Genomic DNA, 143115 nt, shown 5'->3' with positions numbered 1-143115 from the left:
ACGTTCAAGTCTGTGAGTTGAATGCAGTCATCACACAGAAGTTTCTTAGAATGCTTCTGTGTAGTTTTTAGGTGAAGATATTTCATTTCCCAGCACAGGCCTCAGAGCGCTCCAAATATGCATTTGCAGATTCTACAAAAAGAGAGCTTGAAAACTCTTCCACCAAAAAGAGGCTTCAACTCTATGAGTAGAATGCACTCATCACAAAGAAGTTTCTGAGAATGCTTCTGTCTAGTTTTTATGTGAAGATATTTCCTTTTCCAGCATAGGCGTCAAAGCGCTCCAAATAAACACTTGCAGATTCTACTAAAGGAGTGTTTCCAAACTGCTCTATCAAAGGCAATGTTCAAGTCTGTGAGTTGAATGCACTCATCACAGAGAAGTTTCTGAGAATGCTTCTGTGTAGTTTTTAGGTGAAGATATTTCCTTTTCCAGCATAGGCGTCAAAGCGATCCAAATAAACACTTGCAGATTCTACAAAAGGAGTGTATCCAAACTGCTCTATCAGAGGGAATGTTCAAGTCTGTGAGTTGAATGCAGTAATCACACAGAAGTTTGTGAGAATGCTTCTGTCTAGTTTTTAGGTGAAGATATTTCTTTTCCCAGAATAGGCCCTAAAGCGCTCCAAATTTCCACTTGCAGATTCTACAAAAAGAGTGTTTCAAAACTGCTCTTTCAAAAGGAAGGCTCAAGTCTGTGAGTTGAATGCACTCATCACAAAGAAGTTTCTGAGAATGCTTCTGTGTAGTTGTTATGTGAAGATACTTCCTTTTCCAGCATAGGCCTCAAAGCGCTCGAAATAAACACTTGCAGATTCTACGAAAGGAGTGTTTCAAAACTGTCCTATCAAAAGAAACGTTCAAGTCTGTGAGTTGAATGCACTCATCACAGAGAAGTTTCTGAGAATGCTTCTGTGTAGTTTTTAGGTGAAGATATTTCCTTTTCCAGCATAGGCGTCAAAGCGATCCAAATAAGCCCTTGCAGATTCTACAAAAGGAGTGTTTCCAAACTGCTCTATCAGAGGGAATGTTCAAGTCTGTGAGTTGAATGCAGTAATCACACAGAAGTTTGTGAGAATGCTTCTATCTAGTTTTTAGGTGAAGATATTTCATTTCCCAGAATAGGCCTGAAAGCGCTCCAAATTTCCACTTGCAGATTCTACAAAAAGAGTGTTTCAAAACTACTCTTTCAAAAGGAAGGCTCAAGTCTGTGAGTCGAATGCACTCATCACAAAGAAGTTTCTGAGAATGCTTCTGTGTAGTTGTTATGTGAAGATACTTCCTTTTCCAGCATAGGCCCCAAAGCGCTCGAAATAAACACTTGCAGATTCTACGAAAGGAGTGTTTCAAAACTGTCCTATGAAAAGAAACGTTCAAGTCTGTGAGTTGAATGCACTCATCACAGAGAAGTTTCTGAGCATGCTTCTGTGTAGTTTTTAGGTGAAGATATATCCTTTTCCAGCATAGGCGTCCAAGCGATCCAAATAAACACTTGCAGATTCTACAAAAGGAGTGTTTCCAAACTGCTCTATCAAGAGGAATGTTCAAGTCTGTGAGTAGAATGCACTCACCACAAAGAAGTTTCTGAGAATGCTTCTGTCTAGTTTTTATGTGAAGATATTTCCTTTTCCAGCATAGGCGTCAAAGCGCTCCAAATAAACACTTGCAGATTCTACAAAAGGAGTGTTTCCAAACTGCTCTATCAGAGGGAATGTTCAAGTCTGTGAGTTGAATGCACTAGTCAGACAGAAGTTGGTGAGAATGCTTCTGTGTAGTTTTTAGGTGAAGATATTTCCTTTTCCAGCGTAGGTCTCAAAGTGATCCAAATAAACACTTGCAGATTCTACAAAAGGAGTGTTTCCAAACTGCTCTATCAGAGGGAATGTTCAAGTCTGTGAGTTGAATGCAGTAATCACACAGAAGTTTGTGAGAATGCTTCTGTCTAGTTTCAGGTGGAGATATTTCTTTTCCCAGCATAGGCCTCAAACCCCTCCAAATATCCACTTGCAGACTCTACAAAAAGAGTGTTTCAAAACTGCTCTTTCAAAAGGATGGCTCAAGTCTGTGAGTTGAATGCACTCATCACAAAGAAGTTTCTGAGAATGCTTCTGTGTAGTTGTTATGTGAAGATACTTCCTTTTCCAGCATAGGCCCCAAAGCGCTCGAAATAAACACTTGCAGATTCTACGAAAGGAGTGTTTCAAAACTGTCCTATGAAAAGAAACGTTCAAGTCTGTGAGTTGAATGCACTCATCACAGAGAAGTTTCTGAGAATGCTTCTGTGTAGTTTTTAGGTGAAGATATATCCTTTTCCAGCATAGGCGTCCAAGCGATCCAAATAAACACTTGCAGAATCTACAAAAGGAGTGTTTCCAAACTGCTCTATCAAGAGGAATGTTCAAGTCTGTGAGTAGAATGCACTCACCACAAAGAAGTTTCTGAGAATGCTTCTGTCTAGTTTTTATGTGAAGATATTTCCTTTTCCAGCATAGGCCTCAAAGCGCTCGAAATAAACACTTGCAGATTCTACAAAAGGAGTGTTTCCAAACTGCTCTATCAGAGGGAATGTTCAAGTCTGTGAGTTGAATGCACTAGTCAGACAGAAGTTTGTGAGAATGCTTCTGTGTAGTTTTTAGGTGAAGATATTTCCTTTTCCAGCATAGGTCTCAAAGTGATCCAAATAAACACTTGCAGATTCTACAAAAGGAGTGTTTCGAAACTGCTCTATCAGAGGGAATGTTCAAGTCTGTGAGTTGAATGCAGTAATCACACAGAAGTTTGTGAGAATGCTTCTGTCTAGTTTCAGGTGGAGATATTTCTTTTCCCAGCATAGGCCTCAAAGCCCTCCAAATATCCACTTGCAGACTCTACAAAAAGAGTGTTTCAAAACTGCTCTTTCAAAAGGATGGCTCAAGTCTGTGAGTTGAATGCACTCATCACAAAGAAGTTTCTGAGAATGCTTCTGTGTAGTTGTTATGTGAAGATACTTCCTTTTCCAGCATAGGCCCCAAAGCGCTCGAAATAAACACTTGCAGATTCTACGAAAGGAGTGTTTCAAAACTGTCCTATGAAAAGAAACGTTCAAGTCTGTGAGTTGAATGCACTCATCACAGAGAAGTTTCTGAGAATGCTTCTGTGTAGTTTTTAGGTGAAGATATATCCTTTTCCAGCATAGGCGTCCAAGCGATCCAAATAAACACTTGCAGAATATACAAAAGGAGTGTTTCCAAACTGCTCTATCAAGAGGAATGTTCAAGTCTGTGAGTAGAATGCACTCACCACAAAGAAGTTTCTGAGAATGCTTCTGTCTAGTTTTTATGTGAAGATATTTCCTTTTCCAGCATAGGCGTCAAAGCGCTCCAAATAAACACTTGCAGATTCTACAAAAGGAGTGTTTCCAAACTGCTCTATCAGAGGGAATGTTCAAGTCTGTGAGTTGAATGCACTAGTCAGACAGAAGTTTGTGAGAATGCTTCTGTGTAGTTTTTAGGTGAAGATATTTCCTTTTCCAGCATAGGTCTCAAAGTGATCCAAATAAACACTTGCAGATTCTACAAAAGGAGTGTTTCCAAACTGCTCTATCAGAGGGAATGTTCAAGTCTGTGAGTTGAATGCAGTAATCACACAGAAGTTTGTGAGAATGCTTCTGTCTAGTTTCAGGTGGAGATATTTCTTTTCCCAGCATAGGCCTCAAAGCCCTCCAAATATCCACTTGCAGACTCTACAAAAAGAGTGTTTCAAAACTGCTCTTTCAAAAGGATGGCTCAAGTCGGTGAGTTGAATGCACTCATCACAAAGAAGTTTCTGAGAATGCTTCTGTGTAGTTGTTATGTGAAGATACTTCCTTTTCCAGCGCAGGCCTCAGTGCGCTCGAAATAAACACTTGCAGATCGTACGAAAGGAGTGTTTCAAAACTGTCCTATCAAAATAAACGTTCAAGTCTGTGAGTTCAATGCAGTCATCACACAGAAGTTTCTGAGAATGCTTCTGTGTAGTTTTTAGGTGAAGATATTTCATTTCCCAGCACAGGCCTCAGAGCGCTCCAAATATGCATTTGCAGATTCTACAAAAAGAGAGCTTGAAAACTCTTCCACCAAAAAGAGGCTTCAACTCTATGAGTAGAATGCACTCATCACAAAGAAGTTTCTGAGAATGCTTCTGTCTAGTTTTTATGTGAAGATATTTCCTTTTCCAGCATAGGCGTCAAAGCGCTCCAAATAAACACTTGCAGATTCTACTAAAGGAGTGTTTCAAAACTGCTCTATCAAAGGCAATGTTCAAGTCTGTGAGTTGAATGCACTCATCACAGAGAAGTTTCTGAGAATGCTTCTGTGTAGTTTTTAGGTGAAGATATTTCCTTTTCCAGCATAGGCGTCAAAGCGATCCAAATAAACACTTGCAGATTCTACAAAAGGAGTGTATCCAAACTGCTCTATCAGAGGGAATGTTCAAGTCTGTGAGTTGAATGCAGTAATCACACAGAAGTTTGTGAGAATGCTTCTGTCTAGTTTTTAGGTGAAGATATTTCTTTTCCCAGAATAGGCCCTAAAGCGCTCCAAATTTCCACTTGCAGATTCTACAAAAAGAGTGTTTCAAAATTGCTCTTTCAAAAGGAAGGCTCAAGTCTGTGAGTTGAATGCACTCATCACAAAGAAGTTTCTGAGAATGCTTCTGTGTAGTTGTTATGTGAAGATACTTCCTTTTCCAGCATAGGCCTCAAACCGCTCGAAATAAACACTTGCAGATTCTACGAAAGGAGTGTTTCAAAACTGTCCTATCAAAAGAAACGTTCAAGTCTGTGAGTTGAATGCACTCATCACAGAGAAGTTTCTGAGAATGCTTCTGTGTAGTTTTTAGGTGAAGATATTTCCTTTTCCAGCATAGGCGTCAAAGCGATCCAAATAAGCCCTTGCAGATTCTACAAAAGGAGTGTTTCCAAACTGCTCTATCAGAGGGAATGTTCAAGTCTGTGAGTTGAATGCAGTAATCACACAGAAGTTTGTGAGAATCCTTCTATCTAGTTTTTAGATGAAAATATTTCATTTCCCAGAATAGGCCTGAAAGCGCTCAAAATTTCCACTTGCAGATTCTACAAAAAGAGTGTTTAAAAACTACTCTTTCAAAAGGAAGGCTCAAGTCTGTGAGTCGAATGCACTCATCACAAAGAAGTTTCTGAGAATGCTTCTGTGTAGTTGTTATGTGAAGATACTTCCTTTTCCAGCATAGGCGTCAAAGCGATCCAAATAAACACTTGCAGATTCTACAAAAGGAGAGTTTCCAAACTGGTCTATCAAGAGGAATGTTCAAGTCTGTGAGTAGAATGCACTCACCACAAAGAAGTTTCTGAGAATGCTTCTGTCTAGTTTTTATGTGAAGATATTTCCTTTTCCAGCATAGGCGTCAAAGCGCTCCAAATAAACACTTGCAGATTCTACAAAAGGAGTGTTTCCAAACTGCTCTATCAGAGGGAATGTTCAAGTCTGTGAGTTGAATGCACTAGTCAGACAGAAGTTTGTGAGAATGCTTCTGTGTAGTTTTTAGGTGAAGATATTTCCTTTTCCAGCATAGGTCTCAAAGTGATCCAAATAAACACTTGCAGATTCTACAAAAGGAGTGTTTCCAAACTGCTCTATCAGAGGGAATGTTCAAGTCTGTGAGTTCAATGCAGTAATCACACAGAAGTTTGTGAGAATGCTTCTGTCTAGTTTCAGGTGGAGATATTTCTTTTCCCAGCATAGGCCTCAAAGCCCTCCAAATATCCACTTGCAGACTCTACAAAAAGAGTGTTTCAAAACTGCTCTTTCAAAAGGATGGCTCAAGTCTGTGAGTTGAATGCACTCATCACAAAGAAGTTTCTGAGAATGCTTCTGTGTAGTTGTTATGTGAAGATACTTCCTTTTCCAGCATAGGCCCCAAAGCGCTCGGAATAAACACTTGCAGATTCTACGAAAGGAGTGTTTCAAAACTGTCCTATGAAAAGAAACGTTCAAGTCTGTGAGTTGAATGCACTCATCACAGAGAAGTTTCTGAGAATGCTTCTGTGTAGTTTTTAGGTGAAGATATATCCTTTTCCAGCATTGGCGTCAAAGCGATCCAAATAAACACTTGCAGATTCTACAAAAGGAGTGTTTCCAAACTGCTCTATCAAGAGGAATGTTCAAGTCTGTGAGTAGAATGCACTCACCACAAAGAAGTTTCTGAGAATGCTTCTGTCTAGTTTTTATGTGATGATATTTCCTTTTCCAGCATAGGCGTCAAAGCGCTCCAAATAAACACTTGCAGATTCTACAAAAGGAGTGTTTCCAAACTGCTCTATCAGAGGGAATGTTCAAGTCTGTGAATTGAATGCACTAGTCAGACAGAAGTTGGTGAGAATGCTTCTGTGTAGTTTTTAGGTGAAGATATTTCCTTTTCCAGCATAGGTCTCAAAGTGATCCAAATAAACACTTGCAGATTCTACAAAAGGAGTGTTTCCAAACTGCTCTATCAGAGGGAATGTTCAAGTCTGTGAGTTGAATGCAGTAATCACACAGAAGTTTGTGAGAATTCTTCTGTCTAGTTTCAGGTGGAGATATTTCTTTTCCCAGCATAGGCCTCAAAGCCCTCCAAATATCCACTTGCAGATTCTACAAAAAGAGTGTTTCAAAACTGCTCTTTCAAAAGGATGGCTCAAGACGGTGAGTTGAATGCACTCATCACAAAGAAGTTTCTGAGAATGCTTCTGTGTAGTTGTTATGTGAAGATACTTCCTTTTCCAGCACAGGCCTCAGTGCGCTCGAAATAAACACTTGCAGATCCTACGAAAGGAGTGTTTCAAAACTGTCCTATCAAAATAAACGTTCAAGTCTGTGAGTTCAATGCAGTCATCACACAGAAGTTTCTGAGAATGCTTCTGTGTAGTTTTTAGGTGAAGATATTTCATTTCCCAGCACAGGCCTCAGAGCGCTCAAAATATGCATTTGCAGATTCTACAAAAAGTGAGCTTGAAAACTCTTCCACTAAAAAGAGGCTTCAACTCTATGACTAGAATGCACTCATCACAAAGATGTTTCTGAGAATGCTTCTGTCTAGTTTTTATGTGAAGATATTTCCTTTTCCAGCATAGGCGTCAAAGCGCTCCAAATAAACACTTGCAGATTCTACTAAAGCAGTGTTTCCAAACTGCTCTATCAAAAGCAATGTTCAAGTCTGTGAGTTGAATGCACTCATCACAGAGAAGTTTCTGAGAATGCTTCTGTGTAGTTTTTAGGTGAAGATATTTCCTTTTCCAGCGTAGGTGTCAAAGCGATCCAAATAAACACTTGCAGATTCTACAAAAGGAGTCTATCCAAACTGCTCTATCAGAGGGAATGTTCAAGTCTGTGAGTTGAATGCACTAATCACACAGAAGTTTGTGAGAATGCTTCTGTCTAGTTTTTAGGTGAAGATATTTCTTTTCCCAGAATAGGCCCTAAAGCGCTCAAAATTTCCACTTGCAGATTATACAAAAAGAGTGTTTCAATACTGCTCTTTCAAAAGGAAGGCTCAAGTCTGTTAGTTGAATGCACTCATCACAAAGAAGTTTCTGAGAATGCTTCTGTGTAGTTGTTATGTGAAGATACTTCCTTTTCCAGCATAGGCCTCAAAGCGCTCGAAATAAACACTTGCAGATTCTACGAAAGGAGTGTTTCAAAACTGTCCTATCAAAAGAAACGTTCAAGTCTGTGAGTTGAATGCACTCATCACAGAGAAGTTTCTGAGAATGCTTCTGTGTAGTTTTTAGGTGAAGATATTTCCTTTTCCAGCATAGGTGTCAAAGCGATCCAAATAAACACTTGCAGATTCTACAAAAGGAGTGTTTCCAAACTGCTCTATCAGAGGGAATGTTCAAGTCTGTGAGTTGAATGCAGTAATCACACAGAAGTTTGTGAGAATGCTTCTGTCTAGTTTTTAGGTGAAGATATTTCATTTCCCAGAATAGGCCTGAAAGCGCTCCAAATTTCCACTTGCAGATTCTACAAAAAGAGTGTTTCAAAACTACTCTTTCAAAAGGAAGGCTCAAGTCTGTGAGTTGAATGCACTCATCACAAAGAAGTTTCTCAGAATGCTTCTGTGTAGTTGTTATGTGAAGATACTTCCTTTTCCAGCATAGGCCCCAAAGCGCTCGAAATAAACACTTGCAGATTCTACGAAAGGAGTGTTTCAAAACTGTCCTATGAAAAGAAACGTTCAAGTCTGTGAGTTGAATGCACTCATCACAGAGAAGTTTCTGAGAATGCTTCTGTGTAGTTTTTAGGTGAAGATATTTCGTTTTCCAGCATAGGCGTCAAAGCGATCCAAATAAACACTTGCAGATTCTACAAAAGGAGTGTTTCCAAACTGCTCTATCAAGAGGAATGTTCAAGTCTGTGAGTAGAATGCACTCACCACAAAGAAGTTTCTGAGAATGCTTCTGTCTAGTTTTTATGTGAAGATATTTCCTTTTCCAGCATAGGCGTCAAAGCGCTCCAAATAAACACTTCCAGATTCTACAAAAGGAGTGTTTCCAAACTGCTCTATCAGAGGGAATGTTCAAGGCCGTGAGTTGAATGCACTAGTCAGACAGAAGTTTGTGAGAATGCTTCTGTATAGTTTTTAGGTGAAGATATTTCCTTTTCCAGCATAGGTCTCAAAGTGATCCAAATAAACACTTGCAGATTCTACAAAAGGAGTGTTTCCAAACTGCTCTATCAGAGGGAATGTTCAAGTCTGTGAGTTGAATGCAGTAATCACACAGAAGTTTGTGAGAATGCTTCTGTCTAGTTTCAGGTGGAGATAATTCTTTTCCCAGCATAGGCCTCAAAGCCCTCCAAATATCCACTTGCAGACTCTACAAAAAGTGTGTTTCAAAACTGCTCTTTCAAAAGGATGGCTCAAGTCTGTGAGTTGAATGCACTCATCACAAAGAAGTTTCTGAGAATTCTTCTGTGTAGTTGTTATGTGAAGATACTTCCTTTTCCAGCACAGGCCTCAGTGCGCTCGAAGTAAACACTTGCAGATCCTACGAAAGGAGTGTTTCAAAACTGTCCTATCAAAATAAACGTTCAAGTCTGTGAGTTGAATGCAGTCATCACACAGAAGTTTCTGAGAATGCTTCTGTGTAGTTTTTAGGTGAAGATATTTCCTTTTCCAGCATAGGCGTCAAAGCGATCCAAATAAACACTTGCAGATTCTACAAAAGGTGTGTATCCAAACTGCTCTATCAGAGGGAATGTTCAAGTCTGTGAGTTGAATGCAGTAATCACACAGAAGTTTGTGAGAATGCTTCTGTCTAGTTTTTAGGTGAAGATATTTCTTTTCCCAGAATAGGCCCTAAAGCGCTCCAAATTTCCACTTGCAGATTCTACAAAAAGAGTGTTTCAAAACTGCTCTTTCAAAAGGAAAGCTCAAGTCTGTGAGTTGAACGCACTCATCACAAAGATGTTTCTGAGAATGCTTCTGTGTAGTTTTTAGGTGAAGATATTTCCTTTTCCAGCATAGGCGTCAAAGCGATCCAAATAAACACTTGCAGATTCTACAAAAGGAGTCTATCCAAACTGCTCTATCAGAGGGAATGTTCAAGTCTGTGAGTTGAATGCAGTAATCACACAGAAGTTTGTGAGAATGCTTCTGTCTAGTTTTTAGGTGAAGATATTTCTTTTCCCAGAATAGGCCCTAAAGCGCTCCAAATTTCCACTTGCAGATTCTACAAAAAGAGTGTTTCAAAACTGCTCTTTCAAAAGGAAGGCTCAAGTCTGTGAGTTGAATGCACTCATCACAAAGAAGTTTCTGAGAATGCTTCTGTGTAGTTGTTATGTGAAGATACTTCCTTTTCCAGCATAGGCCTCAAAGCGCTCGAAATAAACAATTGCAGATTCTACGAAAGGAGTGTTTCAAAACTGTCCTATCAAAAGAAACGTTCAAGTCTGTGAGTTGAATGCACTCATCACAGAGAAGTTTCTGAGAATGCTTCTGTGTAGTTTTAAGGTGAAGATATTTCCTTTTCCAGCATAGGCGTCAAAGCGATCCAAATAAGCCCTTGCAGATTCTACAAAAGGAGTGTTTCCAAACTGCTCTATCAGAGGGAATGTTCAAGTCTGTGAGTTGAATGCAGTAATCACACAGAAGTTTGTGAGAATGCTTCTGTGTAGTTGTTATGTGAAGATACTTCCTTTTCCAGCGTAGGCCCCAAAGCGCTCGAAATAAACACTTGCAGATTCTACGAAAGGAGTGTTTCAAAACTGTCCTATGAAAAGAAACGTTCAAGTCTGTGAGTTGAATGCACTCATCACAGAGAAGTTTCTGAGAATGCTTCTGTGTAGTTTTTAGGTGAAGATATATCCTTTTCCAGCATAGGCGTCAACGCGATCCAAATAAACACTTGCAGATTCTACAAAAGGAGTGTTTCCAAACTGCTCTATCAAGAGGAATGTTCAAGTCTGTGAGTAGAATGCACTCACCACAAAGAAGTTTCTGAGAATGCTTCTGTCTAGTTTTTATGTGAAGATATTTCCTTTTCCAGCATAGGCGTCAAAGCGCTCCAAATAAACACTTGCAGATTCTACAAAAGGAGTGTTTCCAAACTGCTCTATCAGAGGGAATGTTCAAGTCTGTGAGTTGAATGCACTAGTCAGACAGAAGTTTGTGAGAATGCTTCTGTGTAGTTTTTAGGTGAAGATATTTCCTTTTCCAGCATAGGTCTCAAAGTGATCCAAATAAACACTTGCAGATTCTACAAAAGGAGTGTTTCCAAACTGCTCTATCAGAGGGAATGTTCAAGTCTGTGAGTTGAATGCAGTAATCACACAGAAGTTTGTGAGAATGCTTCTGTCTAGTTTCAGGTGGAGATATTTCTTTTCCCAGCATAGGCCTCAAAGCCCTCCAAATATCCACTTGCAGATTCTACAAAAAGAGTGTTTCAAAACTGCTCTTTCAAAAGGATGGCTCAAGACGGTGAGTTGAATGCACTCATCACAAAGAAGTTTCTGAGAATGCTTCTGTGTAGTTGTTATGTGAAGATACTTCCTTTTCCAGCACAGGCCTCAGTGCGCTCGAAATAAACACTTGCAGATCCTACGAAAGGAGTGTTTCAAAACTGTCCTATCAAAATAAACGTTCAAGTCTGTGAGTTCAATGCAGTCATCACACAGAAGTTTCTGAGAATGCTTCTGTGTAGTTTTTAGGTGAAGATATTTCATTTCCCAGCACAGGCCTCAGAGCGCTCAAAATATGCATTTGCAGATTCTACAAAAAGTGAGCTTGAAAACTCTTCCACTAAAAAGAGGCTTCAACTCTATGACTAGAATGCACTCATCACAAAGAAGTTTCTGAGAATGCTTCTGTCTAGTTTTTATGTGAAGATATTTCCTTTTCCAGCATAGGCGTCAAAGCGCTCCAAATAAACACTTGCAGATTCTACTAAAGCAGTGTTTCCAAACTGCTCTATCAAAAGCAATGTTCAAGTCTGTGAGTTGAATGCACTCATCACAGAGAAGTTTCTGAGAATGCTTCTGTGTAGTTTTTAGGTGAAGATATTTCCTTTTCCAGCGTAGGTGTCAAAGCGATCCAAATAAACACTTGCAGATTCTACAAAAGGAGTCTATCCAAACTGCTCTATCAGAGGGAATGTTCAAGTCTGTGAGTTGAATGCAGTAATCACACAGAAGTTTGTGAGAATGCTTCTGTCTAGTTTTTAGGTGAAGATATTTCTTTTCCCAGAATAGGCCCTAAAGCGCTCAAAATTTCCACTTGCAGATTATACAAAAAGAGTGTTTCAATACTGCTCTTTCAAAAGGAAGGCTCAAGTCTGTTAGTTGAATGCACTCATCACAAAGAAGTTTCTGAGAATGCTTCTGTGTAGTTGTTATGTGAAGATACTTCCTTTTCCAGCATAGGCCTCAAAGCGCTCGAAATAAACACTTGCAGATTCTACGAAAGGAGTGTTTCAAAACTGTCCTATCAAAAGAAACGTTCAAGTCTGTGAGTTGAATGCACTCATCACAGAGAAGTTTCTGAGAATGCTTCTGTGTAGTTTTTAGGTGAAGATATTTCCTTTTCCAGCATAGGTGTCAAAGCGATCCAAATAAACACTTGCAGATTCTACAAAAGGAGTGTTTCCAAACTGCTCTATCAGAGGGAATGTTCAAGTCTGTGAGTTGAATGCAGTAATCACACAGAAGTTTGTGAGAATGCTTCTGTCTAGTTTTTAGGTGAAGATATTTCATTTCCCAGAATAGGCCTGAAAGCGCTCCAAATTTCCACTTGCAGATTCTACAAAAAGAGTGTTTCAAAACTACTCTTTCAAAAGGAAGGCTCAAGTCTGTGAGTTGAATGCACTCATCACAAAGAAGTTTCTCAGAATGCTTCTGTGTAGTTGTTATGTGAAGATACTTCCTTTTCCAGCATAGGCCCCAAAGCGCTCGAAATAAACACTTGCAGATTCTACGAAAGGAGTGTTTCAAAACTGTCCTATGAAAAGAAACGTTCAAGTCTGTGAGTTGAATGCACTCATCACAGAGAAGTTTCTGAGAATGCTTCTGTGTAGTTTTTAGGTGAAGATATTTCGTTTTCCAGCATAGGCGTCAAAGCGATCCAAATAAACACTTGCAGATTCTACAAAAGGAGTGTTTCCAAACTGCTCTATCAAGAGGAATGTTCAAGTCTGTGAGTAGAATGCACTCACCACAAAGAAGTTTCTGAGAATGCTTCTGTCTAGTTTTTATGTGAAGATATTTCCTTTTCCAGCATAGGCGTCAAAGCGCTCCAAATAAACACTTCCAGATTCTACAAAAGGAGTGTTTCCAAACTGCTCTATCAGAGGGAATGTTCAAGGCCGTGAGTTGAATGCACTAGTCAGACAGAAGTTTGTGAGAATGCTTCTGTATAGTTTTTAGGTGAAGATATTTCCTTTTCCAGCATAGGTCTCAAAGTGATCCAAATAAACACTTGCAGATTCTACAAAAGGAGTGTTTCCAAACTGCTCTATCAGAGGGAATGTTCAAGTCTGTGAGTTGAATGCAGTAATCACACAGAAGTTTGTGAGAATGCTTCTGTCTAGTTTCAGGTGGAGATAATTCTTTTCCCAGCATAGGCCTCAAAGCCCTCCAAATATCCACTTGCAGACTCTACAAAAAGTGTGTTTCAAAACTGCTCTTTCAAAAGGATGGCTCAAGTCTGTGAGTTGAATGCACTCATCACAAAGAAGTTTCTGAGAATTCTTCTGTGTAGTTGTTATGTGAAGATACTTCCTTTTCCAGCACAGGCCTCAGTGCGCTCGAAATAAACACTTGCAGATCCTACGAAAGGAGTGTTTCAAAACTGTCCTATCAAAATAAACGTTCAAGTCTGTGAGTTGAATGCAGTCATCACACAGAAGTTTCTGAGAATGCTTCTGTGTAGTTTTTAGGTGAAGATATTTCCTTTTCCAGCATAGGCGTCAAAGCGATCCAAATAAACACTTGCAGATTCTACAAAAGGTGTGTATCCAAACTGCTCTATCAGAGGGAATGTTCAAGTCTGTGAGTTGAATGCAGTAATCACACAGAAGTTTGTGAGAATGCTTCTGTCTAGTTTTTAGGTGAAGATATTTCTTTTCCCAGAATAGGCCCTAAAGCGCTCCAAATTTCCACTTGCAGATTCTACAAAAAGAGTGTTTCAAAACTGCTCTTTCAAAAGGAAAGCTCAAGTCTGTGAGTTGAACGCACTCATCACAAAGATGTTTCTGAGAATGCTTCTGTGTAGTTTTTAGGTGAAGATATTTCCTTTTCCAGCATAGGCGTCAAAGCGATCCAAATAAACACTTGCAGATTCTACAAAAGGAGTCTATCCAAACTGCTCTATCAGAGGGAATGTTCAAGTCTGTGAGTTGAATGCAGTAATCACACAGAAGTTTGTGAGAATGCTTCTGTCTAGTTTTTAGGTGAAGATATTTCTTTTCCCAGAATAGGCCCTAAAGCGCTCCAAATTTCCACTTGCAGATTCTACAAAAAGAGTGTTTCAAAACTGCTCTTTCAAAAGGAAGGCTCAAGTCTGTGAGTTGAATGCACTCATCACAAAGAAGTTTCTGAGAATGCTTCTGTGTAGTTGTTATGTGAAGATACTTCCTTTTCCAGCATAGGCCTCAAAGCGCTCGAAATAAACAATTGCAGATTCTACGAAAGGAGTGTTTCAAAACTGTCCTATCAAAAGAAACGTTCAAGTCTGTGAGTTGAATGCACTCATCACAGAGAAGTTTCTGAGAATGCTTCTGTGTAGTTTTTAGGTGAAGATATTTCCTTTTCCAGCATAGGCGTCAAAGCGATCCAAATAAGCCCTTGCAGATTCTACAAAAGGAGTGTTTCCAAACTGCTCTATCAGAGGGAATGTTCAAGTCTGTGAGTTGAATGCAGTAATCACACAGAAGTTTGTGAGAATGCTTCTGTGTAGTTGTTATGTGAAGATACTTCCTTTTCCAGCGTAGGCCCCAAAGCGCTCGAAATAAACACTTGCAGATTCTACGAAAGGAGTGTTTCAAAACTGTCCTATGAAAAGAAACGTTCAAGTCTGTGAGTTGAATGCACTCATCACAGAGAAGTTTCTGAGAATGCTTCTGTGTAGTTTTTAGGTGAAGATATATCCTTTTCCAGCATAGGCGTCAACGCGATCCAAATAAACACTTGCAGATTCTACAAAAGGAGTGTTTCCAAACTGCTCTATCAAGAGGAATGTTCAAGTCTGTGAGTAGAATGCACTCACCACAAAGAAGTTTCTGAGAATGCTTCTGTCTAGTTTTTATGTGAAGATATTTCCTTTTCCAGCATAGGCGTCAAAGCGCTCCAAATAAACACTTGCAGATTCTACAAAAGGAGTGTTTCCAAACTGCTCTATCAGAGGGAATGTTCAAGTCTGTGAGTTGAATGCACTAGTCAGACAGAAGTTTGTGAGAATGCTTCTGTGTAGTTTTTAGGTGAAGATATTTCCTTTTCCAGCATAGGTCTCAAAGTGATCCAAATAAACACTTGCAGATTCTACAAAAGGAGTGTTTCCAAACTGCTCTATCAGAGGGAATGTTCAAGTCTGTGAGTTGAATGCAGTAATCACACAGAAGTTTGTGAGAATGCTTCTGTCTAGTTTCAGGTGGAGATATATCTTTTCCCAGCATAGGCCTCAAAGCCCTCCAAATATCCACTTGCAGACTCTACAAAAAGAGTGTTTCAAAACTGCTCTTTCAAAAGGATGGCTCAAGTCGGTGAGTTGAATGCACTCATCACAAAGAGGTTTCTGAGAATGCTTCTGTGTAGTTGTTATGTGAAGATACTTCCTTTTCCAGCACAGGCCTCAGTGCGCTCGAAATAAACACTTGCAGATCCTACGAAAGGAGTGTTTCAAAACTGTCCTATCAAAATAAACGTTCAAGTCTGTGAGTTGAATGCAGTCATCACACAGAAGTTTCTGAGAATGCTTCTGTGTAGTTTTTAGGTGAAGATATTTCCTTTTCCAGCATAGGCGTCAAAGCGATCCAAATAAACACTTGCAGATTCTACAAAAGGTGTGTATCCAAACTGCTCTATCAGAGGGAATGTTCAAGTCTGTGAGTTGAATGCAGTAATCACACAGAAGTTTGTGAGAATGCTTCTGTCTAGTTTTTAGGTGAAGATATTTCTTTTCCCAGAATAGGCCCTAAAGCGCTCCAAATTTCCACTTGCAGATTCTACAAAAAGAGTGTTTCAAAACTGCTCTTTCAAAAGGAAAGCTCAAGTCTGTGAGTTGAACGCACTCATCACAAAGATGTTTCTGAGAATGCTTCTGTGTAGTTTTTAGGTGAAGATATTTCCTTTTCCAGCATAGGCGTCAAAGCGATCCAAATAAACACTTGCAGATTCTACAAAAGGAGTCTATCCAAACTGCTCTATCAGAGGGAATGTTCAAGTCTGTGAGTTGAATGCAGTAATCACACAGAAGTTTGTGAGAATGCTTCTGTCTAGTTTTTAGGTGAAGATATTTCTTTTCCCAGAATAGGCCCTAAAGCGCTCCAAATTTCCACTTGCAGATTCTACAAAAAGAGTGTTTCAAAACTGCTCTTTCAAAAGGAAGGCTCAAGTCTGTGAGTTGAATGCACTCATCACAAAGAAGTTTCTGAGAATGCTTCTGTGTAGTTGTTATGTGAAGATACTTCCTTTTCCAGCATAGGCCTCAAAGCGCTCGAAATAAACAATTGCAGATTCTACGAAAGGAGTGTTTCAAAACTGTCCTATCAAAAGAAACGTTCAAGTCTGTGAGTTGAATGCACTCATCACAGAGAAGTTTCTGAGAATGCTTCTGTGTAGTTTTTAGGTGAAGATATTTCCTTTTCCAGCATAGGCGTCAAAGCGATCCAAATAAGCCCTTGCAGATTCTACAAAAGGAGTGTTTCCAAACTGCTCTATCAGAGGGAATGTTCAAGTCTGTGAGTTGAATGCAGTAATCACACAGAAGTTTGTGAGAATGCTTCTGTGTAGTTGTTATGTGAAGATACTTCCTTTTCCAGCGTAGGCCCCAAAGCGCTCGAAATAAACACTTGCAGATTCTACGAAAGGAGTGTTTCAAAACTGTCCTATGAAAAGAAACGTTCAAGTCTGTGAGTTGAATGCACTCATCACAGAGAAGTTTCTGAGAATGCTTCTGTGTAGTTTTTAGGTGAAGATATATCCTTTTCCAGCATAGGCGTCAACGCGATCCAAATAAACACTTGCAGATTCTACAAAAGGAGTGTTTCCAAACTGCTCTATCAAGAGGAATGTTCAAGTCTGTGAGTAGAATGCACTCACCACAAAGAAGTTTCTGAGAATGCTTCTGTCTAGTTTTTATGTGAAGATATTTCCTTTTCCAGCATAGGCGTCAAAGCGCTCCAAATAAACACTTGCAGATTCTACAAAAGGAGTGTTTCCAAACTGCTCTATCAGAGGGAATGTTCAAGTCTGTGAGTTGAATGCACTAGTCAGACAGAAGTTTGTGAGAATGCTTCTGTGTAGTTTTTAGGTGAAGATATTTCCTTTTCCAGCATAGGTCTCAAAGTGATCCAAATAAACACTTGCAGATTCTACAAAAGGAGTGTTTCCAAACTGCTCTATCAGAGGGAATGTTCAAGTCTGTGAGTTGAATGCAGTAATCACACAGAAGTTTGTGAGAATGCTTCTGTCTAGTTTCAGGTGGAGATATATCTTTTCCCAGCATAGGCCTCAAAGCCCTCCAAATATCCACTTGCAGACTCTACAAAAAGAGTGTTTCAAAACTGCTCTTTCAAAAGGATGGCTCAAGTCGGTGAGTTGAATGCACTCATCACAAAGAGGTTTCTGAGAATGCTTCTGTGTAGTTGTTATGTGAAGATACTTCCTTTTCCAGCACAGGCCTCAGTGCGCTCGAAATAAACACTTGCAGATCCTACGAAAGGAGTGTTTCAAAACTGTCCTATCAAAATAAACGTTCAAGTCTGTGAGTTGAATGCAGTCATCACACAGAAGTTTCTGAGAATGCTTCTGTGTAGTTTTTAGGTGAAGATATTTCCTTTTCCAGCATAGGCGCCATGCGATCCAAATAAACACTTGCAGATTCTACAAAAGGAGTGTATCCAAACTGCTCTATCAGAGGGAATGTTCAAGTCTGTGAGTTGAATGCAGTAATCACACAGAAGTTTGTGAGAATGCTTCTGTCTAGTTTTTAGGTGAAGATATTTCATTTCCCAGAATAGGCCCTAAAGCGCTCCAAATTTCCACTTGCAGATTCTACAAAAAGAGTGTTTCAAAACTGCTCTTTCAAAAGGAAGGCTCAAGTCTGTGAGTTGAATGCACTCATCACAAAGAAGTTTCTGAGAATGCTTCTGTGTAGTTGTTATGTGAAGATACTTCCTTTTCCAGCATAGGCCTCAAAGCGCTCGAAATAAACACTTGCAGATTCTACGAAAGGAGTGTTTCAAAACTGTCCTATCAAAAGAAACGTTCAAGTCTGTGAGTTGAATGCACTCATCACAGAGAAGTTTCTGAGGATGCTTCTGTGTAGTTTTTAGGTGAAGATATTTCCTTTTCCAGCCTAGGCGTCAAAGCGATCCAAATAACCCCTTGCAGATTCTACAAAAGGAGTGTTTCCAAACTGCTCTATCAGAGGGAATGTTCAAGTCTGTGAGTTGAATGCAGTAATCACACAGAAGTTTGTGAGAATGCTTCTGTCTAGTTTTTAGGTGAAGATATTTCATTTCCCAGAATAGGCCTGAAAGCGCTCAAAATTTCCACTTGCAGATTCTACAAAAAGAGTGTTTCAAAACTACTCTTTCAAAAGGAAGGCTCAAGTCTGTGAGTTGAAAGCACTCATCACAAAGAAGTTTCTGAGAATGCTTCTGTGTAGTTGTTATGTGAAGATACTTCCTTTTCCAGCATAGGCCCCAAAGCGCTCGCAATAAACACTTGCAGATTCTACGAAAGGAGTGTTTCAAAACTGTCCTATGAAAAGAAACGTTCAAGTCTGTGAGTTGAATGCACTCATCACAGAGAAGTTTCTGAGAATGCTTCTGTGTAGTTTTTAGGTGAAGATATATCCTTTTCCAGCATAGGCGTCAAAGCGATCCAAATAAACACTTGCAGATTCTACAAAAGGAGTGTTTCCAAACTGCTCTATCAAGAGGAATGTTCAAGTCTGTGAGTAGAATGCACTCACCACAAAGAAGTTTCTGAGAATGCTTCTGTCTAGTTTTTATGTGAAGATATTTCCTTTTCCAGCATAGGCGTCAAAGCGCTCCAAATAAACACTTGCAGATTCTACAAAAGGAGTGTTTCCAAACTGCTCTATCAGAGGGAATGTTCAAGTCTGTGAATTGAATGCACTAGTCAGACAGAAGTTTGTGAGAATGCTTCTGTGTAGTTTTTAGGTGAAGATATTTCCTTTTCCAGCGTAGGCGTCAAAGCGATCCAAATAAACACTTGCAGATTCTACAAAAGGAGTGTATCCAAACTGCTCTATCAGAGGGAATGTTCAAGTCTGTGAGTTGAATGCAGTAATCACACAGAAGTTTGTGAGAATGCTTCTGTCTAGTTTTTAGGTGAAGATATTTCTTTTCCCAGAATAGGCCCTAAAGCGCTCCAAATTTCCACTTGCAGATTCTACAAAAAGAGTGTTTCAAAACTGCTCTTTCAAAAGGAAGGCTAAAGTCTGTGAGTTGAATGCACTCATCACAAAGAAGTTTCTGAGAATGCTTCTGTGTAGTTGTTATGTGAAGATATTTCCTTTTCCAGCATAGGCCTCAAAGCGCTCGAAATAAACACTTGCAGATTCTACGAAAGGAGTGTTTCAAAACTGTCCTATGAAAAGAAACGTTCAAGTCTGTGAGTTGAATGCACTCATCACAGAGCAGTTTCTGAGAATGCTTCTGTGTAGTTTTTAGGTGAAGATATTTCCTTTTCCAGCATAGGCGTCAAAGCCATCCAAATAAACACTTGCAGATTCTACAAAAGGAGTGTTTCCAAACTGTTCTATCAAGAGGAATGTTCAAGTCTGTGAGTAGAATGCACTCACCACAAAGAAGTTTCTGAGAATGCTTCTGTCTAGTTTTTATGTGAAGATATTTCCTTTTCCAGCATAGGCGTCAAAGCGCTCCAAATAAATACTTCCAGATTCTACAAAAGGAGTGTTTCCAAACTGCTCTATCAGAGGGAATGTTCAAGGCCGTGAGTTGAATGCACTAGTCAGACAGAAGTTTGTGAGAATGCTTCTGTATAGTTTTTAGGTGAAGATATTTCCTTTTCCAGCATAGGTCTCAAAGTGATCCAAATAAACACTTGCAGATTCTACAAAAGGAGTGTTTCCAAACTGCTCTATCAGAGGGAATGTTCAAGTCTGTGAGTTGAATGCAGTAATCACACAGAAGTTTGTGAGAATGCTTCTGTCTAGTTTCAGGTGGAGATATTTCTTTTCCCAGCATAGGCCTCAAAGCCCTCCAAATATCCACTTGCAGACACTACAAAAAGAGTGTTTCAAAAGTGCTCTTTCAAAAGGGTGGCTCAAGTCTGTGAGTTGAATGCACTCATCACAAAGAAGTTTCTGAGAATGCTTCTGTGTAGTTGTTATGTGAAGATACTTCCTTTTCCAGCACAGGCCTCAGTGCGCTCGAAATAAACACTTGCAGATCCTACGAAAGGAGTGTTTCAAAACTGTCCTATCAAAATAAACGTTCAAGTCTGTGAGTTGAATGCAGTCATCACAAAGAAGTTTCTGAGAATGCTTCTGTGTAGTTTTTAGGTGAAGATATTTCCTTTTCCAGCATAGGCGCCATGCGATCCAAATAAACACTTGCAGATTCTACAAAAGGAGTGTATCCAAACTGCTCTATCAGAGGGAATGTTCAAGTCTGTGAGTTGAATGCAGTAATCACACAGAAGTTTGTGAGAATGCTTCTGTCTAGTTTTTAGGTGAAGATATTTCATTTCCCAGAATAGGCCCTAAAGCGCTCCAAATTTCCACTTGCAAATTCTACAAAAAGAGTGTTTCAAAACTGCTCTTTCAAAAGGAAGGCTCAAGTCTGTGAGTTGAATGCACTCATCACAAAGAAGTTTCTGAGAATGCTTCTGTGTAGTTGTTATGTGAAGATACTTCCTTTTCCAGCATAGGCCTCAAAGCGCTCGAAATAAACACTTGCAGATTCTACGAAAGGAGTGTTTCAAAACTGTCCTATCAAAAGAAACGTTCAAGTCTGTGAGTTGAATGCACTCATCACAGAGAAGTTTCTGAGGATGCTTCTGTGTAGTTTTTAGGTGAAGATATTTCCTTTTCCAGCCTAGGCGTCAAAGCGATCCAAATAACCCCTTGCAGATTCTACAAAAGGAGTGTTTCCAAACTGCTCTATCAGAGGGAATGTTCAAGTCTGTGAGTTGAATGCAGTAATCACACAGAAGTTTGTGAGAATGCTTCTGTCTAGTTTTTAGGTGAAGATATTTCATTTCCCAGAATAGGCCTGAAAGCGCTCAAAATTTCCACTTGCAGATTCTACAAAAAGAGTGTTTCAAAACTACTCTTTCAAAAGGAAGGCTCAAGTCTGTGAGTTGAAAGCACTCATCACAAAGAAGTTTCTGAGAATGCTTCTGTGTAGTTGTTATGTGAAGATACTTCCTTTTCCAGCATAGGCCCCAAAGCGCTCGCAATAAACACTTGCAGATTCTACGAAAGGAGTGTTTCAAAACTGTCCTATGAAAAGAAACGTTCAAGTCTGTGAGTTGAATGCACTCATCACAGAGAAGTTTCTGAGAATGCTTCTGTGTAGTTTTTAGGTGAAGATATATCCTTTTCCAGCATAGGCGTCAAAGCGATCCAAATAAACACTTGCAGATTCTACAAAAGGAGTGTTTCCAAACTGCTCTATCAAGAGGAATGTTCAAGTCTGTGAGTAGAATGCACTCACCACAAAGAAGTTTCTGAGAATGCTTCTGTCTAGTTTTTATGTGAAGATATTTCCTTTTCCAGCATAGGCGTCAAAGCGCTCCAAATAAACACTTGCAGATTCTACAAAAGGAGTGTTTCCAAACTGCTCTATCAGAGGGAATGTACAAGTCTGTGAATTGAATGCACTAGTCAGACAGAAGTTTGTGAGAATGCTTCTGTGTAGTTTTTAGGTGAAGATATTTCCTTTTCCAGCATAGGTCTCAAAGTGATCCAAATAAACACTTGCAGATTCTACAAAAGGAGTGTTTCGAAACTGCTCTATCAGAGGGAATGTTCAAGTCTGTGAGTTGAATGCAGTAATCACACAGAAGTTTGTGAGAATGCTTCTGTCTAGTTTCAGGTGGAGATATTTCTTTTCCCAGCATAGGCCTCAAAGCCCTCCAAATATCCACTTGCAGACTCTACAAAAAGAGTGTTTCAAAACTGCTCTTTCAAAAGGATGGCTCAAGTCTGTGAGTTGAATGCACTCATCACAAAGAAGTTTCTGAGAATGCTTCTGTGTAGTTGTTATGTGAAGATACTTCCTTTTCCAGCATAGGCCCCAAAGCGCTCGAAATAAACACTTGCAGATTCTACGAAAGGAGTGTTTCAAAACTGTCCTATGAAAAGAAACGTTCAAGTCTGTGAGTTGAATGCACTCATCACAGAGAAGTTTCTGAGAATGCTTCTGTGTAGTTTTTAGGTGAAGATATATCCTTTTCCAGCATAGGCGTCCAAGCGATCCAAATAAACACTTGCAGATTCTACAAAAGGAGTGTTTCCAAACTGCTCTATCAAGAGGAATGTTCAATTCTGTGAGTAGAATGCACTCACCACAAAGAAGTTTCTGAGAATGCTTCTGTCTAGTTTTTATGTGAAGATATTTCCTTTTCCAGCATAGGCGTCAAAGCGCTCCAAATAAACACTTGCAGATTCTACAAAAGGAGTGTTTCCAAACTGCTCTATCAGAGGGAATGTTCAAGTCTGTGAGTTGAATGCACTAGTCAGACAGAAGTTTGTGAGAATGCTTCTGTGTAGTTTTTAGGTGAAGATATTTCCTTTTCCAGCATAGGTCTCAAAGTGATCCAAATAAACACTTGCAGATTCTACAAAAGGAGTGTTTCCAAACTGCTCTATCAGAGGGAATGTTCAAGTCTGTGAGTTGAATGCAGTAATCACACAGAAGTTTGTGAGAATGCTTCTGTCTAGTTTCAGGTGGAGATATTTCTTTTCCCAGCATAGGCCTCAAAGCGCTCCAAATATCCACTTGCAGACTCTACAAAAAGAGTGTTTCAAAACTGCTCTTTCAAAAGGATGGCTCAAGTCGGTGAGTTGAATGCACTCATCACAAAGAAGTTTCTGAGAATGCTTCTGTGTAGTTGTTATGTGAAGATACTTCCTTTTCCAGCACAGGCCTCAGTGCGCTCGAAATAAACACTTGCAGATCCTACGAAAGGAGTGTTTCAAAACTGTCCTATCAAAATAAACGTTCAAGTCTGTGAGTTGAATGCAGTCATCACACAGAAGTTTCTGAGAATGCTTCTGTGTAGTTTTTAGGTGAAGATATTTCATTTCCCAGCACAGGCCTCAGAGCGCTCCAAATATGCATTTGCAGATTCTACAAAAAGAGAGCTTGAAAACTCTTCCACCAAAAAGAGGCTTCAACTCTATGAGTAGAATGCACTCATCACAAAGAAGTTTCTGAGAATGCTTCTGTCTAGTTTTTATGTGAAGATATTTCCTTTTCCAGCATAGGCGTCAAAGCGCTCCAAATAAACACTTGCAGATTCTACTAAAGGAGTGTTTCAAAACTGCTCTATCAAAGGCAATGTTCAAGTCTGTGAGTTGAATGCACTCATCACAGAGAAGTTTCTGAGAATGCTTCTGTGTAGTTTTTAGGTGAAGATATTTCCTTTTCCAGCATAGGCGTCAAAGCGATCCAAATAAACACTTGCAGATTCTACAAAAGGAGTGTATCCAAACTGCTCTATCAGAGGGAATGTTCAAGTCTGTGAGTTGAATGCAGTAATCACACAGAAGTTTGTGAGAATGCTTCTGTCTAGTTTTTAGGTGAAGATATTTCTTTTCCCAGAATAGGCCCTAAAGCGCTCCAAATTTCCACTTGCAGATTCTACAAAAAGAGTGTTTCAAAACTGCTCTTTCAAAAGGAAGGCTCAAGTCTGTGAGTTGAATGCACTCATCACAAAGAAGTTTCTGAGAATGCTTCTGTGTAGTTGTTATGTGAAGATACTTCCTTTTCCAGCATAGGCCTCAAAGCGCTCGAAATAAACACTTGCAGATTCTACGAAAGGAGTGTTTCAAAACTGTCCTATCAAAAGAAACGTTCAAGTCTGTGAGTTGAATGCACTCATCACAGAGAAGTTTCTGAGAATGCTTCTGTGTAGTTTTTAGGTGAAGATATTTCCTTTTCCAGCATAGGCGTCAAAGCGATCCAAATAAGCCCTTGCAGATTCTACAAAAGGAGTGTTTCCAAACTGCTCTATCAGAGGGAATGTTCAAGTCTGTGAGTTGAATGCAGTAATCACACAGAAGTTTGTGAGAATCCTTCTATCTAGTTTTTAGGTGAAAATATTTCATTTCCCAGAATAGGCCTGAAAGCGCTCCAAATTTCCACTTGCAGATTCTACAAAAAGAGTGTTTCAAAACTACTCTTTCAAAAGGAAGGCTCAAGTCTGTGAGTCGAATGCACTCATCACAAAGAAGTTTCTGAGAATGCTTCTGTGTAGTTGTTATGTGAAGATACTTCCTTTTCCAGCATAGGCCCCAAAGCGCTCGAAATAAACACTTGCAGATTCTACGAAAGGAGTGTTTCAAAACTGTCCTATGAAAAGAAACGTTCAAGTCTGTGAGTTGAATGCACTCATCACAGAGAAGTTTCTGAGAATGCTTCTGTGTAGTTTTTAGGTGAAGATATATCCTTTTCCAGCATAGGCGTCAAAGCGATCCAAATAAACACTTGCAGATTCTACAAAGGGAGAGTTTCCAAACTGGTCTATCAAGAGGAATGTTCAAGTCTGTGAGTAGAATGCACTCACCACAAAGAAGTTTCTGAGAATGCTTCTGTCTAGTTTTTATGTGAAGATATTTCCTTTTCCAGCATAGGCGTCAAAGCGCTCCAAATAAACACTTGCAGATTCTACAAAAGGAGTGTTTCCAAACTGCTCTATCAGAGGGAATGTTCAAGTCTGTGAGTTGAATGCAGTAATCACACAGAAGTTTGTGAGAATGCTTCTGTCTAGTTTCAGGTGGAGATATTTCTTTTCCCAGCATAGGCCTCAAAGCCCTCCAAATATCCACTTGCAGACTCTACAAAAAGAGTGTTTCAAAACTGCTCTTTCAAAAGGATGGCTCAAGTCTGTGAGTTGAATGCACTCATCACAAAGAAGTTTCTGAGAATGCTTCTGTGTAGTTGTTATGTGAAGATTCTTCCTTTTCCAGCATAGGCCCCAAAGCGCTCGGAATAAACACTTGCAGATTCTACGAAAGGAGTGTTTCAAAACTGTCCTATGAAAAGAAACGTTCAAGTCTGTGAGTTGAATGCACTCATCACAGAGAAGTTTCTGAGAATGCTTCTGTGTAGTTTTTAGGTGAAGATATATCCTTTTCCAGCATTGGCGTCAAAGCGATCCAAATAAACACTTGCAGATTCTACAAAAGGAGTGTTTCCAAACTGCTCTATCAAGAGGAATGTTCAAGTCTGTGAGTAGAATGCACTCACCACAAAGAAGTTTCTGAGAATGCTTCTGTCTAGTTTTTATGTGATGATATTTCCTTTTCCAGCATAGGCGTCAAAGCGCTCCAAATAAACACTTGCAGATTCTACAAAAGGAGTGTTTCCAATCTGCTCTATCAGAGGGAATGTTCAAGTCTGTGAGTTGAATGCACTAGTCAGACAGAAGTTGGTGAGAATGCTTCTGTGTAGTTTTTAGGTGAAGATATTTCCTTTTCCAGCATAGGTCTCAAAGTGATCCAAATAAACACTTGCAGATTCTACAAAAGGAGTGTTTCCAAACTGCTCTATCAGAGGGAATGTTCAAGTCTGTGAGTTGAATGCAGTAATCACACAGAAGTTTGTGAGAATGCTTCTGTCTAGTTTCAGGTGGAGATATTTCTTTTCCCAGCATAGGCCTCAAAGCCCTCCAAATATCCACTTGCAGACTCTACAAAAAGAGTGTTTCAAAACTGCTCTTTCAAAAGGATGGCTCAAGTCGGTGAGTTGAATGCACTCATCACAAAGAAGTTTCTGAGAATGCTTCTGTGTAGTTGTTATGTGAAGATACTTCCTTTTCCAGCACAGGCCTCAGTGCGCTCGAAATAAACACTTGCAGATCCTACGAAAGGAGTGTTTCAAAACTGTACTATCAAAATAAACGTTCAAGTCTGTGAGTTCAATGCAGTCATCACACAGAAGTTTCTGAGAATGCTTCTGTGTAGTTTTTAGGTGAAGATATTTCATTTCCCAGCACAGGCCTCAGAGCGCTCAAAATATGCATTTGCAGATTCTACAAAAAGTGAGCTTGAAAACTCTTCCACTAAAAAGAGGCTTCAACTCTATGACTAGAATGCACTCATCACAAAGAAGTTTCTGAGAATGCTTCTGTCTAGTTTTTATGTGAAGATATTTCCTTTTCCAGCATAGGCGTCAAAGCGCTCCAAATAAACACTTGCAGATTCTACTAAAGGAGTGTTTCCGAACTGCTCTATCAAAGGCAATGTTCAAGTCTGTGAGTTGAATGCACTCATCACAGAGAAGTTTCTGAGAATGCTTCTGTGTAGTTTTTAGGTGAAGATATTTCCTTTTCCAGCATAGGCGTCAAAGCGATCCAAATAAACACTTGCAGATTCTACAAAAGGAGTGTATCCAAACTGCTCTATCAGAGGGAATGTTCAAGTCTGTGAGTTGAATGCAGTAATCACACAGAAGTTTGTGAGAATGCTTCTGTCTAGTTTTTAGGTGAAGATATTTCTTTTCCCAGAATAGGCCCTAAAGCGCTCCAAATTTCCACTTGCAGATTCTACAAAAAGAGTGTTTCAAAACTGCTCTTTCAAAAGGAAGGCTCAAGTCTGTGAGTTGAATGCACTCATCACAAAGAAGTTTCTGAGAATGCTTCTGTGTAGTTGTTATGTGAAGATATTTCCTTTTCCAGCATAGGCCTCAAAGCGCTCGAAATAAACACTTGCAGATTCTACGAAAGGAGTGTTTCAAAACTGTCCTATGCAAAGAAACGTTCAAGTCTGTGAGTTGAATGCACTCATCACAGAGAAGTTTCTGAGAATGCTTCTGTGTAGTTTTTAGGTGAAGATATTTCCTTTTCCAGCATAGGCGTCAAAGCCATCCAAATAAACACTTGCAGATTCTACAAAAGGAGTGTTTCCAAACTGTTCTATCAAGAGGAATGTTCAAGTCTGTGAGTAGAATGCACTCACCACAAAGAAGTTTCTGAGAATGCTTCTGTCTAGTTTTTATGTGAAGATATTTCCTTTTCCAGCATAGGCGTCAAAGCGCTCCAAATAAACACTTCCAGATTCTACAAAAGGAGTGTTTCCAAACTGCTCTATCAGAGGGAATGTTCAAGGCCGTGAGTTGAATGCACTAGTCAGACAGAAGTTTGTGAGAATGCTTCTGTATAGTTTTTAGGTGAAGATATTTCCTTTTCCAGCATAGGTCTCAAAGTGATCCAAATAAACACTTGCAGATTCTACAAAAGGAGTGTTTCCAAACTGCTCTATCAGAGGGAATGTTCAAGTCTGTGAGTTGAATGCAGTAATCACACAGAAGTTTGTGAGAATGCTTCTGTCTAGTTTCAGGTGGAGATATTTCTTTTCCCAGCATAGGCCTCAAAGCCCTCCAAATATCCACTTGCAGACACTACAAAAAGAGTGTTTCAAAAGTGCTCCTTCAACAGGATGGCTCAAGTCTGTGAGTTGAATGCACTCATCACAAAGAAGTTTCTGAGAATGCTTCTGTGTAGTTGTTATGTGAAGATACTTCCTTTTCCAGCACAGGCCTCAGTGCGCTCGAAATAAACACTTGCAGATCCTACGAAAGGAGTGTTTCAAAACTGTCCTATCAAAATAAACGTTCAAGTCTGTGAGTTCAATGCAGTCATCACAAAGAAGTTTCTGAGAATGCTTCTGTGTAGTTTTTAGGTGAAGATATTTCCTTTTCCAGCATAGGCGCCATGCGATCCAAATAAACGCTTGCAGATTCTACAAAAGGAGTGTATCCAAACTGCTCTATCAGAGGGAATGTTCAAGTCTGTGAGTTGAATGCAGTAATCACACAGAAGTTTGTGAGAATGCTTCTGTCTAGTTTTTAGGTGAAGGTATTTCTTTTCCCAGAATAGGCCCTAAAGCGCTCCAAATTTCCACTTGCAGATTCTACAAAAAGAGTGTTTCAAAACTGCTCTTTCAAAAGGAAGGCTCAAGTCTGTGAGTTGAATGCACTCATCACAAAGAAGTTTCTGAGAATGCTTCTGTGTAGTTGTTATGTGAAGATACTTCCTTTTCCAGCATAGGCCTCAAAGCGCTCGAAATAAACACTTGCAGATTCCACGAAAGGAGTGTTTCAGATCTGTCCTATCAAAAGAAACGTTCAAGTCTGTGAGTTGAATGCACTCATCACAGAGAAGTTTCTGAGGATGCTTCTGTGTAGTTTTTAGGTGAAGATATTTCCTTTTCCAGCATAGGCGTCAAAGCGATCCATATAAGCCCTTGCAGATTCTACAAAAGGAGTGTTTCCAAACTGCTCTATCAGAGGGAATGTTCAAGTCTGTGAGTTGAATGCAGTAATCACACAGAAGTTTGTGAGAATGCTTCTGTCTAGTTTTTAGGTGAAGATATTTCATTTCCCAGAATAGGCCTGAAAGCGCTCAAAGTTTCCACTTGCAGATTCTACAAAAAGAGTGTTTCAAAACTACTCTTTCAAAAGGAAGGCTCAAGTTTGTGAGTTGAATGCACTCATCACAAAGAAGTTTCTGAGAATGCTTCTGTGTAGTTGTTATGTGAAGATACTTCCTTTTCCAGCATAGGCCCCAAAGCGCTCGCAATAAACACTTGCAGATTCTACGAAAGGAGTGTTTCAAAACTGTGCTATGAAAAGAAACGTTCAAGTCTGTGAGTTGAATGCACTCATCACAGAGAAGTTTCTGAGAATGCTTCTGTGTAGTTTTTAGGTGAAGATATATCCTTTTCCAGCATAGGCGTCAAAGCGATCCAAATAAACACTTGCAGATTCTACAAAAGGAGTGTTTCCAAACTGCTCTATCAAGAGGAATGTTCCAGTCTGTGAGTAGAATGCACTCACCACAAAGAAGTTTCTGAGAATGCTTCTGTCTAGTTTTCATGTGAAGATATTTCCTTTTCCAGCATAGGCGTCAAAGCGCTCCAAATAAACACTTGCAGATTCTACAAAAGGAGTGTTTCCAAACTGCTCTATCAGAGGGAATGTTCAAGTCTGTGAGTTGAATGTACTAGTCAGACAGAAGTTTGTGAGAATGCTTCTGTGTAGTTTTTAGGTGAAGATATTTCCTTTTCCAGCATAGGTCTCAAAGTGATCCAAATAAACACTTGCAGATTCTACAAAAGGAGTGTTTCCAAACTGCTCTATCAGAGGGAATGTTCAAGTCTGTGAGTTGAATGCAGTAATCACACAGAAGTTTGTGAGAATGCTTCTGTCTAGTTTCAGGTGGAGATATTTCTTTTCCCAGCATAGGCCTCAAAGCCCTCCAAATATCCACTTGCAGACTCTACAAAAAGAGTGTTTCAAAACTGCTCTTTCAAAAGGATGGCTCAAGTCGGTGAGTTGAATGGACTCATCACAAAGGAGTTTCTGAGAATGCTTCTGTGTAGTTGTTATGTGAAGATACTTCCTTTTCCAGCACAGGCCTCAGTGCGCTCGAAATAAACACTTGCAGATCCTACGAAAGGAGTGTTTCAAAACTGTCCTATCAAAATAAACGTTCAAGTCTGTGAGTTGAATGCAGTCATCACACAGAAGTTTCTGAGAATGCTTCTGTGTAGTTTTTAGGTGAAGATATTTCCTTTTCCAGCATAGGCGTCAAAGCGATCCAAATAAACACTTGCAGATTCTACAAAAGGTGTGTATCCAAACTGCTCTATCAGAGGGAATGTTCAAGTCTGTGAGATGAATGCAGTAATCACACAGAAGTTTGTGAGAATGCTTCTGTCTAGTTTTTAGGTGAAGATATTTCTTTTCCCAGAATAGGCCCTAAAGCGCTCCAAATTTCCACTTGCAGATTCTACAAAAAGAGTGTTTCAAAACTGCTCTTTCAAAAGGAAAGCTCAAGTCTGTGAGTTGAACGCACTCATCACAAAGATGTTTCTGAGAATGCTTCTGTGTAGTTTTTAGGTGAAGGTATTTCCTTTTCCAGCATAGGCGTCAAAGCGATCCAAATAAACACTTGCAGATTCTACAAAAGGAGTCTATCCAAACTGCTCTATCAGAGGGAATGTTCAAGTCTGTGAGTTGAATGCAGTAATCACACAGAAGTTTGTGAGAATGCTTCTGTCTAGTTTTTAGGTGAAGATATTTCTTTTCCCAGAATAGGCCCTAAAGCGCTCCAAATTTCCACTTGCAGATTCTACAAAAAGAGTGTTTCAAAACTGCTCTTTCAAAAGGAAGGCTCAAGTCTGTGAGTTGAATGCACTCATCACAAAGAAGTTTCTGAGAATGCTTCTGTGTAGTTGTTATGTGAAGATACTTCCTTTTCCAGCATAGGCCTCAAAGCGCTCGAAATAAACAATTGCAGATTCTACGAAAGGAGTGTTTCAAAACTGTCCTATCAAAAGAAACGTTCAAGTCTGTGAGTTGAATGCACTCATCACAGAGAAGTTTCTGAGAATGCTTCTGTGTAGTTTTTAGGTGAAGATATTTCCTTTTCCAGCATAGGCGTCAAAGCGATCCAAATAAGCCCTTGCAGATTCTACAAAAGGAGTGTTTCCAAACTGCTCTATCAGAGGGAATGTTCAAGTCTGTGAGTTGAATGCAGTAATCACACAGAAGTTTGTGAGAATGCTTCTGTCTAGTTTCACGTGGAGATATTTCTTTTCCCAGCATAGGCCTCAAAGCCCTCCAAATATCCACTTGCAGACACTACAAAAAGAGTGTTTCAAAAGTGCTCTTTCAAAAGGATGGCTCAAGTCTGTGAGTTGAATGCACTCATCACAAAGAAGTTTCTGAGAATGCTTCTGTGTAGTTGTTATGTGAAGATACTTCCTTTTCCAGCACAGGCCTCAGTGCGCTCGAAATAAACACTTGCAGATCCTACGAAAGGAGTGTTTCAAAACTGTCCTATCAAAATAAACGTTCAAGTCTGTGAGTTGAATGTAGTCATCACAAAGAAGTTTCTGAGAATGCTTCTGTGTAGTTTTTAGGTGAAGATATTTCCTTTTCCATAATAGGAGCCATGCGATCCAAATAAACACTTGCAGATTCTACAAAAGGAGTGTATCCAAACTGCTCTATCAGAGGGAATGTTCAAGTCTGTGAGTTGAATGCAGTAATCACACAGAAGTTTGTGAGAATGCTTCTGTCTAGTTTTTAGGTGAAGATATTTCTTTTCCCAGAATAGGCCCTAAAGCGCTCCAAATTTCCACTTGCAGATTCTACAAAAAGAGTGTTTCAAAACTGCTCTTTCAAAAGGAAGGCTCAAGTCTGTGAGTTGAATGCACTCATCACAAAGAAGTTTCTGAGAATGCTTCTTTGTATTTGTTATGTGAAGATACTTCCTTTTCCAGCATAGGCCTCAAAGCGCTCGAAATAAGCACTTGCAGATTCTACGAAAGGAGTGTTTCAAAACTGTCCTATCAAAAGAAACGTTCAAGTCTCTGAGTTGAATGCACTCATCACAGAGAAGTTTCTGAGGATGCTTCTGTGTAGTTTTTAGGTGAAGATATTTCCTTTTCCAGCATAGGCGTCAAAGCGATCCAAATAAGCCCTTGCAGATACTACAAAAGGAGTGTTTCCAAACTGCTCTATCAGAGGGAATGTTCAAGTCTGTGAGTTGAATGCAGTAATCACACAGAAGTTTGTGAGAATGCTTCTGTCTAGTTTTTAGGTGAAGATATTTCATTTCCCAGAATAGGCCTGAAAGCGCTCAAAATTTCCACTTGCAGATTCTACAAAAAGAGTGTTTCAAAACTACTCTTTCAAAAGGAAGGCTCAAGTCTGTGAGTTGAATGCACTCATCACAAAGAAGTTTCTGAGAATGCTTCTGTGTAGTTGTTATGTGAAGATACTTCCTTTTCCAGCGTAGGCCCCAAAGCGCTCGAAATAAACACTTGCAGATTCTACGAAAGGAGTGTTTCAAAACTGTCCTATGAAAAGAAACGTTCAAGTCTGTGAGTTGAATGTACTCATCACAGAGAAGTTTCTGAGAATGCTTCTGTGTAGTTTTTAGGTGAAGATATATCCTTTTCCAGCATAGGCGTCAAAGCGATCCAAATAAACACTTGCAGATTCTACAAAAGGAGTGTTTCCAAACTGCTCTATCAAGAGGAATGTTCAAGTCTGTGAGTAGAATGCACTCACCACAAAGAAGTTTCTGAGAATGCTTCTGTCTAGTTTTTATGTGAAGATATTTCCTTTTCCAGCATAGGCGTCAAAGCGCTCCAAATAAACACTTGCAGATTCTACAAAAGGAGTGTTTCCAAACTGCTCTATCAGAGGGAATGTTCAAGTCTGTGAGTTGAATGCACTAGTCAGACAGAAGTTTGTGAGAGTGCTTCTGTGTAGTTTTTAGGTGAAGATATTTCCTTTTCCAGCATAGGTCTCAAAGTGATCCAAATAAACACTTGCAGATTCTACAAAAGGAGTGTTTCCAAACTGCTCTATCAGAGGGAATGTTCAAGTCTGTGAGTTGAATGCAGTAATCACACAGAAGTTTGTGAGAATGCTTCTGTCTAGTTTCAGGTGGAGATATTTCTTTTCCCAGCATAGGCCTCAAAGCCCTCCAAATATCCACTTGCAGACTCTACAAAAAGAGTGTTTCAAAACTTCTCTTTCAAAAGGATGGCTCAAGTCGGTGAGTTGAATGCACTCATCACAAAGAAGTTTCTGAGAATGCTTCTGTGTAGTTGTTATGTGAAGATACTTCCTTTTCCAGCACAGGCCTCAGTGCGCTCGAAATAAACACTTGCAGATCCTACGAAAGGAGTGTTTCAAAACTGTCCTATCAAAATAAACGTTCAAGTCTGTGAGTTGAATGCAGTCATCACACAGAAGTTTCTGAGAATGCTTCTGTGTAGTTTTTAGGTGAAGATATTTCATTTCCCAGCACAGGCCTCAGAGCGCTCCAAATATGCATTTGCAGATTCTACAAAAAGTGAGCTTGAAAACTCTTCCACCAAAAAGAGGCTTCTACTCTATGAGTAGAATGCACTCATCACAAAGAAGTTTCTGAGAATGCTTCTGTCTAGTTTTTATGTGAAGATATTTCCTTTTCCAGCATAGGCGTCAAAGCGCTCCAAATAAACACTTGCAGATTCTACTAAAGGAGTGTTTCCAAACTGCTCTATCAAAAGCAATGTTCAAGTCTGTGAGTTGAATGCACTCATCACAGAGAAGTTTCTGAGAATGCTTCTGTGTAGTTTTTAGGTGAAGATATTTCCTTTTCCAGCGTAGGCGTCAAAGCGATCCAAATAAACACTTGCAGATTCTACAAAAGGAGTGTATCCAAACTGCTCTATCAGAGGGAATGTTCAAGTCTGTGAGTTGAATGCAGTAATCACACAGAAGTTTGTGAGAATGCTTCTGTCTAGTTTTTAGGTGAAGATATTTCTTTTCCCAGAATAGGCCCTAAAGCGCTCCAAATTTCCACTTGCAGATTCTACAAAAAGAGTGTTTCAAAACTGCTCTTTCAAAAGGAAGGCTCAAGTCTGTGAGTTGAATGCACTCATCACAAAGAAGTTTCTGAGAATGCTTCTGTGTAGTTGTTATGTGAAGATATTTCCTTTTCCAGCATAGGCCTCAAAGCGCTCGAAATAAACACTTGCAGATTCTACGAAAGGAGTGTTTCAAAACTGTCCTATGCAAAGAAACGTTCAAGTCTGTGAGTTGAATGCACTCATCACAGAGAAGTTTCTGAGAATGCTTCTGTGTAGTTTTTAGGTGAAGATATTTCCTTTTCCAGCATAGGCGTCAAAGCCATCCAAATAAACACTTGCAGATTCTACAAAAGGAGTGTTTCCAAACTGTTCTATCAAGAGGAATGTTCAAGTCTGTGAGTAGAATGCACTCACCACAAAGAAGTTTCTGAGAATGCTTCTGTCTAGTTTTTATGTGAAGATATTTCCTTTTCCAGCATAGGCGTCAAAGCGCTCCAAATAAACACTTCCAGATTCTACAAAAGGAGTGTTTCCAAACTGCTCTATCAGAGGGAATGTTCAAGGCCGTGAGTTGAATGCACTAGTCAGACAGAAGTTTGTGAGAATGCTTCTGTATAGTTTTTAGGTGAAGATATTTCCTTTTCCAGCATAGGTCTCAAAGTGATCCAAATAAACACTTGCAGATTCTACAAAAGGAGTGTTTCCAAACTGCTCTATCAGAGGGAATGTTCAAGTCTGTGAGTTGAATGCAGTAATCACACAGAAGTTTGTGAGAATGCTTCTGTCTAGTTTCAGGTGGAGATATTTCTTTTCCCAGCATAGGCCTCAAAGCCCTCCAAATATCCACTTGCAGACACTACAAAAAGAGTGTTTCAAAAGTGCTCCTTCAACAGGATGGCTCAAGTCTGTGAGTTGAATGCACTCATCACAAAGAAGTTTCTGAGAATGCTTCTGTGTAGTTGTTATGTGAAGATACTTCCTTTTCCAGCACAGGCCTCAGTGCGCTCGAAATAAACACTTGCAGATCCTACGAAAGGAGTGTTTCAAAACTGTCCTATCAAAATAAACGTTCAAGTCTGTGAGTTCAATGCAGTCATCACAAAGAAGTTTCTGAGAATGCTTCTGTGTAGTTTTTAGGTGAAGATATTTCCTTTTCCAGCATAGGCGCCATGCGATCCAAATAAACACTTGCAGATTCTACAAAAGGAGTGTATCCAAACTGCTCTATCAGAGGGAATGTTCAAGTCTGTGAGTTGAATGCAGTAATCACACAGAAGTTTGTGAGAATGCTTCTGTCTAGTTTTTAGGTGAAGGTATTTCTTTTCCCAGAATAGGCCCTAAAGCGCTCCAAATTTCCACTTGCAGATTCTACAAAAAGAGTGTTTCAAAACTGCTCTTTCAAAAGGAAGGCTCAAGTCTGTGAGTTGAATGCACTCATCACAAAGAAGTTTCTGAGAATGCTTCTGTGTAGTTGTTATGTGAAGATACTTCCTTTTCCAGCATAGGCCTCAAAGCGCTCGAAATAAACACTTGCAGATTCCACGAAAGGAGTGTTTCAGAACTGTCCTATCAAAAGAAACGTTCAAGTCTGTGAGTTGAATGCACTCATCACAGAGAAGTTTCTGAGGATGCTTCTGTGTAGTTTTTAGGTGAAGATATTTCCTTTTCCAGCATAGGCGTCAAAGCGATCCATATAAGCCCTTGCAGATTCTACAAAAGGAGTGTTTCCAAACTGCTCTATCAGAGGGAATGTTCAAGTCTGTGAGTTGAATGCAGTAATCACACAGAAGTTTGTGAGAATGCTTCTGTCTAGTTTTTAGGTGAAGATATTTCATTTCCCAGAATAGGCCTGAAAGCGCTCAAAATTTCCACTTGCAGATTCTACAAAAAGAGTGTTTCAAAACTACTCTTTCAAAAGGAAGGCTCAAGTCTGTGAGTTGAATGCACTCATCGCAAAGAAGTTTCTGAGAATGCTTCTGTGTAGTTGTTATGTGAAGATACTTCCTTTTCCAGCATAGGCCCCAAAGCGCTCGCAATAAACACTTGCAGATTCTACGAAAGGAGTGTTTCAAAACTGTGCTATGAAAAGAAACGTTCAAGTCTGTGAGTTGAATGCACTCATCACAGAGAAGTTTCTGAGAATGCTTCTGTGTAGTTTTTAGGTGAAGATATATCCTTTTCCAGCATAGGCGTCAAAGCGATCCAAATAAACACTTGCAGATTCTACAAAAGGAGTGTTTCCAAACTGCTCTATCAAGAGGAATGTTCAAGTCTGTGAGTAGAATGCACTCACCACAAAGAAGTTTCTGAGAATGCTTCTGTCTAGTTTTCATGTGAAGATATTTCCTTTTCCAGCATAGGCGTCAAAGCGCTCCAAATAAACACTTCCAGATTCTACAAAAGGAGTGTTTCCAAACTGCTCTATCAGAGGGAATGTTCAAGGCCGTGAGTTGAATGCACTAGTCAGACAGAAGTTTGTGAGAATGCTTCTGTATAGTTTTTAGGTGAAGATATTTCCTTTTCCAGCATAGGTCTCAAAGTGTTCCAAATAAACACTTGCAGATTCTACAAAAGGAGTGTTTCCAAACTGCTCTATCAGAGGGAATGTTCAAGTCTGTGAGTTGAATGCAGTAATCACACAGAAGTTTGTGAGAATGCTTCTGTCTAGTTTCAGGTGGAGATATTTCTTTTCCCAGCATAGGCCTCAAAGCCCTCCAAATATCCACTTGCAGACACTACAAAAAGAGTGTTTCAAAACTGCTCTTTCAAAAGGATGGCTCAAGTCTGTGAGTTGAATGCACTCATCACAAAGAAGTTTCTGAGAATGCTTCTGTGTAGTTGTTATGTGAAGATACTTCCTTTTCCAGCACAGGCCTCAGTGCGCTCGAAATAAACACTTGCAGATCCTACGAAAGGAGTGTTTCAAAACTGTCCTATCAAAATAAACGTTCAAGTCTGTGAGTTGAATGCAGTCATCACAAAGAAGTTTCTGAGAATGCTTCTGTGTAGTTTTTAGGTGAAGATATTTCCTTTTCCAGGATAGGCGCCATGCGATCCAAATAAACACTTGCAGATTCTACAAAAGGAGTGTATCCAAACTGCTCTATCAGAGGGAATTTTCAAGTCTGTGAGTTGAATGCAGTAATCACACAGAAGTTTGTGAGAATGCTTCTGTCTAGTTTTTAGGTGAAGATATTTCTTTTCCCAGAATAGGCCCTAAAGCGCTCCAAATTTCCACTTGCAGATTCTACAAAAAGAGTGTTTCAAAACTGCTCTTTCAAAAGGAAGGCTCAAGTCTGTGAGTTGAATGCACTCATCCAAAGAAGTTTCTGAGAATGCTTCTGTGTAGTTGTTATGTGAAGATACTTCCTTTTCCAGCATAGGCCTCAAAGCGCTCGAATTAAACACTTGCAGATTCTACGAAAGGAGTGTTTCAAAACTGTCCCATCAAAAGAAACGTTCAAGTCTGTGAGTTGAATGCACTTATCACAGAGAAGTTTCTGAGGATGCTTCTGTGTAGTTTTTAGGTGAAGATATTTCCTTTTCCAGCATAGGCGTCAAAGCGATCCAAATAAGCCCTTGCAGATTCTACAAAAGGAGTGTTTCCAAACTGCTCTATCAGAGGGAATGTTCAAGTTTGTGAGTTGAATGCAGTAATCACACAGAAGTTTGTGAGAATGCTTCTGTCTAGTTTTTAGGTGAAGATATTTCATTTCCCAGAATAGGCCTGAAAGCGCTCAAAATTTCCACTTGCAGATTCTACAAAAAGAGTGTTTCAAAACTACTCTTTCAAAAGGAAGGCTCAAGTCTGTGAGTTGAATGCACTCATCACAAAGAAGTTTCTGAGAATGCTTCTGTGTAGTTGTTATTTGAAGATACTTCCTTTTCCAGCATAGGCCCCAAAGCGCTCGAAATAAACACTTGCAGATTCTACGAAAGGAGTGTTTCAAAACTGTCCTATGAAAAGAAACGTTCAAGTCTGTGAGTTGAATGCACTCATCACAGAGAAGTTTCTGAGAATGCTTCTGTGTAGTTTTAAGGTGAAGATATATCCTTTTCCAGCATAGGCGTCAAAGCGATCCAAATAAACACTTGCAGATTCTACAAAAGGAGTGTTTCCAAACTGCTCTATCAAGAGGAATGTTCAAGTCTGTGAGTAGAATGCACTCACCACAAAGAAGTTTCTGAGAATGCTTCTGTCTAGTTTTTATGTGAAGATATTTCCTTTTCCAGCATAGGCGTCAAAGGGCTCCAAATAAACACTTGCAGATTCTACAAAAGGAGTGTTTCCAAACTGCTCTATCAGAGGGAATGTTCAAGTCTGTGAGTTGAATGCACTAGTCAGACAGAAAGTTGTGAGAGTGCTTCTGTGTAGTTTTTAGGTGAAGATATTTCCTTTTCCAGCATAGGTCTCAAAGTGATCCAAATAAATACTTGCAGATTCTACAAAAGGAGTGTTTCCAAACTGCTCTATCAGAGGGAATGTTCAAGTCTGTGAGTTGAATGCAGTAATCACACAGAAGTTTGTGAGAATGCTTCTGTCTAGTTTCAGGTGGAGATATTTCTTTTCCCAGCATAGGCCTCAAAGCCCTCCAAATATCCACTTGCAGACTCTACAAAAAGAGTGTTTCAAAACTGCTCTTTCAAAAGGATGGCTCAAGTCTGTGAGTTGAATGCACTCATCACAAAGAAGTTTCTGAGAATGCTTCTGTGTAGTTGTTATGTGAAGATACTTCCTTTTCCAGCATAGGCCCCAAAGCGCTCGAAATAAACACTTGCAGATTCTACGAAAGGAGTGTTTCAAAACTGTCCTATGAAAAGAAACGTTCAAGTCTGTGAGTTGAATGCACTCATCGCAGAGAAGTTTCTGAGAATGCTTCTGTGTAGTTTTTAGGTGAAGATATATCCTTTTCCAGCCTAGGCATCAAAGCGATCCAAATAAACACTTGCAGATTCTACAAAAGGAGTGTTTCCAAACTGCTCTATCAAGAGGAATGTTCCAGTCTGTGAGTAGAATGCACTCACCACAAAGAAGTTTCTGAGAATGCTTCTGTCTAGTTTTTATGTGAAGATATTTCCTTTTCCAGCATAGGCGTCAAAGCGCTCCAAATAAACACTTGCAGATTCTACAAAAGGAGTGTTTCCAAACTGCTCTATCAGAGGGAATGTTCAAGTCTGTGAGTTGAATGTACTAGTCAGACAGAAGTTTGTGAGAATGCTTCTGTGTAGTTTTTAGGTGAAGATATTTCCTTTTCCAGCATAGGTCTCAAAGTGATCCAAATAAACACTTGCAGATTCTACAAAAGGAGTGTTTCCAAACTGCTCTATCAGAGGGAATGTTCAAGTCTGTGAGTTGAATGCAGTAATCACACAGAAGTTTGTGAGAATGCTTCTGTCTAGTTTCAGGTGGAGATATTTCTTTTCCCAGCATAGGCCTCAAAGCCCTCCAAATATCCACTTGCAGACTCTACAAAAAGAGTGTTTCAAAACTGCTCTTTCAAAAGGATGGCTCAAGTCGGTGAGTTGAATGCACTCATCACAAAGGAGTTTCTGAGAATGCTTCTGTGTAGTTGTTATGTGAAGATACTTCCTTTTCCAGCACAGGCCTCAGTGCGCTCGAAATAAACACTTGCAGATCCTACGAAAGGAGTGTTTCAAAACTGTCCTATCAAAATAAACGTTCAAGTCTGTGAGTTGAATGCAGTCATCACACAGAAGTTTCTGAGAATGCTTCTGTGTAGTTTTTAGGTGAAGATATTTCCTTTTCCAGCCTAGGCGTCAAAGCGATCCAAATAAACACTTGCAGATTCTACAAAAGGAGTGTATCCAAACTGCTCTATCAGAGGGAATGTTCAAGTCTGTGAGTTGAATGCAGTAATCACACAGAAGTTTGTGAGAATGCTTCTGTCTAGTTTTTAGGTGAAGATATTTCTTTTCCCAGAATAGGCCCTAAAGCGCTCCAAATTTCCACTTGCAGATTCTACAAAAAGAGTGTTTCAAAACTGCTCTTTCAAAAGGAAGGCTCAAGTCTGTGAGTTGAATGCACTCATCACAAAGAAGTTTCTGAGAATGCTTCTGTGTAGTTGTTATGTGAAGATACTTCCTTTTCCAGCATAGGCCTCAAAGCGCTCGAAATAAACATTTGCAGATTCTACGAAAGGAGTGTTTCAAAACTCTCCTATCAAAAGAAACGTTCAAGTCTGTGAGTTGAATGCACTCATCACAGAGAAGTTTCTGAGAATGCTTCTGTGTAGTTTTTAGGTGAAGATATTTCCTTTTCCAGCATAGGCGTCAAAGCGATCCAAATAAACACTTGCAGATTCTACTAAAGGAGTGTTTCCAAACTGCTCTATCAAAAGCAATGTTGAAGTCTGTGAGTTGAATGCACTCATCACAGAGAAGTTTCTGAGAATGCTTCTGTGTAGTTTTTAGGTGAAGATATATCCTTTTCCAGCATAGGCGTCAAAGCGATCCAAATAAACACTTGCAGATTCTACAAAAGGAGTGTTTCCAAACTGCTCTATCAAGAGGAATGTTCAAGTCTGTGAGTAGAATGCACTCACCACAAAGAAGTTTCTGAGAATGCTTCTGTCTAGTTTTTATGTGAAGATATTTCCTTTTCCAGCATAGGCGTCAAAGCGCTCCAAATAAACACTTGCAGATTCTACAAAAGGAGTGTTTCCAAACTGCTCTATCAGAGGGAATGTTCAAGTCTGTGAGTTGAATGCAGTAGTCAGACAGAAGTTTGTGAGAATGCTTCTGTGTAGTTTTTAGGTGAAGATATTTCCTTTTCCAGCATAGGTCTCAAAGTGATCCAAATAAACACTTGCAGATTCTACAAAAGGAGTGTTTCCAAACTGCTCTATCAGAGGGAATGTTCAAGTCTGTGAGTTGAATGCAGTAATCACACAGAAGTTTGTGAGAATGCTTCTGTCTAGTTTCAGGTGGAGATATTTCTTTTCCCAGCATAGGCCTCAAAGCCCTCCAAATATCCACTTGCAGACTCTACAAAAAGAGTGTTTCAAAACTGCTCTTTCAAAAGGATGGCTCAAGTCGGTGAGTTGAATGCACTCATCACAAAGAGGTTTCTGAGAATGCTTCTGTGTAGTTGTTATGTGAAGATACTTCCTTTTCCAGCACAGGCCGCAGTGCGCTCGAAATAAACACTTGCAGATCTTACGAAAGGAGTGTTTCAAAACTGTCCTATCAAAATAAACGTTCAAGTCTGTGAGTTGAATGCAGTCATCACACAGAAGTTTCTGAGAATGCTTCTGTGTAGTTTTTAGGTGAAGATATTTCATTTCCCAGCACAGGCCTCAGAGCGCTCCAAATATGCATTTGCAGATTCTACAAAAAGAGAGCTTGAAAACTCTTCCACCAAAAAGAGGCTTCAACTCTATGAGTAGAATGCACTCATCACAAAGAAGTTTCTGAGAATGCTTCTGTCTAGTTTTTATGTGAAGATATTTCCTTTTCCAGCATAGGCGTCAAAGCGCTCTAAATAAACACTTGCAGATTCTACTAAAGGAGTGTTTCCAAACTGCTCTATCAAAAGCAATGTTCAAGTCTGTGAGTTGAATGCACTCATCACAGAGAAGTTTCTGAGAATGCTTCTGTGTAGTTTTTAGGTGAAGATATTTCCTTTTCCAGCATAGGCGTCAAAGAGATCCAAATAAACACTTGCAGATTCTACAAAAGGAGTGTATCCAAACTGCTCTATCAGAGGGAATGTTCAAGTCTGTGAGTTGAATGCAGTAATCACACAGAAGTTTGTGAGAATGCTTCTGTCTAGTTTTTAGGTGAAGATATTTCTTTTCCCAGAATAGGCCCTAAAGCGCTCCAAATTTCCACTTGCAGATTCTACAAAAAGAGTGTTTCAAAACTGCTCTTTCAAAAGGAAGGCTCAAGTCTGTGAGTTGAATGCACTCATCACAAAGAAGTTTCTGAGAATGCTTCTGTGTAGTTGTTATGTGAAGATACTTCCTTTTCCAGCATAGGCCTCAAAGCGCTCGAAATAAACACTTGCAGATTCTACGAAAGGAGTGTTTCAAAACTGTCCTATCAAAAGAAACGTTCAAGTCTGTGAGTTGAATGCACTCATCACAGAGAAGTTTCTGAGAATGCTTCTTTGTAGTTTCTAGGTGAAGATATTTCCTTTTCCAGCATAGATGTCAAAGCGATCCAAATAAACACTTGCAGATACTACAAAAGGAGTGTTTCCAAACTGCTCTATCAGAGGGAATGTTCAAGTCTGTGAGTTGAATGCAGTAATCACACAGAAGTTTGTGAGAATGCTTCTGTCTAGTTTCAGGTGGAGATATTTCTTTTCCCAGCATAGGCCTCAAAGCCCTCAAAATATCCACTTGCAGACTCTACAAAAAGAGTGTTTCAAAACTTCTCTTTCAAAAGGATGGCTCAAGTCGGTGATTTGAATGCACTCATCACAAAGAAGTTTCTGAGAATGCTTCTGTGTAGTTGTTATGTGAAGATACTTCCTTTTCCAGCACAGGCCTCAGTGCGCTCGAAATAAACACTTGCAGATCCTACGAAAGGAGTGTTTCAAAACTGTCCTATCAAAATAAACGTTCAAGTCTGTGAGTTGAATGCAGTCATCACACAGAAGTTTCTGAGAATGCTTCTGTGTAGTTTTTAGGTGAAGATATTTCCTTTTCCAGCATAGGCGTCAAAGCGATCCAAATAAACACTTGCAGATTCTACAAAAGGAGTGTATCCAAACTGCTCTATCAGAGGGAATGTTCAAGTCTGTGAGTTGAATGCAGTAATCACACAGAAGTTTGTGAGAATGCTTCTGTCTAGTTTTTAGGTGAAGATATTTCTTTTCCCAGAATAGGCCCTAAAGCGCTCCAAATTTCCACTTGCAGATTCTACAAAAAGAGTGTTTCAAAACTGCTCTTTCAAAAGGAAGGCTCAAGTCTGTGAGTTGAACGCACTCATCACAAAGAAGTTTCTGAGAATGCTTCTGTGTAGTTTTTAGGTGAAGATATTTCCTTTTCCAGCATAGGCGTCAAAGCGATCCAAATAAACACTTGCAGATTCTACAAAAGGAGTCTATCCAAACTGCTCTATCAGAGGGAATGTTCAAGTCTGTGAGTTGAATGCAGTAATCACACAGAAGTTTGTGAGAATGCTTCTGTCTAGTTTTTAGGTGAAGATATTTCTTTTCCCAGAATAGGCCCTAAAGCGCTCCAAATTTCCACTTGCAGATTCTACAAAAAGAGTGTTTCAAAACTGCTCTTTCAAAAGGAAGGCTCAAGTCTGTGAGTTGAATGCACTCATCACAAAGAAGTTTCTGAGAATGCTTCTGTGTAGTTGTTATGTGAAGATACTTCCTTTTCCAGCATAGGCCTCAAAGCGCTCGAAATAAACACTTGCAGATTCTACGAAAGGAGTGTTTCAAAACTGTCCTATCAAAAGAAACGTTCAAGTCTGTGAGTTGAATGCACTCATCACAGAGAAGTTTCTGAGAATGCTTCTGTGTAGTTTTTAGGTGAAGATATTTCCTTTTCCAGCATAGGCGTCAAAGCGATCCAAATAAGCCCTTGCAGATTCTACAAAAGGAGTGTTTCCAAACTGCTCTATCAGAGGGAATGTTCAAGTCTGTGAGTTGAATGCAGTAATCACACAGAAGTTTGTGAGAATGCTTCTGTCTAGTTTTTAGGTGAAGATATTTCATTTCCCATAATAGGCCTGAAAGCGCTCCAAATTTCCACTTGCAGATTCTACAAAAAGAGTGTTTCAAAACTACTCTTTCAAAAGGAAGGCTCAAGTCTGTGAGTTGAATGCACTCATCACAAAGAAGTTTCTGAGAATGCTTCTGTGTAGTTGTTATGTGAAGATACTTCCTTTTCCAGCCTAGGCCCCAAAGCGCTCGAAATAAACACTTGCAGATCCTACGAAAGGAGTGTTTCAAAACTGTCCTATCAAAATAAACGTTCAAGTCTGTGAGTTGAATGCAGTCATCACACAGAAGTTTCTGAGAATGCTTCTGTGTAGTTTTTAGGTGAAGATATTTCCTTTTCCAGCATAGGCGTCAAAGCGATCCAAATAAACACTTGCAGATTCTACAAAAGGAGTGTATCCACACTGCTCTATCAGAGGGAATGTTCAAGTCTGTGAGTTGAATGCAGTAATCACACAGAAGTTTGTGAGAATGCTTCTGTCTAGTTTTTAGGTGAAGATATTTCTTTTCCCAGAATAGGCCCTAAAGCGCTCCAAATTTCCACTTGCAGATTCTACAAAAAGAGTGTTTCAAAACTGCTCTTTCAAAAGGAAGGCTCAAGTCTGTGAGTTGAACGCACTCATCACAAAGAAGTTTCTGAGAATGCTTCTGTGTAGTTTTTAGGTGAAGATATTTCCTTTTCCAGCATAGGCGTCAAAGCGATCCAAATAAACACTTGCAGATTCTACAAAAGGAGTCTATCCAAACTGCTCTATCAGAGGGAATGTTCAAGTCTGTGAGCTGAATGCAGTAATCACACAGAAGTTTGTGAGAATGCTTCTGTCTAGTTTTTAGGTGAAGATATTTCTTTTCCCAGAATAGGCCCTAAAGCGCTCCAAATTTCCACTTGCAGATTCTACGAAAGGAGTGTTTCAAAACTGTCCTATGAAAAGAAACGTTCAAGACTGTGAGTTGAATGCACTCATCACAGAGAAGTTTCTGAGAATGTTTCTGTGTAGTTTTTAGGTGAAGATATATCCTTTTCCAGCCTAGGCGTCAAAGCGATCCAAATAAATACTTGCAGATTCTACAAAAGGAGTGTTTCCAAACTGCTCTATCAAGAGGAATGTTCAAGTCTGTGAGTAGAATGCACCCACCACAAAGAAGTTTCTGAGAATGCTTCTGTCTAGTTTTTATGTGAAGATATTTCCTTTTCCAGCATAGGCGTCAAAGCGCTCCAAATAAACACTTGCAGATTCTACAAAAAGAGTGTTTCCAAACTGCTCTATCAGAGGGAATGTTCAAGTCTGTGAGTTGAATGCACTAGTCAGACAGAAGTTTGTGAGAATGCTTCTGTGTAGTTTTTAGGTGAAGATATTTCCTTTTCCAGCATAGGTCTCAAAGTGATCCAAATAAACACTTGCAGATTCTACAAAAGGAGTGTTTCCAAACTGCTCTATCAGAGGGAATGTTCAAGTCTGTGAGTTGAATGCAGTAATCACACAGAAGTTTGTGAGAATGCTTCTGTCTAGTTTCAGGTGGAGATATTTCTTTTCCCAGCATAGGCCTCAAATCCCTCAAAATATCCACTTGCAGACTCTACAAAAAGAGTGTTTCAAAACTGCTCTTTCAAAAGGATGGCTCAAGTCTGTGAGTTGAATGCACTCATCACAAAGAAGTTTCTGAGAATGCTTCTGTGTAGTTGTTATGTGAAGATACTTCCTTTTCCAGCACAGGCCTCAGTGCGCTCGAAATAAACACTTGCAGATCTTACGAAAGGAGTGTTTCAAAACTGTCCTATCAAAATAAACGTTCAAGTCTGTGAGTTGAATGCAGTCATCACACAGAAGTTTCTGAGAATGCTTCTGTGTAGTTTTTAGGTGAAGATATTTCCTTTTCCAGCATAGGCGTCAAAGCGATCCAAATAAACACTTGCAGATTCTACAAAAGGAGTGTATCCAAACTGCTCTATCAGAGGGAATGTTCAAGTCTGTGAGTTGAATGCAGTAATCACACAGAAGTTTGTGAGAATGCTTCTGTCTAGTTTTTAGGTGAAGATATTTCTTTTCCCAGAATAGGCCCTAAAGCGCTCCAAATTTCCACTTGCAGATTCTACAAAAGGAGTGTTTCAAAACTGCTCTTTCAAAAGGAAGGCTCATGTCTGTGAGTTGAATGCACTCATCACAAAGAAGTTTCTGAGAATGCTTCTGTGTAGTTGTTATGTGAAGATAATTCCTTTTCCAGCATAGGCCTCAAAGCGCTCGAAATAAACACTTGCAGATTCTACGAAAGGAGTGTTTCTAATCTGTCCTATCAAAAGAAACGTTCAAGTCTGTGAGTTGAATGCACTCATCACAGAGAAGTTTCTGAGAATGCTTCTGTGTAGTTTTAGGTGAAGATATTTCCTTTTCCAGCATAGGTGTCAAAGCGATCCAAATAAACACTTGCAGATACTACAAAAGGAGTGTTTCCAAACTGCTCTATCAGAGGGAATGTTCCAGTCTGTGAGTTGAATGCAGTAATCACACAGAAGTTTGTGAGAATGCTTCTGTCTAGTTTCAGGTGGAGATATTTCTTTTCCCAGCATAGGCCTCAAAGCCCTCAAAACATCCACTTGCAGACTCTACAAAAAGAGTGTTTCAAAACTGCTCTTTCAAAAGGATGGCTCAAGTCTGTGAGTTGAATGCACTCATCACAAAGAAGTTTCTGAGAATGCTTCTGTGTAGTTGTTATGTGAAGATACTTCCTTTTCCAGCACAGGCCTCAGTGCGCTCGAAATAAACACTTGCAGATCCTACGAAAGGAGTGTTTCAAAACTGTCCTATCAAAATAAACGTTCAAGTCTGTGAGTTGAATGCAGTCATCACACAGAAGATTGTGAGAATGCTTCTGTGTAGTTTTTAGGTGAAGATATTTCCTTTTCCAGCATAGGCGTCAAAGCGATCCAAATAAACACTTGCAGATTCTACAAAAGGAGTGTATCCAAACTGCTCTATCAGAGGGAATGTTCAAGTCTGTGAGTTGAATGCAGTAATCACACAGAAGTTTGTGAGAATGCTTCTGTCTAGTTTTTAGGTGAAGATATTTCTTTTCCCAGAATAGGCCCTAAAGCGCTCCAAATTTCCACTTGCAGATTCTACAAAAAGAGTGTTTCAAAACTGCTCTTTCAAAAGGAAGGCTCAAGTCGGTGAGTTGAACGCACTCATCACAAAGAAGTTTCTGAGAATGCTTCTGTGTAGTTTTTAGGTGAAGATATTTCCTTTTCCAGCATAGGCGACAAAGCGATCCAAATAAACACTTGCAGATTCTACAAAAGGAGTCTATCCAAACTGCTCTATCAGAGAGAATGTTCAAGTCTGTGAGTTGAATGCAGTAATCACACAGAAGTTTGTGAGAATGCTTCTGTCTAGTTTTTAGGTGAAGATATTTCATTTCCCAGAATAGGCCTGAAAGCGCTCCAAATTTCCACTTGCAGATTCTACAAAAAGAGTGTTTCAAAACTACTCTTTCAAAAGGAAGGCTCAAGTCTGTGAGTTGAATGCACTCATCACAAAGAAGTTTCTGAGAATACTTCTGTGTAGTTGTTATGTGAAGATACTTCCTTTTCCAGCATAGGCCCCAAAGCGCGCGAAATAAACACTTGCAGATTCTACGAAAGGGTGTTTCAAAACTGTCCTATGAAAAGAAACGTTCAAGTCTGTGAGTTGAATGCACTCATCACAGAGAAGTTTCTGAGAATGCTTCTGTGTAGTTTTTAGGTGAAGATATATCCTTTTCCAGCATAGGCGTCAAAGCGATCCAAATAAACACTTGCAGATTCTACAAAAGGAGTGTTTCCAAACTGGCCTATCAAGAGGAATGTTCAAGTCTGTGAGTAGAATGCACTCACCACAAAGAAGTTTCTGAGAATGCTTCTGTCTAGTTTTTATGTGAAGATATTTCCTTTTCCAGCATAGGCGTCAAAGCGCTCCAAATAAACACTTGCAGATTCTACAAAAGGAGTGTTTCCAAACTGCTCTATCAGAGGGAATGTTCAAGTCTGTGAGTTGAATGCACTAGTCAGACAGAAGTTTGTGAGAATGCTTCTGTGTAGTTTTTAGGTGAAGATATTTCCTTTTCCAGCATAGGTCTCAAAGTGGTCCAAATAAACACTTGCAGATTCTATAAAAGGAGTGTTTCCAAACTGCTCTATCAGAGGGAATGTTCAAGTCTGTGAGTTGAATGCAGTAATCACACAGAAGTTTGTGAGAATGCTTCTGTCTAGTTTCAGGTGGAGATAGTTCTTTTCCCAGCATAGGCTTCAAAGCCCTCCAAATATCCACTTGCAGACTCTACAAAAAGAGTGTTTCAAAACTGCTCTTTCAAAAGGATGGCTCAACTCTGTGAGTTGAATGCACTCATCACAAAGAAGTTTCTGAGAATGCTTCTGTGTAGTTGTTATGTGAAGATACTTCCTTTTCCAGCACAGGCCTCAGTGCGCTCGAAATAAACACTTGCAGATCCTACGAAAGGAGTGTTTCAAAACTGTCCTATCAAAATAAACGTTCAAGTCTGTGAGTTGAATGCAGTCATCACACAGAAGTTTCTGAGAATGCTTCTGTGTAGTTTTTAGGTGAAGATATTTCATTTCCCAGCACAGGCCTCAGAGCGCTCCAAATATGCATTTGCAGATTCTACAAAAAGAGAGCTTGAAAACTCTTCCACCAAAAACAGGCTTCAACTCTATGAGTAGAATGCACTCATCACAAAGAAGTTTCTGAGAATGCTTCTGTCTAGTTTTTATGTGAAGATATTTCCTTTTCCAGCATAGGCGTCAAAGCGCTCCAAATAAACACTTGCAGATTCTACTAAAGGAGTGTTTCCAAACTGCTCTATCAAAAGCAATGTTCAAGTCTGTGAGTTGAATTCACTCATCACAGAGAAGTTTCTGAGAATGCTTCTGTGTAGTTTTTAGGTGAAGATATTTCCTTTTCCAGCATAGGCGTCAAAGCGATCCAAATAAACACTTGCAGATTCTACAAAAGGAGTGTATCCAAACTGCTCTATCAGAGGGAATGTTCAAGTCTGTGAGTTGAATACAGTAATCACACAGAAGTTTGTGAGAATGCTTCTGTCTAGTTTTTAGGTGAAGATATTTCTTTTCCCAGAATAGGCCCTAAAGCGCTCCAAATTTCCACTTGCAGATTCTACAAAAAGAGTGTTTCAAAACTGCTCTTTCAAAAGGAAGGCTCAAGTCTGTGAGTTGAATGCACTCATCACAAAGAAGTTTCTGAGAATGCTTCTGTGTAGTTGTTATGTGAAGATACTTCCTTTTCCAGCATAGGCCTCAAAGCGCTCGAAATAAACACTTCCAGATTCTACGAAAGGAGTGTTTCAAAACTGTCCTATCAAAAGAAACGTTCAAGTCTGTGAGTTGAATGCACTCATCACAGAGAAGTTTCTGAGAATGCTTCTGTGTAGTTTTTAGGTGAAGATATTTCCTTTTCCAGCATAGGCGTCAAAACGATCCAAATAAGCCCTTGCAGATTCTACAAAAGGAGTGTTTCCAAACTGCTCTATCAGAGGGAATGTTGAAGTCTGTGAGTTGAATGCAGTAATCACACAGAAGTTTGTGAGAATGCTTCTGTCTAGTTTCAGGTGGAGATATTTCTTTTCCCAGCATAGGCCTCAAAGCCCTCCAAATATCCACTTGCAGACTCTACAAAAAGAGTGTTTCAAAACTGCTCTTTCAAAAGGATGGCTCAAGTCGGTGAGTTGAATGCACTCATCACAAAGAAGTTTCTCAGAATGCTTCTGTGTAGTGGTTATGTGAAGATACTTCCTTTTCCAGCACAGGCCTCAGTGCGCTCGAAATAAACACTTGCAGATCCTACGAAAGGAGTGTTTCAAAACTGTCCTATCAAAATAAACGTTCAAGTCTGTGAGTTGAATGCAGTCATCACAGAGAAGTTTCTGAGAATGCTTCTGTGTAGTTTTTAGGTGAAGATATTTCATTTCCCAGCACAGGCCTCAGAGCGCTCCAAATATGCATTTGCAGATTCTACAAAAAGAGAGCTTGAAAACTCTTCCACAAAAAAGAGGCTTCAACTCTATGAGTAGAATGCACTCATCACAAAGAAGTTTCTGAGAATGCTTCTCTCTAGTTTTTATGTGAAGATATTTCCTTTTCCAGCATAGGCGTCAAAGCGCTCCAAATAAACACTTGCAGATTCTACTAAAGGAGTGTTTCCAAACTGCTCTATCAAAAGCAATGTTCAAGTCTGTGAGTTGAATTCACTCATCACAGAGAAGTTTCTGAGAATGCTTCTGTGTAGTTTTTAGGTGAAGATATTTCCTTTTCCAGCATAGGCGTCAAAGCGATCCAAATAAACACTTGCAGATTCTGCAAAAGGAGTGTATCCAAACTGCACTATCAGAGGGAATGTTCAAGTCTGTGAGTTGAATGCAGTAATCACACAGAAGTTTGTGAGAATGCTTCTGTCTAGTTTTTAGGTGAAGATATTTCTTTTCCCAGAAAAGGCCCTAAAGCGCTCCAAATTTCCACTTGCAGATTCTACAAAAAGAGTGTTTCAAAACTGCTCTTTCAAAAGGAAGGCTCAAGTCCGTGAGTTGAACGCACTCATCACAAAGAAGTTTCTGAGAATGCTTCTGTGTAGTTTTTAGGAGAAGATATTTCCTTTTCCAGCATAGGCGTCAAAGCGATCCAAATAAACACTTGCAGATTCTACAAAAGGAGTCTATCCAATCTGCTCTATCAGAGGGAATGTTCAAGTCTGAGAGTTGAATGCAGTAATCACACAGAAGTTTGTGAGAATGCTTCTGTCTAGTTTTTAGGTGAAGATATTTCTTTTCCCAGAATAGGCCCTAAAGCGCTCCAAATTTCCACTTGCAGATTCTACAAAAAGAGTGTTTCAAAACTGCTCTTTCAAAAGGAAGGCTCAAGTCTGTGAGTTGAATGCACTCATCACAAAGAAGTTTCTGAGAATGCTTCTGTGTAGTTGTTATGTGAAGATACTTCCTTTTCCAGCATAGGCCTCAAAGCGCTCGAAATAAACACTTGCAGATTCTACGAAAGGAGTGTTTCAAAACTGTCCAATCAAAAGAAACGTTCAAGTCTGTGAGTTGAATGCACTCATCACAGAGAAGTTTCTGAGAATGCTTCTGTGTAGTTTTAAGTGAAGATATTTCCTTTTCCAGCATAGGTGTCAAAGCGATCCAAATAAACACTTGCAGATACTACAAAAGGAGTGTTTCCAAACTGCTCTATCAGAGGGAATGTTCAAGTCTGTGAGTTGAATGCAGTAATCACACAGAAGTTTGTGAGAATGCTTCTGTCTAGTTTCAGGTGGAGATATTTCTTTTCCCAGCATAGGCCTCAAAGCCCTCAAAATATCCACTTGCAGACTCTACAAAAAGAGTGTTTCAAAACTGCTCTTTCAAAAGGATGGCTCAAGTCTGTGAGTTGAATGCACTCATCACAAAGAAGTTTCTGAGAATGCTTCTGTGTAGTTGTTATGTGAAGATACTTCCTTTTCCAGCACAGGCCTCAGTGCGCTCGAAATAAACACTTGCAGATCCTACGAAAGGAGTGTTTCAAAACTGTCCTATCAAAATAAACGTTCAAGTCTGTGAGTTGAATGCAGTCATCACACAGAAGTTTCTGAGAATGCTTCTGTGTAGTTTTTAGGTGAAGATATTTCCTTTTCCAGCATAGGCGTCAAAGCGATCCAAATAAACACTTGCAGATTCTACAAAAGGAGTGTATCCAAACTGCTCTATCAGAGGGAATGTTCAACTCTGTGAGTTGAATGCAGTAATCACACAGAAGTTTGTGAGAATGCTTCTGTCTAGTTTTTAGGTGAAGATATTTCTTTTCCCAGAATAGGCCCTAAAGCGCTCCAAATTTCCACTTGCAGATTCTACAAAAGGAGTGTTTCAAAACTGCTCTTTCAAAAGGAAAGCTCATGTCTGTGAGTTGAATGCACTCATCACAAAGAAGTTTCTGAGAATGCTTCTGTGTAGTTGTTATGTGAAGATACTTCCTTTTCCAGCATAGGCCTCAAAGCGCTCGAAATAAACACTTGCAGATTCTACGAAAGGAGTGTTTCAAAACTGTCCTATCAAAAGAAACGTTCAAGTCTGTGAGTTGAATGCACTCATCACAGAGAAGTTTCTGAGAATGCTTCTGTGTAGTTTTAGGTGAAGATATTTCCTTTTCCAGCATAGGTGTCAAAGCGATCCAAATAAACACTTGCAGATACTACAAAAGGAGTGTTTCCAAACTGCTCTATCAGAGGGAATGTTCCAGTCTGTGAGTTGAATGCAGTAATCACACAGAAGTTTGTGAGAATGCTTCTGTCTAGTTTCAGGTGGAGATATTTCTTTTCCCAGCATAGGCCTCAAAGCCCTCAAAACATCCACTTGCAGACTCTACAAAAAGAGTGTTTCAAAACTGCCCTTTCAAAAGGATGGCTCAAGTCTGTGAGTTGAATGCACTCATCACAAAGAAGTTTCTGAGAATGCTTCTGTGTAGTTGTTATGTGAAGATACTTCCTTTTCCAGCACAGGCCTCAGTGCGCTCGAAATAAACACTTGCAGATCCTACGAAAGGAGTGTTTCAAAACTGTCCTATCAAAATAAACGTTCAAGTCTGTGAGTTGAATGCAGTCATCACACAGAAGTTTGTGAGAATGCTTCTGTGTAGTTTTTAGGTGAAGATATTTCCTTTTCCAGCATAGGCGTCAAAGCGATCCAAATAAACACTTGCAGATTCTACAAAAGGAGTGTATCCAAACTGCTGTATCAGAGGGAATGTTCAAGTCTGTGAGTTGAATGCAGTAATCACACAGAAGTTTGTGAGAATGCTTCTGTCTAGTTTTTAGGTGAAGATATTTCTTTTCCCAGAATAGGCCCTAAAGCGCTCCAAATTTCCACTTGCAGATTCTACAAAAAGAGTGTTTCAAAACTGCTCTTTCAAAAGGAAGGCTCAAGTCGGTGAGATGAACGCACTCATCACAAAGAAGTTTCTGAGAATGCTTCTGTGTAGTTTTTAGGTGAAGATATTTCCTTTTCCAGCATAGGTCTCAAAGTGATCCAAATAAACACTTGCAGATTCTACAAAAGGAGTGTTTCCAAACTGCTCTATCAGAGGGAATGTTCAAGTCTGTGAGTTGAATGCAGTAATCATACAGAAGTTTGTGAGAATGCTTCTGTCTAGTTTCAGGTGGAGATATTTCTTTTCCCAGCATAGGCCTCAAAGCCCTCCAAATATCCACTTGCAGACTCTACAAAAAGAGTGTTTCAAAACTGCTCTTTCAAAAGGATGGCTCAAGTCGGTGAGTTGAATGCACTCATCACAAAGAAGTTTCTGAGAATGCTTCTGTGTAGTTGTTATGTGAAGATACTTCCTTTTCCAGCACAGGCCCCAGTGCGCTCGAAATAAACACTTGCAGATCCTACGAAAGGAGTGTTTCAAAACTGTCCTATCAAAATAAACGTTCAAGTCTGTGAGTTGAATGCAGTCATCACACAGAAGTTTCTGAGAATGCTTCTGTGTAGTTTTTAGGTGAAGATATTTCATTTCCCAGCACAGGCCTCAGAGCGCTCCAAATATGCATTTGAAGATTCTGCAAAAAGAGAGCTTGAAAACTCTTCCACCAAAAAGAGGCTTCAACTCTATGAGTAGAATGCACTCATCACAAAGAAGTTTCTGAGAATGCTTTTTTCTAGTTTTTATGTGAAGATATTTCCTTTTCCAGCATAGGCGTCAAAGCGCTCCAAATAAACACTTGCAGATTCTACTAAAGGATTGTTTCCCAACTGCTCTATCAAAAGCAATGTTCAAGTCTGTGAGTTGAATGCACTCATCACAGAGAAGTTTCTGGGAATGCTTCTGTGTAGTTTTTAGGTGAAGATATTTCCTTTTCCAGCATAGGCGTCAAAGCGATCCAAATAAACACTTGCAGATTCTACAAAAGGTGTGTATCCAAACTGCTCTATCAGAGGGAATGTTCAAGTCTGTGAGTTGAATGCAGTAATCACACAGAAGTTTGTGAGAATGCTTCTGTCTAGTTTTTAGGTGAAGATATTTCTTTTCCGAGAATAGGCCCTAAAGCGCTCCAAATTTCCACTTGCAGATTCTACAAAAAGAGTGTTTCAAAACTGCTCTTTCAAAAGGAAGGCTCAAGTCTGTGAGTTGAATGCACTCATCACAAAGAAGTTTCTGAGAATGCTTCTGTGTAGTTGTTATGTGAAGATACTTCCTTTTCCAGCATAGGCCTCAAAGCGCTCGAAATAAACACTTGCAGATTCTACGAAAGGAGTGTTTCAAAACTGTCCTATGAAAAGAAACGTTCAAGTCTGTGAGTTGAATGCACTCATCACAGAGAAGTTTCTGAGAATGCTTCTGTGTAGTTTTTAGGTGAAGATATATCCTTTTCCAGCATAGGCGTCAAAGCGATCCAAATAAACACTTGCAGATTCTACAAAAGGAGTGTTTCCAAACTGGCCTATCAAGAGGAATGTTCAAGTCTGTGAGTAGAATGCACTCACCACAAAGAAGTTTCTGAGAATGCTTCTGTCTAGTTTTTATGTGAAGATATTTCCTTTTCCAGCATAGGCGTCAAAGCGCTCCAAATAAACACCTGCAGATTCTACAAAAGGAGTGTTTCCAAACTGCTCTATCAGAGGGAATGTTCAAGTCTGTGAGTTGAATGCACTAGTCAGACAGAAGTTTGTGAGAATGCTTCTGTGTAGTTTTTAGGTGAAGATATTTCCTTTTCCAGCATAGGTCTCAAAGTGGTCCAAATAAACACTTGCAGATTCTATAAAAGGAGTGTTTCCAAACTGCTCTATCAGAGGGAATGTTCAAGTCTGTGAGTTGAATGCAGTAATCACACAGAAGTTTGTGAGAATGCTTCTGTCTAGTTTCATGTGGAGATATTTCTTTTCCCAGCATAGGCTTCAAAGCCCTCCAAATATCCACTTGCAGACTCTACAAAAAGAGTGTTTCAAAACTGCTCTTTCAAAAGGATGGCTCAACTCTGTGAGTTGAATGCACTCATCACAAAGAAGTTTCTGAGAATGCTTCTGTGTAGTTGTTATGTGAAGATACTTCCTTTTCCAGCACAGGCCTCAGTGCGCTCGAAATAAACACTTGCAGATCCTACGAAAGGAGTGTTTCAAAACTGTCCTATCAAAATAAACGTTCAAGTCTGTGAGTTGAATGCAGTCATCACACAGAAGTTTCTGAGAATGCTTCTGTGTAGTTTTTAGGTGAAGATATTTCATTTCCCAGCACAGGCCTCAGAGCGCTCCAAATATGCATTTGCAGATTCTACAAAAAGAGAGCTTGAAAACTCTTCCACCAAAAAGAGGCTTCAACTCTATGAGTAGAATGCACTCATCACAAAGAAGTTTCTGAGAATGCTTCTGTCTAGTTTTTATGTGAAGATATTTCCTTTTCCAGCATAGGCGTCAAAGCGCTCCAAATAAACACTTGCAGATTCTACAAAAGGAGTGTTTCCAAACTGCTCTATCAGAGGGAATGTTCAAGTCTGTGAGTTGAATGCACTAGTCAGACAGAAGTTTGTGAGTATGCTTCTGTGTAGTTTTTAGGTGAAGATATTTCCTTTTCCAGCATAGGTCTCAAAGTGATCCAAATAAACACTTGCAGATTCTACAAAAGGAGTGTTTCCAAACTGCTCTATCAGAGGGAATGTTCAAGTCTGTGAGTTGAATGCAGTAATCATACAGAAGTTTGTGAGAATGCTTCTGTCTAGTTTCAGGTGGAGATATTTCTTTTCCCAGCATAGGCCTCAAAGCCCTCCAAATATCCACTTGCAGACTCTACAAAAAGAGTGTTTCAAAACTGCTCTTTCAAAAGGATGGCTCAAGTCGGTGAGTTGAATGCACTCATCACAAAGAAGTTTCTGAGAATGCTTCTGTGTAGTTGTTATGTGAAGATACTTCCTTTTCCAGCACAGGCCCCAGTGCGCTCGAAATAAACACTTGCAGATCCTACGAAAGGAGTGTTTCAAAACTGTCCTATCAAAATAAACGTTCAAGTCTGTGAGTTGAATGCAGTCATCACACAGAAGTTTCTGAGAATGCTTCTGTGTAGTTTTTAGGTGAAGATATTTCATTTCCCAGCACAGGCCTCAGAGCGCTCCAAATATGCATTTGAAGATTCTGCAAAAAGAGAGCTTGAAAACTCTTCCACCAAAAAGAGGCTTCAACTCTATGAGTAGAATGCACTCATCACAAAGAAGTTTCTGAGAATGCTTTTTTCTAGTTTTTATGTGAAGATATTTCCTTTTCCAGCATAGGCGTCAAAGCGCTCCAAATAAACACTTGCAGATTCTACTAAAGGATTGTTTCCAAACTGCTCTATCAAAAGCAATGTTCAAGTCTGTGAGTTGAATGCACTCATCACAGAGAAGTTTCTGGGAATGCTTCTGTGTAGTTTTTAGGTGAAGATATTTCCTTTTCCAGCATAGGCGTCAAAGCGATCCAAATAAACACTTGCAGATTCTACAAAAGGTGTGTATCCAAACTGCTCTATCAGAGGGAATGTTCAAGTCTGTGAGTTGAATGCAGTAATCACACAGAAGTTTGTGAGAATGCTTCTGTCTAGTTTTTAGGTGAAGATATTTCTTTTCCGAGAATAGGCCCTAAAGCGCTCCAAATTTCCACTTGCAGATTCTACAAAAAGAGTGTTTCAAAACTGCTCTTTCAAAAGGAAGGCTCAAGTCTGTGAGTTGAATGCACTCATCACAAAGAAGTTTCTGAGAATGCTTCTGTGTAGTTGTTATGTGAAGATACTTCCTTTTCCAGCATAGGCCTCAAAGCGCTCGAAATAAACACTTGCAGATTCTACGAAAGGAGTGTTTCAAAACTGTCCTATCAAAAGAAACGTTCAAGTCTGTGAGTTGAATGCACTCATCACAGAGAAGTTTCTGAGAATGCTTCTGTGTAGTTTTTAGGTGGAGATATTTCCTTTTCCAGCATAGGCGTCAAAGCGATCCAAATAAACACTTGCAGATTCTACAAAAGGAGTGTTTCCAAACTGCTCTATCAGAGGGAATGTTCAAATCTGTGAGTTGAATGCAGTCATCACACAGAAGTTTGTGAGAATGCTTCTGTCTAGTTTTTAGGTGAAGATATTTCATTTCCCAGAATAGGCCTGAAAGCGCTGCAAATTTCCACTTGCAGATTCTACAAAAAGAGTGTTTCAAAACTACTCTTCCAAAAGGAAGGCTCAAGTCTGTGAGTTGAATGCACTCATCACAAAGAAGTTTCTGAGAATGCTTCTGTGTAGTTGTTATGTGAAGATACTTCCTTTTCCAGCATAGGCCCCAAAGCGCTCGAAATAAACACTTGCAGATTCTACGAAAGGAGTGTTTCAAAACTGTCCTATGAAAAGAAACGTTCAAGTCTGTGAGTTGAATGCACTCATCACAGAGAAGTTTCTCAGAATGCTTCTGTGTAGTTTTTAGGTGAAGATATTTCCTTTTCCAGCATAGGCGTCAAAGCGATCCAAATAAGCACTTGCAGATTCTACAAAAGGAGTGTTTCCAAACTGCTCTATCAAGAGGAATGTTCAAGTCTGTGAGTAGAATGCACTCACCACAAAGAAGTTTCTGAGAATGCTTCTGTCTACTTTTTATGTGAAGATATTTCCTTTTCCAGCATAGGCGTCAAAGCGCTCCAAATAAACACTTGCAGATTCTACAAAAGGAGTGTTTCCAAACTGCTCTATCAGAGGGAATGTTCAAGTCTGTGAGTTGAATGCACTAGTCAGACAGAAGTTTGTGAGAATGCTTCTGTGTAGTTTTTAGGTGAAGATATTTCCTTTTCCAGCATAGGTCTCAAAGTGATCCAAATAAACACTTGCAGATTCTACAAAAGGAGTGTTTCCAAACTGCTCTATCAGAGGGAATGTTCAAGTCTGTGAGTTGAATGCAGTAATCACACAGAAGTTTGTGAGAATGCTTCTGTCTAGTTTCAGGTGGAGATATTTCTTTTCCCAGCATAGACCTCAAAGCCCTCCATATATCCACTTGCAGACTCTACAAAAAGAGTGTTTCAAAACTGCTCTTTCAAAAGGATGGCTCAAGTCTGTGAATTGAATGCACTCATCACAAAGAAGTTTCTGAGAATGCTTCTGTGTAGTTGTTATGTGAAGATACTTCCTTTTCCAGCACAGGCCTCAGTGCGCTCGAAATAAACACTTGCAGATCCTACGAAAGGAGTGTTTCAAAACTGTCCTATCAAAATAAACGTTCAAGTCTGTGAGTTGAATGCAGTCATCACACAGAAGTTTCTGAGAATGCTTCTGTGTAGTTTTTAGGTGAAGATATTTCATTTCCCAGCACAGGCCTCAGAGCGCTCCAAATATGCATTTGCAGATTCTACAAAAAGAGAGCTTGAAAACTCTTCCACCAAAAAGAGGCTTCAACTCTATGAGTAGAATGCACTCATCACAAAGAAGTTTCTGAGAATGCTTCTGTCTAGTTTTTATGTGAAGATATTTCCTTTTCCAGCATAGGCGTCAAAGCGCTCCAAATAAACACTTGCAGATTCTACTAAAGGAGTGTTTCCAAACTGCTCTATCAAAAGCAATGTTAAAGTCTGTGAGTTGAATGCACTCATCAGAGAGAAGTTTCTGAGAATGCTTCTGTGTAGTTTTTAGGTGAAGATATTTCCTTTTCCAGCATAGGCGTCAAAGCGATCCAAATAAACACTTGCAGATTCTACAAAAGGTGTGTATCCAAACTGCTCTATCAGAGGGAATGTTCAAGTCTGTGAGTTGAATGCAGTAATCACACAGAAGTTTGTGAGAATGCTTCTGTCTAGTTTTTAGGTGAAGATATTTCTTTTCCCAGAATAGGCCCTAAAGCGCTCCAAATTTCCACTTGCAGATTCTACAAAAAGAGTGTTTCAAAACTGCTCTTTCAAAAGGAAGGCTCAAGTCTGTGAGTCGAATGCACTCATCACAAAGAAGATTCTGAGAATGCTTCTGTGTAGTTGTTATGTGAAGATACTTCCTTTACCAGCATAGGCCTCAAAGCGCTCGAAATAAACACTTGCAGATTCTACGAAAGGAGTGTTTCAAAACTGTCCTATCAAAAGAAACGTTCAAGTCTGTGAGTTGAATGCACTCATCACAGAGAAGTTTCTGAGAATGCTTCTGTGTAGTTTTTAGGTGAAGATATTTCCTTTTCCAGCATAGGTGCCAAAGCGATCCAAATAAACACTTGCAGATTCTACAAAAGGAGTGTATCCAAACTGCTCTATCAGAGGGAGTGTTCAAGTCTGTGAGTTGAATGCAGTAATCACACAGAAGTTTGTGAGAATGCTTCTGTCTAGTTTTTAGGTGAAGATATTTCTTTTCCCAGAATAGGCCCTAAAGCGCTCCAAATTTCCACTTGCAGATTCTACAAAAAGAGTGTTTCAAAACTGCTCTTTCAAAAGGAAGGCTCAAGTCTGTGAGTTGAATGCACTCATCACAAAGAAGTTTCTGAGAATGCTTCTGTGTAGTTGTTATGTGAAGATACTTCCTTTTCCAGCATAGGCCTCAAAGCGCTCGAAATAAACACTTGCAGATTCTACGAAAGGAGTGTTTCAAAACTGTCCTAGGAAAAGAAACGTTCAAGTCTGTGAGTTGAATGCACTCATCACAGAGAAGTTTCTGAGAATGCTTCTGTGCAGTTTTTAGGTGAAGATATTTCCTTTTCCAGCATAGGCGTCAAAGCGATCCAAATAAGCCCTTGCAGATTCTACAAAAGGAGTGTTTCCAAACTGCTCTATCAGAGGCAATGTTCAAGTCTGTGAGTTGAATGCAGTAATCACACAGAAGTTTGTGAGAATGCTTCTGTCTAGTTTTTAGGTGAAGATATTTCATTTCCCAGAATAGGCCTGAAAGCGCTCAAAATTTCCACTTGCAGATTCTACAAAAAGAGTGTTTCAAAACTACTCTTTCAAAAAGAAGGCTCAAGTCAGTGAGTTGAATGCACTCATCACAAAAAGTTTCTGAGAATGCTTCTGTGTAGTTGTTATGTGAAGATACTTCCTTTTCCAGCATAGGCCCCAAAGCGCTCGAAATAAACACTTGCAGATTCTACGAAAGGAGTGTTTCAAAACTGTCCTATGAAAAGAAACGTTCAAGTCTGTGAGTTGAATGCACTCATCACAGAGAAGTTTCTGAGAATGCGTCTGTGTAGTGTTTAGGTGAAGATATTTCCTTTTCCAGCATAGGCGTCAAAGCGATCCAAATAAGCACTTGCAGATTCTACAAAAGGAGTGTTTCCAAACTGCTCTATCAAGAGGAATGTTCAAGTCTGTCAGTAGAATGCACTCACCACAAAGAAGTTTCTGAGAATGCTTCTGTCTAGTTTTTATGTGAAGATATTTCCTTTTCCAGCATAGGCGTCAAAGCGCTCCAAATAAACAGTTGCAGATTCTACTAAAGGAGTGTTTCCAAACTGCTCTATCAAAAGCAATGTTCAAGGCTGTGAGTTGAATGCACTCATCACAGAGAAGTTTCTGAGAATGCTTCTGTGTAGTTTTTAGGTGAAGATATTTCCTTTTCCAGCATAGGCGTCAAAGCGATCCAAATAAACACTTGCAGATTCTACAAAAGGAGTGTATCCAAACTGCTCTATCAGAGGGAATGTTCAAGTCTGTGAGTTGAATGCAGTAATCACACAGAAGTTTGTGAGAATGCTTCTGTCTAGTTTCAGGTGGAGATATTTCTTTTCCCAGCATAGGCCTCAAAGCCCTCCAAATATCCACTTGCAGACTCTACAAAAAGAGTGTTTCAAAACTGCTCTTTCAAAAGGATGGCTCAACTCTGTGAGTTGAATGCACTCATCACAAAGAAGTTTCTGAGAATGCTTCTGTGTAGTTGTTATGTGAAGATACTTCCTTTTCCAGCACAGGCCTCAGTGCGCTCGAAATAAACACTTGCAGATCCTACGAAAGGAGTGTTTCAAAACTGTCGTATCAAAATAAACGTTCAAGTCTGTGAGTTGAATGCAGTCATCACACAGAAGTTTCTGAGAATGCTTCTGTGTAGTTTTTAGGTGAAGATATTTCATTTCCCAGCACAGGCCTCAGAGCGCTCAAAAAGTGCATTTGCAGATTCTACAAAAAGAGAGCTTGAAAACTCTTCCACCAAAAAGAGGCTTCAACTCTATGAGTAGAATGCACTCATCACAAAGAAGTTTCTGAGAATGCTTCTGTCTAGTTTTTATGTGAAGATATTTCCTTTTCCAGCATAGGCGTCAAAGCGCTCCAAATAAACACTTGCAGATTCTACTAAAGGAGTGTTTCCAAACTGCTCTATCAAAAGCAATGTTGAAGTCTGTGAGTTGAATGCACTCATCACAGAGAAGTTTCTGAGAATGCTTCTGTGTAGTTTTTAGGTGAAGATATTTCCTTTTCCAGCATAGGCGTCAAAGCGATCCAAATAAACACTTGCAGATTCTACAAAAGGAGTGTATCCAAACTGCTCTATCAGAGGGAATATTCAAGTCTGAGAGTTGAATGCAGTCATCACACAGAAGTTTCTGAGAATGCTTCTGTGTAGTTTTTAGGTGAAGATATTTCATTTCCCAGCACAGGCCTCAGAGCGCTCCAAATATGCATTTGCAGATTCTACAAAAAGAGAGCTTGAAAACTCTTCCACCAAAAAGAGGCTTCAACTCTATGAGTAGAATGCACTCATCACAAAGAAGTTTCTGAGAATGCTTTTTTCTAGTTTTTATGTGAAGATATTTCCTTTTCCAGCATAGGCGTCAAAGCGCTCCAAATAAACACTTGCAGATTCTACTAAAGGATTGTTTCCAAACTGCTCTATCAAAAGCAATGTTCAAGTCTGTGAGTTGAATGCACTCATCACAGAGAAGTTTCTGGGAATGCTTCTGTGTAGTTTTTAGGTGAAGATATTTCCTTTTCCAGCATAGGCGTCAAAGCGATCCAAATAAACACTTGCAGATTCTACAAAAGGAGTGTATCCAAACTGCTCTATCAGAGGGAATGTTCAAGTCTGTGAGTTGAATGCAGTAATCACACAGAAGTTTGTGAGAATGCTTCTGTCTAGTTTTAGGTGAAGATATTTCTTTTCCCAGAATAGGCCCTAAAGCGCTCCAAATTTCCACTTGCAGATTCTACAAAAAGAGTGTTTCAAAACTGTTCTTTCAAAAGGAAGGCTCAAGTCTGTGAGTTGAATGCACTCATCACAGAGAAGTTTCTGAGAATGCTTCTGTGTAGTGTTTAGGTGAAGATATTTCCTTTTCCAGCATAGGCGTCAAAGCGATCCAAATAAACACTTGCAGATTCTACAAAAGGAGTGTTTCCAAACTGCTCTATCAAGAGGAATGTTCAAGTCTGTGAGTAGAATGCACTCACCACAAAGAAGTTTCTGAGAATGCTTCTGTCTAGTTTTTATGTGAAGATATTTCCTTTTCCAGCATAGGCGTCAAAGCGCTCCAAATAAACACTTGCAGATTCTACAAAAGGAGTGTTTCCAAACTGCTCTATCAGAGGGAATGTTCAAGTCTGTGAGTTGAATGCACTAGTCAGACAGAAGTTTGTGAGAATGCTTCTGTGTAGTTTTTAGGTGAAGATATTTCCTTTTCCAGCATAGGTCTCAAAGTGATCCAAATAAACACTTGCAGATTCTACAAAAGGAGTGTTTCCAAACTGCTCTATCAGAGGGAATGTTCAAGTCTGTGAGTTGAATGCAGTAATCACACAGAAGTTTGTGAGAATGCTTCTGTCTAGTTTCAGGTGGAGATATTTCTTTTCCCAGCATAGGCCTCAAAGCCCTCCAAATATCCACTTGCAGACTCTACAAAAAGAGTGTTTCAAAACTGCTCTTTCAAAAGGATGGCTCAAGTCTGTGAGTTGAATGCACTCATCACAAAGAAGTTTCTGAGAATGCTTCTGTGTAGTTGTTATGTTAAGATACTTCCTTTTCCAGCACAGGCCTCAGTGCGCTCGAAATAAACACTTGCAGATCCTACGAAAGGAGTGTTTCAAAACTGTCCTATCAAAATAAACGTTCAAGTCCGTGAGTTGAATGCAGTCATCACACAGAAGTTTCTGAGAATGCTTCTGTGTAGTCTTTAGGTGAAGATATTTCATTTCCCAGCACAGGCCTCAGAGGGCTCCAAATATGCATTTGCAGATTCTACAAAAAGAGAGCTTGAAAACTCTTCCACCAAACAGAGGCTTCAACTCTATGAGTAGAATGCACTCATCACAAAGAAGTTTCTGAGAATGCTTCTGTCTAGTTTTTATGTGAAGATATTTCCTTTTCCAGCATAGGCGTCAAAGCGCTCCAAATAAACACTTGCAGATTCTACAAAAGGAGTGTATCCAAACTGCTCTATCAGAGGGAATGTTCAAGTCTGTGAGTTGAATGCAGTAATCACACAGAAGTTTGTGAGAATGCTTCTGTCTAGTTTTTAGGTGAAGATATTTCTTTTCCCAGAATAGGCCCTAAAGCGCTCCAAATTTCCACTTGCAGATTCTACAAAAAGAGTGTTTCAAAAGTGCTCTTTCAAAAGGAAGGCTCAACCCTGAGAGTTGAATGCAGTCATCACAAAGAAGTTTCTGAGAATGCTTCTGTGTAGTTGTTATGTGAAGATACTTCCTTTTCCAGCATAGGCCTCAAAGCGCTCGAAATAAACACTTGCAGATTCTACGAAAGTAGTGTTTCAAAACTGTCCTATCAAAAGAAACGTTCAAGTCTGCGAGTTGAATGCACTCATCACAGAGAAGTTTCTGAGAATGCTTCTGTGTAGTTTTTAGGTGAAGATATTTCCTTTTCCAGCATAGGCGTCAAAGCGATCCAAATAAGCCCATGCAGATTCTACAAAAGGAGTGTTTCCAAACTGCTCTATCAGAGGGAATGTTCAAGTCTGTGAGTTGAATGCAGTAATCACACAGAAGTTTGTGAGAATGCTTCTGTCTAGTTTTTAGGTGAAGATATTTCATTTCCCAGAATAGGCCTGAAAGCGCTCCAAATTTCCACTTGCAGATTCTACAAAAAGAGTGTTTCAAAACTACTCTTTCAAAAGGAAGGCTCAAGTCTGTGAGTTGAATGCACTCATCACTAAGAAGTTTCTGAGAATGCTTCTGTGTAGTTGTTATGTGAAGTTACTTCCTTTTCCAACATAGGCCCCAAAGCGCTCGAAATAAACACTTGCAGATTCTATGAAAGGAGTGTTTCAAAACTGTCCTAGGAAAAGAAACGTTCAAGTCTGTGAGTTGAATGCACTCATCACAGAGAAGTTTCTGAGAATGCTTCTGTGTAGTTTTTAGGTGAAGATATTTCCTTTTCCAGCATAGGCGTCAAAGCGATCCAAATAAACACTTGTAGATTCTACAAAACGAGTGTTTCCAAACTGCTCTATCAAGAGGAATGTTCAAGTCTGTGAGTAGAATGCACTCACCACAAAGAAGTTTCTGAGAATGCTTCTGTCTAGTTTTTATGTGAAGATATTTCCTTTTCCAGCATAGGCGTCAAAGCGCTCCAAATAAACACTTGCAGATTCTACAAAAGGAGTGTTTCCAAACTGCTCTATCAGAGGGAATGTTCAAGTCTGTGAGTTGAATGCACTAGTCAGACAGAAGTTTGTGAGAATGCTTCTGTGTAGTTTTTAGGTGAAGATATTTCCTTTTCCGGCATAGGTCTCAAAGTGATCCAAATAAACACTTGCAGATTCTACAAAAGGAGTATTTCCAAACTGCTCTATCAGAGGGAATGTTCAAGTCTGTGAGTTGAATGCAGTAATCACACAGAAGTTTGTGAGAATGCTTCTGGCTAGTTTCAGGTGGAGATAATTCTTTTCCCAGCATAGGCCTCAAAGCCCTCCAAATATCCACTTGCAGACTCTACAAAAAGAGTGTTTCAAAACTGCTCTTTCAAAAGGATGGCTCAAGTCTGTGCGTTAAATGCACTCATCACAAAGAAGTTTCTGAGAATGCTTCTGTGTAGTTGTTATGTGAAGATACTTCCTTTTCCAGCACAGGCCTCAGTGCGCTCGAAATAAACACTTGCAGATCCTACGAAAGGAGTGTTTCAAAACTGTCGTATCAAAATAAACGTTCAAGTCTGTGAGTTGAATGCAGTCATCACACAGAAGTTTCTGAGAATGCTTCTGTGTAGTTTTTAGGTGAAGATATTTCATTTCCCAGCACAGGCCTCAGAGCGCTCAAAAAGTGCATTTGCAGATTCTACAAAAAGAGAGCTTGAAAACTCTTCCACCAAAAAGAGGCTTCAACTCTATGAGTAGAATGCACTCATCACAAAGAAGTTTCTGAGAATGCTTCTGTCTAGTTTTTATGTGAAGATATTTCCTTTTCCAGCATAGGCGTCAAAGCGCTCCAAATAAACACTTGCAGATTCTACTAAAGGAGTGTTTCCAAACTGCTCTATCAAAAGCAATGTTGAAGTCTGTGAGTTGAATGCACTCATCACAGAGAAGTTTCTGAGAATGCTTCTGTGTAGTTTTTAGGTGAAGATATTTCCTTTTCCAGCATAGGCGTCAAAGCGATCCAAATAAACACTTGCAGATTCTACAAAAGGAGTGTATCCAAACTGCTCTATCAGAGGGAATATTCAAGTCTGAGAGTTGAATGCAGTCATCACACAGAAGTTTCTGAGAATGCTTCTGTGTAGTTTTTAGGTGAAGATATTTCATTTCCCAGCACAGGCCTCAGAGCGCTCCAAATATGCATTTGCAGATTCTACAAAAAGAGAGCTTGAAAACTCTTCCACCAAAAAGAGGCTTCAACTCTATGAGTAGAATGCACTCATCACAAAGAAGTTTCTGAGAATGCTTTTTTCTAGTTTTTATGTGAAGATATTTCCTTTTCCAGCATAGGCGTCAAAGCGCTCCAAATAAACACTTGCAGATTCTACTAAAGGATTGTTTCCAAACTGCTCTATCAAAAGCAATGTTCAAGTCTGTGAGTTGAATGCACTCATCACAGAGAAGTTTCTGGGAATGCTTCTGTGTAGTTTTTAGGTGAAGATATTTCCTTTTCCAGCATAGGCGTCAAAGCGATCCAAATAAACACTTGCAGATTCTACAAAAGGAGTGTATCCGAACTGCTCTATCAGAGGGAATGTTCAAGTCTGTGAGTTGAATGCAGTAATCACACAGAAGTTTGTGAGAATGCTTCTGTCTAGTTTTAGGTGAAGATATTTCTTTTCCCAGAATAGGCCCTAAAGCGCTCCAAATTTCCACTTGCAGATTCTACAAAAAGAGTGTTTCAAAACTGTTCTTTCAAAAGGAAGGCTCAAGTCTGTGAGTTGAATGCACTCATCACAGAGAAGTTTCTGAGAATGCTTCTGTGTAGTGTTTAGGTGAAGATATTTCCTTTTCCAGCATAGGCGTCAAAGCGATCCAAATAAACACTTGCAGATTCTACAAAAGGAGTGTTTCCAAACTGCTCTATCAAGAGGAATGTTCAAGTCTGTGAGTAGAATGCACTCACCACAAAGAAGTTTCTGAGAATGCTTCTGTCTAGTTTTTATGTGAAGATATTTCCTTTTCCAGCATAGGCGTCAAAGCGCTCCAAATAAACACTTGCAGATTCTACAAAAGGAGTGTTTCCAAACTGCTCTATCAGAGGGAATGTTCAAGTCTGTGAGTTGAATGCACTAGTCAGACAGAAGTTTGTGAGAATGCTTCTGTGTAGTTTTTAGGTGAAGATATTTCCTTTTCCAGCATAGGTCTCAAAGTGATCCAAATAAACACTTGCAGATTCTACAAAAGGAGTGTTTCCAAACTGCTCTATCAGAGGGAATGTTCAAGTCTGTGAGTTGAATGCAGTAATCACACAGAAGTTTGTGAGAATGCTTCTGTCTAGTTTCAGGTGGAGATATTTCTTTTCCCAGCATAGGCCTCAAAGCCCTCCAAATATCCACTTGTAGACTCTACAAAAAGAGTGTTTCAAAACTGCTCTTTCAAAAGGATGGCTCAAGTCTGTGAGTTGAATGCACTCATCACAAAGAAGTTTCTGAGAATGCTTCTGTGTAGTTGTTGTGTGAAGATACTTCCTTTTCCAGCACAGGCCTCAGTGCGCTCGAAATAGACACTTGCAGATCCTACGAAAGGAGTGTTTCAAAACTGTCCTATCAAAATAAACGTTCAAGTCCGTGAGTTGAATGCAGTCATCACACAGAAGTTTCTGAGAATGCTTCTGTGTAGTTTTTAGGTGAAGATATTTCATTTCCCAGCACAGGCCTCAGAGCGCTCCAAATATGCATTTGCAGATTCTACAAAAAGAGAGCTTGAAAACTCTTCCACGAAAAAGAGGCTTCAACTCTATGAGTAGAATGCACTCATCACAAGAAGTTTCTGAGAATGCTTCTGTCTAGTTTATATGTGAAGATACTTCCTTTTCCAGCCTAGGCCTCAAAGAGCTCGAAATAAACACTTGCAGATTCTACGAAAGGAGTGTTTCTAAACTGTCCTATCAAAAGAAACGTTCAAGTCTGTGAGTTGAATGCACTCATCACAGAGAAGTTTCTGAGAATGCTTCTGTGTAGTTTTTAGGTGAAGATATTTCCTTTTCCAGCATAGGCGTCAAAGCGATCCAAATAAACACTTGCAGATTCTACAAAAGGAGTGTTTCCAAACTGCTCTATCAGAGGGAATGTTCAAGTCTGTGAGTTGAATGTAGTAATCACACAGAAGTTTGTGAGAATGCTTCTGTCTAGTTTTTAGGTGAAGATATTTCATTTCCCAGAATAGGCCTGAAAGCGCTCCAAATTTCCACTTGCAGATTCTACAAAAAGAGTGTTTCAAAACTACTCTTTCAAAAGGAAGGCTCAAGTCTGTGAGTTGAATGCACTCATCAGAAAGAAGTTTCTGAGAATGCTTCTGTGTAGTTGTTATGTGAAGATACTTCCTTTTCCAGCATAGGTCCCAAAGCGCTCGAAATAAACACTTGCAGATTCTACGAAAGGAGTGTTTCAAAACTGTCCTATGAAAAGAAACTTTCAAGTCTGTGAGTTGAATGCACTCATCACAGAGAAGTTTCTGAGAATGGTTCTGTGTAGTTTTTAGGTGAAGATATTTCCTTTTCCAGCATAGGCGTCAAAGCGATCCAAATAAACACTTGCAGATTCTACAAAAGGAGTGTTTCCAAACTGCTCTATCAAGAGGAATGTTCAAGTCTGTAAGTAGAATGCACTCACCACAAAGAAGTTTCTGAGAATGCTTCTGTCTAGTTTTTATGTGAAGATATTTCCTTTTCCAGCATAGGCGTCAAAGCGCTCCAAATAAACACTTGCAGATTCTACAATAGGAGTGTTTCCAAACTGCTCTATCAGAGGGAATGTTCAAGTCTGTGAGTTGAATGCACTAGTCAGACAGAAGTTTGTGAGAATGCTTCTGTGTAGTTTTTAGGTGAAGATATATCCTTTTCCAACATAGGTCTCAAAGTGATCCAAATAAACACTTGCAGATTCTACAAAAGGAGTGTTTCCAAACTGCTCTATCAGAGGGAATGTTCAAGTCTGTGAGTTGAATGCAGTAATCACACAGAAGTTTGTGAGAATGCTTCTGTCTAGTTTCAGGTGGAGATATTTCTTTTCCCAGCATAGGCCTCAAAGCCCTCCAAATATCCACTTGCAGACTCTACAAAAAGAGTGTTTCAAAACTGCTCTTTCAAAAGGATGGCTCAAGTCTGTGTGTTGAATGCACTCATCACAAAGAAGTTTCTGAGAATGCTTCTGTGTAGTTGTTATGTTAAGATACTTCCTTTTCCAGCACAGGCCTCAGTGCGCTCGAAATAAACACTTGCAGATCCTACGAAAGGAGTGTTTCAAAACTGTCCTATCAAAATCAACGTTCAAGTCTGTGAGTTGAATGCAGTCATCACACAGAAGTTTCTGAGAATGGTTCTGTGTAGTCTTTAGGTGAAGATATTTCATTTCCCAGCACAGGCCACAGAGGGCTCCAAATATGCATTTGCAGATTCTACAAAAAGAGAGCTTGAAAACTCTTCCACCAAACAGAGGCTTCAACTCTATGAGTAGAATGCACTCATCACAAAGAAGTTTCTGAGAATGCTTCTGTCTAGTTTTTATGTGAAGATATTTCCTTTTCCAGCATAGGCGTCAAAGCGCTCCAAATAAACACTTGCAGATTCTACAAAAGGAGTGTATCCAAACTGCTCTATCAGAGGGAATGTTCAAGTCTGTGAGTTGAATGCAGTCATCACACAGAAGTTTGTGAGAATGCTTCTGTCTAGTTTTTAGGTGAAGATATTTCTTTTCCCAGAATAGGCCCTAAAGCGCTCCAAATTTCCACTTGCAGATTCTACAAAAAGAGTGTTTCAAAACTGCTCTTTCAAAAGGAAGGCTCAAGCCTGTGAGTTGAATGCACTCATCACAAAGAAGTTTCTGAGAATGCTTCTGTGTAGTTGTTATGTGAAGATAATTCCTTTTCCAGCATAAGCCTCAAAGCGCTCGAAATAAACACTTGCAGATTCTACGAAAGGAGTGTTTCAAAACTGTCCTATCAAAAGAAACGTTCAAGTCTGTGAGTTGAATGCACTCATCACAGAGAAGTTTCTGAGAATGCTTCTGTGTAGTTTTTAGGTGAAGATATTTCCTTTTCCAGCATAGGCGTCAAAGCGATCCAAATAAGCCCTTGCAGATTCTACAAAAGCAGTGTTTCCAAACTGCTCTATCAGAGGGAATGTTCAAGTCTGTGAGTTGAATGCAGTCATCACACAGAAGTTTGGGAGAATGCTTCTGTCTAGTTTTTAGGTGAAGATATTTCATTTCCCAGAATAGGCCTTAAAGCGCTCCAAATTTCCACTTGCAGATTCTACAAAAAGAGTGTTTCAAAACTACTCTTTCAAAAGGAAGGCTCAAGTCTGTGAGTTGAATGCACTCATCACAAAGAAGTTTCTGAGAATGCTTCTGTGTAGTTGTTATGTGAAGATACTTCCTTTTCCAACATAGGCCCCAAAGCGCTCGAAATAAACACTTGCAGATTCTACGAATGGAGTGTTTCAAAACTGTCCTAGGAAAAGAAACGTTCAAGTCTGTGAGTTGAATGCACTCATCACAGAGAAGTTTCTGAGAATGCTTCTGTGTAGTTTTTAGGTGAAGATATTTCCTTTTCCAGCATAGGCGTCAAAGCGATCCAAATAAACACTTGCAGATTCTACAAAAGGAGTGTTTCCAAACTGCTCTATCAAGAGGAATGTTCAAGTCTGTGAGTAGAATGCACTCACCACAAAGAAGTTTCTGAGAATGCTTCTGTCTAGTTTTTATGTGAAGATATTTCCTTTTCCAGCATAGGCGTCAAAGCGCTCCAAATAAACACTTGCAGATTCTACAAAAGGAGTGTTTCCAAACTGCTGTATCAGACGGAATGTTCAAGTCTGTGAGTTGAATGCACTAGTCAGACAGAAGTTTGTGAGAATGCTTCTGTGTAGTTTTTAGGTGAAGATATTTCCTTTTCCAGCATAGGTCTCAAAGTGATCCAAATAAACACTTGCAGATTCTACAAAAGGAGTGTTTCCAAACTGCTCTATCAGAGGGAATGTTCAAGTCTGTGAGTTGAATGCAGTAATCACACAGAAGTTTGTGAGAATGCTTCTGTCTAGTTTCAGGTGGAGATATTCCTTTTCCAAGCATAGACCTCAAAGCCCTCCATATATCCACTTGCAGACTCTACAAAAAGAGTGTTTCAAAACTGCTCTTTCAAAAGGATGGCTCAAGTCTGTGAGTTGAATGCACTCATCACAAAGAAGTTTCTGAGAATGCTTCTGTGTAGTTGTTATGTGAAGATACTTCCTTTTCCAGCACAGGCCTCAGTGCGCTCGAAATAAACCCTTGCAGATCCTACGAAAGGAGTGTTTCAAAACTGTACTATCAAAATAAACGTTCAAGTCCGTGAGTTGAATGCACTCATCACACAGAAGTTTCTGAGAATGCTTCTGTGTAGTTTTTAGGTGAAGATATTTCATTTCCCAGCACAGGCCTCAGAGCGCTGCAAATATGCATTTGCAGATTCTACAAAAAGAGAGCTTGAAAACTCTTCCACCAAAAAGAGGCTTCAACTCTATGAGTAGAATGCACTCATCACAAAGAAGTTTCTGAGAATGCTTCTGTCTAGGTTTTATGTGAAGATATTTCCTTTTCCAGCATAGGCGTCAAAGCGCTCCAAATAAACACTTGCAGATTCTACTAAAGGAGTGTTTCCAAACTGCTCTATCAAAAGCAATGTTCAAGTCTGTGAGTTGAATGCACTCATCACAGGGAAGTTTCTGAGAATGCCTCTGTGTAGTTTTTAGGTGAAGATATTTCCTTTTCCAGCATAGGCGTCAAAGCGATCCAAATAAACACTTGCAGATTCTACAAAAGGAGTGTATCCAAACTGCTCTATCAGAGGGAATGTTCAAGTCTGTGCGTTGAATGCAGTAATCACACAGAAGTTTGTGAGAATGCTTCTGTCTAGTTTTTAGGTGAAGATATTTCTTTTCCCAGAATAGGCCCTAAAGCGCTCCAAATTTCCACTTGCAGATTCTACAAAAAGAGTGTTTCAAAACTGCTCTTTCAAAAGGAAGGCTCAAGTCTGTGAGTTGAATGCACTCATCACAAAGAAGTTTCTGAGAATGCTTCTGTGTAGTTGTTATGTGAAGATACTTCCTTTTCCAGCATAGGTCCCAAAGCGCTCGAAATAAACACTTGCAGACCCTACGAAAGGAATGTTTCAAAACTGTCCTATGAAAAGAAACGTTCAAGTCTGTGAGTTGAATGCACTCATCACAGAGAAGTTTCTGAGAATGCTTCTGTGTAGTTTTTAGGTGAAGATATTTCCTTTTCCAGCATAGGCGTCAAAGCGATCCAAATAAACACTTGCAGATTCTACAAAAGGAGTGTTTCCAAACTGCTCTATCAAGAGGAATGTTCAAGTCTGTGAGTAGAATGCACTCACCACAAAGAAGTTTCTGAGAATGCTTCTGTCTAGTTTTTATGTGAAGATATTTCCTTTTCCAGCATAGGCGTCAAAGCGCTCCAAATAAACACTTGCAGATTCTACAAAAGGAGTGTTTCCAAACAGCTCTATCAGAGGGAATGTTCAAGTCTGTGATTTGAATGCACTAGTCAGACAGAAGTTTGTGAGAATGCTTCTGTGTAGTTTTTAGGTGAAGATATTTCCTTTTCCAGCATAGGTCTCAAAGCGCTCCAAATAAACACTTGCAGATTCTACAAAAGGAGTGTTTCCAAACTGCTCTATCAGAGGGAATGTTCAAGTCTGTGAGTTGAATGCAGTAATCACACAGAAGTTTGTGAGAATGCTTCTGTCTAGTTTCAGGTGGAGATATTTCTTTTCCCAGCATAGGCCTCGAAGCCCTCCAAATATCCACTTGCAGACTCTACAAAAAGAGTGTTTCAAAACTGCACTTTCAAAAGATGGCTCAAGTCTGTGAGTTGAATGCACTCATCACAAAGAAGTTTCTGAGAATGCTTCTGTGTAGCTGTTATGTGAAGATACTTGCTTTTCCAGCACAGGCCTCAGTGTGCTCGAAATAAACACTTGCAGATCCTACGAAAGGAGTGTTTCAAAACTGTCCTATCAAAACAAACGTTCAAGTCTGTGAGTTGAATGCAGTCATCACACAGAAGTTTCTGAGAATGCTTCTGTGTAGTTTTTAGGTGAAGATATTTCATTTCCCAGCACAGGCCTCAGAGCGCTCCAAATATGCATTTGCAGATTCTACAAAAAGAGAGCTTGAAAACTCTTCCACCAAAAAGAGGCTTCAACTCTATGAGTAGAATGCACTCATCACAAAGAAGTTTCTGAGAATGCTTCTGTCTAGTTTTTATGTGAAGATATTTCCTTTTCCAGCATAGGCGTCAAAGCGCTCCAAATAAACACTTGCAGATTCTACTAAAGGAGTGTTTCCAAACTGCTCTATCAAAAGCAATGTTCAACTCTGTGAGTTGAATGCACTCATCACAGAGAAGTTTCTGAGAATGCTTCTGTGTAGTTTTTAGGTGAAGATATTTCCTTTTCCAGCATAGGCGTCAAAGCGCTCCAAATAAACACTTGCAGATTCTACAAAAGGAGTGTATCCAAACTGCTCTATCAGAGGGAATGTTCAAGTCTGTGAGTTGAATGCACTAGTCAGACAGAAGTTTGTGAGAATGCTTCTGTGTAGTTTTTAGGTGAAGATATTTCCTTTTCCAGCATAGGTCTCAAAGTGATCCAAATAAACACTTGCAGATTCTACAAAAGGAGTGTTTCCAAACTGCTCTATCAGAGGGAATGTTCAAGTCTGTGAGTTGAATGCAGTAATCACACAGAAGTTTGTGAGAATGCTTCTGTCTAGTTTCAGGTGGAGATATTTCTTTTCCCAGCATAGACCTCAAAGCCCTCCATATATCCACTTGCAGACTCTACAAAAAGAGTGTTTCAAAACTGCTCTTTCAAAAGGATGGCTCAAGTCTGTGAGTTGAATGCACTCATCACAAAGAAGTTTCTGAGAATGCTTCTGTGTAGTTGTTATGTGAAGATACTTCCTTTTCCAGCACAGGCCTCAGTGCGCTCGAAATAAACCCTTGCAGATCCTACGAAAGGAGTGTTTCAAAACTGTCCTATCAAAATAAACGTTCAAGTCCGTGAGTTGAATGCACTCATCACACAGAAGTTTCTGAGAATGCTTCTGTGTAGTTTTTAGGTGAAGATATTTCATTTCCCAGCACAGGCCTCAGAGCGCTCCAAATATGCATTTGCAGATTCTACAAAAAGAGAGCTTGAAAACTCTTCCACCAAAAAGAGGCTTCAACTCTATGAGTAGAATGCACTCATCACAAAGTAGTTTCTGAGAATGCTTCTGTCTAGGTTTTATGTGAAGATATTTCCTTTTCCAGCATAGGCGTCAAAGCGCTCCAAATAAACACTTGCAGATTCTACTAAAGGAGTGTTTCCAAACTGCTCTATCAAAAGCAATGTTCAAGTCTGTCAGTTGAATGCACTCATCACAGGGAAGTTTCTGAGAATGCCTCTGTGTAGTTTTTAGGTGAAGATAATTCCTTTTCCAGCATAGGCGTCAAAGCGATCCAAATAAACACTTGCAGATTCTACAAAAGGAGTGTATCCAAACTGCTCTATCAGAGGGAATGTTCAAGTCTGTGAGTTGAATGCAGTAATCACACAGAAGTTTGTGAGAATGCTTCTGTCTAGTTTTTAGGTGAAGATATTTCTTTTCCCAGAATAGGCCCTAAAGCGCTCCAAATTTCCACTTGCAGATTCTACAAAAAGAGTGTTTCAAAACTGCTCTATCAAAAGCAATGTTCAAGTCCGTGAGTTGAATGCACTCATCACAGAGAAGTTTCTGAGAATCCTTCTGTGTAGTTTTTAGGTGAAGATATTTCCTTTTCCAGCATAGGCGTCAAAGCGATCCAAATAAACACTTGCAGATTCTACAAATGGAGTGTTTCCAAACTGCTCTATCAAGAGGAATGTTCAAGTCTGTGAGTAGGATGCACTCACCACAAAGAAGTTTCTGAGAAGGGTTCTGTCTAGTTTTTATGTGAAGATATTTCCTTTTCCAGCATAGGCGTCAAAGCGCTCCAAATAAACACTTGCAGATCCTACAAAAGGGGTGTTTCCAAACTGCTCTATCAGAGGGAATGTTCAAGTCTGTGAGTTGAATGCACTAGTCAGACAGAAGTTTGTGAGAATGCTTCTGTGTAGTTTTTATGTGAAGATATTTCCTTTTCCAGCATAGGTCTCAAAGTGATCCAAATAAACACTTGCAGATTCTACAAAAGGAGTGTTTCCAAACTGCTCTATCAGAGGGAATGTTCAAGTCTGTGAGTTGAATGCAGTAATCGCACAGAAGTTTGTGAGAATGCTTCTGTCTAGTTTCAGGTGGAGATATTTCTTTTCCCAGCATAGGCCTCAAAGCCCTCCAAATATCCACTTGCAGACTCTACAAAAAGAGTGTTTCAAAACTGCTCTTTCAAAAGGATGGCCCAAGTCTGTGAGTTGAATGCACTCATCACAAAGAAGTTTCTGAGAATGCTTCTGTGTAGTTGTTATGTGAAGATACTTCCTTTTCCAGCACAGGCCTCAGTGCGCTCGAAATGAACACTTGCAGATCCTACGAAAGGATTGTTTCAAAACTGTCCTATCAAAATAAACGTTCAAGTCGGTGAGTTGAATGCACTCATCACACAGAAGTTTCTGAGAATGCTTCTGTGTAGTTTTTGGGTGAAGATATTTCATTTCCCAGCACAGGCCTCAGAGCGCTCCAAATATGCATTTGCAGATTCTACAAAAAGAGAGCTTGAAAACTCTTCCACCAAAAAGAGGCTTCAACTCTATGAGTAGAATGCACTCATCACAAAGAAGTTTCTGAGAATGCTTCTGTCTAGTTTTTATGTGAAGATATTTCCTTTTCCAGCATAGGCGTCAAAGCGCTCCAAATAAACACTTGCAGATCCTACTAAAGGAGTGTTTCCAAACTGCTCTATCAGAGGGAATGTTCAAGTCTGTGAGTTGAATGCACTAGTCAGACAGAAGTTTGTGAGAATGCTTCTGTGTAGTTTTTAGGTGAAGATATTTCCTTTTCCAGCATAGGTCTCAAAGTGATCCAAATAAACACTTGCAGATTCTACAAAAGGAGTGTTTCCAAACTGCTCTATCAGAGAGAATGTTCAAGTCTGTGAGTTGAATGCAGTAATCACACAGAAGTTTGTGAGAATGCTTCTGTCTAGTTTCAGGTGGAGATATTTCTTTTCCCAGCATAGGCCTCAAAGCCCTCCAAATATCCACTTGCAGACTCTACAAACAGAGTGTTTCAAAACTGCTCTTTCAAAAGGATGGCTCAAGTCTGTGAGTTGAATGCCCTCATCACAAAGAAGTTTCTGAGAATGCTTCTGTGTAGTTGTTATGTGAAGATACTTCCTTTTCCAGCACAGGCCTCAGTGCGCTCGAAATAAACCCTTGCAGATCCTACGAAAGGAGTGCTTCAAAACTGTCCTATCAAAATAAACGTTCAAGTCTGTGAGTTGAATGCACTCATCTCACAGAAGTTTCTGAGAATGCTTCTGTGTAGTTTTTAGGTGAAGATATTTCATTTCCAAGCACAGGCCTCAGAGCGCTCCAAATATGCATTTGCCGATTCTACAAAAAGAGAGCTTGAAAACTCTTCCCCCAAAAAGAGGCTTCAAATCTATGAGTAGAATGCACTCATCACAAAGAAGTTTTTTGAGAATGCTTCTGTCTAGTTTTTATGTGAAGATATTTCCTTTTCCAGCATAGGCGTCAAAGCGCTCCAAATAAACCGTTGCAGATTCTACAAAAGGAGTGTTTCAAAACTGCTCTATCAAAAGCAATGTTCAAGTCTGTGAGTTGAATGCACTCATCACAGAGAAGTTTCTGAGAATGCTTCTGTGTAGTTTTTAGGTGAAGATATTTCCTTTTCCAGCATAGGCGTCAAAGCGATCCAAATAAACACTTGCAGATTCTACAAAAGGAGTGTATCCAAACTGCTCTATCAGAGGGAATGTTCAAGTCTGTGAGATGAATGCAGTAATCACACAGAAGTTTGTGAGAATGCTTCTGTCTAGTTTTTAGGTGAAGATATTTCTTTTCCCAGAATAGGCCCTAAAGCGCTCCAAATTTCCACTTGCAGATTCTACAAAAAGAGTGTTTCAAAACTGCTCTTTCAAAAGGAAGGCTCAAGTCGGTGAGTTGAATGCACTCATCACAAAGAAGTTTCCGAGAATGCTTCTGTGTAGTTGTTATGTGAAGATACTTCCTTTTCCAGCATAGGCCTCAAAGCGCTCGAAATAAACACTTGCAGATTCTACGAAAGGAGTGTTTCAAAACTGTCCTATCAAAAGAAACGTTCAAGTCTGTGAGTTGAATGCACTCATCACAGAGAAGTTTCTGAGAATTCTTCTGTGTAGTTTTTAGGTGAAGATATTTCCTTTTCCAGCATAGGCGTCAAAGCGATCCAAATAAACACTTGCAGATTCTACAAATGGAGTGTTTCCAAACTGCTCTATCAAGAGGAATGTTCAAGTCTGTGAGTAGGATGCACTCACCACAAAGAAGTTTCTGAGAAGGCTTCTGTCTAGTTTTTATGTGAAGATATTTCCTTTTCCAGCATAGGCGTCAAAGCGCTCCAAATAAACACTTGCAGATCCTACAAAAGGGGTGTTTCCAAACTGCTCTATCAGAGGGAATGTTCAAGTCTGTGAGTTGAATGCACTAGTCAGACAGAAGTTTGTGAGAATGCTTCTGTGTAGTTTTTATACGAAGATATTTCCTTTTCCAGCGTAGGTCTCAAAGTGATCCAAATAAACACTTGCAGATTCTACAAAAGGAGTGTTTCCAAACTGCTCTATCAGAGGGAATGTTCTAGTCTGTGAGTTGAATGCAGTAATCACACAGAAGTTTGTGAGAATGCTTCTGTCTAGTTTCAGGTGGAGATATTTCTTTTCCCAGCATAGGCCTCAAAGCCCTCCAAATATCCACTTGCAGACTCTACAAAAAGAGTGTTTCAAAACTGCTCTTTCAAAAGGATGGCTCAAGTCTGTGAGTTGAATGCACTCATCACAAAGAAGTTTCTGAGAATGCTTCTGTGTAGTTGTTATGTGAAGATACTTCCTTTTCCAGCACAGGCCTCAGTGCGCTCGAAATAAACACTTGCAGATCCTACGAAAGGAGTGTTTCAAAACTGTCGTATCAAAATAAACGTTCAAGTCTGTGAGTTGAATGCAGTCATCACACAGAAGTTTCTGAGAATGCTTCTGTGTAGTTTTTAGGTGAAGATATTTCATTTCCCAGCACAGGCCTCAGAGCGCTCAAAAAGTGCATTTGCAGATTCTACAAAAAGAGAGCTTGAAAACTCTTCCACCAAAAAGAGGCTTCAACTCTATGAGTAGAATGCACTCATCACAAAGAAGTTTCTGAGAATGCTTCTGTCTAGTTTTTATGTGAAGATATTTCCTTTTCCAGCATAGGCGTCAAAGCGCTCCAAATAAACACTTGCAGATTCTACTAAAGGAGTGTTTCCAAACTGCTCTATCAAAAGCAATGTTGAAGTCTGTGAGTTGAATGCACTCATCACAGAGAAGTTTCTGAGAATGCTTCTGTGTAGTTTTTAGGTGAAGATATTTCCTTTTCCAGCATAGGCGTCAAAGCGATCCAAATAAACACTTGCAGATTCTACAAAAGGAGTGTATCCAAACTGCTCTATCAGAGGGAATATTCAAGTCTGAGAGTTGAATGCAGTCATCACACAGAAGTTTCTGAGAATGCTTCTGTGTAGTTTTTAGGTGAAGATATTTCATTTCCCAGCACAGGCCTCAGAGCGCTCCAAATATGCATTTGCAGATTCTACAAAAAGAGAGCTTGAAAACTCTTCCACCAAAAAGAGGCTTCAACTCTATGAGTAGAATGCACTCATCACAAAGAAGTTTCTGAGAATGCTTTTTTCTAGTTTTTATGTGAAGATATTTCCTTTTCCAGCATAGGCGTCAAAGCGCTCCAAATAAACACTTGCAGATTCTACTAAAGGATTGTTTCCAAACTGCTCTATCAAAAGCAATGTTCAAGTCTGTGAGTTGAATGCACTCATCACAGAGAAGTTTCTGGGAATGCTTCTGTGTAGTTTTTAGGTGAAGATATTTCCTTTTCCAGCATAGGCGTCAAAGCGATCCAAATAAACACTTGCAGATTCTACAAAAGGAGTGTATCCAAACTGCTCTATCAGAGGGAATGTTCAAGTCTGTGAGTTGAATGCAGTAATCACACAGAAGTTTGTGAGAATGCTTCTGTCTAGTTTTAGGTGAAGATATTTCTTTTCCCAGAATAGGCCCTAAAGCGCTCCAAATTTCCACTTGCAGATTCTACAAAAAGAGTGTTTCAAAACTGTTCTTTCAAAAGGAAGGCTCAAGTCTGTGAGTTGAATGCACTCATCACAGAGAAGTTTCTGAGAATGCTTCTGTGTAGTGTTTAGGTGAAGATATTTCCTTTTCCAGCATAGGCGTCAAAGCGATCCAAATAAACACTTGCAGATTCTACAAAAGGAGTGTTTCCAAACTGCTCTATCAAGAGGAATGTTCAAGTCTGTGAGTAGAATGCACTCACCACAAAGAAGTTTCTGAGAATGCTTCTGTCTAGTTTTTATGTGAAGATATTTCCTTTTCCAGCATAGGCGTCAAAGCGCTCCAAATAAACACTTGCAGATTCTACAAAAGGAGTGTTTCCAAACTGCTCTATCAGAGGGAATGTTCAAGTCTGTGAGTTGAATGCACTAGTCAGACAGAAGTTTGTGAGAATGCTTCTGTGTAGTTTTTAGGTGAAGATATTTCCTTTTCCAGCATAGGTCTCAAAGTGATCCAAATAAACACTTGCAGATTCTACAAAAGGAGTGTTTCCAAACTGCTCTATCAGAGGGAATGTTCAAGTCTGTGAGTTGAATGCAGTAATCACACAGAAGTTTGTGAGAATGCTTCTGTCTAGTTTCAGGTGGAGATATTTCTTTTCCCAGCATAGGCCTCAAAGCCCTCCAAATATCCACTTGCAGACTCTACAAAAAGAGTGTTTCAAAACTGCTCTTTCAAAAGGATGGCTCAAGTCTGTGAGTTGAATGCACTCATCACAAAGAAGTTTCTGAGAATGCTTCTGTGTAGTTGTTATGTTAAGATACTTCCTTTTCCAGCACAGGCCTCAGTGCGCTCGAAATAAACACTTGCAGATCCTACGAAAGGAGTGTTTCAAAACTGTCCTATCAAAATAAACGTTCAAGTCCGTGAGTTGAATGCAGTCATCACACAGAAGTTTCTGAGAATGCTTCTGTGTAGTCTTTAGGTGAAGATATTTCATTTCCCAGCACAGGCCTCAGAGGGCTCCAAATATGCATTTGCAGATTCTACAAAAAGAGAGCTTGAAAACTCTTCCACCAAACAGAGGCTTCAACTCTATGAGTAGAATGCACTCATCACAAAGAAGTTTCTGAGAATGCTTCTGTCTAGTTTTTATGTGAAGATATTTCCTTTTCCAGCATAGGCGTCAAAGCGCTCCAAATAAACACTTGCAGATTCTACAAAAGGAGTGTATCCAAACTGCTCTATCAGAGGGAATGTTCAAGTCTGTGAGTTGAATGCAGTAATCACACAGAAGTTTGTGAGAATGCTTCTGTCTAGTTTTTAGGTGAAGATATTTCTTTTCCCAGAATAGGCCCTAAAGCGCTCCAAATTTCCACTTGCAGATTCTACAAAAAGAGTGTTTCAAAAGTGCTCTTTCAAAAGGAAGGCTCAACCCTGAGAGTTGAATGCAGTCATCACAAAGAAGTTTCTGAGAATGCTTCTGTGTAGTTGTTATGTGAAGATACTTCCTTTTCCAGCATAGGCCTCAAAGCGCTCGAAATAAACACTTGCAGATTCTACGAAAGTAGTGTTTCAAAACTGTCCTATCAAAAGAAACGTTCAAGTCTGCGAGTTGAATGCACTCATCACAGAGAAGTTTCTGAGAATGCTTCTGTGTAGTTTTTAGGTGAAGATATTTCCTTTTCCAGCATAGGCGTCAAAGCGATCCAAATAAGCCCATGCAGATTCTACAAAAGGAGTGTTTCCAAACTGCTCTATCAGAGGGAATGTTCAAGTCTGTGAGTTGAATGCAGTAATCACACAGAAGTTTGTGAGAATGCTTCTGTCTAGTTTTTAGGTGAAGATATTTCATTTCCCAGAATAGGCCTGAAAGCGCTCCAAATTTCCACTTGCAGATTCTACAAAAAGAGTGTTTCAAAACTACTCTTTCAAAAGGAAGGCTCAAGTCTGTGAGTTGAATGCACTCATCACTAAGAAGTTTCTGAGAATGCTTCTGTGTAGTTGTTATGTGAAGTTACTTCCTTTTCCAACATAGGCCCCAAAGCGCTCGAAATAAACACTTGCAGATTCTATGAAAGGAGTGTTTCAAAACTGTCCTAGGAAAAGAAACGTTCAAGTCTGTGAGTTGAATGCACTCATCACAGAGAAGTTTCTGAGAATGCTTCTGTGTAGTTTTTAGGTGAAGATATTTCCTTTTCCAGCATAGGCGTCAAAGCGATCCAAATAAACACTTGCAGATTCTACAAAACGAGTGTTTCCAAACTGCTCTATCAAGAGGAATGTTCAAGTCTGTGAGTAGAATGCACTCACCACAAAGAAGTTTCTGAGAATGCTTCTGTCTAGTTTTTATGTGAAGATATTTCCTTTTCCAGCATAGGCGTCAAAGCGCTCCAAATAAACACTTGCAGATTCTACAAAAGGAGTGTTTCCAAACTGCTCTATCAGAGGGAATGTTCAAGTCTGTGAGTTGAATGCACTAGTCAGACAGAAGTTTGTGAGAATGCTTCTGTGTAGTTTTTAGGTGAAGATATTTCCTTTTCCGGCATAGGTCTCAAAGTGATCCAAATAAACACTTGCAGATTCTACAAAAGGAGTATTTCCAAACTGCTCTATCAGAGGGAATGTTCAAGTCTGTGAGTTGAATGCAGTAATCACACAGAAGTTTGTGAGAATGCTTCTGGCTAGTTTCAGGTGGAGATAATTCTTTTCCCAGCATAGGCCTCAAAGCCCTCCAAATATCCACTTGCAGACTCTACAAAAAGAGTGTTTCAAAACTGCTCTTTCAAAAGGATGGCTCAAGTCTGTGCGTTAAATGCACTCATCACAAAGAAGTTTCTGAGAATGCTTCTGTGTAGTTGTTATGTGAAGATACTTCCTTTTCCAGCACAGGCCTCAGTGCGCTCGAAATAAACACTTGCAGATCCTACGAAAGGAGTGTTTCAAAACTGTCGTATCAAAATAAACGTTCAAGTCTGTGAGTTGAATGCAGTCATCACACAGAAGTTTCTGAGAATGCTTCTGTGTAGTTTTTAGGTGAAGATATTTCATTTCCCAGCACAGGCCTCAGAGCGCTCAAAAAGTGCATTTGCAGATTCTACAAAAAGAGAGCTTGAAAACTCTTCCACCAAAAAGAGGCTTCAACTCTATGAGTAGAATGCACTCATCACAAAGAAGTTTCTGAGAATGCTTCTGTCTAGTTTTTATGTGAAGATATTTCCTTTTCCAGCATAGGCGTCAAAGCGCTCCAAATAAACACTTGCAGATTCTACTAAAGGAGTGTTTCCAAACTGCTCTATCAAAAGCAATGTTGAAGTCTGTGAGTTGAATGCACTCATCACAGAGAAGTTTCTGAGAATGCTTCTGTGTAGTTTTTAGGTGAAGATATTTCCTTTTCCAGCATAGGCGTCAAAGCGATCCAAATAAACACTTGCAGATTCTACAAAAGGAGTGTATCCAAACTGCTCTATCAGAGGGAATATTCAAGTCTGAGAGTTGAATGCAGTCATCACACAGAAGTTTCTGAGAATGCTTCTGTGTAGTTTTTAGGTGAAGATATTTCATTTCCCAGCACAGGCCTCAGAGCGCTCCAAATATGCATTTGCAGATTCTACAAAAAGAGAGCTTGAAAACTCTTCCACCAAAAAGAGGCTTCAACTCTATGAGTAGAATGCACTCATCACAAAGAAGTTTCTGAGAATGCTTTTTTCTAGTTTTTATGTGAAGATATTTCCTTTTCCAGCATAGGCGTCAAAGCGCTCCAAATAAACACTTGCAGATTCTACTAAAGGATTGTTTCCAAACTGCTCTATCAAAAGCAATGTTCAAGTCTGTGAGTTGAATGCACTCATCACAGAGAAGTTTCTGGGAATGCTTCTGTGTAGTTTTTAGGTGAAGATATTTCCTTTTCCAGCATAGGCGTCAAAGCGATCCAAATAAACACTTGCAGATTCTACAAAAGGAGTGTATCCGAACTGCTCTATCAGAGGGAATGTTCAAGTCTGTGAGTTGAATGCAGTAATCACACAGAAGTTTGTGAGAATGCTTCTGTCTAGTTTTAGGTGAAGATATTTCTTTTCCCAGAATAGGCCCTAAAGCGCTCCAAATTTCCACTTGCAGATTCTACAAAAAGAGTGTTTCAAAACTGTTCTTTCAAAAGGAAGGCTCAAGTCTGTGAGTTGAATGCACTCATCACAGAGAAGTTTCTGAGAATGCTTCTGTGTAGTGTTTAGGTGAAGATATTTCCTTTTCCAGCATAGGCGTCAAAGCGATCCAAATAAACACTTGCAGATTCTACAAAAGGAGTGTTTCCAAACTGCTCTATCAAGAGGAATGTTCAAGTCTGTGAGTAGAATGCACTCACCACAAAGAAGTTTCTGAGAATGCTTCTGTCTAGTTTTTATGTGAAGATATTTCCTTTTCCAGCATAGGCGTCAAAGCGCTCCAAATAAACACTTGCAGATTCTACAAAAGGAGTGTTTCCAAACTGCTCTATCAGAGGGAATGTTCAAGTCTGTGAGTTGAATGCACTAGTCAGACAGAAGTTTGTGAGAATGCTTCTGTGTAGTTTTTAGGTGAAGATATTTCCTTTTCCAGCATAGGTCTCAAAGTGATCCAAATAAACACTTGCAGATTCTACAAAAGGAGTGTTTCCAAACTGCTCTATCAGAGGGAATGTTCAAGTCTGTGAGTTGAATGCAGTAATCACACAGAAGTTTGTGAGAATGCTTCTGTCTAGTTTCAGGTGGAGATATTTCTTTTCCCAGCATAGGCCTCAAAGCCCTCCAAATATCCACTTGTAGACTCTACAAAAAGAGTGTTTCAAAACTGCTCTTTCAAAAGGATGGCTCAAGTCTGTGAGTTGAATGCACTCATCACAAAGAAGTTTCTGAGAATGCTTCTGTGTAGTTGTTGTGTGAAGATACTTCCTTTTCCAGCACAGGCCTCAGTGCGCTCGAAATAGACACTTGCAGATCCTACGAAAGGAGTGTTTCAAAACTGTCCTATCAAAATAAACGTTCAAGTCCGTGAGTTGAATGCAGTCATCACACAGAAGTTTCTGAGAATGCTTCTGTGTAGTTTTTAGGTGAAGATATTTCATTTCCCAGCACAGGCCTCAGAGCGCTCCAAATATGCATTTGCAGATTCTACAAAAAGAGAGCTTGAAAACTCTTCCACGAAAAAGAGGCTTCAACTCTATGAGTAGAATGCACTCATCACAAGAAGTTTCTGAGAATGCTTCTGTCTAGTTTATATGTGAAGATACTTCCTTTTCCAGCCTAGGCCTCAAAGAGCTCGAAATAAACACTTGCAGATTCTACGAAAGGAGTGTTTCTAAACTGTCCTATCAAAAGAAACGTTCAAGTCTGTGAGTTGAATGCACTCATCACAGAGAAGTTTCTGAGAATGCTTCTGTGTAGTTTTTAGGTGAAGATATTTCCTTTTCCAGCATAGGCGTCAAAGCGATCCAAATAAACACTTGCAGATTCTACAAAAGGAGTGTTTCCAAACTGCTCTATCAGAGGGAATGTTCAAGTCTGTGAGTTGAATGTAGTAATCACACAGAAGTTTGTGAGAATGGTTCTGTCTAGTTTTTAGGTGAAGATATTTCATTTCCCAGAATAGGCCTGAAAGCGCTCCAAATTTCCACTTGCAGATTCTACAAAAAGAGTGTTTCAAAACTACTCTTTCAAAAGGAAGGCTCAAGTCTGTGAGTTGAATGCACTCATCAGAAAGAAGTTTCTGAGAATGCTTCTGTGTAGTTGTTATGTGAAGATACTTCCTTTTCCAGCATAGGTCCCAAAGCGCTCGAAATAAACACTTGCAGATTCTACGAAAGGAGTGTTTCAAAACTGTCCTATGAAAAGAAACTTTCAAGTCTGTGAGTTGAATGCACTCATCACAGAGAAGTTTCTGAGAATGGTTCTGTGTAGTTTTTAGGTGAAGATATTTCCTTTTCCAGCATAGGCGTCAAAGCGATCCAAATAAACACTTGCAGATTCTACAAAAGGAGTGTTTCCAAACTGCTCTATCAAGAGGAATGTTCAAGTCTGTAAGTAGAATGCACTCACCACAAAGAAGTTTCTGAGAATGCTTCTGTCTAGTTTTTATGTGAAGATATTTCCTTTTCCAGCATAGGCGTCAAAGCGCTCCAAATAAACACTTGCAGATTCTACAATAGGAGTGTTTCCAAACTGCTCTATCAGAGGGAATGTTCAAGTCTGTGAGTTGAATGCACTAGTCAGACAGAAGTTTGTGAGAATGCTTCTGTGTAGTTTTTAGGTGAAGATATATCCTTTTCCAACATAGGTCTCAAAGTGATCCAAATAAACACTTGCAGATTCTACAAAAGGAGTGTTTCCAAACTGCTCTATCAGAGGGAATGTTCAAGTCTGTGAGTTGAATGCAGTAATCACACAGAAGTTTGTGAGAATGCTTCTGTCTAGTTTCAGGTGGAGATATTTCTTTTCCCAGCATAGGCCTCAAAGCCCTCCAAATATCCACTTGCAGACTCTACAAAAAGAGTGTTTCAAAACTGCTCTTTCAAAAGGATGGCTCAAGTCTGTGTGTTGAATGCACTCATCACAAAGAAGTTTCTGAGAATGCTTCTGTGTAGTTGTTATGTTAAGATACTTCCTTTTCCAGCACAGGCCTCAGTGCGCTCGAAATAAACACTTGCAGATCCTACGAAAGGAGTGTTTCAAAACTGTCCTATCAAAATCAACGTTCAAGTCTGTGAGTTGAATGCAGTCATCACACAGAAGTTTCTGAGAATGGTTCTGTGTAGTCTTTAGGTGAAGATATTTCATTTCCCAGCACAGGCCACAGAGGGCTCCAAATATGCATTTGCAGATTCTACAAAAAGAGAGCTTGAAAACTCTTCCACCAAACAGAGGCTTCAACTCTATGAGTAGAATGCACTCATCACAAAGAAGTTTCTGAGAATGCTTCTGTCTAGTTTTTATGTGAAGATATTTCCTTTTCCAGCATAGGCGTCAAAGCGCTCCAAATAAACACTTGCAGATTCTACAAAAGGAGTGTATCCAAACTGCTCTATCAGAGGGAATGTTCAAGTCTGTGAGTTGAATGCAGTCATCACACAGAAGTTTGTGAGAATGCTTCTGTCTAGTTTTTAGGTGAAGATATTTCTTTTCCCAGAATAGGCCCTAAAGCGCTCCAAATTTCCACTTGCAGATTCTACAAAAAGAGTGTTTCAAAACTGCTCTTTCAAAAGGAAGGCTCAAGCCTGTGAGTTGAATGCACTCATCACAAAGAAGTTTCTGAGAATGCTTCTGTGTAGTTGTTATGTGAAGATAATTCCTTTTCCAGCATAAGCCTCAAAGCGCTCGAAATAAACACTTGCAGATTCTACGAAAGGAGTGTTTCAAAACTGTCCTATCAAAAGAAACGTTCAAGTCTGTGAGTTGAATGCACTCATCACAGAGAAGTTTCTGAGAATGCTTCTGTGTAGTTTTTAGGTGAAGATATTTCCTTTTCCAGCATAGGCGTCAAAGCGATCCAAATAAGCCCTTGCAGATTCTACAAAAGCAGTGTTTCCAAACTGCTCTATCAGAGGGAATGTTCAAGTCTGTGAGTTGAATGCAGTCATCACACAGAAGTTTGGGAGAATGCTTCTGTCTAGTTTTTAGGTGAAGATATTTCATTTCCCAGAATAGGCCTTAAAGCGCTCCAAATTTCCACTTGCAGATTCTACAAAAAGAGTGTTTCAAAACTACTCTTTCAAAAGGAAGGCTCAAGTCTGTGAGTTGAATGCACTCATCACAAAGAAGTTTCTGAGAATGCTTCTGTGTAGTTGTTATGTGAAGATACTTCCTTTTCCAACATAGGCCCCAAAGCGCTCGAAATAAACACTTGCAGATTCTACGAATGGAGTGTTTCAAAACTGTCCTAGGAAAAGAAACGTTCAAGTCTGTGAGTTGAATGCACTCATCACAGAGAAGTTTCTGAGAATGCTTCTGTGTAGTTTTTAGGTGAAGATATTTCCTTTTCCAGCATAGGCGTCAAAGCGATCCAAATAAACACTTGCAGATTCTACAAAAGGAGTGTTTCCAAACTGCTCTATCAAGAGGAATGTTCAAGTCTGTGAGTAGAATGCACTCACCACAAAGAAGTTTCTGAGAATGCTTCTGTCTAGTTTTTATGTGAAGATATTTCCTTTTCCAGCATAGGCGTCAAAGCGCTCCAAATAAACACTTGCAGATTCTACAAAAGGAGTGTTTCCAAACTGCTGTATCAGACGGAATGTTCAAGTCTGTGAGTTGAATGCACTAGTCAGACAGAAGTTTGTGAGAATGCTTCTGTGTAGTTTTTAGGTGAAGATATTTCCTTTTCCAGCATAGGTCTCAAAGTGATCCAAATAAACACTTGCAGATTCTACAAAAGGAGTGTTTCCAAACTGCTCTATCAGAGGGAATGTTCAAGTCTGTGAGTTGAATGCAGTAATCACACAGAAGTTTGTGAGAATGCTTCTGTCTAGTTTCAGGTGGAGATATTCCTTTTCCAAGCATAGACCTCAAAGCCCTCCATATATCCACTTGCAGACTCTACAAAAAGAGTGTTTCAAAACTGCTCTTTCAAAAGGATGGCTCAAGTCTGTGAGTTGAATGCACTCATCACAAAGAAGTTTCTGAGAATGCTTCTGTGTAGTTGTTATGTGAAGATACTTCCTTTTCCAGCACAGGCCTCAGTGCGCTCGAAATAAACCCTTGCAGATCCTACGAAAGGAGTGTTTCAAAACTGTACTATCAAAATAAACGTTCAAGTCCGTGAGTTGAATGCACTCATCACACAGAAGTTTCTGAGAATGCTTCTGTGTAGTTTTTAGGTGAAGATATTTCATTTCCCAGCACAGGCCTCAGAGCGCTGCAAATATGCATTTGCAGATTCTACAAAAAGAGAGCTTGAAAACTCTTCCACCAAAAAGAGGCTTCAACTCTATGAGTAGAATGCACTCATCACAAAGAAGTTTCTGAGAATGCTTCTGTCTAGGTTTTATGTGAAGATATTTCCTTTTCCAGCATAGGCGTCAAAGCGCTCCAAATAAACACTTGCAGATTCTACTAAAGGAGTGTTTCCAAACTGCTCTATCAAAAGCAATGTTCAAGTCTGTGAGTTGAATGCACTCATCACAGGGAAGTTTCTGAGAATGCCTCTGTGTAGTTTTTAGGTGAAGATATTTCCTTTTCCAGCATAGGCGTCAAAGCGATCCAAATAAACACTTGCAGATTCTACAAAAGGAGTGTATCCAAACTGCTCTATCAGAGGGAATGTTCAAGTCTGTGCGTTGAATGCAGTAATCACACAGAAGTTTGTGAGAATGCTTCTGTCTAGTTTTTAGGTGAAGATATTTCTTTTCCCAGAATAGGCCCTAAAGCGCTCCAAATTTCCACTTGCAGATTCTACAAAAAGAGTGTTTCAAAACTGCTCTTTCAAAAGGAAGGCTCAAGTCTGTGAGTTGAATGCACTCATCACAAAGAAGTTTCTGAGAATGCTTCTGTGTAGTTGTTATGTGAAGATACTTCCTTTTCCAGCATAGGTCCCAAAGCGCTCGAAATAAACACTTGCAGACCCTACGAAAGGAATGTTTCAAAACTGTCCTATGAAAAGAAACGTTCAAGTCTGTGAGTTGAATGCACTCATCACAGAGAAGTTTCTGAGAATGCTTCTGTGTAGTTTTTAGGTGAAGATATTTCCTTTTCCAGCATAGGCGTCAAAGCGATCCAAATAAACACTTGCAGATTCTACAAAAGGAGTGTTTCCAAACTGCTCTATCAAGAGGAATGTTCAAGTCTGTGAGTAGAATGCACTCACCACAAAGAAGTTTCTGAGAATGCTTCTGTCTAGTTTTTATGTGAAGATATTTCCTTTTCCAGCATAGGCGTCAAAGCGCTCCAAATAAACACTTGCAGATTCTACAAAAGGAGTGTTTCCAAACAGCTCTATCAGAGGGAATGTTCAAGTCTGTGATTTGAATGCACTAGTCAGACAGAAGTTTGTGAGAATGCTTCTGTGTAGTTTTTAGGTGAAGATATTTCCTTTTCCAGCATAGGTCTCAAAGCGCTCCAAATAAACACTTGCAGATTCTACAAAAGGAGTGTTTCCAAACTGCTCTATCAGAGGGAATGTTCAAGTCTGTGAGTTGAATGCAGTAATCACACAGAAGTTTGTGAGAATGCTTCTGTCTAGTTTCAGGTGGAGATATTTCTTTTCCCAGCATAGGCCTCGAAGCCCTCCAAATATCCACTTGCAGACTCTACAAAAAGAGTGTTTCAAAACTGCACTTTCAAAAGATGGCTCAAGTCTGTGAGTTGAATGCACTCATCACAAAGAAGTTTCTGAGAATGCTTCTGTGTAGCTGTTATGTGAAGATACTTGCTTTTCCAGCACAGGCCTCAGTGTGCTCGAAATAAACACTTGCAGATCCTACGAAAGGAGTGTTTCAAAACTGTCCTATCAAAACAAACGTTCAAGTCTGTGAGTTGAATGCAGTCATCACACAGAAGTTTCTGAGAATGCTTCTGTGTAGTTTTTAGGTGAAGATATTTCATTTCCCAGCACAGGCCTCAGAGCGCTCCAAATATGCATTTGCAGATTCTACAAAAAGAGAGCTTGAAAACTCTTCCACCAAAAAGAGGCTTCAACTCTATGAGTAGAATGCACTCATCACAAAGAAGTTTCTGAGAATGCTTCTGTCTAGTTTTTATGTGAAGATATTTCCTTTTCCAGCATAGGCGTCAAAGCGCTCCAAATAAACACTTGCAGATTCTACTAAAGGAGTGTTTCCAAACTGCTCTATCAAAAGCAATGTTCAACTCTGTGAGTTGAATGCACTCATCACAGAGAAGTTTCTGAGAATGCTTCTGTGTAGTTTTTAGGTGAAGATATTTCCTTTTCCAGCATAGGCGTCAAAGCGCTCCAAATAAACACTTGCAGATTCTACAAAAGGAGTGTATCCAAACTGCTCTATCAGAGGGAATGTTCAAGTCTGTGAGTTGAATGCACTAGTCAGACAGAAGTTTGTGAGAATGCTTCTGTGTAGTTTTTAGGTGAAGATATTTCCTTTTCCAGCATAGGTCTCAAAGTGATCCAAATAAACACTTGCAGATTCTACAAAAGGAGTGTTTCCAAACTGCTCTATCAGAGGGAATGTTCAAGTCTGTGAGTTGAATGCAGTAATCACACAGAAGTTTGTGAGAATGCTTCTGTCTAGTTTCAGGTGGAGATATTTCTTTTCCCAGCATAGACCTCAAAGCCCTCCATATATCCACTTGCAGACTCTACAAAAAGAGTGTTTCAAAACTGCTCTTTCAAAAGGATGGCTCAAGTCTGTGAGTTGAATGCACTCATCACAAAGAAGTTTCTGAGAATGCTTCTGTGTAGTTGTTATGTGAAGATACTTCCTTTTCCAGCACAGGCCTCAGTGCGCTCGAAATAAACCCTTGCAGATCCTACGAAAGGAGTGTTTCAAAACTGTCCTATCAAAATAAACGTTCAAGTCCGTGAGTTGAATGCACTCATCACACAGAAGTTTCTGAGAATGCTTCTGTGTAGTTTTTAGGTGAAGATATTTCATTTCCCAGCACAGGCCTCAGAGCGCTCCAAATATGCATTTGCAGATTCTACAAAAAGAGAGCTTGAAAACTCTTCCACCAAAAAGAGGCTTCAACTCTATGAGTAGAATGCACTCATCACAAAGTAGTTTCTGAGAATGCTTCTGTCTAGGTTTTATGTGAAGATATTTCCTTTTCCAGCATAGGCGTCAAAGCGCTCCAAATAAACACTTGCAGATTCTACTAAAGGAGTGTTTCCAAACTGCTCTATCAAAAGCAATGTTCAAGTCTGTCAGTTGAATGCACTCATCACAGGGAAGTTTCTGAGAATGCCTCTGTGTAGTTTTTAGGTGAAGATAATTCCTTTTCCAGCATAGGCGTCAAAGCGATCCAAATAAACACTTGCAGATTCTACAAAAGGAGTGTATCCAAACTGCTCTATCAGAGGGAATGTTCAAGTCTGTGAGTTGAATGCAGTAATCACACAGAAGTTTGTGAGAATGCTTCTGTCTAGTTTTTAGGTGAAGATATTTCTTTTCCCAGAATAGGCCCTAAAGCGCTCCAAATTTCCACTTGCAGATTCTACAAAAAGAGTGTTTCAAAACTGCTCTATCAAAAGCAATGTTCAAGTCCGTGAGTTGAATGCACTCATCACAGAGAAGTTTCTGAGAATCCTTCTGTGTAGTTTTTAGGTGAAGATATTTCCTTTTCCAGCATAGGCGTCAAAGCGATCCAAATAAACACTTGCAGATTCTACAAATGGAGTGTTTCCAAACTGCTCTATCAAGAGGAATGTTCAAGTCTGTGAGTAGGATGCACTCACCACAAAGAAGTTTCTGAGAAGGGTTCTGTCTAGTTTTTATGTGAAGATATTTCCTTTTCCAGCATAGGCGTCAAAGCGCTCCAAATAAACACTTGCAGATCCTACAAAAGGGGTGTTTCCAAACTGCTCTATCAGAGGGAATGTTCAAGTCTGTGAGTTGAATGCACTAGTCAGACAGAAGTTTGTGAGAATGCTTCTGTGTAGTTTTTATGTGAAGATATTTCCTTTTCCAGCATAGGTCTCAAAGTGATCCAAATAAACACTTGCAGATTCTACAAAAGGAGTGTTTCCAAACTGCTCTATCAGAGGGAATGTTCAAGTCTGTGAGTTGAATGCAGTAATCGCACAGAAGTTTGTGAGAATGCTTCTGTCTAGTTTCAGGTGGAGATATTTCTTTTCCCAGCATAGGCCTCAAAGCCCTCCAAATATCCACTTGCAGACTCTACAAAAAGAGTGTTTCAAAACTGCTCTTTCAAAAGGATGGCCCAAGTCTGTGAGTTGAATGCACTCATCACAAAGAAGTTTCTGAGAATGCTTCTGTGTAGTTGTTATGTGAAGATACTTCCTTTTCCAGCACAGGCCTCAGTGCGCTCGAAATGAACACTTGCAGATCCTACGAAAGGATTGTTTCAAAACTGTCCTATCAAAATAAACGTTCAAGTCGGTGAGTTGAATGCACTCATCACACAGAAGTTTCTGAGAATGCTTCTGTGTAGTTTTTGGGTGAAGATATTTCATTTCCCAGCACAGGCCTCAGAGCGCTCCAAATATGCATTTGCAGATTCTACAAAAAGAGAGCTTGAAAACTCTTCCACCAAAAAGAGGCTTCAACTCTATGAGTAGAATGCACTCATCACAAAGAAGTTTCTGAGAATGCTTCTGTCTAGTTTTTATGTGAAGATATTTCCTTTTCCAGCATAGGCGTCAAAGCGCTCCAAATAAACACTTGCAGATCCTACTAAAGGAGTGTTTCCAAACTGCTCTATCAGAGGGAATGTTCAAGTCTGTGAGTTGAATGCACTAGTCAGACAGAAGTTTGTGAGAATGCTTCTGTGTAGTTTTTAGGTGAAGATATTTCCTTTTCCAGCATAGGTCTCAAAGTGATCCAAATAAACACTTGCAGATTCTACAAAAGGAGTGTTTCCAAACTGCTCTATCAGAGAGAATGTTCAAGTCTGTGAGTTGAATGCAGTAATCACACAGAAGTTTGTGAGAATGCTTCTGTCTAGTTTCAGGTGGAGATATTTCTTTTCCCAGCATAGGCCTCAAAGCCCTCCAAATATCCACTTGCAGACTCTACAAACAGAGTGTTTCAAAACTGCTCTTTCAAAAGGATGGCTCAAGTCTGTGAGTTGAATGCCCTCATCACAAAGAAGTTTCTGAGAATGCTTCTGTGTAGTTGTTATGTGAAGATACTTCCTTTTCCAGCACAGGCCTCAGTGCGCTCGAAATAAACCCTTGCAGATCCTACGAAAGGAGTGCTTCAAAACTGTCCTATCAAAATAAACGTTCAAGTCTGTGAGTTGAATGCACTCATCTCACAGAAGTTTCTGAGAATGCTTCTGTGTAGTTTTTAGGTGAAGATATTTCATTTCCAAGCACAGGCCTCAGAGCGCTCCAAATATGCATTTGCCGATTCTACAAAAAGAGAGCTTGAAAACTCTTCCCCCAAAAAGAGGCTTCAAATCTATGAGTAGAATGCACTCATCACAAAGAAGTTTTTTGAGAATGCTTCTGTCTAGTTTTTATGTGAAGATATTTCCTTTTCCAGCATAGGCGTCAAAGCGCTCCAAATAAACCGTTGCAGATTCTACAAAAGGAGTGTTTCAAAACTGCTCTATCAAAAGCAATGTTCAAGTCTGTGAGTTGAATGCACTCATCACAGAGAAGTTTCTGAGAATGCTTCTGTGTAGTTTTTAGGTGAAGATATTTCCTTTTCCAGCATAGGCGTCAAAGCGATCCAAATAAACACTTGCAGATTCTACAAAAGGAGTGTATCCAAACTGCTCTATCAGAGGGAATGTTCAAGTCTGTGAGATGAATGCAGTAATCACACAGAAGTTTGTGAGAATGCTTCTGTCTAGTTTTTAGGTGAAGATATTTCTTTTCCCAGAATAGGCCCTAAAGCGCTCCAAATTTCCACTTGCAGATTCTACAAAAAGAGTGTTTCAAAACTGCTCTTTCAAAAGGAAGGCTCAAGTCGGTGAGTTGAATGCACTCATCACAAAGAAGTTTCCGAGAATGCTTCTGTGTAGTTGTTATGTGAAGATACTTCCTTTTCCAGCATAGGCCTCAAAGCGCTCGAAATAAACACTTGCAGATTCTACGAAAGGAGTGTTTCAAAACTGTCCTATCAAAAGAAACGTTCAAGTCTGTGAGTTGAATGCACTCATCACAGAGAAGTTTCTGAGAATTCTTCTGTGTAGTTTTTAGGTGAAGATATTTCCTTTTCCAGCATAGGCGTCAAAGCGATCCAAATAAACACTTGCAGATTCTACAAATGGAGTGTTTCCAAACTGCTCTATCAAGAGGAATGTTCAAGTCTGTGAGTAGGATGCACTCACCACAAAGAAGTTTCTGAGAAGGCTTCTGTCTAGTTTTTATGTGAAGATATTTCCTTTTCCAGCATAGGCGTCAAAGCGCTCCAAATAAACACTTGCAGATCCTACAAAAGGGGTGTTTCCAAACTGCTCTATCAGAGGGAATGTTCAAGTCTGTGAGTTGAATGCACTAGTCAGACAGAAGTTTGTGAGAATGCTTCTGTGTAGTTTTTATACGAAGATATTTCCTTTTCCAGCGTAGGTCTCAAAGTGATCCAAATAAACACTTGCAGATTCTACAAAAGGAGTGTTTCCAAACTGCTCTATCAGAGGGAATGTTCTAGTCTGTGAGTTGAATGCAGTAATCACACAGAAGTTTGTGAGAATGCTTCTGTCTAGTTTCAGGTGGAGATATTTCTTTTCCCAGCATAGGCCTCAAAGCCCTCCAAATATCCACTTGCAGACTCTACAAAAAGAGTGTTTCAAAACTGCTCTTTCAAAAGGATGGCTCAAGTCTGTGAGTTGAATGCACTCATCACAAAGAAGTTTCTGAGAATGCTTCTGTGTAGTTGTTATGTGAAGATACTTCCTTTTCCAGCACAGGCCTCAGTGCGCTCGAAATAAACACTTGCAGATACTACGAAAGGAGTGTTTCAAAACTGTCCTATCAAAATAAACGTTCAAGTCGGTGAGTTGAATGCACTCATCACACAGAAGTTTCTGAGAATGCTTCTGTGTAGTTTTTGGGTGAAGATATTTCATTTCCCAGCACAGGCCTCAGAGCGCTCCAAATATGCATTTGCAGATTCTACAAAAAGAGAGCTTGAAAACTCTTCCACGAAAAAGAGGCTTCAACTCTATGAGTAGAATGCACTCATCACAAAGAAGTTTCAGAGAATGCTTCTGTCTAGTTTTTATGTGAAGATATTTCCTTTTCCAGCATGGGCGTCAAAGCGCTCCAAATAAACACTTGCAGATTCTACTAAAGGAGTGTTTCCAAACTGCTCTATCAGAGGGAATGTTCAAGTCTGTGAGTTGAATGCACTAGTCAGACAGAAGTTTGTGAGAATGCTTCTGTGTAGTTTTTAGGTGAAGATATTTCCTTTTCCAGCATAGGTCTCAAAGTGATCCAAATAAACACTTGCAGATTCTACAAAAGGAGTGTTTCCAAACTGCTCTATCAGAGAGAATGTTCAAGTCTGTGAGTTGAATGCAGTAATCACACAGAAGTTTGTGAGAATGCTTCTGTCTAGTTTCAGGTGGAGATATTTCTTTTCCCAGCATAGGCCTCAAAGCTCTCCAAATATCCACATGCAGACTCTACAAAAAGAGTGTTTCAAAACTGCTCTTTCAAAAGAAAGGCTCAAGTCTGTGAGTTGAATGCACTAGTTAGACAGAAGTTTCTGAGAATGCTTCTGTGTAGTTGTTATGTGAAGATACCTCCTTTTCTATCGTAGGCCTCAAAGGGCTCTAAATAAAGACTTGCAGATTCTAGGAAAGCAGTGTTTCAAAACTGTCCTATCAAAATAAACGTTCAAGTCTGTGAGTTGAATGCACTCATCACACAGAAGTCTCTGAGAATGCTTCTGTGTAGTTTTTAGGTGAAGATATTTCCTTTTCCAGCATAGGCGTCAAAGCGATCCAAATAAACACTTGCAGATTCTACAAAAGGAGTGTATCCAAACTGCTCTATCAGAGGGAATGTTCAAGTCTGTGAGTTGTATGCAGTAATCACACAGAAGTTTGTGAGAATGCTTCCGTCTAGTTTCAGGTGGAGATATTTCTTTTTCCAGCATAGGCCTCAAAGCCCTCCAAATATCCACTTGCAGACTCTACAAAAACAGTGTTTCAAAACTGCTCTTTCAAAAGGAAGGCTCAGTTCTGTGAGTTGAATGCACTCATCACAAAGACGTTTCTGAGAATACTTCTGTGTAGTTGTTATGTGAAGATACTTCCTTTTCCAGCATAGGCCTCACTGCGCTCCAAATAAACACTTGCAGATCCTACGAAAGCAGTGTTTCAAAACTGTCCTATCAAAATAAACGATCACGTCTGTGAGTTGAATGCACTCATCACACAGAAGTTTCTGAGAATTCTTCTGTGTAGTTTTTAGGTGAAGATATTTCCTTTTCCAGCATAGGCGTCAAAGCGATCCAAATAAACACTTGCAGATTCTACAAATGGAGTGTTTCCAAACTGCTCTATCAAGAGGAATGTTCAAGTCTGTGAGTAGGATGCACTCACCAAAAAGAAGTTTCTGAGAAGGGTTCTGTCTAGTTTTTATGTGAAGATATTTCCTTTTCCAGCATAGGCGTCAAAGCGCTCCAAATAAACACTTGCAGATCCTACAAAAGGGGTGTTTCCAAACTGCTCTATCAGAGGGAATGTTCAAGTCTGTGAGTTGAATGCACTAGTCAGACAGAAGTTTGTGAGAATGCTTCTGTGTAGTTTTTATGTGAAGATATTTCCTTTTCCAGCATAGGTCTCAAAGTGATCCAAATAAACACTTGCAGATTCTACAAAAGGAGTGTTTCCAAACTGCTCTATCAGAGGGAATGTTCAAGTCTGTGAGTTGAATGCAGTAATCGCACAGAAGTTTGTGAGAATGCTTCTGTCTAGTTTCAGGTGGAGATATTTCTTTTCCCAGCATAGGCCTCAAAGCCCTCCAAATATCCACTTGCAGACTCTACAAAAAGAGTGTTTCAAAACTGCTCTTTCAAAAGGATGGCCCAAGTCTGTGAGTTGAATGCACTCATCACAAAGAAGTTTCTGAGAATGCTTCTGTGTAGTTGTTATGTGAAGATACTTCCTTTTCCAGCACAGGCCTCAGTGCGCTCGAAATGAACCCTTGCAGATCCTACGAAAGGATTGTTTCAAAACTGTCCTATCAAAATAAACGTTCAAGTCGGTGAGTTGAATGCACTCATCACACAGAAGTTTCTGAGAATGCTTCTGTGTAGTTTTTGGGTGAAGATATTTCATTTCCCAGCACAGGCCTCAGAGCGCTCCAAATATGCATTTGCAGATTCTACAAAAAGAGAGCTTGAAAACTCTTCCACCAAAAAGAGGCTTCAACTCTATGAGTAGAATGCACTCATCACAAAGAAGTTTCTGAGAATGCTTCTGTCTAGTTTTTATGTGAAGATATTTCCTTTTCCAGCATAGGCGTCAAAGCGCTCCAAATAAACACTTGCAGATCCTACTAAAGGAGTGTTTCCAAACTGCTCTATCAGAGGGAATGTTCAAGTCTGTGAGTTGAATGCACTAGTCAGACAGAAGTTTGTGAGAATGCTTCTGTGTAGTTTTTAGGTGAAGATATTTCCTTTTCCAGCATAGGTCTCAAAGTGCTCCAAATAAACACTTGCAGATTCTACAAAAGGAGTGTTTCAAAACTGCTCTATCAGAGAGAATGTTCAAGTCTGTGAGTTGAATGCAGTAATCACACAGAAGTTTGTGAGAATGCTTCTGTCTAGTTTCAGGTGGAGATATTTCTTTTCCCAGCATAGGCCTCAAAGCCCTCCAAATATCCACTTGCAGACTCTACAAACAGAGTGTTTCAAAACTGCTCTTTCAAAAGGATGGCTCAAGTCTGTGAGTTGAATGCCCTCATCACAAAGAAGTTTATGAGAATGCTTCTGTGTAGTTGTTATGTGAAGATACTTCCTTTTCCAGCACAGGCCTCAGTGCGCTCGAAATAAACCCTTGCAGATCCTACGAAAGGAGTGTTTCAAAACTGTCCTATCAAAATAAACGTTCAAGTCTGTGAGTTGAATGCACTCATCTCACAGAAGTTTCTGAGAATGCTTCTGTGTAGTTTTTAGGTGAAGATATTTCATTTCCAAGCACAGGCCTCAGAGCGCTCCAAATATGCATTTGCCGATTCTACAAAAAGAGAGCTTGAAAACTCTTCCCCCAAAAAGAGGCTTCAACTCTATGAGTAGAATGCACTCATCACAAAGAAGTTTTTTGAGAATGCTTCTGTCTAGTTTTTATGTGAAGATATTTCCTTTTCCAGCATAGGCGTCAAAGCGCTCCAAATAAAACGTTGCAGATTCTACAAAAGGAGTGTTTCAAAACTGCTCTATCAAAAGCAATGTTCAAGTCTGTGAGTTGAATGCACTCATCACAGAGAAGTTTCTGAGAATGCTTCTGTGTAGTTGTTATGTGAAGATACCTCCTTTTCCATCGTAGGCCTCAAAGGGCTCTAAATAAAAACTTGCAGATTCTAGGAAAGCAGTGTTTCAAAACTGTCCTATCAAAATAAACGTTCAAGTCTGTGAGTTGAATGCACTCATCACACAGAAGTTTCTGAGAATGCTTCTGTGTAGTTTTTAGGTGGAGATATTTCCTTTTGCAGCATAGGCGTCAAAGCGATCCAAATAAACTCTTGCAGATTCTACAAAAGGAGTGTTTCCAAACTGCTGTATCAAGAGGAACGTTCAAGTCTGTGAGTAGAATGCACTCACCAAAAAGAAGTTTCTGAGAATGCTTCTGTCTAGTTTTTATGTGAAGATATTTCCTTTTCCAGCATAGGCGTCAAAGCGCTCCAAATAAACAATTGCAGATTCTACTAAAGGAGTGTTTCCAAACTGCTCTATTAAAAGGAATGTTCAAGTCTGTGAGTTGAATGCACTAATCACACAGAAGTTTGTGAGAATGCTTCTGTCTAGTTTTTAGGTGAAGATATTTCTTTTCCCAGAATAGGCCATAAAGCGCTCCAAATATCCACTTGCAGATTCTACAAAAAGAGTGTTTCAAAACTGCTCTTTCAAAAGAAAGGCGCAAGTCTGTGAGTTGAATGCACTCATCGCAAGAAAGTTTCTGAGAATGCTTCTGTGTAGTTGTTATGTGAAGATAGTTCCCTTTCGAACATAGGCCTCAAAGCGCTCGAAACAGACACTTGCAGATTCTACAAAAGGAGTGTTTGAAAACTGTCCTATCAAAAGAAACGTTCAAGTCTGTGAGTTGAATGCACTCATCACAGAGAAGTTTCTGAGAATTCTTCTGTGTAGTTTTTAGGTGAAGATATTTCCTTTTCCAGCATAGGCGTCAAAGCGATCCAAATAAACACTTGCAGATTCTACAAAAGGAGTGTTTCCAAACTGCTCTATCAAGAGGAATGTTCAAGTCTGTGAGTAGAATGCACTCACCAAAAAGAAGTTTCTGAGAAGGCTTCTGTCTAGTTTTTATGTGAAGATATTTCCTTTTCCAGCATAGGCGTCAAAGCTCTCCAAATAAACGCTTGCAGATTCTACAAAAGGGGTGTTTCCAAACTGCTCTATCAGAGGGAATGTTCAAGTCTATGAGTTGAATGCACTAGTCAGACAGAAGTTTGTGAGAATGCTTCTGTGTAGTTTTTATGTGAAGATATTTCCTTTTCCAGCATAGGTCTCAAAGTGATCCAAATAAACACTTTCAGATTCTACAAAAGGAGTGTTTCCAAACTGCTCTATCAGAGGGAATGTTCAAGGCTGTGAGTTGAATGCAGTAATCACAAAGAAGTTTGTGAGAATGCTTCTGTCTAGTTTCAGGTGGAGATATTTCTTTTCCCAGCAGAGGCCTCAAAGCGCTCGAAATAAACACTTGCAGATTCTACGAAAGGAGTGTTTCAAAACTGTCCTGTCAAAAGAAACGTTCAGGTCTGTGAGTTGAATGTAGTAATCACACAGAGCTTTCTGAGAATGCTTCTGTGTAGTTTTTAGGTGAAGATATTTCCTTTTCCAGCATAGGCGTCAAACCGATCCAAATAAACACTGGAAGATTCTAGAAAAGGAGTGTTTCCAAACTTCTGTATCCAGAGGAACGTTCAAGTCTTTGAGTAGAATCCACTCACCACAAAGAAGTTTCCGAGAATGCTTCTGTCTAGTTTTTATGTGAAGATATTACCTTTTCCAGCATAGGCGTCAAAGCGCTCAAAATAAACACTTGCAGATTCTACAAAAGGAGTGTTTCCAAACTGCTCTATCAAAGGGAAGGTTCAAGTCTGTGAGTTGAATGCACTAATCACACAGAAGTATGTGAGAACGCTTCTGTCCAGTTTTTAGGTGAAGATATTTCTTTTCCCAGAATAGGCCTGAAAGCGCTCCAAATTTCCACTTGCAGATTCTACAAAAACAGTGTTTCAAAACTGCTCTTTCAAAAGGAAGGCTCAAGTCTGCGAGTTGAATGCACTCATCACAAAGAAGTTTCCGAGACTGCTTCTGTGTAGTTGTTATGTGAAGATACTTCCTTTTCCAGCATAGGCCTCAAAGCGCTCGAAATAAACACTTGCAGATTCTACGAAAGGAGTGTTTCAAAACTGTCCTATCAAAAGAAGCGTTCAAGTCTGTGAGTTGAATGCACTCATCACAGAGAAGTTTCTGAGAATGCTTCTGTGTAGTTGTTATGTGAAGATACTTCCTTTTCCAGCATAGGCCTCAAAGCGCTAGAAAGAAACACTTGCAGATTCTACAAAAGGAGTGTTTCAAAACTGTTCTATCAAAAGAAACGTTCAAGTCTGTGAGTTGAATGCACTCATCACACAGAAGTTTCTGAGAATGCTTCTGTGTAGTTTTTAGGTGGAGATATTTCCTTTTCCAGAATAGGCGTCAAAGCGATCCAAGTAAACACTTGCACATTCTACAAAAGGAGTGTTTCCAAACTGCTGTATCAAGAGGAACGTTCAAGTCTGTGAGTAGAATGCACTCACCACACAGAAGTTTCTGAGAATGCTTCTGTCTAGTTTTTATGTGAAGATATTTCCTTTTCCCGTATAGACGTCAAAGAGCTCCAAATAAACAATTGCAAATTCTACTAAAGGAGGGTTTCCAAACTGCTCTATCAAAAGGAAGGTTCAAGTCTGTGAGTTGAAAGCACTAATCACACAGAAGTTTGTGAGAATGCTTCTGTCTAGCTTTTAGGTGAAGATATCTCTTTTCCCAGAATAGGCCTTAAAGCGCTCCAAATATCCACTTGCAGATTCTACAAAATGAGTGTTTCAAAACTGCTCTTTCAAAAGAAAGGCGCAAGTCTGTGAGTTGAATGCACTCATCACAAAAAAGTTTCTGAGAATGTTTCTGTGTAGTTGTTATGTGAAGATACTTCCTTTTTGAACATATTCCTCAGAGCGCTCGAAACAAACACTTGCAGATTCTACAAAAGGAGTGTTTCAAAACTGTCCTATCAGAGGGAATGTTCAAGTCTGTGAGTTGAATGTACTAGTCAGACAGAAGTTTGTGAGAATGCTTCTGTGTAGTTTTTAGGTGAAGATATTTCCTTTTCCAGCATAGGTCTCAAAGTGATCCAAATAAACACTTCCAGATTCTACAAAAGGAGTGTTTCCAAACTGCTCTATCAGAGGGAATGTTCAAGTCTGTGAGTTGAATGCACTAGTCAGACAGAAGTTTCTGAGAATGCTTCTGTGTAGTGTTTAGGTGAAGATATTTCCTTTTCCAGCATAGGCGTCAAAGCGATCCAAATAAACACTTGCAGATTCTAGAAAAGGAGTGTTTCCAAACTGCTCTATCAAGAGGAACGTTCAAGTCTGTGAGTAGAATGCACTCACCACAAAGAAGTTTCTGAGAATGCTTCTGTCTAGTTTTTATGTGAAGATATTTCCTTTTCCAGCATATGCGTCAAAGCGCTCCAAATAAACACTTGTAGATTCTACAAAAGGAGTGTTTCCAAACTGCTCTATCAGAGGGAATGTTCAAGTCTGTGAGTTGAATGCACTAGTCAGACAGAAGTTTGTGAGAATGCTTCTGTGTAGTTTTTAGGTGAAGATATTTCCTTTTCCAGCATAGGTCTCAAAGCGATCCAAATAAACACTTGCAGATTCTACAAAAGGAGTGTTTCCAAACTGCTCTATCAGAGGGAATGTTCAAGTCTGTGAGTTGAATGCAGTAATCACACAGAAGTTTGTGAGAATGCTTCTGTCTAGTTTCAGGTGGAGATATTTCTTTTCCCAGCATAGGCCTCAAAGCCCTCCAAATATCCACTTGCAGACTCTACAAAAAGAGTGTTTCAAAACTGCTCTTTCAAAAGGATGGCTCAAGTCTGTGAGTTGAATGCACTCATCACAAAGAAGTTTCTGAGAATGCTTCTGTGTAGTTGTTATGTGAAGATACTTCCTTTTCCAGCACAGGCCTCAGTGCGCTCGAAATAAACACTTGCAGATCCTACGAAAGGAGTGTTTCAAAACTGTCCTATCAAAATAAACGTTCAAGTCTGTGAGTTGAATGCAGTCATCACACAGAAGTTTCTGAGAATGCTTCTGTGTAGTTTTTAGGTGAAGATATTTCATTTCCCAGCACAGGCCTCAGAGGGCTCCAAATATGCATTTGCAGATTCTACAAAAAGAGAGCTTGAAAACTCTTCCACCAAAAAGAGGCTTCAACTCCATGAGTAGAATGCACTCATCACAAAGAAGTTTCTGAGAATGCTTCTGTCTAGTTTTTATGTGAAGATATTTCCTTTTCCAGCATAGGCGTCAAAGCGCTCCAAATAAACACTTGCAGATTCTACTAAAGGAGTGTTTCCAAACTGCTCTATCAAAAGCAATGTTCAAGTCTGTGAGTTGAATGCACTCATCACAGAGAAGTTTCTGAGAATGCCTCTGTGTAGTTTTTAGGTGAAGATATTTCCTTTTCCAGCATAGGCGTCAAAGCGATCCAAATAAACACTTGCAGATTCTACAAAAGGAGTGTATCCAAACTGCTCTATCAGAGGGAATGTTCAAGTCTGTGAGTTGAATGCAGTAATCACACAGAAGTTTGTGAGAATGCTTCTGTCTAGTTTTTAGGTGAAGATATTTCTTTTCCCAGAATAGGCCCTAAAGCGCTCCAAATTTCCACTTGCAGATTCTACAAAAAGAGTGTTTCAAAACTGCTCTTTCAAAAGGAAGGCTCAAGTCTGTGAGTTGAATGCACTCATCACAAAGAAGTTTCTGAGAATGCTTCTGTGTAGTTCTTATGTGAAGATACTTCATTTTCCAGCATAGGTCCCAAAGCGCTCGAAATAAACACTTGCAGACTCTACGAAAGGAGTGTTTCAAAACTGTCCTATGAAAAGAAACGTTCAAGTCTGTGAGTTGAATGCACTCATCACAGAGAAGTTTCTGAGAATGCTTCTGTGTAGTTTTTAGGTGAAGATATTTCCTTTTCCAGCATAGGCGTCAAAGCGATCCAAATAAACACTTGCAGATTCTACAAAAGGAGTGTTTCCAAACTGCTCTATCAAGAGGAACGTTCAAGTCTGTGAGTAGAATGCACTCACCACAAAGAAGTTTCTGAGAATACTTCTGTCTAGTTTTTATGTGAAGATATTTCCTTTTCCAGCATAGGTGTCAAAGCGCTCCAAATAAACACTTGCAGATTCTACAAAAGGAGTGTTTCCAAACAGCTCTATCAGAGGGAATTTTCAAGTCTGTGAGTTGAATGCACTAGTCAGACAGAAGTTTGTGAGAATGCTTCTGTGTAGTTTTTAGGTGAAGATATTTCCTTTTCCAGCATAGGTCTCAAAGCGCTCCCATTAAACACTTGCAGATTCTACAAAAGGAGTGTTTCCAAACTGCTCTATCAGAGGGAATGTTCAAGTCTGTGAGTTGAATGCACTAGTCAGACAGAAGTTTGTGAGAATGCTACTGTGTAGTTTTTAGGTGAAGATATTTCCTTTTCCAGCATAGGTCTCAAAGTGATCCAAATAAACACTTGCAGATGCTACAAAAGGAGTGTTTCCAAACTGCTCTATCGGAGGGAATGTTCAAGTCTGTGACTTCAATGCAGTAATCACACAGAAGTTTGTGAGAATGCTTCTGTCTAGTTTCAGGTGGAGATATTTCTTTTCCCAGCATAGGCCTCAAAGCCCTCCAAATATCCACTTGTAGACTCTACAAAAAGAGTGTTTCAAAACTGCTCTTTCAAAAGGATGGCTCAAGTCTGTGAGTTGAATGCACTCATCACAAAGAAGTTTCTGAGAATGCTTCTGTGTAGTTGTTGTGTGAAGATACTTCCTTTTCCAGCACAGGCCTCAGTGCGCTCGAAATAAACACTTGCAGATCCTACGAAAGGAGCGTTTCAATACTGTCCTATCAAAATAAACGTTCAAGTCCGTGAGTTGAATGCAGTCATCACACAGAAGTTTCTGAGAATGCTTCTGTGTAGTTTTTAGGTGAAGATATTTCATTTCCCAGCACAGGCCTCAGAGCGCTCCAAATATGCATTTGCAGATTCTACAAAAAGAGAGCTTGAAAACTCTTCCACCAAAAAGAGGCTTCAACTCTATGAGTAGAATGCACTCATCACAAAGAAGTTTCTGAGAATGCTTCTGTCTAGTTTTTATGTGAAGATACTTCCTTTTCCATCATAGGCCTCAAAGCGCTCGAAATAAACACTTGCAGATTCTACGAAAGGAGTGTTTCAAAACTGTCCTATCAAAAGAAACGTTCAAGTCTGTGAGTTGAATGCACTCATCACAAAGAAGTTTCTGAGAATGCTTCTGTGTAGTTTTTAGGTGAAGATATTTCCTTTTCCAGCATAGGCGTCAAAGCGATCCAAATAAACACTTGCAGATTCTACAAAAGGAGTGTTTCCAAACTGCTCTATCAGAGGGAATGTTCAAGTCTGTGAGTTGAATGCAGTAATCACACAGAAGTTTGTGAGAATGCTTCTGTCTAGTTTTTAGGTGAAGATATTTCATTTCCCAGAATAGGCCTGAAAGCGCTCCAAATTTCCACTTGCAGATTCTACAAAAAGAGTGTTCCAAAACTACTCTTTCAAAAGGAAGGCTCAAGTCTGTGAGTTGAATGCACTCATCAGAAAGAGGTTTCTGAGAATGCTTCTGTGTAGTTGTTATGTGAAGATACTTCCTTTTCCAGCATAGGTCCCAAAGCGCTCGAAATAAACACTTGCAGATTCTACGAAAGGAGTGTTTCAAAACTGTCCTATGAAAAGAAACGTTCAAGTCTGTGAGTTGAAAGCACTCATCACAGAGAAGTTTCTGAGAATGGTTCTGTGTAGTTTTTAGGTGAAGATATTTCCTTTTCCAGCATAGGCGTCAAAGCGATCCAAATAAACACTTGCAGATTCTACAAAAGGAGTGTTTCCAAACTGCTCTGTCAAGAGGAATGTTCAAGTCTGTGAGTAGAATGCACTCACCACAAAGAAGTTTCTGAGAATGCTTCTGTCTAGTTTTTATGGGAAGATATTTCCTTTTCCAGCATAGGCGTCAAAGCGCTCCAAATAAACACTTGCAGATTCTACAAAAGGAGTGTTTCCAAACTGCTCTATCAGAGGGAATGTTCAAGTCTGTGAGATGAATGCACTAGTCAGACAGAAGTTTGTGAGAATGCTTCTGTGTAGTTTTTAGGTGAAGATATTTCCTTTTCCAGCATAGGTCTCAAAGTGATCCAAATAAACACTTGCAGATTGTACAAAAGGAGTGTTTCCAAACTGCTCTATCAGAGGGAATGTTCAAGTCTGTGAGTTGAATGCAGTAATCACACAAAAGTTTGTGAGAATGCTTCTGTCTAGTTTCAGGTGGAGATATGTCCTTTCCCAGCATAGGCCTCAAAGCCCTCCAAATATCCACTTGCAGACTCTACAAAAAGAGTGTTTCAAAACTGCTCTTTCAAAAGGATGGCTCCAGTCTGTGAGTTGAATGCACTCATCACAAAGAAGTTTCTGAGAATGCTTCTGTGTAGTTGTTATGTGAAGATACTTCCTTTTCCAGCACAGGCCTCAGAGCGCTCGAAATAAACACTTGCAGATCCTACGAAAGGAGTGTTTCAAAACTGTCCTATCAAAATAAACGTTCAAGTCTGTGAGTTGAATGCAGTCATCACACAGAAGTTTCTGAGAATGCTTCTGTGTAGTTTTTAGGTGAAGATATTTCATTTCCCAGCACAGGCCTCAGAGGGCTCCAAATATGCATTTGCAGATTCTACAAAAAGAGAGCTTGAAAACTCTTCCACCAAAAAGAGGCTTCAACTCTATGAGTAGAATGCACTCATCACAAAGAAGTTTCTGAGAATGCTTCTGTCTAGTTTTTATGTGAAGATATTTCCTTTTCCAGCATAGGCGTCAAAGCGCTCCAAATAAACACTTGCAGATTCTACTAAAGGAGTGTTTCCAAACTGCTCTATCAAAAGCAATGTTCAAGTCTGTGAGTTGAATGCACTCATCACAGAGAAGTTTCTGAGAATGCTTCTGTGTAGTTTTTAGGTGAAGATATTTCCTTTTCCAGCATAGGCGTCAAAGCGATCCAAATAAACACTTGCAGATTCTACAAAAGTAGTGTATCCAAACTGCTCTATCAGAGGGAATGTTCAAGTCTGTGAGTTGAATGCAGTCATCACACAGAAGTTTGTGAGAATGCTTCTGTCTAGTTTTTAGGTGAAGATATTTCTTTTCCCAGAATAGGCCCTAAAGCGCTCCAAATTTCCACTTGCAGATTCTACAAAAAGAGTGTTTCAAAACTGCTCTTTCAAAAGGGAGGCTCAAGCCTGTGAGTTGAATACACTCATCACAAAGAAGTTTCTGAGAATGCTTCTGTGTAGTTGTTATGTGAAGATACTTCCTTTTCCAGCATAGGCCTCAAAGCGCTCGAAATAAACACTTGCAGATTCTACGAAAGGAGTGTTTCAAAACTGTCCGATCAAAAGGAACGTTCAAGTCTGTGAGTTGAATGCACTCATCACAGAGAAGTTTCTGAGAATGCTTCTGTGTAGTTTTTAGGTGAAGATATTTCCTTTTCCAGCATAGGCGTCAAAGCGATCCAAATAAGCCCTTGCAGATTCTACAAAAGGAGTGTTTCCAAACTGCTCTATCAGAGGGAATGTTCAAGTCTGTGAGTTGAATGCAGTAATCACACAGAAGTTTGTGAGAATGCTTCTGTCTAGTTTTTAGGTGAAGATATTTCATTTCCCTGAATAGGCCTGAAAGCGCTCCAAATTTCCACATGCAGATTCTACAAAAAGAGTGTTTCAAAACTACTCTTTCAAAAGGAAGGCTCAAGTCTGTGAGTTGAATGCACTCATCACAAAGAAGTTTCTGAGAATGCTTCTGTGTAGTTGTTATGTGAAGATACTTCCTTTTCCAACATAGGCCCCAAAGCGCTCGAAATAAACACTTGCAGATTCTACGAAAGGAGTGTTTCAAAACTGTCCTAGGAAAAGAAACGTTCAAGTCTGTGAGTTGAATGCACTCATCACAGAGAAGTTTCTGAGAATGCTTCTGTGTAGTTTTTAGGTGAAGATATTTCCTTTTCCAGCATAGGCGTCAAAGCGATCCAAATAAACACTTGCAGATTCTACAAAAGGAGTGTTTCCAAACTGCTCTATCAAGAGGAATGTTCAAGTCTGTGAGTAGAATGCACTCACCACAAAGAAGTTTCTGAGAATGCTTCTGTCGAGTTTTTATGTGAAGATATTTCCTTTTCCAGCATAGGCGTCAAAGCGCTCCAAATAAACACTTGCAGATTCTACAAGAGGAGTGTTTCCAATCAGCTCTATCAGAGGGAATGTTCAAGTCTGTGAGTTGAATGCACTAGTCAGACAGAAGTTTGTGAGAATGCTTCTGTGTAGTTTTTAGGTGAAGATATTTCCTTTTCCAGCATAGGTCTCAAAGCGCTCCAAATAAACACTTGCAGATTCTACAAAAGGAGTGTTTCCAAACTGCTCTATCAGAGGGAATGTTCAAGTCTGTGAGTTGAATGCAGTAATCACACAGAAGTTTGTGAGAATGCTTCTGTCTAGTTTCAGGTGGAGATATTTCTTTTCCCAGCATAGGCCTCAAAGCCCTCCATATATCCACTTGCAGACTCTGCAAAAAGAGTGTTTCAAAACTGCTCTTTCAAAAGGATGGCTCAAGTCTGTGAGTTGAATGCACTCATCACAAAGAAGTTTCTGAGAATGCTTCTGTGTAGTTGTTATGTGAAGATACTTCCTTTTCCAGCACAGGCCTCAGTGCCCTCGAAATAAACCCTTGCAGATCCTACGAAAGGAGTGTTTCAAAACTGTCCTATCAAAATAAACGTTCAAGTCCGTGAGTTGAATGCACTCATCACACAGAAGTTTCTGAGAATGCTTCTGTGTAGTTTTTAGGTGAAGATATTTCATTTCCCAGCACAGGCCTCAGAGCGCTCCAAATATGCATTTGCAGATTCTACAAAAAGAGAGCTTGAAAACTCTTCCACCAAAAAGAGGCTTCAACTCTATGAGTAGAACGCACTCATCACAAAGAAGTTTCTGAGAATGCTTCTGTCTAGTTTTTATGTGAAGATATTTCCTTTTCCAGCATAGGCGTCAAAGCTCTCCAAATAAACACTTGCAGAATCTACTAAAGGAGTGTTTCCAAACTGCTCTATCAAAAGCAATGTTCAAGTCTGTGAGTTGAATGCACTCATCACAGAGAAGTTTCTGAGAATGCTTCTGTGTAGTTTTTAGGTGAAGATATTTCCTTTTCCAGCATAGGCGTCAAAGCGCTCCAAATAAACACTTGCAGATTCTACAAAAGGAGAGTTTCCAAACTGCTCTATCAGAGGGAATGTTCAAGTCTGTGAGTTGAATGCAGTAATCACACAGAAGTTTGTGAGAATGCTTCTGTCTAGTTTTTAGGTGAAGATATTTCATTTCCCAGAATAGGCCTGAAAGCGCTCCAAATTTCCACTTGCAGATTCTACAAAAAGAGTGTTTCAAAACTACTCTTTCAAAAGGAAGGCTCAAGTCTGTGAGTTGAATGCACTCATCACAAAGAAGTTTCTGAGAATGCTTCTGTGTAGTTGTTATGTGAAGATACTTCCTTTTCCAGCATAGGCCCCAACGCGCTCGAAATAAACACTTGCAGATTCTACGAAAGGAGTGTTTCAAAACTGTCCTATGGATAGAAACTTTCAAGTCTGTGAGTTGAATGCACTCATCACAGAGAAGTTTCTGAGAATGCTTCTGTGTAGTTTTTAGGTGAAGATATTTCCTTTTCCAGCATAGGCGTCAAAGCGATCCAAATAAACACTTGCAGATTCTACAAAAGGATTGTTTCCAAACTGCTCTATCAAGAGGAATGTTCAAGTCTGTGAGTAGAATGCACTCACCACAAAGAAGTTTCTGAGAATGCTTCTGTCTAGTTTTTATGTGAAGATATTTCCTTTTCCAGCATAGGCGTCAAAGCGCTCCAAATAAACACTTGCAGATTCTACAAAAGGAGTGTTTCCAAACTGCTCTATCAGAGGGAATGTTCAAGTCTGTGAGTTGAATGCACTAGCAGACAAAAGTTTGTGAGAATGCTTCTGTGTAGTTTTTAGGTGAAGGTATTTCCTTTTCCAGCATAGGTCTCAAAGTGATCCAAATAAACACTTGCAGATACTACAAAAGGAGTGTTTCCAAACTGCTCTATCAGAGGGAATGTTCAAGTCTGTGAGTTGAATGCAGTAATCACACAGAAGTTTGTGAGAATGCTTCTGTGTAGTTTCAGGTGGAGATAATTCTTTTCCCAGCATAGACCTCAAAGCCCTCCATATATCCACTTGCAGACTCTACAAAAAGAGTGTTTCAAAACTGCTCTTTCAAAAGGATGGCTCAAGTCTGTGAGTTGAATGCACTCATCACAAAGAAGTTTCTGAGAATGCTTCTGTGTAGTTGTTATGTGAAGATACTTCCTTTTCCAGCACAGGCCTCAGTGTGCTCGAAATAAACACTTGCAGATCCTACGAAAGGAGTGTTTCAAAACTGTCCTATCAAAATAAACGTTCAAGTCTGTGAGTTGAATGCAGTCATCACACAGAAGTTTCTGAGAATGCTTCTGTGTAGTTTTTAGGTGAAGATATTTCATTTCCCAGCACAGGCCTCAGAGCGCTCCAAATATGCATTTGCAGATTCTACAAAAAGAGAGCTTGAAAACTCTTCCACCAAAAAGAGGCTTCAACTCTATGAGTAGAATGCACTCATCACAAAGAAGTTTCTGAGAATGCTTCTGTCTAGTTTTTATGTGAAGATATTTCCTTTTCCAGCATAGGCGTCAAAGCGCTCCAAATAAACACTTGCAGATTCTACTAAAGGATTGTTTCCAAACTGCTCTATCAAAAGCAACGTTCAAGTCTGTGAGTTGAATGCACTCATCACAGAGAAGTTTCTGAGAATGCTTCTGTGTAGTTTTTAGGTGAAGATATTTCTTTTTCCAGCATAGGCGTCAAAGCGATCCAAATAAACACTTGCAGATTCTACAAAAGGAGTGTATCCAAACTGCTCTATCAGAGGGAATGTTCAAGTCTGTGAGTTGAATGCAGTAATCACACAGAAGTTTGTGAGAATGCTTCTGTCTAGTTTTTAGGTGAAGATATTTCATTTCCCAGAATAGGCCCTAAAGCGCTCCAAATTTCCACTTGCAGATTCTACAAAAAGAGTGTTTCAAAACTGCTCTTTCAAAAGGAAGGCTCAAGTCGGTGAGTTGAATGCACTCATCACAAAGAAGTTTCTGAGAATGCTTCTGTGTAGTTGTTATGTGAAGATACTTCCTTTTCCAGCATAGGCCTCAAAGCGCTCGAAATAAACACTTGCAGATTCTACGAAAGGAGTGTTTCAAAACTGTCCTATCAAAAGAAACGTTCAAGTCTGTGAGTTGAATGCACTCATCACAGAGAAGTTTCTGAGAATGCTTCTGTGTAGTTTTTAGGTGAAGATATTTCCTTTTCCAGCTTAGGCGTCAAAGCGATCCAAGTAAACACTTGCAGATTCTACAAAAGGAGTGTTTCCAAACTGCTCTATCAGAGGGAATGTTCAAGTCTGTAAGTTGAATGCACTAGTCAGACAGAAGTTTGTGAGAATGCTTCTGTGTAGTTTTTAGGTGAAGATATTTCCTTTTCCAGCATAGGTCTCAAAGCGCTCCAAATAAACAGTTGCAGATTCTACAAAAGGAGTGTTTCCAAACTGCTCTATCAGAGAGAATGTTCAAGTCTGTGAGTTGAATGCACTAGTTAGACAGAAGTTTCTGAGAATGCTTCTGTGTAGTTGTTATGTGAAGATACCTCCTTTTCCAGCATAGGCCTCAAAGGGCTCTACATAAAGACTTGCAGATTCTAGGAAAGCAGTGTTTCAAAACTGTCCTATCAAAATAAACGTTCAAGTCTGTGAGTTGAATGCACTCATCACACAGAAGTTTCTGAGAATGCTTCTGAGTAGTTTTTAGGTGGAGATATTTCCTTTTCCAGCATAGGCGTCAAAGCGATCCAAATAAACACTTGCAGATTCTACAAAAGGAGTGTTTCCAAACTGCTGTATCAGGAGGAACGTTCAAGTCTGTGAGTAGAATGCACTCACCACAAAGAAGTTTCTGAGAATGCTTTTGTCTAGTTTTTATGTGAAGATATTTCCTTTTCCAGCATAGGCGTCAACGCGCTCCAAATAAACAATTGCAGATTCTACTAAAGGAGTGTTTCCAAACTGCTCTATCAAAAGGAAGGTTCAAGTCTGTGAGTTGAATGCACTAATCACACAGAAGTTTGTGAGAATGCTTCTGTGTAGTTTTTAGGTGAAGATATTTCCTTTTCCAGCATAGGTCTCAAAGTGATCAAAATAAACACTTGCAGATTCTACAAAAGGAGTGTTTCCAAACTGCTCTATCAGAGGGAATGTTCAAGTCTGTGAGTTGTATGCAGTAATCACAGAGAAGTTTGTGAGAATGCTTCTGTCTAGTTTCAGGTGGAGATATTTCTTTTCCCAGCATAGGCCTCAAAGCCCTCCAAATATCCACTTGCAGACTCTACAAAAAGAGTGTTTCAAAACTGCTCTTTCAAAAGGAAGGCTCAGTTCTGTGAGTTGAATGCACTCATCACAAAGACGTTTCTGAGAATACTTCTGTGTAGTTGTTATGTGAAGATACTTCCTTTTCCAGCATAGGCCTCAATGCGCTCCAAATAAACACTTGCAGATCCTACGAAAGCAGTGTTTCAAAACTGTCCTATCAAAATAAACGATCACGTCTGTGAGTTGAATGCACTCATCACACAGAAGTTTCTGAGAATGCTTCTGTGTAGTTTTTAGCTGAAGATATTTCATTTCCCAGCACAGGCCTCGGAGCGCTCCAAATATGCACTTGCAGATTCTAGAAAAGGAGAGCCTGAAAACTCTTCCACCAAAAAGAGACTTCAACTCTATGAGTAGAATGCACTCATCACAAAGAAGTTCTGAGAATGCTTCTGTCTCGTTTTTATGTGAAGATAATTCCTTTTCCAGCATAGGCGTCAAAGCGCTCCAAATAAACACTTGCAGATCCTACTAAAGGAGTGTTTCCAAACTGCTCTATCAAAAGCAATGTTCAAGTCTGTGAGTTGAATGCACTCATCACAGAGAAGTTTCTGAGAATGCTTCTGTGTAGTTTTTAGGTGAAGATATTTCCTTTTCCAGCATAGGCGTCAAAGCGATCCAAATAAACACTTGCAGATTCTACAAAAGGAGTGTATCCAAACTGCTCTATCAGAGGGAATGTTCAAGTCTGTGAGTTGAATGCAGTAATCACACAGAAGTTTGTGAGAATGCTTCTGTCTAGTTTTTAGGTGAAGATATTTCATTTCCCAGAATAGGCCCTAAAGCGCTGCAAATTTCCACTTGCAGATTCTACAAAAAGAGTGTTTCAAAACTACTCTTTCAAAAGGAAGGCTCAAGTCTGTGAGTTGAATGCACTCATCACAAAGAAGTTTCTGAGAATGCTTCTGTGTAGTTGTTATGTGAAGATACTTCCTTTTCCAGCATAGGCCCCAAAGCGCTCGAAATAAACACTTGCAGATTCTACGAAAGGAGTGTTTCAAAACTGTCCTATCAAAAGAAACGTTCAAGTCGGTGAGTTGAATGCACTCATCACAGAGAAGTTTCTGAGAATGCTTCTCTGTAGTTGTTATGTGAAGATACTTCCTTTTCCAGCATAGGCCTCAAAGCGCAAGAAACAAACACTTGCAGATTTTACAAAAGGAGTGTTTCAAAACTGTTCTATCAAAAGAAACGTTCAAGTCTGTGAGTTGAATGCACTCATCACACAGAAGTTTCTGAGAGTGCTTCTGTGTAGTTTTTAGGTGAAGATATTTCCTTTTCCAGCATAGGCGTCAAAGCGATCCAAATAAACACTTGCAGATTCTACAAAAGGAATGTATCCAAACTGCTCTATCAGAGGGAATGTTCAAGTCTGTGAGTTGAATGCAGTAATCACACAGAAGTTTTTGAGTATGCTTCTGTCCCGTTTTTAGGTGAAGATATTTCATTTCCCAGAATAGGCCTTAAAGCGCTCCAAATTTCCTCTTGCAGATTCTACAAAAAGAGTGTTTCAAAACTACTCTTTCAAAAGGAAGGCTCAAGTCTGTGAATTGAATGCACTCATCACAAAGAAGTTTCTGAGAATGCTTCTGTGAGGTTGTTATGTGAAGATACTTCCTTTTCCAGCATAGGCCCCAAAGCGCTCGAAATAAACACTTGCAGATTCTACGAAAGGAGTGTTTCAAAACTGTCCTATCAAAAGAAACGTTCAAGTCTGTGAGATGAATGTACTCATCACAGAGAAGTTTCTGAGAATGCTTCTGTGTAGTTTTTAGGTGGAGATATTTCCTTTTCCAGCATAGGCGTCAAAGCGATCCCAATAAACACTTGCAGATTCTACAAAAGGAGTGTTTCCAAACTGCTGTATCAAGAGGAACGTTCAAGTCTGTGAGTAGAATGCACTCACCACAAAGAAGTTTCTGAGAATGCTTCTGTCTAGTTTTTATGTGAAGATATTTCCTTTTCCCGCATAGGCGTCAAACCGCTCCAAATAAACAATTGCAGATTCTACTAAAGGAGTGTTTCCAAACTGCTCTATCAAAAGGAAGGTTCAAATCTGTGAGTTGAATGCATTAATCACACAGAAGTTTGTGAGAATGCTTCTGTCTATCTTTTAGGTGAAGATATTTCTTTTCCCAGAATAGGCCTTAAAACGCTCCAAATATCCACTTGCAGATTCTAGAAAATGAGTGTTTCAAAACTGCTCTTTCAAAAGAAAGGCGCAAGTCTGTGAGTTGAATGCAGTCATCACAAAAAAGTTTCTGAGAATGCTTCTGTGTAGTTGTTATGTGAAGATACTTCCTTTTCGAACATAGGCCTCAGAGCGCTCGAAACAAACACTTGCAGATTCTACAAAAGGAGTGTTTCAAAACTGTCCTATCAAAAGAAACGTTCAAGTCTGTGAGTTGAATGCACTCATCACAGAGAAGTTTCTGAGAATTCTTCTGTGTAGTTTTTAGGGGAAGTTATTTCCTTTTCCAGCATAGGCGTCAAATCGATCCAAATAAACACTTGCAGATTCTACTAAAGGAGTGTTTCCAAACTGCTGTATCAGAGGGAATGTTCAAGTCTGTGAGTTGAATGCACTAGTCAGACAGAAGTTTGTGAGAATGCTTCTGTGTAGTTTTTAGGTGAAGATATTTCCTTTTCCAGCATAGGTCTCAAAGTGATCCAAATAAACACTTGCAGATTCTACAAAAGGAGTGTTTCCAAACTGCTCTATCAGAGGGAATGTTCAAGTCTGTGAGTTGAATGCACTAGTTAGACAGAAGTTTATGAGAATGCTTCTGTGTAGTTGTTATGTGAAGATACTTCCTTTTCCATCGTAGGCCTCAAAGGGCTCTAAATAAAAACTTGCAGATTCTAGGAAAGCAGTGTTTCAAAACTGTCCTATCAAAATAAACGTTCAAGTCTGTGAGTTGAATGCACTCATCACACAGAAGTTTCTGAGAATGCTTCTGTGTAGTTTTTAGGTGGAGATATTTCCTTTTGCAGCATAGGCGTCAAAGCGATCCAAATAAACACTTGCAGATTCTACAAAAGGAGTGTTTCCAAAATGCTGTATCAAGAGGAACGTTCAAGTCTGTGAGTAGAATGCACTCGCCACAAAGAAGTTTCTGAGAATGCTTCTGTCTAGTTTTTATGTGAAGATATTTCCTTTTCCAGCATAGGCCTCAAAGCTCTCCAAATAAACACTTGCAGATTCTACAAAAGGGGTGTTTCCAAACTGCTCTATCAGAGGGAATGTTCAAGTCTGTGAGTTGAATGCACTAGTCAGACAGAAGTTTGTGAGAATGCTTCTGTGTAGTTGTTATGTGAAGATACTTCCTTTTCCAGCATAGGCCTCAATGCGCTCCAAATAAACACTTGCAGATCCTACGAAAGCAGTGTTTCAAAACTGTCCTATCAAAATAAACGATCAAGTCTGTGAGTTGAATGCACTGATCACACAGAAGTTTCTGAGAATGCTTCTGTGTAGTTTTTAGGTGAAGATATTTCATTTCCCAGCACAGGCCTCGGAGCGCTCCAAATATGCACTTGCAGATTCTAGAAAAGGAGAGCCTGAAAACTCTTCCACCAAAAAGAGGCTTCAACTCTGTGAGTAGAATGCACTCATCACAAAGAAGTTTCTGAGAATGCTTCTGTCTAGTTTTTATGTGAAGATATTTCCTTTTCCAGCATAGGCGTCAAAGCGCTCCAAATAAACACTTGCAGATTCTACTAAAGGAGTGCTTCCAAACTGCTCTATCAAAAGCAATGTTCAAGTCTGTGAGTTGAATGCACTTATCACACAGAAGTTTGTGAGAATTCTTCTGTTTAGTTTTTAGGTGAAGATATTTCTTTTCCCAGAATAGGCCTTAAAGCGCTCCAAATTTCCACTTGCAGATTCTACAAAAAGAGTGTTTCCAAACTGCTCTTTCAAAAGGAAGGCTCAAGTCTGTGAGTTGAATGCACTCATCACAAAGAACTTTCTGAGAATGCTTCTGTGTAGTCGTTATGTGAAGATAATTCCTTTTCCAGCATAGGCCTCTAAGCGCTCGAAACAAACACTTGCAGATTCTACAAAAGGAGTGTTTCAAAACTGCTCTATCAAAGGCAATGTTCAAGTCTGTGAGTTGAATGCACTCATCACAGAGAAGTTTCTGAGAATGCTTCTGTGTAGTTTTTAGGTGAAGATATTTCCTTTTCCAGCATAGGCGTCAAAGCGATCCAAATAAACACTTGCAGATTCTACAAAAGGAGTGTATCCAAACTGCTCTATCAGAGGCAATGTTCAAGTCTGTGAGTTGAATGCAGTAATCACACAGAAGTTTCTGAGAATGCTTCTGTGTAGTTTTTAGGTGAAGATATTTCCTTTTCCAGCATAGGCGTCAAAGCGATCCAAATAAACACTTCCAGATTCTACAAAAGGAGTGTCTCCAAACTGCTGTATCAAGAGGAACGTTCAAGTCTCTGAGTAGAATCCACTCACCACAAAGAAGTTTCTGAGAATGCTTCTGTCTAGTTTTTATGTGAAGATATTTCCTTTTCCAGCATAGGCGTCAAAGCGCTCCAAATAAACACTTGCAGATTCTACAAAAGGAGTGTTTCCAAAGTGCTCTATCAAAGGGAAGGTTCAAGTCTGTGAGTTGAATGCACTAATCACACAGACGTTTGTGAGAATGCGTCTGTCCAGTTTTTAGGTGAAGATATTTCTTTTCCCAGAATAGGCCTTAATGCGCTCCAAATATCCAATTGCAGATTCTATATAAAGAGTGTTTCAAAACTGCTCTTTCAAAAGAAAGGCTCAAGTCTGTGAGTTGAATGCACTCATCACAAAGAAGTTTCTGAGAATGCTTCTGTGTAGTTGTTATGTGAAGATACTTCCTTTTCCAGCATAGGCCTCAAAGCGCTCGAAATAAACAGGTGCAGATTCTAGAAAAGGAGTGTTTCAAAACTGTCCTATCAAAAGAAACGTTCAAGTCTGTGAGTTGAATGCACTCATCACAGAGAAGATTCTGAGAATGCTTCTGTGTAGTTTTTAGGTGAAGATATTTCCTTTTCCAGCATAGGCGTCAAAGCGATCCAAATAAACACTTGCAGATTCTACAAAAGGAGTGTTTCCAAACTGCTCTATCAGAGGGAATGTTCAAGTCTGTGAGTTGAATGCAGTAATCACACAGAAGTTTGTGAGAATGCTTCTGTCTAGTTTCAGGTGAAGATATTTATTTTCAAAGCATAGGCCTCAAATCCCTCCAAATATCCACTTGCAGACTCTACAAAAAGAGTGTTTGAAAACTGCTCTTTCAAAAGGAAGGCTCTATTCTGTGAGTTGAATGCACTCATCACAAAGAAGTTTCTGAGAATGCTTCTGTGTAGTTGTTATGTGAAGATACTTCCTTTTCCAGCATAGGCCTCAATGCGCTCCAAATAAACACATGCAGATCCTACGAAAGTAGTGTTTCAAAACTGTCCTATCAAAAGAAACGTTCAAGTCTGTGAGTTGAATGGACTCATCACAGAGAAGTTCCTGAGAATGCTTCTGTGTAGTTTTTAGGTGAAGATATTTCCTTTTCCAGCATAGGCGTCAAAGCGATCCAAATAAACACTTGCAGATTCTACAAAAGGAGTGTATCCAAACTGCTCTATCAGAGGGAATGTTCAAGTCTGTGAGTTGAATGCAGTAATCACACAGAAGTTTGTGAGAAAGCTTCTGTCTAGTTTTTAGGTGAAGATATTTCATTTCCCAGAATAGGCCTTAAAGCGCTCCAAATTTCCAATTGCAGATTCTACAAAAAGAGTGTTTCAAAACTGCTCTTTCAAAAGGAAGGCTCAAGTCTGTGAGTTGAATGTACTCATCACAAAGAAGCTTCTGAGAATGCTTCTGTGTAGTTTTTATGTGAAGATGCTTCCTTTTCCAGCATAGGCCTCAAAGCGCTCGAAATAAACACGTGCAGATTCTACAAAAGGAGTGTTTCAAAACTGTCCTATCAAAAGAAACGATCAAGTCTGTGAGTTGAATGCACTCATCACAGAGAAGATTCTGAGAATGCTTCTGTGTAGTTTTTAGGTGAAGATATTTCCTTTTCCAGCATAGGCGTCAAAGCGCTCCAAATAAACACTTGCAGATTCTACAAAAGGAGTGTTTCCAAACTGCTCTATTAAAAGGAAGGTTCAAGTCTGTGAGTTGAATGCACTAATCACACAGAAGTTTGTGAGAATGCCTCTGTCTAGTTTTTAGGTGAAGATATTTCTTTTCCCAGAATAGGCCTTAAAGCGCTCCAAATTTCCACTTGCAGATTCTACAAAAAGAGTGTTTCAAAACTGCTCTTTCAAAAGAAAAGCTCAAGTCTGTGAGTTGAATGCACTCATCACAAAGAAGTTTCTGAGAATGCTTCTGTGTAGTTGTTATGTGAAGATACTTCCTTTTCTAGCATAGTCCTCAAAGCGCTCGAAATAAACACTTGCAGATTCTACGAAAGGAGTGTTTCAAAACTGTCCTATCAAAAGAAACGTTCAAGTCTGTGAGTTGAATGCACTCATCACAGAGAAGTTTCTGAGAATGCTTCTGTGTAGTTTTTAGGTGGAGATATTTCCTTTTCCAGCATAGGCGTTAAAGCGATCCAAATAAACACTTGCAGATTCTACAAAAGGAGTGTTTCAAAACTGTCCTATCAAAAGAAACGTTCAAGTATGTGAGTTGAATGCACTCATCACAGAGAAGTTTCTGAGAATGCTTCTGTGTAGTTTTTAGGTGGAGATATTTCCTTTTCCAGCATAGGCGTCAAAGCGATCCAAATAAACACTTGCACATTCTACAAAAGGAGTGTTTCCAAACTGCTGTATCAAGAGGAACGTTCAAGTCTGTGAGTAGAATGCACTCACCACAAAGAAGTTTCTGAGAATGCTTCTGTCTAGTTTTTATGTGAAGATATTTCCTTTTCCCGTATAGGCGTCAAACCGCTCCAAATAAACAATTGCAGATTCTACTAAAGGAGAGTTTCCAAACTGCTCTATCAAAAGGAAGGTTCAAGTCTGTGAGTTGAATGCACTAATCACACAGAAGTTTGTGAGAATGCTTCTGTCTAGCTTTTAGGTGAAGATATTTCTTTTCCCAGAATAGGCCTTAAAGCGCTCCAAATATCCACTTGCAGATTCTACAAAATGAGTGTTTCAAAACTGCTCTTTCAAAAGAAAGGCGCAAGTCTGTGAGTTGAATGCACTCATCACAAAAAAGTTTCTGAGAATGTTTCTGTGTAGTTGTTATGTGAAGATACTTCCTTTTCGAACACAGGCCTCAGAGCGCTCGAAACAAACACTTGCAGATTCTACAAAAGGAGTGTTTCAAAACTGTCCTATAAAAAGAAACGTTCAAGTCTGTGAGTTCAATGCACTCATCACAGAGAAGTTTCTGAGAATTCTTCTGTGTAGTGTTTAGGTGAAGATATTTCCTTTTCCAGCATAGGCGTCAAAGCGATCCAAATAAACACTTGCAGATTCTACAAAAGGAGTGTTTCCAAACTGCTCTATCAAGAGGATTGTTCAAGTCTGTGAGTAGGATGCACTCACCACAAAGAAGTTTCTGAGAAGGCTTCTTTCTAGTTTTTATGTGAAGATATTTCCTTTTTCAGCATAGGCGTCAAAGCGCTCCAAATAAACACTTGCAGATCCTACAAAAGGGGTGTTTCCAAACTGCTCTATCAGAGGGAATGTTCAAGTCCGTGAGTGGAATGTAGTAATCACACAGAAGTTTCTGAGAATGCTTCTGTGTAGTTTTTAGGTGAAGATATTTCCTTTTCCAGCATAGGCGTCAAAGCGATACAAATAAACACTTCCAGATTCTACAAAAGGAGTGTTTCCAAACTGCTGTATCAAGAGGAACGTTCACGTCTGTGAGTAGAATCCACTCGCCACAAAGAAGTTTCTGAGAATGCTTCTGTGTAGTTGTTATGTGAAGATACTTCCTTTTCCAGCGTAGGCCTCAATGCGCTCGAAATAAACACCTGCAAATCCTACGAAAGTAGTGTTTCAAAACTGTCCTATCAAAATAAAAGTTCAAGTCTGTGAGTTGAATGCACTCATCACACAGAAGTTTCTGAGAATGCTTCTGTGTAGTTTTTAGGTGAAGATATTTCATTTCCCAGCACAGGCCTCGGAGCGCTCCAAATATGCACTTGCAGATTCTACAAAAAGAGAGCCTGAAAACTCTTCCACCAAAAAGAGGATTCAACTCTATGAGTAGAATGCACTCATCACAAAGAAGTTTCTCAGAATGCTTCTGTCTAGTTTTTATGTGAAGATATTTCATTTTCCAGCATAGGCGTCAAAGCGCTCCAAATAAACACTTGCAGATTCTACTAAAGGAGTGCTTCCAAACTGTTCTATCAAAAGCAATGTTCAAGTCTGTGATTTGAATGCACTAATCACACAGAAGTTTGTGAGAATTCTTCTGTCTAGTTTTTAGGTGAAGATATTTCTTTTCCCAGAATAGGCCTTAAAGCGCTCCAAATATCCACTTGCAGATTCTATAAAAAGTGTGTTTCAAAACTGCTCTTTCAAAAGAAAGGCTCAAGTCTGTGAGTTGAATGCACTCATCACAAAGAAGTTTCTGAGAATGCTTCTGTGTGGTTGTTATGTGAAGATACTTCCTTTTCCAGCACAGGCCTCAAAGCGCTCCAAATAAACACTTGCAGATTCTACAAAAGGAGTGTTTAAAAACTGTCCTATCAGAAGAAACGTTCAAGTCTGTGAGTTGAATGGACTCATCACAGAGAAGTTTCTGAGAATGCTTCTGTGTAGTTTTTAGGTGAAGATATTTCCTTTTCCAGCATAGGCGTCAAAGCGATCCAAATAAACACTTGCAGATTCTACAAAAGGAGTGTATCCAAACTGCTCTATCAGAGGGAATGTTCAAGTCTGTGACTTGAATGCAGTAATCACACAGAAGTTTGTGAGAAAGCTTCTGTCTAGTTTTTAGGTGAAGATATTTCATTTCCCAGAATAGGCCTTAAAGCGCTCCAAATTTCCACTTGCAGATTCTACAAAAAGAGTGTTTCAAAACTGCTCTTTCAAAACGAAGGCTCAAGTCTGTGAGTTGAATGTACTCATCACAAAGAAGTTTCTGAGAATGCTTCTGTGTAGTTGTTATGTGAAGATACTTCCTTTTCCAGGATAGGCCCCAAAGCGCTCGAAATAAACACTTGCAGATTCTACAAAAGGAGTGTTTCAAAACTGTCCTGTCAAAAGAAACGTTCGAGTCTGTGAGTTGAATGCACTCATCACAGAGAAGTTTCTGAGAATGCTTCTGTGTAGTTTTTAGGTGAAGATATTTCCTTTTCCAGCATAGGCGTCAAAGCGATCCAAATAAACACTTGCAGATTCTACAAAAGGAGTGTTTCCAAACTACTCTATCAGAGAGAATGTTCACGTCTGTGAGTTGAATGCACTAGTTAGACAGAAGTTTCTGAGAATGCTTCTGTGTAGTTGTTATGTGAAGATACTTCCTTTTCCAGCATAGGCCTCAAAGAGCTCCAAATAAAAACTTGCAGATTCTAGGAAAGCAGTGTTTCAAAACTGTCCTATCAAAATAAACGTTCAAGTCTGTGAGTTGAATGCACTCATCACACAGAAGTTTCTGAGAATGCTTCTGTGTAGTTGTTATGTGAAGATATTTCCTTTTCCAGCATAGGCCTCAATGCGCTCGAAATAAACACTTGGAGATCCTACGAAAGTAGTGTTTCAAAACTGTCCTATCAAAATAAACGTTCAAATCTGTGAGTTGAATGCACTCATCACACAGAAGTTTCTGAGAATGCTTCTGTGTAGTTTTTAGGTGAAGATATTTCCTTTTCCAGCATAGACGTCAAAGCGATCCAAATAAACACTTGCAGATTCTACAAAAGGGGTGTTTCCAAACTGCTCTATCAGAGGGAATGTTCAAGTCTGTTAGTTGAATGCAGTAATAACACAGAAGTTTGTGAGAATGCTTCTGTCTAGTTTCAGGTGAAGATATTTCTTTTCAAAGCATAGGCCTCAATGCCCTCCAAATATCCACTTGCAGACTCTACAAAAAGAGTGTTTCAAAACTGCTCTTTCAAAAGGAAGGCTCAAGTCTGTGAGTTGAATGCACTCATCACAAAGAAGTTTCTGATAATGCTTCTGTGTAGTTGATATGTGAAGATACTTCCTTTTCCAGCGTAGGCCTCAATGCGCTCGAAATAAACACTTGCAGATCCTACGAAAGTAGTGTTTCAAAACTGTCCTATCAAAATAAACGTTCAAGTCTGTGAGTTGAATGCACTCATCACACAGAAGTTTCTGAGAATGCTTCTGTGTAGTTTTTAGGTGAAGATATTTCATTTCCCAGCACAGGCTTCGGAGCGCTCCAAATATGCACTTGCAGATTCTACAAAAAGAGAGCCTGAAAACTCTTCCACCAAAAAGAGGCTTCAACTCTATGAGTAGAATGCACTCATCGCAAAGAAGTTTCTGAGAATGCTTCTGTCTAGTTTTTATGTGAAGATATTTCCTTTTCCAGCATAGGCGTCAAAGCCCTCCAAATAAACACTTGCAGATTCTACTAAAGGAGTGCTTCCAAACTGCTCTATCAAAAGCAGTGTTCACGTCTGTGAGTTGAATGCACTATTCACACAGAAGTTTGTGAGAATTCTTCTGCCTAGTTTTTAGGTGAAGATATTTCTTTTCCCAGAATAGGCCTTAAAGCGCTCCAAATATCCACTTACAGATTCTATAAAAAGAGTGTTTCAAAACTGCTCTTTCAAAAGAAAGGCTCAAGTCTGTGAGTTGAATGCACTCATCACAAAGAAGTTTCTGAGAATGCTTCTGTGTAGTTGTTATGTGAAGATACTTCCTTTTCCAGCATAGGCCTCAAAGCGCTCGAAATAAACACTTGCAGATTCTACAAAAGGAGTGTTTCAAAACTGTCCTATCAAAAGAAACGTTCACGTCTGTGAGTTGAATGCACTCATCACAGAGAAGTTTCTGAGAATGCTTCTGTGTAGTTTTTAGGTGAAGGTATTTCCTTCTCCAGCATAGGCGTCAAAGCGATCCAAATAAACACTTGCAGATTCTACAAAAGGAGTGTTTCCAGACTTCTGTATAAAGAGGAACGTTCAAGTCTGTGAGTAGAATCCACTCACCACAAAGAAGTTTCTGAAAATGCTTCTGTATAGTTTTTAGGTGAAGATATTTCCTTTTCCAGCATAGGCGTCAAAGCGATCCAAATAAACACTTGCAGCTTCTACAAAAGGAGTGTTTCCAAACTGCTGTATCAAGAGGAACGTTCAAGTCTGTGAGTAGAATCCACTCACCACAAAGAAGTTTCTGAAAATGCTTCTGTGTAGTTTTTAGGTGAAGATATTTCCTTTTCCAGCATAGGCGTCAAAGCGATCCAAATAAACACTTGCAGATTCTACAAAAGGAGTGTTTCCAAACTGCTCTATCAGAGGGAATGTTCAAGTCTGTGAGTTGAATGCAGTAATCACACAGAAGTTTGTGAGAATGCTTCTGTCTAGTTTCAGGTGAAGATATTTCTTTTCCCGGCATAGGCCTCAAAGCCCTCCAAATATCCACTTGCAGACTCTACAAAAAGAGTGTTTCAAAACTGCTCTTTCAAAAGGAAGGCTCAATTCTGTGAGTTGAAAGCACTCATCACAAAGAAGTTTCTGAGAATGCTTCTGTGTAGTTGTTATGTGAAGATACTTCCTTTTCCAGCATAGGCCTCAATGCGCTCGAAATAAACACTTGCAGATCCTACGAAAGTAGTGTTTCAAAACTGTCCTATCAAAATAAACGTTCAAGTCTGTGAGTTGAATGCACTCATCACACAGAAGTTTCTGAGAATGCTTCTGTGTAGTTTTTAGGTGAAGATATTTCCTTTTCCAGCATAGGCGTCAAAGCGATCCAAATAAACACTTGCAGATTCTACAAAAGGAGTGTATCCAAACTGCTCTATCAGAGGGAATGTTCAAGTCTGTGAGTTGAATGCAGTAATCACACAGAAGTTTGTGAGAATGCTTCTGTCTAGTTTGTAGGTGAATATATTTCATTTCCCAGAATAGGCCATAAAGCGCTCCAAAATTCCCCTTGCAGATCCTACAAAAAGAGTGTTTCAAAACTGCTCTTTCAAAAGGAAGGCTCAAGTCTGTGAGTTGAATGCACTCATCACAAAGAAGTTTCTGAGAATGCTTCTGTGTAGTTGTTATGTGAAGATACTTCTTTTTCCAGCATAGGCCCCAAAGCCTTCGAAATAAACACTTGCAGATTCTACGAAAGGAGTGTTTCAAAACTGTCCTATCAAAAGAAACGTTCAAGTCTGTGAGTTGAATGCACTCATCACAGAGAAGTTTCTGAGAATTCTTCTGTGTAGTTTTTAGGTGAAGATATTTCCTTTTCCAGCATAGGCGTCAAAGCGATCCAAATAAACACTTGCAGATTCTACAAAAGGAGTGTTTCCAAACTGCTGTATCAAGAGGAACGTTCAAGTCGGTGAGTAGAATCCACTCACCACAAAGAAGTTTCTGAGAATGCTTCTGTCTAGTTTTTATGTGAAGATATTTCCTTTTCCAGCATAGGCGTCAAAGCGCTCCAAATAAACACTTGCAGATTCTACAAAAGGAGTGTTTCCAAACTGCTCTATCAAAAGGAAGGTTCAAGTCTGTGAGTTGAATGCACTAATCACACAGAAGTTTGTGAGAATGCCTCTGTCTAGTTTTTAGGTGAAGATATTTCTTTTCCCAGAATAGGCCTTAAAGCGCTCCAAATTTCCACTTGCAGATTCCACAAAAAGAGTGTTTCAAAACTGCTCTTTCAAAAGAAAAGCTCAAGTCTGTGAGTTGAATGCACTCATCACAAAGAAGTTTCTGAGAATGCTTCTGTGTAGTTGTTATGTGAAGATACTTCCTTTTCCAGCATAGGCCTCAAAGCGCTCGAAATAAACACTTGCAGATTCTACAAAAGGAGTGTTTCAAAACTGTCCTGTCAAAAGAAACGTTCAAGTCTGTGAGTTGAATGCACTCATCACAGAGAAGTTTCTGAGAATGCTTCTGTGTAGTTTTTAGGTGAAGATATTTCCTTTTCCAGCATAGGCGTCAAAGCGATCCAAATAAACAGTTGCAGCTTCTACAAAAGGAGTGTTTCCAAACTGCTGTATCAAGAGGAACGTTCAAGTCTGTGAGTAGAATCCACTCAAAACAAAGAAGTTTCTGAGAATGCTTCTGTGTAGTTTTTAGGGGAAGACATTTCCTTTTCCAGCATAGGCGTCAAAGCGATCCAAATAAACACTTGCAGATTCTACAAAAGGAGTGTTTCCAAACTGCTCTATCAGAGGGAATGTTCAAGTCTGTGAGTTGAATGCAGTAATCACACAGAAGTTTGTGAGAATGCTTCTGTCTTGTTTCAGGTGAAGATATTTCTTTTCCCAGCATAGGCCTCAAAGCCCTCCAAATATCCACTTGCAGACTCTACAAAAAGAGTGCTTCAAAACTGCTCTTTCAAAAGGAAGGCTCAATTCTGTGAGTTGAATGCACTCATCACAAAGAAGTTTCTGAGAATGCTTCTGTGTAGTTGTTATGTGAAGATACTTCCTTTTCCAGCATAGGCCTCAAAGCGCTCGAAATAAACACTTGCAGATCCTACGAAAGTAGTGTTTCAAAACTGTCCTATCAAAATAAACGTTCAAGTCTGTGAGTTGAATGCACTCATCACACAGAAGTTTGTGAGAATGCTTCTGTGTAGTTTTTAGGTGAAGATATTTCCTTTTCCAGCATAGGCGTCAAAGCGATCCAAATAAACCCTTGCAGATTCTACAAAAGGAGTGTATCCAAACTGCTCTATCAGAGGGAGTGTTCTAGTCTGTGAGTTGAATGCAGTAATCACACAGAAGTTTGTGAGAATGCTTCTGTCTAGTTTGTAGGTGAAGATATTTCATTTCCCAGAATAGGCCTTAAAGCGCTCCAAATTTCCACTTGCAGATTCTACAAAAAGAGTGTTTCAAAACTGCTCTTTCAAAAGAAAGGCTCAAGTCTGTGATTTGAATGGACTCATCACAAAGAAGTTTCTGAGAATGCTTCTGTGTAGTTGATATGTGAAGATACTTCCTTTTCCAGCATAGGTCTCAAAGCGCTCGAAATAAACACTTGCAGATCCTACAAAAGGAGTGTTTCAAAACTGTCCTGTCAAAAGAAACGTTCAAGCCTGTGAGTTGAATGCACTCATCACAGAGAAGTTTCTGAGAATGCTTCTGTGTAGTTTTTAGGTGAAGATATTTCCTTTTCCAGCATAGGCGTCAAAGTGATCCAAATAAACACTTGCTGATTCTTCAAAAGGAGTGTTTCCAAACTGCTGTATCAAGACGAACGTTCAAGTCTGTGAGTAGAATCCACTCACCACAAAGAAGTTTCTGAGAATGCTTCTGTCTAGTTTTTATGTGAAGATATATCCTTTTCCAACATAGGCGTCAAAGCGCTCCAAATAAACACTTGCAGATTCTACAAAAGGAGTGTTTCCAAACTGCTCTATCAAAAGGAAGGTTCAAGTCTGTGAGTTGAATGCACTAATCACACAGAAGTTTGTGAGAATGCTTCTGTCTAGTTTTTAGGTGAAGATATTTCTTTTCCCAGAATAGGCCTTAAAGCGTTCCAAATTTCCACTTGCAGATTCTACAAAAAGAGTGTTTCAAAACTGCTCTTTCAAAAGAAAGGCTCAAGTCTGTGAGTTGAATGCACTCATCATAAAGAAGTTTCTGAGAATGCTTCTGTGTAGTTGTTATGTGAAGATACTTCCTTTTCCAGCATAGGCCTCAAAGCGCTCGAAATAAACACTTGCAGATTCTACAAAAGGAGTGTTTCAAAACTGTCCTGTCAAAAGAAACGTTCAAGTCTGTGAGTTGAATGCACTCATCACAGAGAAGTTTCTGAGAATGCTTCTGTGTAGTTTTTAGGTGAAGATATTTCCTTTTCCAGCATAGGCGTCAAACCGATCCAAATAAACACTTGCAGATTCTACAAAAGGAGTGTTTCCAAGCTGGTGTAAAAACAGGAACGTTCAAGCCTGTGAGTAGAATCCACTCACCACAAAGAAGTTTCTGAGAATGCTTCTGTCTAGTTTTTATGTGAAGATATTTCCTTTTCCAGCATAGGCGTCAAAGCGCTCCAAATAAACACTTGCAGATTCTACAAAAGGAGTGTTTCCAAACTGCTCTATCAAAAGGAGGGTTCAAGTCTGTGCGTTGAGTGCACTAATCACACAGAAGTTTGTGAGAATGCCTCTGTCTAGTTTTTAGGTGAAGATATTTCTTTTCCCCGAATAGGCCTTAAAGCGCTCCAAATTTCCACTTGCAGATTCTACAAAAAGAGTGTTTCAAAACTGCTCTTTCAAAAGAAAAGCTCAAGTCTGTGAGTTGAATGCACTCATCACAAAGAAGTTTCTGAGAATGCTTCTGTGTAGTTGTTATGTGAAGATACTTCCTTTTCCAGCATATGCCTCAAAGTGCTCGAAATAAACACTTGCAGATTCTACGAAAGGAGTGTTTCAAAACTGTCCTATCAAAAAAACGTTCAAGTCTGTGAGTTTAATGCAGTCATCACAGAGAAGTTTCTGAGAATGCTTCTGTGTAGTTTTTAGGTGAAGATATTTCCTTTTCCAGCATAGGCGTCAAAGCGATCCAAATAAACACTTGCAGCTTCTACAAAAGGAGTGTTTCCAAACTGCTGTATCAAGAGGAACGTTCAAGTCTGTGAGTAGAATCCACTCACCACAAAGAAGTTTCTGAAAATGCTTCTGTGTAGTTTTTAGGGGAAGATATTTCCTTTACCAGCATAGGCGTCAAAGCGATCCAAATAAACACTTGCAGATTCTACAAAAGGAGTGTTTCCAAACTGCTCTATCAGAGGGAATGTTCAAGTCTGTGAGTTGAATGCAGTAATCACACAGAAGTTTGTGAGAATGCTTCTGTCTAGTTTCCGGTGAAGATAATTCATTTCCCAGCACAGGCCTCGGAGCGCTCCAAATATGCACTTGCAGATTCTACAAAAAGAGAGCCTGAAAACTCTTCCACCAAAAAGAGGCTTGAACTCTATGAGTAGAATGCACTCATCACAAAGAAGTTTCTGAGAATGCATCTGTCTAGTTTTTATGTGAAGATATTTCCTTTTCCAGCATAGGCGTCAAAGCGCTCCACGTAAACACTTGCAGATTCTACTAAAGGAGTGCTTCCAAACTGCTCTATCAAAAGCAATGTTCAAGTCTGTGAGTTGAATGCACTATTCACACAGAAGTTTGTGAGAATTCTTCTGCCTAGTTTTTAGGTGAAGATATTTCTTTTCCCAGAATACGCCTTAAAGCGCTCCAAATATCCACTTGCAGATTCTATAAAAAGAGTGTTTCAAAACTGCTCTTTCAAAAGAAAGGCTCAAGTCTGTGAGTTGAATGCACTCATCACAAAGAAGTTTCTGAGAATGCTTCTGTGTAGTTGTTATGTGAAGATACTTCCTTTTCCAGCATAGGCCTCAAAGCGCTCGAAATAAACACTTGCAGATTCTACAAAAGGAGTGTTTCAAAACTGTCCTATCAAAAGAAACGTTCAAGTCTGTGAGTTGAATGCACTCATCACAGATAAGTTTCTGAGAATGCTTCTGTGTAGTTTTTAGGTGAAGATATTTCCTTTTCCAGGATAGGCGTCAAAGCGATTCAAATAAACACTTGCAGATTCTACAAAAGGAGTGTATCCAAACTGCTCTATCAGAGGGAATGTTCAAGTCTGTGAGTTGAAGGCAGTAATCACACAGAAGTTTGTGAGAATGCTTCTGCCTAGTTTTTAGGTGAAGATATTACATTTCCCAGAATAGGCCTTAAAGCGCTCCAAATTTCCACTTGCAGATTCTACAAAAAGAGTGTTTCAAAACTGCTCTTTCAAAAGGAAGGCTCAAGTCTGTCAGTTGAATGCACTCATCACAAAGAAGTTTCTGAGAATGCTTCTGTGTAGTTGTTATGGGAAGATACTTCCTTTTCCAGCTTAGGCCCCAAAGCGCTCGAAATAAACACTTGCAGATTCTACGAAAGGAGTGTTTCAAAACTGTCCTATCAAAAGAAACGTTCAAGTCTGTGAGTTTAATGCAGTCATCACAGAGAAGTTTCTGAGAATGCTTCTGTGTAGTTTTTAGGTGAAGATATTTCCTTTTCCAGCATAGGCGTCAAAGCGATCCAAATAAACACTTGCAGATTCTACAAAAGGAGTGTTTCCAAACTGCTGTATCAAGAGGAACGTTCAAGTCTGTGAGTAGAATCCACTCACCACAAAGAAGTTTCTGAGAATGCTTCTGTCTAGTTTTTATGTGAAGATATTTCCTTTTCCAGCATAGGCGTCAAAGCGCTCCAAATAAACACTTGCAGATTCTACAAAAGGAGTGTTTCCAAACTGCTCTATCAAAAGGAAGGTTCAAGTCTGTGAGTTGAATGCACTAATCACACAGAAGTTTGTGAGAATGCCTCTGTCTAGTTTTTAGGTGAAGATATTACTTTTCCCAGAATAGGCCTTAAAGCGCTCCAAATTTCCACTTGCAGATTCTACAAAAAGAGTGTTTCAAAACTGCTCTTTCAAAAGAAAAGCTCAAGTCTTTGAGTTGAATGCACTCATCACAAAGAAGTTTCTGAGAATGCTTCTGTGTAGTTGTTATGTGAAGATACTTCCTTTTCCAGCATAGGCCTCAAAGCGCTCGAAATAAACACTTGCAGATTCTACAAAAGGAGTGTTTCAAAACTGTCCTGTCAAAAGAAACGTTCAAGTCTGTGAGTTGAATGCACTCATCACAGAGAAGTTTCTGAGAATGCTTCTGTGTAGTTTTTAGGTGAAGATATTTCCTTTTCCAGCATAGGCGTCAAACCGATCCAAATAAACACTTGCAGCTTCTACAAAAGGAGTGTTTCCAAACTGCTGTATCAAGAGGAACGTTCAAGTCTGTGAGTAGAATCCACTCACCACAAAGAAGTTTCTGAAAATGCTTCTGTGTAGTTTTTAGGTGAAGATATTTCCTTTTCCAGCATAGGCGTCAAAGCGATCCAAATAAACACTTGCAGATTCTACAAAAGGAGTGTTTCCAAACTGCTCTATCAGAGGGAATGTTCAAGTCTGTGAGTTGAATGCAGTAATCACACAGAAGTTTGTGAGAATGCTTCTGTCTAGTTTCAGGTGAAGATATTTCTTTTCCCAGCATAGGCCTCAAAGCCCTCCAAATATCCACTTGCAGACTCTACAAAAAGAGTGTTTAAAACTGCTCTTTCAAAAGGAAGGCTCAATTCTGTGAGTTGAATGCACTCATCACAAAGAAGTTTCTGAGAATGCTTCTGTGTAGTTGTTATGTGAAGATACTTCCTTTTCCAGCATAGGCCTCAATGCGCTCGAAATAAACACTTGCAGATCCTACGAAAGCAGTGTTTCAAAACTGTCCTATCAAAATAAACGTTCAAGTCTGTGAGTTGAATGCACTCATCACACAGAAGTTTCTGAGAATGCTTCTGTGTAGTTTTTAGGTGAAGATATTTCCTTTTCCAGCATAGGCGTCAAAGCGATCCAAATAAACACTTGCAGATTCTACAAAATTAGTGTATCCAACCTGCTCTATCAGAGGGAATGTTCAAGTCTGTGAGTTGAATGCAGTAATCACACAGAAGTTTGTGAGAATGCTTCTGTCTAGTTTGTAGGTGAAGATATTTCATTTCCCAGAATAGGCCTTAAAGCGCTCCAAATTTCCACTAGCAGATTCTACAAAAAGAGTGTTTCAAAATTGCTCTTTCAAAAGAAAGGCTCAAGTCTGTGACTTGAATGGACTCATCACAATGAAGTTTCTGAGAATGCTTCTGTGTAGTTGATATGTGAAGATACTTCCTTTTCCAGCATAGGTCTCAAAGCGCTCGAAATAAACACTTGCAGATCCTACAAAAGGAGTGTTTCAAAACTGTCCTGTCAAAAGAAACGTTCAAGTCTGTGAGTTGAATGCACTCATCACAGAGAAGTTTCTGAGAATGCTTCTGTGTAGTTTTTAGGTGAAGATATTTCCTTTTCCAGCATAGGCATCAAGGCGATCCAAATAAACACTTGCAGATTCTACAAAAGGAGTGTTTCCAAGCTGCTGTATCAAGAGGAACTTTCAAGTCTGCGAGTAGAATCCACTCATCACAAAGAAGTTTCTGAGAATGCTTCTGTCTAGTTTTTATGTGAAGATATTTCCTTTGCCAGCATAGGCGTCAAAGCGCTCCGAATAAACACTTCCTGATTGTAGAAAAGGAGTGTTTCCAAACTGCTCTATCAAAAGGAAGGTTCAAGTCTGTGAGTTGAATGCACTAATCACACAGAAGTTTGTGAGAATGCTTCTGTCCAGTTTTTAGGTGAAGATATTTCTTTTCCCAGAATAGAACTTAAAGCGTTCCAGATATCCACTTGCAGATTCTACAAAAAGAGTGTTTCAAAACTGCTCTTTCAAAAGAAAGGCTCAAGTCTGTGAGTTGAATGCACTCATCATAAAGAAGTTTCTGAGAATGCTTCTGTGTAGTTGTTATGTGAAGATACTTCCTTTTCCAGCATAGGCCTCAAAGCGCTCGAAATAAACACTTGCAGATTCTACAAAAGGAGTGTTTCAAAACTGTCCTGTCAAAAGAAACGTTCAAGTCTGTGAGTTGAATGCACTCATCACAGAGAAGTTTCTGAGAATGCTTCTGTGTAGTTTTTAGGTGAAGATATTTCCTTTTCCAGCATAGGCGTCAAACCGATCCAAATAAACACTTGCAGATTCTACAAAAGGAGTGTTTCCAAGCTGGTGTACCAACAGGAACGTTCAAGTCTGTGAGTAGAATCCACTCACCACAAAGAAGTTTCTGAGAATGCTTCTGTCTAGTTTTTATGTGAAGATATTTCCTTTTCCAGCATAGGCGTGAAAGCGCTCCAAATAAACACTTGCAGATTCTACAAAAGGAGTGTTTCCAAACTGCTCTATCAAAAGGAAGGTTCAAGTCTGTGCGTTGAGTGCACTAATCACACAGAAGTTTGTGAGAATGCCTCTGTCTAGTTTTTAGGTGAAGATATTTCTTTTCCCAGAATAGGCCTTAAAGCGCTCCAAATTTCCACTTGCAGATTCTACAAAAAGAGTGTTTCAAAACTGCTCTTTCAAAAGAAAAGCTCAAGTCTGTGAGTTGAATGCACTCATCACAAAGAAGTTTCTGAGAATGCTTCTGTGTAGTTGTTATGTGAAGATACTTCCTTTTCCAGCATATGCCTCAAAGTGCTCGAAATAAACACTTGCAGATTCTACGAAAGGAGTGTTTCAAAACTGTCCTATCAAAAAAACGTTCAAGTCTGTGAGTTTAATGCAGTCATCACAGAGAAGTTTCTGAGAATGCTTCTGTGTAGTTTTTAGGTGAAGATATTTCCTTTTCCAGCATAGGCGTCAAAGCGATCCAAATAAACACTTGCAGCTTCTACAAAAGGAGTGTTTCCAAACTGCTGTATCAAGAGGAACGTTCAAGTCTGTGAGTAGAATCCACTCACCACAAAGAAGTTTCTGAAAATGCTTCTGTGTAGTTTTTAGGTGAAGATATTTCCTTTTCCAGCATAGGCGTCAAAGCGATCCAAATAAACACTTGCAGATTCTACAAAAGGAGTGTTTCCAAACTGCTCTATCAGAGGGAATGTTCAAGTCTGTGAGTTGAATGCAGTAATCACACAGAAGTTTGTGAGAATGCTTCTGTCTAGTTTCAGGTGAAGATAATTCATTTCCCAGCACAGGCCTCGTAGCGCTCCAAATATGCACTTGCAGATTCTACAAAAAGAGAGCCTGAAAACTCTTCCACCAAAAAGAGGCTTGAACTCTATGAGTAGAATGCACTCATCACAAAGAAGTTTCTGAGAATGCATCTGTCTAGTTTTTATGTGAAGATATTTCCTTTTCCAGCATAGGCGTCAAAGCGCTCCAAATAAACACTTGCAGATTCTACTAAAGGAGTGCTTCCAAACTGCTCTATCAAAAGCAATGTTCAAGTCTGTGAGTTGAATGCACTATTCACACAGAAGTTTGTGAGAATTCTTCTGCCTAGTTTTTAGGTGAAGATATTTCTTTTCCCAGAATAGGCCTTAAAGCGCTCCAAATATCCACTTGCAGATTCTATAAAAAGAGTGTTTCAAAACTGCTCTTTCAAAAGAAAGGCTCAAGTCTGTGAGTTGAATGCACTCATCACAAAGAAGTTTCTGAGAATGCTTCTGTGTAGTTGTTATGTGAAGATACTTCCTTTTCCAGCATAGGCCTCAAAGCGCTCGAAATAAACACTTGCAGATTCTACAAAAGGAGTGTTTCAAAACTGTCCTATCAAAAGAAACGTTCACGTCTGTGAGTTGAATGCACTCATCACAGATAAGTTTCTGAGAATGCTTCTGTGTAGTTTTTAGGTGAAGATATTTCCTTTTCCAGGATAGGCGTCAAAGCGATTCAAATAAACACTTGCAGATTCTACAAAAGGAGTGTATCCAAACTGCTCTATCAGAGGGAATGTTCAAGTCTGTGAGTTGAAGGCAGTAATCACACAGAAGTTTGTGAGAATGCTTCTGCCTAGTTTTTAGGTGAAGATATTACATTTCCCAGAATAGGCCTTAAAGCGCTCCAAATTTCCACTTGCAGATTCTACAAAAAGAGTGTTTCAAAACTGCTCTTTCAAAAGGAAGGCTCAAGTCTGTCAGTTGAATGCACTCATCACAAAGAAGTTTCTGAGAATGCTTCTGTGTAGTTGTTATGGGAAGATACTTCCTTTTCCAGCTTAGGCCCCAAAGCGCTCGAAATAAACACTTGCAGATTCTACGAAAGGAGTGTTTCAAAACTGTCCTATCAAAAGAAACGTTCAAGTCTGTGAGTTTAATGCAGTCATCACAGAGAAGTTTCTGAGAATGCTTCTGTGTAGTTTTTAGGTGAAGATATTTCCTTTTCCAGCATAGGCGTCAAAGCGATCCAAATAAACACTTGCAGATTCTACAAAAGGAGTGTTTCCAAACTGCTGTATCAAGAGGAACGTTCAAGTCTGTGAGTAGAATCCACTCACCACAAAGAAGTTTCTGAGAATGCTTCTGTCTAGTTTTTATGTGAAGATATTTCCTTTTCCAGCATAGGCGTCAAAGCGCTCCAAATAAACACTTGCAGATTCTACAAAAGGAGTGTTTCCAAACTGCTCTATCAAAAGGAAGGTTCAAGTCTGTGAGTTGAATGCACTAATCACACAGAAGTTTGTGAGAATGCCTCTGTCTAGTTTTTAGGTGAAGATATTACTTTTCCCAGAATAGGCCTTAAAGCGCTCCAAATTTCCACTTGCAGATTCTACAAAAAGAGTGTTTCAAAACTGCTCTTTCAAAAGAAAAGCTCAAGTCTGTGAGTTGAATGCACTCATCACAAAGAAGTTTCTGAGAATGCTTCTGTGTAGTTGTTATGTGAAGATACTTCCTTTTCCAGCATAGGCCTCAAAGCGCTCGAAATAAACACTTGCAGATTCTACAAAAGGAGTGTTTCAAAACTGTCCTGTCAAAAGAAACGTTCAAGTCTGTGAGTTGAATGCACTCATCACAGAGAAGTTTCTGAGAATGCTTCTGTGTAGTTTTTAGGTGAAGATATTTCCTTTTCCAGCATAGGCGTCAAAGCGATCCAAATAAACACTTGCAGATTCTACAAAAGGAGTGTATCCAACCTGCTCTATCAGAGGGAATGTTCAAGTCTGTGAGTTGAATGCAGTAATCACACAGAAGTTTGTGAGAATGCTTCTGTCTAGTTTGTAGGTGAAGATATTTCATTTCCCAGAATAGGCCTTAAAGCGCTCCAAATTTCCACTAGCAGATTCTACAAAAAGAGTGTTTCAAAATTGCTCTTTCAAAAGAAAGGCTCAAGTCTGTGACTTGAATGGACTCATCACAATGAAGTTTCTGAGAATGCTTCTGTGTAGTTGATATGTGAAGATACTTCCTTTTCCAGCATAGGTCTCAAAGCGCTCGAAATAAACACTTGCAGATCCTACAAAAGGAGTGTTTCAAAACTGTCCTGTCAAAAGAAACGTTCAAGTCTGTGAGTTGAATGCACTCATCACAGAGAAGTTTCTGAGAATGCTTCTGTGTAGTTTTTAGGTGAAGATATTTCCTTTTCCAGCATAGGCGTCAAGGCGATCCAAATAAACACTTGCAGATTCTACAAAAGGAGTGTTTCCAAGCTGCTGTATCAAGAGGAACTTTCAAGTCTGTGAGTAGAATCCACTCATCACAAAGAAGTTTCTGAGAATGCTTCTGTCTAGTTTTTATGTGAAGATATTTCCTTTTCCAGCATAGGCGTCAAAGCGCTCCGAATAAACACTTCCTGATTGTAGAAAAGGAGTGTTTCCAAACTGCTCTATCAAAAGGAAGGTTCAAGTCTGTGAGTTGAATGCACTAATCACACAGAAGTTTGTGAGAATGCTTCTGTCCAGTTTTTAGGTGAAGATATTTCTTTTCCCAGAATAGAACTTAAAGCGTTCCAGATATCCACTTGCAGATTCTACAAAAAGAGTGTTTCAAAACTGCTCTTTCAAAAGAAAGGCTCAAGTCTGTGAGTTGAATGCACTCATCATAAAGAAGTTTCTGAGAATGCTTCTGTGTAGTTGTTATGTGAAGATACTTCCTTTTCCAGCATAGGCCTCAAAGCGCTCGAAATAAACACTTGCAGATTCTACAAAAGGAGTGTTTCAAAACTGTCCTGTCAAAAGAAACGTTCAAGTCTGTGAGTTGAATGCACTCATCACAGAGAAGTTTCTGAGAATGCTTCTGTGTAGTTTTTAGGTGAAGATATTTCCTTTTCCAGCATAGGCGTCAAACCGATTCAAATAAACACTTGCAGATTCTACAAAAGGAGTGTTTCCAAGCTGGTGTACCAACAGGAACGTTCAAGTCTGTGAGTAGAATCCACTCACCACAAAGAAGTTTCTGAGAATGCTTCTGTCTAGTTTTTATGTGAAGATATTTCCTTTTCCAGCATAGGCGTCAAAGCGCTCCAAATAAACACTTGCAGATTCTACAAAAGGAGTGTTTCCAAACTGCTCTATCAAAAGGAAGGTTCAAGTCTGTGCGTTGAGTGCACTAATCACACAGAAGTTTGTGAGAATGCCTCTGTCTAGTTTTTAGGTGAAGATATTTCTTTTCCCAGAATAGGCCTTAAAGCGCTCCAAATTTCCACTTGCAGATTCTACAAAAAGAGTGTTTCAAAACTGCTCTTTCAAAAGAAAAGCTCAAGTCTGTGAGTTGAATGCACTCATCACAAAGAAGTTTCTGAGAATGCTTCTGTGTAGTTGTTATGTGAAGATACTTCCTTTTCCAGCATATGCCTCAAAGTGCTCGAAATAAACACTTGCAGATTCTACGAAAGGAGTGTTTCAAAACTGTCCTATCAAAAAAACGTTCAAGTCTGTGAGTTTAATGCAGTCATCACAGAGAAGTTTCTGAGAATGCTTCTGTGTAGTTTTTAGGTGAAGATATTTCCTTTTCCAGCATAGGCGTCAAAGCGATCCAAATAAACACTTGCAGCTTCTACAAAAGGAGTGTTTCCAAACTGCTGTATCAAGAGGAACGTTCAAGTCTGTGAGTAGAATCCACTCACCACAAAGAAGTTTCCGAAAATGCTTCTGTGTAGTTTTTAGGTGAAGATATTTCCTTTTCCAGCATAGGCGTCAAAGCGATCCAAATAAACACTTGCAGATTCTACAAAAGGAGTGTTTCCAAACTGCTCTATCAGAGGGAATGTTCAAGTCTGTGAGTTGAATGCAGTAATCACACAGAAGTTTGTGAGAATGCTTCTGTCTAGTTTCAGGTGAAGATAATTCATTTCCCAGCACAGGTCTCGGAGCGCTCCAAATATGCACTTGCAGATTCTACAAAAAGAGAGCCTGAAAACTCTTCCACCAAAAGAGGCTTGAACTCTATGAGTAGAATGCACTCATCACAAAGAAGTTTCTGAGAATGCATCTGTCTAGTTTTTATGTGAAGATATTTCCTTTTGCAGCATAGGCGTCAAAGCGCTCCAAATAAACACTTGCAGATTCTACTAAAGGAGTGCTTCCAAACTGCTCTATCAAAAGCAATGTTCAAGTCTGTGAGTTGAATGCACTATTCACACAGAAGTTTGTGAGAATTCTTCTGCCTAGTTTTTAGGTGAAGATATTTCTTTTCCCAGAATAGGCCTTAAAGCGCTCCAAATATCCACTTGCAGATTCTATAAAAAGAGTGTTTCAAAACTGCTCTTTCAAAAGAAAGGCTCAAGTCTGTGAGTTGAATGCACTCATCACAAAGAAGTTTCTGAGAATGCTTCTGTGTAGTTGTTATGTGAAGATACTTCCTTTTCCAGCATAGGCCTCAAAGCGCTCGAAATAAACACTTGCAGATTCTACAAAAGGAGTGTTTCAAAACTGTCCTGTCAAAAGAAACGTTCAAGTCTGTGAGTTGAATGCACTCATCACAGAGAAGTTTCTGAGAATGCTTCTGTGTAGTTTTTAGGTGAAGATATTTCCTTTTCCAGCATAGGCGTCAAACCGATCCAAATAAACACTTGCAGCTTCTACAAAAGGAGTGTTTCCAAACTGCTGTATCAAGAGGAACGTTCAAGTCTGTGAGTAGAATCCACTCACCACAAAGAAGTTTCTGAAAATGCTTCTGTGTAGTTTTTAGGTGAAGATATTTCCTTTTCCAGCATAGGCGTCAAAGCGATCCAAATAAACACTTGCAGATTCTACAAAAGGAGTGTTTCCAAACTGCTCTATCAGAGGGAATGTTCAAGTCTGTGAGTTGAATGCAGTAATCACACAGAAGTTTGTGAGAATGCTTCTGTCTAGTTTCAGGTGAAGATATTTCTTTTCCCAGCATAGGCCTCAAAGCCCTCCAAATATCCACTTGCAGACTCTACAAAAAGAGTGTTTAAAACTGCTCTTTCAAAAGGAAGGCTGAATTCTGTGAGTTGAATGCACTCCTCACAAAGAAGTTTCTGAGAATGCTTCTGTGTAGTTGTTATGTGAAGATACTTCCTTTTCCAGCATAGGCCTCAATGCGCTCGAAATAAACACTTGCAGATCCTACGAAAGCAGTGTTTCAAAACTGTCCTATCAAAATAAACGTTCAAGTCTGTGAGTTGAATGCACTCATCACACAGAAGTTTCTGAGAATGCTTCTGTGTAGTTTTTAGGTGAAGATATTTCCTTTTCCAGCATAGGCGTCAAAGCGATCCAAATAAACACTTGCAGATTCTACAAAAGGAGTGTATCCAACCTGCTCTATCAGAGGGAATGTTCAAGTCTGTGAGTTGAATGCAGTAATCACACAGAAGTTTGTGAGAATGCTTCTGTCTAGTTTGTAGGTGAAGATATTTCATTTCCCAGAATAGGCCTTAAAGCGCTCCAAATTTCCACTAGCAGATTCTACAAAAAGAGTGTTTCAAAATTGCTCTTTCAAAAGAAAGGCTCAAGTCTGTGACTTGAATGGACTCATCACAAAGAAGTTTCTGAGAATGCTTCTGTGTAGTTGATATGTGAAGATACTTCCTTTTCCAGCATAGGTCTCAAAGCGCTCGAAATAAACACTTGCAGATCCTACAAAAGGAGTGTTTCAAAACTGTCCTGTCAAAAGAAACGTTCAAGTCTGTGAGTTGAATGCACTCATCACAGAGAAGTTTCTGAGAATGCTTCTGTGTAGTTTTTAGGTGAAGATATTTCCTTTTCCAGCATAGGCGTCAAGGCGATCCAAATAAACACTTGCAGATTCTACAAAAGGAGTGTTTCCAAGCTGCTGTATCAAGAGGAACTTTCAAGTCTGTGAGTAGAATCCACTCATCACAAAGAAGTTTCTGAGAATGCTTCTGTCTAGTTTTTATGTGAAGATATTTCCTTTTCCAGCATAGGCGTCAAAGCGCTCCGAATAAACACTTCCTGATTGTAGAAAAGGAGTGTTTCCAAACTGCTCTATCAAAAGGAAGGTTCAAGTCTGTGAGTTGAATGCACTAATCACACAGAAGTTTGTGAGAATGCTTCTGTCCAGTTTTTAGGTGAAGATATTTCTTTTCCCAGAATAGAACTTAAAGCGTTCCAGATATCCACTTGCAGATTTTACAAAAAGAGTGTTTCAAAACTGCTCCTTCAAAAGAAAGGCTCAAGTCTGTGAGTTGAATGCACTCATCACAAAGAAGTTTCTGAGAATGCTTCTGTGTAGTTGTTATGTGAAGATACTTCCTTTTCCAGCATAGGCCTCAAAGCGCTCGAAACAAACACTTGCAGATTCTACAAAAGGAGTGTTTCCAAACTGTCCTATCAAAAGAAACGTTCAAGCCTGTGAGTTGAATGCACTCAACACACAGAAGTTTCGGAGAATGCTTCTGTGTAGTTTTTAGATGAAGATATTTCCTTTTCCAGCATAGGCGTCAAAGCGATCCAAATAAACACTTGCAGATTCTACAAAAGGAGTGTTTCCAAACTGCTCTATCAGAGGGAATGTTCAAGTCTGTTAGTTGAATGAAGTAATCACACAGAAGTTTGTGAGAATGCTTCTGTCTAGTTTCAGGTGAAGATATTTCTTTTCAAAGCATAGGCCTCAAAGCCCTCCAAATATCCACTTGCAGACACTACAAAAAGAGTTTTTCAAAACTGCTCTTTCACAAGGAAGGCTCAAGTCTGTGAGTTGAATGCACTCAACACAAAGAAGTTTCTGAGAATGCTTCTGTGTAGTTGTTATGTGAAGGTACTTCCTTTTCCAGCATAGGCCTCAATGAGCTCGAAATAAACACTTGCAGATCCTACGAAAGTAGTGTTTCAAAACTGTCCTATCAAAAGAAACGTTCAAGTCTGTGAGTTGAATGCACTCATCACACAGAAGTTTCTGAGAATGCTTCTGTGTAGTTTTTAGGTGAAGATATTTCATTTCCCAGCACAGGCCTCCGAGCGCTCCAAATATGCACTTGCAGATTCTACAAAAAGAGAGCCTGAAAACTCTTCCACCAAAAAGAGGCTTCAACTCTATGAGTAGAATGCACTCATCACAAAGGAGTTTCTGAGAATGCTTCTGTCTAGTTTTTATGTGAAGATATTTCCTTTTCCAGCATAGGCGTCAAAGCGCTCCAAATAAGCACTTGCAGATACTACTAAAGGAGTGCTTCCAAACTGCTATATCAAAAGCAATGTTCAAGTCTGTGAGTTGAATGCACTATTCACACAGAAGTTTGTGAGAATTCTTCTGCCTAGTTTTTAGGTGAAGATATTTCTTTTCCGAGAATAGTCCTTAAAGAGCTCCAAATATCCACTTGCAGATTCTATAAAAAGAGTGTTTCAAAACTGCTCTTTCAAAAGAAAGGCTCAAGTCTGTGAGTTGAATGCACTCATCACAAAGAAGTTTCTTAGAATGCTTCTGTGTAGTTTTTAGGTGAAGATATTTCCTTTTCCAGCATAGGCGTCAAAGCGATTCAAATAAACACTTGCAGATTTTACAAAAGGAGTGTATCCATACTGCTCTATCAGAGGGAATGTTCAAGTCTGTGAGTTGAAGGCAGTAATCACACAGAAGTTTGTGAGAAAGCTTCTGTCTAGTTTTTAGGTGAAGATATTTCATTTCCCAGAATAGGCCTTAAAGCGCTCCAAATTTCCACTTGCAGATTCTACAAAAAGAGCGTTTCAAAACTGCTCTTTCAAAAGGAAGGCTCAAGTCTGTGAGTTGAATGCACTCATCACAAAGAAGTTTCTGAGAATGCTTCTGTGTAGTTGTTATGTGAAGATACTTCCTTTTCCAGCATAGGCCCCAAAACGCTCGAAATAAACACTTGCAGATTCTACGAAAGGAGTGTTTCAAAACTGTCCTATCAAAAGAAACGTTCAAGTCTGTGAGTTGAATGCACTCATCACAGAGAAGTTTCTGAGAATGCTTCTGTGTAGTTTTTAGTTGAAGATATTTCCTTTTCCAGCATAGGCGTCAAAACGATCCAAATAAACACTTGCAGATTCTACAAAAGGAGTGTTTCCAAACTGCTGTATCAAGAGGAACGTTCAAGTCTGTGAGTAGAATCCACTCACCACAAAGAAGTTTCTGAGAATGCTTCTGTCTAGTTTTTATGTGAAGATATTTCCTTTGCCAGCATAGGCGTCAAAGCGCTCCGAATAAACACTTCCTGATTGTAGAAAAGGAGTGTTTCCAAACTGCTCTATCAAAAGGAAGGTTCAAGTCTGTGAGTTGAATGCACTAATCACACAGAAGTTTGTGAGAATGCTTCTGTCCAGTTTTTAGGTGAAGATATTTCTTTTCCCAGAATAGAACTTAAAGCGTTCCAGATATCCACTTGCAGATTCTACAAAAAGAGTGTTTCAAAACTGCTCTTTCAAAAGAAAGGCTCAAGTCTGTGAGTTGAATGCACTCATCATAAAGAAGTTTCTGAGAATGCTTCTGTGTAGTTGTTATGTGAAGATACTTCCTTTTCCAGCATAGGCCTCAAAGCGCTCGAAATAAACACTTGCAGATTCTACAAAAGGAGTGTTTCAAAACTGTCCTGTCAAAAGAAACGTTCAAGTCTGTGAGTTGAATGCACTCATCACAGAGAAGTTTCTGAGAATGCTTCTGTGTAGTTTTTAGGTGAAGATATTTCCTTTTCCAGCATAGGCGTCAAACCGATCCAAATAAACACTTGCAGATTCTACAAAAGGAGTGTTTCCAAGCTGGTGTACCAACAGGAACGTTCAAGTCTGTGAGTAGAATCCACTCACCACAAAGAAGTTTCTGAGAATGCTTCTGTCTAGTTTTTATGTGAAGATATTTCCTTTTCCAGCATAGGCGTGAAAGCGCTCCAAATAAACACTTGCAGATTCTACAAAAGGAGTGTTTCCAAACTGCTCTATCAAAAGGAAGGTTCAAGTCTGTGCGTTGAGTGCACTAATCACACAGAAGTTTGTGAGAATGCCTCTGTCTAGTTTTTAGGTGAAGATATTTCTTTTCCCAGAATAGGCCTTAAAGCGCTCCAAATTTCCACTTGCAGATTCTACAAAAAGAGTGTTTCAAAACTGCTCTTTCAAAAGAAAAGCTCAAGTCTGTGAGTTGAATGCACTCATCACAAAGAAGTTTCTGAGAATGCTTCTGTGTAGTTGTTATGTGAAGATACTTCCTTTTCCAGCATATGCCTCAAAGTGCTCGAAATAAACACTTGCAGATTCTACGAAAGGAGTGTTTCAAAACTGTCCTATCAAAAAAACGTTCAAGTCTGTGAGTTTAATGCAGTCATCACAGAGAAGTTTCTGAGAATGCTTCTGTGTAGTTTTTAGGTGAAGATATTTCCTTTTCCAGCATAGGCGTCAAAGCGATCCAAATAAACACTTGCAGCTTCTACAAAAGGAGTGTTTCCAAACTGCTGTATCAAGAGGAACGTTCAAGTCTGTGAGTAGAATCCACTCACCACAAAGAAGTTTCTGAAAATGCTTCTGTGTAGTTTTTAGGTGAAGATATTTCCTTTTCCAGCATAGGCGTCAAAGCGATCCAAATAAACACTTGCAGATTCTACAAAAGGAGTGTTTCCAAACTGCTCTATCAGAGGGAATGTTCAAGTCTGTGAGTTGAATGCAGTAATCACACAGAAGTTTGTGAGAATGCTTCTGTCTAGTTTCAGGTGAAGATAATTCATTTCCCAGCACAGGCCTCGTAGCGCTCCAAATATGCACTTGCAGATTCTACAAAAAGAGAGCCTGAAAACTCTTCCACCAAAAAGAGGCTTGAACTCTATGAGTAGAATGCACTCATCACAAAGAAGTTTCTGAGAATGCATCTGTCTAGTTTTTATGTGAAGATATTTCCTTTTCCAGCATAGGCGTCAAAGCGCTCCAAATAAACACTTGCAGATTCTACTAAAGGAGTGCTTCCAAACTGCTCTATCAAAAGCAATGTTCAAGTCTGTGAGTTGAATGCACTATTCACACAGAAGTTTGTGAGAATTCTTCTGCCTAGTTTTTAGGTGAAGATATTTCTTTTCCCAGAATAGGCCTTAAAGCGCTCCAAATATCCACTTGCAGATTCTATAAAAAGAGTGTTTCAAAACTGCTCTTTCAAAAGAAAGGCTCAAGTCTGTGAGTTGAATGCACTCATCACAAAGAAGTTTCTGAGAATGCTTCTGTGTAGTTGTTATGTGAAGATACTTCCTTTTCCAGCATAGGCCTCAAAGCGCTCGAAATAAACACTTGCAGATTCTACAAAAGGAGTGTTTCAAAACTGTCCTATCAAAAGAAACGTTCACGTCTGTGAGTTGAATGCACTCATCACAGATAAGTTTCTGAGAATGCTTCTGTGTAGTTTTTAGGTGAAGATATTTCCTTTTCCAGGATAGGCGTCAAAGCGATTCAAATAAACACTTGCAGATTCTACAAAAGGAGTGTATCCAAACTGCTCTATCAGAGGGAATGTTCAAGTCTGTGAGTTGAAGGCAGTAATCACACAGAAGTTTGTGAGAATGCTTCTGCCTAGTTTTTAGGTGAAGATATTACATTTCCCAGAATAGGCCTTAAAGCGCTCCAAATTTCCACTTGCAGATTCTACAAAAAGAGTGTTTCAAAACTGCTCTTTCAAAAGGAAGGCTCAAGTCTGTCAGTTGAATGCACTCATCACAAAGAAGTTTCTGAGAATGCTTCTGTGTAGTTGTTATGGGAAGATACTTCCTTTTCCAGCTTAGGCCCCAAAGCGCTCGAAATAAACACTTGCAGATTCTACGAAAGGAGTGTTTCAAAACTGTCCTATCAAAAGAAACGTTCAAGTCTGTGAGTTTAATGCAGTCATCACAGAGAAGTTTCTGAGAATGCTTCTGTGTAGTTTTTAGGTGAAGATATTTCCTTTTCCAGCATAGGCGTCAAAGCGATCCAAATAAACACTTGCAGATTCTACAAAAGGAGTGTTTCCAAACTGCTGTATCAAGAGGAACGTTCAAGTCTGTGAGTAGAATCCACTCACCACAAAGAAGTTTCTGAGAATGCTTCTGTCTAGTTTTTATGTGAAGATATTTCCTTTTCCAGCATAGGCGTCAAAGCGCTCCAAATAAACACTTGCAGATTCTACAAAAGGAGTGTTTCCAAACTGCTCTATCAAAAGGAAGGTTCAAGTCTGTGAGTTGAATGCACTAATCACACAGAAGTTTGTGAGAATGCCTCTGTCTAGTTTTTAGGTGAAGATATTACTTTTCCCAGAATAGGCCTTAAAGCGCTCCAAATTTCCACTTGCAGATTCTACAAAAAGAGTGTTTCAAAACTGCTCTTTCAAAAGAAAAGCTCAAGTCTGTGAGTTGAATGCACTCATCACAAAGAAGTTTCTGAGAATGCTTCTGTGTAGTTGTTATGTGAAGATACTTCCTTTTCCAGCATAGGCCTCAAAGCGCTCGAAATAAACACTTGCAGATTCTACAAAAGGAGTGTTTCAAAACTGTCCTGTCAAAAGAAACGTTCAAGTCTGTGAGTTGAATGCACTCATCACAGAGAAGTTTCTGAGAATGCTTCTGTGTAGTTTTTAGGTGAAGATATTTCCTTTTCCA

This window comes from Pongo pygmaeus, chromosome 8, assembly GCF_028885625.2.
Source record: "Pongo pygmaeus isolate AG05252 chromosome 8, NHGRI_mPonPyg2-v2.0_pri, whole genome shotgun sequence".
NCBI lineage: Eukaryota > Metazoa > Chordata > Mammalia > Primates > Hominidae > Pongo > Pongo pygmaeus.
The sequence above is the reverse complement of the archived record's forward strand: the minus strand, read 5'-3'. Positions refer to the sequence as shown.